At 47.0% G+C, this 144179-nt stretch overlaps 3 long non-coding RNA genes across 4 annotated transcripts; 2 read left to right on the forward strand and 1 right to left on the reverse strand.

Annotated features, from left to right (window-relative positions):
- The first annotated feature begins 3062 nt into the window (after nt 1-3062).
- Nucleotides 3063-17433, forward strand: LOC139036261 (uncharacterized). Its single transcript, XR_011488961.1, has 3 exons — nt 3063-3147; nt 8965-9077; nt 16912-17433. It is a non-coding gene; the product is annotated as an uncharacterized lncRNA (long non-coding RNA).
- Nucleotides 17434-49434: 32001 nt separating this feature from the next.
- On the reverse strand, nt 49435-51957 carry LOC139036262 (uncharacterized). Its single transcript, XR_011488962.1, has 3 exons — nt 51211-51957; nt 50861-50951; nt 49435-50072 (listed from the first exon to the last, which is right to left on the reverse strand). It is a non-coding gene; the product is annotated as an uncharacterized lncRNA (long non-coding RNA).
- A 65774-nt stretch (nt 51958-117731) lies between these two features.
- LOC139036263 (uncharacterized) lies at nt 117732-119445 on the forward strand. 2 transcript variants are annotated; one of them, XR_011488964.1, is made up of 2 exons: nt 117732-117940; nt 118218-119445. It is a non-coding gene; the product is annotated as an uncharacterized lncRNA (long non-coding RNA). The 2 variants fall into 2 exon arrangements; XR_011488963.1 differs by having other exon boundaries at nt 117732-117926.
- The last annotated feature ends 24734 nt before the right edge of the window (nt 119446-144179 follow it).

Here is a 144179-nt window from a genome sequence, read left to right on the forward strand (position 1 = left end):
AGAAAAGTAACTTCAGCCCTGGAGACACACTCTCAGCTGGTAGCTGTGATGTCACTTTTTGTTTTCAACACATGTTCCGAATTACCCTAGGACTGACCAAGCAGGATTGGGTCGAGAGCAAAAATCTCTAATCTGACGGTCACCATGATATCAGGAACATTTAGAAAAGCCACAGCTCAGGACTGGTTCCTGACTTGATGGAATAATTGCGCTTGCTTCCGATGATAAGTAATCGGTAGGTGGCAGCTGTGGGTGATGGGAATAATTCAGGAGCTAACCAGGAATCCTCAGATCTGGAAGAAGGAAGAAGCAAAGTCAAGGTCTTCTTCAATGTTTTCACAGTTTCTTTAGATTTTAGTACAGCTTAAATCCCCAAAGTGTAACCAAGGATACTGCCATAGGAAATTAATTTGATATTGGCCAATTTAAACAGAAAGACAGAATGGATTCACAAGCTGAAGAACCACAGATGGAATCAGATTTTATTATTTCTGACTTAAGAAAACAAATTTTGAGAGAAGAATATAGTTTGATTGTGAAATTAGAACTGTATCAATCAGATAGGTATCGAAAGACTTAGAGAAAGGTTGTACTTTTTAGAAACAGACTTCTAGAATCCCCAGGCCATATTTTAAAGCCTCCAGGCTTGGTTCAGTGTTGTCAATGGGTTTAAAGAACTTCCTTTTTAAAATTCTTGAAACAACATTAAATTTTTTGACCTTTTTTTGGTAAGAAGCCATGGTGACTTTGTAGGAAAAAGAGAAGGGGTGATCACAACATCAGACCAAATCATCACTGTTGAGTTGAATTTTGAACTTCCAGCTCAGAACAGGTCTGAATTTGCTTTGCCATTTCCCCAGGCTCCAAACAGGGGGGACTCCTTCTTGGGGGTGGGGTCACAGAGATTAGAGATATTTGTTACCTCAAGTCCCTTCAGGTTGGGCTACTCTGTAGAAAATATCTCATTTAGTGTAATCCCTAGAGAATAACCACCATTTGGTTATTAAACTCAGTTTCTTTTGGCCAGATCCCCCCACCCCCCCAAATGCTTCAACATCACAAGTAGATTGAAAAACGAGAATGTGGAGAAGGAATCCGGGCATAATATTTCTACACTTTTATGGATTTTTCTTCTTCAACAATCGGACTACCCTGGGAGTCTGGTGGTTAAGACCCCACACTTCCATTGGAGGAGACACAAGTTCAGTTCCTGGGCAGGGAGCTAAGATCCCCAATGGTAGTCAAAAGAAACCCAAAAAGGTTCTGGTTCATACCAATAGATCATTCTCTGGCATTACATTACATCTAAAATAATAAACAACATTTATTTTTTAAAAAGAATTAAGAATATTGTCTACTTTCCTGGGAAATGGGGTTGTGTTGAGAATCAGCTCATAGTGAAAAGTGGTGAACATTGTCATCAACCCTATATCATGGGTGCAGAAGCCCAGACCTGAGCATAGGAACTCAAATAAGGAGCCTAGCAAACGATGGACCCTGAATGCATGAGGTGGGCAAGGAAATAAGAATCAGATATTTAGGAAAACTGTTTAGATTTTATCCTTATATTTTCTTAGGTATTCAATCCAGTCTATCAAAAAGGAGCCATGCAAATAAATTCTTTTTCCATAAAGAACTTGATTAGAGATGTGTGTTAGTAGCCCAGTCGTGTCGACTCTTTGCAACACCATGGACTGTAGCCCGCCAGGCTTCTCTGTCCCTGGGATTCTCCAGGCAACAATATTGGAGTGGGTTGCCATTCCCTTCTTCAGGGAATCTTTCTGACCCAGGGGTTGAACCTAGGTCTCCTGATTGGCAGGCGGATTCTTTACCACTGAGCCACCTGGCAAACCCTGTTTCGAGATAACCACTTTTTAATTTCCAAAGCTATTTTTCTAACCTGATATAACAAGAAACCTTTTAAAATTGAGAATGTTGAGTTCGTTGGGGATGACAAGTTTGGAAAGCATTAGATAAAGCACCCCTTCACATCTGCCAAGGGACAAATTTCTGTTCTGTAATACTAGTTTTCACATTCCTAGGATGGAGGCACGCAGTCCAGCTGGCTGAGATGAAGTGGGGAAGAGAAGGGTAAAGTCCGGATGGAAAGGAGAGACCTGTAGGCACGCTAGCTCTGTCTTAGCCTGACTTCCCTAGAAAGCAGAGCCTGGTGTAAAAGCACATACTCAACTACTCCACTAGGAAGCACCATCCCAAGGAGAGAAGAGTCAGTTATCAGTTATGGGGGGTGGGGGGTGTTGTGTGTATATTGGCATCTCCAGAAACACAAAGCTTCCATCTTTAGCTATGGAACCAGGCAACAACCACACAGGACACTCCATACCCCAAACCCATTCTGGTTAGCATCGCTTTCTGCCATTTCTGCCTTCACTAAGCTGCAAGAACTCTTGCCACATCCTAGGCATCTTTTGCAAAGGAGGTTGATTATCAGTGATAGCAGAGTGCAAAGAAAACCATTGATCTTGAGCTTCCAATGTACGATGCGGTTTGTTCTTTCTGAGAAGATAGATCCTACTTGGGCCCGGAGGTCCCCTGCTCCACAGCCTTGTCTCCCTCACTCAGGACTGGTTCTGTCCAGCTGCCTCCCTGAATCTGAGCATCTGACTGGCCACTGTGTGTTTTAAAAGAGGCGCAGTCTGGACTCACCTGTATGCTAAGTTCTGTCACACTTTCGGCCTGAGTCAGCCATGGAACGGGTTTGGGTGGAAGTGTCTCTCCCAGCACCAAGGGACCATAGTGACTCAAAGGTGGCCACAGTGCAGATTGGACATCTGGGTTTCTTTGGAGCTGAATGTGAGTTTTAAAGCCAAGTTTCCAGTGTGTTCCAGCACAGGGACGACTGTGTGAGTCCAGTCTCTCCAGTCTGGAGCCTGAGATGGCAGGCTCCTTCCACCCCCAGGGTGCTGTGACGGGAATGTTTGCTGAGTACACAGGGGTTCCTCTGATGAAAGGTGCACCCCGAGTACAAAGTGTTATTGTTCTGTCTTACACAACGCAGCTGAAAATAGGAGCATGCCATTCTGCTGCAGGGAGGGATGTCTCTGCAGCTTTTGCCTGGGAGGAACGTGTGCCCAGTGGCTGGAGGAGACGCAGTGGCCGGCATGCAGCAGGGTGGCCTGAGAAAAGGTGAGGAGAGAGAGGCATGGGGGGCTCCTGGTGGGGCTCCCGCAGGTGACGGGGTGAAACGTGAGGCTTGAGCCACAGCCAGGGAGCCCTGCTGCGAAGCTCACGTGCCCCCAGGTGCCACCAGCCTGGCCAGGGATGGGGCAGGGATCAAATACTGCAGACTACAGGGCACCTGCCAAGCTAAGCTGCAAAGCATGGGGAGGCAGAGTCAGGGTCTGAAGGTGCCCCAGTTTGGAGGTGCCACTCAACGTCAGCAGGCAGGAGTCTCCTTTGGGGTTTATTTCCCAAAGCCCCAGGACGGGTGGTGGTGCTCTACCTGAACAGCTGTGCCCTGGCTATTCTTCACCAAGTGGGAGATCGAGCAATGAGATCAGAGCATCCCCACTGGGACCCCGTGGTCCCCAAACCACACGCCCTGAGCCTGAGCACCTGTGGCCCCGCCCTGCTGCTCTCCGGGCTCCCTCTTCGGACCCGCAGCTGATGGTCTAGGGGTTCCGCGGTGTCGGCTCTGATGTGTTAAAAATAAAACCAAGAAACACCAGGGTTTCTAATTATTGTGCTGACAAACGAGTCTCGCAGCAGTTTCCCAACGATCAGCTAATGAGCTCTCATTGGAGCCTTTGGGCCAGGCCTCGGTGCGGCAGAGACACAGAGCAGGTGCCTCCTCCGAGCGGCCTGTTTGGGGATCTGATCACATCTTCACTCTGGTGCAGCGTCCCCGCCTAGGGAAGCCCCGGCACAGTGGCTTGGGGGGCACCTCCAGGCTGAGAGCACCAGCTGCGTCAAGATCAAGGCTGGAGGTGAGGTCTCGGGACCTTCCGACATTGGCTTCTGGCCCCCTTGAGACGTTCTCATCAGGATGGCGGAAGCTCTGAAGGGTGCTCGGCTCAAGGTGCCTTGCACACGGTCTCTGCCTTCTCTTAACACCATGCTGGTGACGTCAGGGGTTGTTCAGGGCTGTGAAGCAAACTTGTCAGGATTTGGCCAGTTTTTTACGGCCAGGTTGAGTGCTGGCTTTCCTAAACCTTTGAAAAGGAAGGGAGGGTGTCTTGCTTGTCTCACCTTGCTTATAGTTTCCTTTGTTGTACAGAAGCTTTTAAGTTTCATTAGGTCCCATTTGTTTATTTTTGCTTTTATTTCCAATATTCTGGGAGGTGGGTCATAGAGGATCCTGCTGTGATTTATGTCAGAGAGTGTTTTTCCTATGTTCTCCTCTAGGAGTTTTATAGTTTCTGGTCTTACATTTAGATCTTTAATCCATTTTGAGTTTATTTTTATGTATGGTGTTAGAAAGTGTTCTAGTTTCATTCTTTTACAAGTGGTTGACCAATTTTCCCAGCACCACTTGTTAAAGAGGTTGTCTTTTTTCCATTGTATATCCTTGCCTCCTTTGCCGAAGATAAGGTGTCCATAGGTATGTGGATTTATCTCAAGGTGAAAAGACAGCCTTCAGAATGGGAGAAAATAATAGCAAATGAAGAAACAGACAAAGGATTAATCTCAAAAATATACAAGCAACTCCTGCAGCTCAATTCCAGAAAAATAAATGACCCAGTCAAAAAATGGGCCAAAGATCTAAACAGACATTTCTCTAAAGAAGACATACAGATGGCTAACAAACACATGAAAAGATGCTCAACATCACTCATTATTAGAGAAATGCAAATCAAAACCATAATGAGGTACCACTATACGCCAGTCAGAATGGCTGCTATCCAAAAGTCTACAAGCAATAAATGCTGGAGAGGGTGTGGAGAAAAGGGGACCCTCTTACACTGTTGGTGGGAATGCAAATTAGTACAGCCACTATGGAGAACAGTGTGGAGATTCCTTAAAAAACTGGAAATAGAACTGCCATATGACCCAGCAATACCACTTCTAGGCATACACACTGAGGAAACCAGATCTGAAAGAGACACGTGCACCCCAATGTTCATCGCAGCACTGTTTATAATAGCCAGGACATGGAAGCAACCTAGATGCCCATCAGCAGATGAATGGATAAGAAAGCTATAGTACATATACACAATGGAATATTACTCAGCCATTAAAAAGAATACATTTGAATCAGTTCTAATGAGATGGATAAAACTGGAGCCCATTATACAGAGTGAAGTAAGCCAGAAAGATAAACACCAATACAGTATACTAACACATATATATGGAATTTAGAAAGATGGTAATGATAACCCTATATGCAAGACAGAAAAAGAGACATAGATGTATAGAACAGACTTTTGGACTCTATGAGAGAAGGCGAGGGTGGGATGATCTGAGAGTACAACATTGAAACATGTATATTATCAAGTGTGAAACAGATCTCCGGTCCATGTTGTACGCACGGGGATGACCCAGAGGGATGGGATGGGGAGGGAGGTGGGTGGGGGGGTTCAGGATGGGGAACACATGTAAATCCCTGGCTGATTCACGTCAATGTATGGCAAAAGCCACTACAATATTGTAAAGTAATTAGCCTCCAACTAATAAAAATAAATGGGAAAAAAAAATAGAAAAGGAAGGGAGGGGAAGAGCTCAGTTTCCCAGTCGAGTAAGATGACATCGGTGGCTGATAACCACACTCCTTACCCCTAACTGCCTGGTCCACCCACTGCCTCCTGGATAAAAGAATCAAGGAGTGACCAGAAGCAGTATCAGTATCAGGAGCTGGGATCCCCCAAACCCAGCTGAGAAGCTCAAAGGGGCGTTCGTGAAGTCCTACTCCTCCCTCCTCATCAGCCCCCTCTCGGAAACCCCAGTGCCATGAGGGCAAAGATGCTGGGTCCAGGGCCCAGGATGAAGCCCAAGCCCAGAAGATCTCCGCCAATATGAGCTGGAAGAATGACTGAGTCAGGCGTTCTTCTCTTAGCTTCTTTCACTTTCATGGGCCCTCGAGGCCTCCCAGTCTACTCCAGCCCCTCCGCTGCTCACCATGGTTCTCTCTTCTTAGCATTCTTGCTCCCTTTCTGTCCAGATTTTAATTAATTATTGGTCTCCAGCCAACAGAGTTAGCCCTTCCCTACCGTGCTCAAGGCAAACCCACTAACAAGGTCAAACTTTGCTCACATGAAATAGAGAAGCGTAGCTTTTCTTCTCTTTTCTCTGCCCTCCCCACCATTTAAAACTATAATCTGGGAAATTTTCAAACAAACAGGAAACTAGAAAGGCTAGAGTCATGACACCCCCCTGCCCAACCCCCACCATCATAAACTCAACCTTCATCAACATTTTGCCAATCTTGTTTCACCTCTCCTCTGCCCTTTTGGTTTGGGGAAATATTTAGTCCTCTTGAAAAAAAAAAAATAGCTTCTTCCTGGAAACTTTTTTATCTTATTTTTATTTGCATTTCTATTTTTTTTTTTTTTTTTGGCCATGCCACGCAGCTTGTGGGATCTTAGTTGCCAGACCAGGGATCGAACCTGTTGCCCCCTGCAATGGAAGGGCAGAGTCTCAACCACTGGACCACCAGGAAAAGTCTCATTCCTTTAACTCTCTGAGCGCATTTGGAGAGGTTCCCTTACCTTCATGCCCACTGTAAACACGTCAGCTCCATCACGATGGGGCACATACTCGCTCCATTATGTTCGTGTCACATATCACTCAGTCTTATTTCTGTGTTGAGAGCTGTTTGAATTATGCAGCATTTACAGCATTAAGTGCTGTTATTTAGAATCCAATTTGTCTCACTTTAGATGAGCAATAGGGTCTATATTTTTTCTGCTTTCCCATTTTCCTTCTTAAGCTGAAAACTAGATTTGCCCAACACCATCCCCCACCCCACCCCCATCCCATAGGGCAGTTGCTTTTTCTTCCGTTCTTTTTGTCTAAGTGCATCCTGAAGCATTTCACCAACATGCTTTATTATTTAACCACACGTCACCTGCCCAGGAGACATTCTGAATATTGACAGCAGTAATGAAATAGCCCAGGTCCTGACCAACTCTTTTCTGTGGGGTGTTCATGTGCTGAGACAGACCTACTAGGCTTTGTCAGCACCGTTCTCTGTCTCCTTCATGGCTGGAGGGGCAGAGGCAGATGGAAAGACAGCTGGAGATAAAGGACACCCTGGCAACATCTAGGTCTGACTACACTTGGACTTGACAATTATTCCTGTTACACACACACACACATACATACATACATACACACACACATATATATACACACACACACACACACATATATATACACACGTATATACATACATACAGTATATACATAAACACGGATGCATTCTATCTATCTATGAATTTGTTGGTGTTGCTCCTAAGTCACTTCAGTCATGTCTGACTTTGTGACCCTGTGGACTGTAGCCCACCAGGCTTCTTTGTCTGTGGAATGTTCCAGGTAAGAATGATGGAGTGGGTTGCCATTTCCTCCTCCAGGGAATCTTCCTGACCCAGGAATCAAACCTGTGGCTCCTGCATTGCAGGCAGATTTTTTACCGCTGAGCCACCGGGGAAGCCCCTGATTCTAGCTACATTTTATTTCTAACATTTTATTTCTAACAAGCTGAGTCCTGGGATTTTTTTTTTTTCCAAATGTACTGTTGTTTATTTTATTACTATTATTATTTTTGGAGTATAGCTGATTGACAGTGTTGTGTCTGGGAAGCCTTTGTTTGCCTTTTTCTCGTAGGCAGAGAGCAAGGTTGATCCACGGCAAGTGCCTGCAGCATTATCTGTGGGTTCCACGTGCCCCTTCCCCTACAGCTCACCAGATCCAGGAGCAGATGGGGTGGGGGGGTGGTGCCCGGGTGGTGCCAAGGGGGTCCTCCTCCTTCTTAATCAGAACCACATCACCCTAACTGTCAGTCCTCAGCCCGGATACCCTGTGTTCCATGAATTCGGATCAGCACAAAAACCACATCAGCAAGTGGGTCCCAGCGTCCATTTTCCCTCTAATTAGCCAGCCCAGCGCAGCCAGGGAATATTTCCTGACTTCCTCCTGGCTATGCCCAGACCTTCACCACCATCCCGAATCCCCGTAAGTGTGGATAACGCTAGGCTCAGGAGCTAGTTGCCAGGGCCAGAGGACACAAAGGCACCAAGGGGCCGAGCCAGGCCTGTCCTCCTCTGGGTCCCCTCTTCAGTGGCCCTCCTTCCTTGAGTTTCCCTTCCCTCCAGCTGGTGGAGGTTTGTGAAGACACCCTAGTTGGGCCCAGACCTCAGCCCACCCACTCCCTCCTGTTGTCTCAGCTCCTCTCCGAGGCCTCCTCAACTGTGCTGGGTGTTTGGATCCCCAAGTCATAAACACAGGGCTGCTCTGATGCAGTGGTTTCTATGAAAACACAAGTTGTCATTCATCGGTCAACTCTGCCCAGGGATCCTGCCTTTCCTCATCATAATAGCTGACATTTTTTTTTTGCATGCTTGTGTGCATGTATGCTCAGTCACTCAGTTGTGTCCGATGCTTTGATTGAACTCGAGTCTCCTGCATCTCTTGCTTTGGCAGGCGGATTTTTTACCACTGCGCCACGTGGGAAGCCCTGTGTCAGGTACTTTATCTGTATTAACTCACAACAACCTTATGAGGTAGATACTACGGTTGTCCCCATTTTACAGATGAGGAAACTGAGGCACAAAGAGGTTCAGTCATTCGCCCAAAGTCATACAGCTAATAATTGACAGAGAGGGGATTCAAATCTGAGATTCAAGTCTAACTTAAGAACACAAATTTCCTTAAAAGTAAACCTGAGACTATCTAGAATTATACATGACATGGAAATAACTGAATAAGGTTCTTGGCTCAGAAGATCACATGTTGATGCTTTCCTTCTTCCCCTTTTCTTTTTCTGTTTTTTTTTTTTTTTTTTTACAGGATTGTTCACACAGTCACCATGTCGAGAGTAAATAGATGGTGACTCTTCAGATAACATGGAAATGGAGGTGACAGTTTGGTTAAGCTTGTTTGCTGTGACCTATTTATGTCAGGTATGCAGGCATAGGTCTGGTTGATAATCTTGCTTAAGTCCTGTAAATAAAGACTGCTGAAATCATCCAGCCTTTTTGTAACTGTTGTAGAAATACTACGTGCAAAGTTTCCAGAAAGAGAGGACCTATCTTTAGGGATTTGATGATCAACTAAAATCATCAGGGAAAGTAACTAAAAGGAAAATAGATCTGTGACTGTGAGTTGGGTGGACAAAAAAAAATATGAAAATATCTGCAAACTCCCCACAACGGAAGAGGCATTGTGAGTGGAAAGGGGCCTCCTTCCTACCTTTACAGTAGCTCAGAGGATGTTGCATCGCAGGAGAAATTCATTAAAGACGGAATTGCAGAGGAATGTCTGATACAGAGCCTGGTGATCTGGGAGTTTTCAGGGAGTGTCCAGTAAATCAGCGAAGGATAAGGCACAGATGAAGGCTGGGGCTTTGAGGGAGGATCAGGATGGGAGAGCTAGAAGGAAACTGGGTGAGACTTCACCTGGACACACATGGCCACCGCCTCCACTGTTCTTCCAAGATGCTCTGGGCATAAAATGAGGACAGAGACCATGTCCATCCCCTTTGGTACTGTCTAGCTACAGTACCTAGCGCATAGGTGGTGCTCAATATTCATTTGTTGGGGGGAAAAAATCAATGAATAAATAAATGAAGATGGTGACTGAATTCTCTGGTTAAGTCAGTCGGGTGTAGGAAACTTGAAGAGCCACCTACCCCTCCCATCTAATTCCCCTAAATGTCTGGCCAACATCTCCATCTTCCTTCATTGCATTACTCAGGTCTCCCAGCTTGGCCTTCTTCACCAAAAGAGACACCCTTCGGGCGTCACCCTCGGGGTTATTCAGTGTCGCCAGCTGCCTCGCCTAGAGGGAGGACATAACCTCCAGAGAGTGGTTGCCCTCACTTGTAAGCACCGCAGTGTCCCTGCTGCATCCTCTTGAGGCCTGTGGGCTCCGTCCGGACCCTCCTGAGAAAACCTTTGGAGGGGGTGGCGGAGGTGGGACAGTTTGGATCATGGCATTGAGCCACGGCAGTACTGGCAAGAAGATGGGCACGGGGCTTCCCTGGCAGTCCAGTGGCTAAGACTCCAAGCTTCCAGTGCAGGGGGCACAGGTTCAGTCCCTGGTCAGGGAACAAAGATCCCACCTGGGGTTTGCGGGGGGCATTGCATGGCCAAAAATTTTAAAATAAATAAATAAAATAAAAGGAATAGGAGTCAAGGGTGCCAGACAGTGAGCCCCCAAGAACAGTAGAAAGAAGAAGATGGGCACGGAATCCTGTCTACCACAGGCCCTTCACCATAGGACAGGGGTGACAGAAGGAGACACTGAAAAGTTTAGTGTTCTCCTGAAAAGTGCTCTCTAGCCAGTGAAATTTTCCTAGAGACAAGTCTTAGTTTTCCTATAACTCTCTCCTTCTTAAAGCGATTATTATTATTATTTTGTAATGTGTGTATGGGGAAACCTGTGTACTCTTTCCACTTCCACCATTTCCTAGTTAGGATTTTTTTTTTTTTTAAAGCAGCATCTCCTCTGAATTTCTCAGCAACCATACTTTACCCTGTAGGTGATTCTCAATTCAGAGGTGAAATTCATAAGCAAACCAATTTTTCTGAGCCTCATGGTGGCTCACACATTCAAAAAAGCTCCATGTGTCTGTCTTCGTGTCACTGTTAACTCTCCTCTTCCTTTTTTGCTCATCAATCTCTGAACAAATCTCTCAGCAGCTCCTCCCCACAATGAGCGCTTCCAAATCAGTGTGAAACCCTTAATTTAATTAACACCATCACAGTTTCCCGACAAGGGTAAATGAGATCAACTACACTTACACCAGAAAGGAAGGAAATTGATTTTCCTCCATTGGAAAAAAAAAAAAGAGAGATAAGGCTTTGCAAACTCAGCAAATTCACCGTTGTCTTAGTGGGGATCACAGAAGATCCTGAATCCAGGGGTCAGCAGGTCACACATCCTGGGTGGGTTTCAAAATAACTCCAGAAATACTGACAGCAACAATTGAAAAGAGACCCCAGGGGAAAGATATTCCTTAAGTAAAGGAAAAGGATGGGGTTGTGAAAAGAGGGAATTAACATCGTTATCAGAAATGAGGTTTGATGCTGTAATTTGCATGTAAATAAAGCATACTCAGAGCTTCTCTCTCACCAGTTTGAAGACTTCTGGTCAATGCGTTGTTTAAATCATGATCAGAAGGAGATACCCATCATTTTCTATTTTCTAGAACCAGATTTTTAGGGGGTAGAAGGGAAGGGATCCAGCACTTAGGAGAGATTTAATGTAAAATATAAAACAAGAAGATTAAGACAAAATGGATCATATCTAGTAACCCTCAGGGTGCTCTAGGACTAATAAGGACCAATTCATGTGAAGGCTGGCTGGAGACAAGCAGGTAAAAATCTGGGTGAAAGAGGCATGGGATCCATCCCTGAACAATGTTGGGAAATATTACAACTGCATCATGTTTCTGTGGGAGAAACACCCTGCCGTGATGCTAGAATGCAGTAGGAAACAGCTGTATTCGAGAGAAGGAGAAACAGTCATCTTGTTATGCTTCCCTGTTAGACTCTCAGGCAGACACATGCCATCTTGATTACTGTGCTTTTCAAAAGATATGGAAAAGCTTGAGACAATCCAGGAAGAGTGACCCAGGGGAAAAGATAGAACGTGTGATAGGAAAGAGGTCCTAGAAGGGAAGGTGAAAGGATCAGGACCATCAACCTAAAGAGGAAAGAGCAAGTGGTGAGGAAACACTGTTTTCAAACATGACAGATGTTTGGCAGAAGGATACTGATCCTGTGTTACCTGAGTATGTGGAGGCCAGGACCAAAAAATGCAGATGGAAATCAGAGCAGCAAATAAATCGTCTGATGGCTTTCTGGCTTCTGCCAGAAAGACCAAGGCCAAGGCCAAGCTCCCTCACAGTGACACAGGGTCCCATCTGGTGTTTCTCCAGCCAGTCACTACGAACCCACGCTGGACACGGCGTCTGCCCCTGCTTTGAATGTCTTTCACACTTTTCACTAGTAGCGACAACTGGGAATCTCTTCTGGATGGTACCCTCTCCTCTATCCGGCTCCCAGGAGTTCTCAACACAGCACTGGACCAGAGTTTGAACCCAATTAAAGGTTGTTAAATCAATGAAGAATTGAAGGAGGGAATTCTTAATGCCAAGAACAAAGACTAGGAAAGAGATGTCTAATATGGAAATTGTTTTTTTAAGATTTTTTTTTTTTTTTGATGTGGACCATTTCTTTAAGTCTCTATTGAAGTCGTTACTCTATTGTTTTATGTTTGGCTTTTTTTTTTTTTTTTTTTTTTGGCCACAAGGCATGTGGGATCTTAGTTCCCTAACCAGGAATTGAACCCATACTCCCCTGCATTAGAAGACAACGCCCTAACCACTGGGCAACCAGGGAAGGCCCTAAGAAGGAATTCTTTTTTTTTTTTTTTTAAGAAGGAATTCTAAAGTGAGATGCTGTCTGTTGTTTTCTAGAAATTCCCCTTCATCCCCCCAAACACAGTCTTCAGTAAAATCTACAGTACTCACTACTACTTTGTCAAGTGGGTTTTCATTTTGGGGACATACTTCAGGGCCTAATCCTGCTTCAAGGTGGATCAAGAGTGAGAACTTCTAGAAATTCAGCATCTGGGTAACACTGGAAAACCCATTACACCTTCTCTGAGGAAATCCTGCTGTTTTTGTCTAGATTCTAACCTCTCAACAGGAAATTTTGAATCTCATGCTCCTGCTGATACAAAAAAGGGTTGAGCAGAAAATTAGACTCTATCTAGTACGGATCTAGATTCTAACCCCTCAATAGGAATTTTCTTGATGTCATGTTCCTGCTGATACAAAAAAGGGTTCAGCAGAAAATTAAATTCTGCCTAGTATAGCTCTTTTCCTGTAGTAGGTTTATAATACATTCTTGAGATCTTATAGTAATTAAACAGCATGCCTATTCTAGGGCAGTAGGAAATTAATTAGCTTCCCATGTGGCTCAGTGGTGAAGAATCTGCCTGTCAATGAGGAGACTCAGAAGACTTGGGCTTCATCCCTGGGTGGGAAGATCCCCTGGAAGAGGATATGGCAACACACTCTAGCATTTTTTCCCAGGAAATTCTATTGACAGAGGAGCCTGGTGGGCTACATTGCAAAGAGTTAGACATGACTGACTGAGTATTCACTCAAAAACTCAATTACAGTGAGCCTTCTGTATCTTTGGGTTCCACATGCAAAAATTCAAGCACCAGCAGTTAGGAAATATTTTTTTAAAATTCCAGAAAGCTCCAAGAAACAAAGTTTGAATTTGCTGTGCGCTGACAACTATTTATACAGCATCTACAATGCATGAGGTATTGCAAGTCACCTAGGGATAACTTAAAGTCTGTGGGAGGACACAGATACTGTGTCATTTTACGTAAAGGTCTTGAGCATCCGTGGATTTGGGTATCCCCAGGGGTCCTGGAACCAATCCCCTGAGGAAGCAGAGGGACAACAGCATTCTCTCATACTGACCACCCACGTGTTGGCCCACCTCCAGTCACCTGTCTGGATTTTTTATTTAGAATATATTGTCCTGAGGGGCATACAGCTTCCTTGGAAGGGGAGGATGGAGCATTTCCTAGAGCTATTCAGCATCTCCACTTGAACTTCACAAAGACCTGCAGGAAAACAGTGCCCGCAACTGGCCCCTCTGCCACTGGCCAACTCTTTCGGGTCAACTCCAGTATTTTTCTGGAACTATGTTGTATTCTGTGAGGCTGGGAAGGATTGTGAGAAATCACCCAGTTCGTGCTTCTCTGTCTGGGCAGAATGGAGCTCAGCCTTTGCTGACAGCTGGGTGGTTCTCTATAAATCTTCACATGCTCCTTCTACGTCTTACCTTTTTGTTTCTAAACCATGTTCCTATCCAAAGCAAGGCTTCACTGTGTTTGCTTGAAGACACATTAGAGCACATGGTTTCCCACAGTACCTCTTACCGCTTTGCCAAAATTATGCAAATTAAGAATAACCCCAATCTGGTTGGGGTTGTTTGGGATTGAGAAGTAATTAGATTATAATGTGCTAATCTGTATGCTAATATTTGTCCCCAAAGATAAAGAGACCTGAAAATGTTAATGTGAGATCCTTTCAGGAAAAGAAGATTATGAGCTGGGAGGTCAGAGGTCAGGGGAGGAGGCGTGGGGAGGGGAGCCCAAAGGGCCAGGGAAACCATTTGAGGGTTTGGGTTTGTTTGCTTCTTTTTTAAAAAAAATTTTTTTTTGTTTAAATTGAAGTCTAATTAATTTATAATACTATGTTAGTTTCATGTGTACAGCAAAGTGATTCGGGAATATATATTATACACACACACACACACACACACACACACACACACATCTTCAAAGCATGATGACTGCGTGTTATAGTTATGAGCAGAAAAAATTAAGAGGATGACGGAAAGAAATGTGATGAGGGACTGAGAGCAGAGCAGATATGGGAAAGGTGGAGAGGGCCCCAGGTGGTGCTAGTGGTAAAGAACCTGCCTGCCAATTCAGGAGAAGCAAGAGATTTGGGTTCAAGCCCTGGGTCGGGAAGATGTACTGGAGGAGGAAATGGCAACCCACTCCAGTATTCTTGCCTGGAAAATTCCACAGACACAGGAGCCTGGCAGGCTACAGTCCATGGACTCACAAAGAGTCAGACATGACTGGGACTAACGTGTGTGTGTGTGTGTGTGTGTGTGTGTGAGCACTAAGTCACTTCAGTAGTGTCTGACTCTTTGTGATCCCATGGACTGTAGCCCACCAGGCTCCTCTGTCCATGGGATTCTCCAGGCAAGAATACTGGAGTGGGTTGCCATGCCCTTCTCCAGGAGATCTTCCCAACCCAGGGATCATACCCAGGTCTCCCACATTGCAGGCAGATTCTTTACCATTTGAGCTAATGGGGAAGCCCAGAAGTACTTTAAGTCTGGTGCATTTAATTGCACTGATGTATTGAAAACGTGGCAGAAATGTTGGGAAACCTCTGAAGTCCTGCTAATTGGATTGCAGCTAGCACCCTGCTTCCTCCTCTGAAATTGGGTCTAAAACTGGTAAAGTAAAATTGCCAGCAATCACAGATAATGTGCCACGTGGGTGTCCGTGATCAATGCTCAGCATCCTCCCCTGGGGTGAGGTTTCCAGATGCCTTTCAACAAAGGGAACCGGCTGTTCCCAGGTTGTTGGTCACACGTCTTTTTAATCAGTTGTGGACACAGATGTTTCCCCAATTTTGTTCTGACATGAACTTACTTCTCTAATCAATGGCGCTCAGCATATGAATTCAAGAGACAGATTTCCTTACCCAGTAGTGTTCTCTCCCTACTTTTTGTATCATCGACTCAGTGTGAATCACCCTGAAAAAGACCACCTCCAAAGCTCTGAAATTTCTCCTTAAATAATTTCACCCTGACAGTTTCTCTTGGTTGCAAACAAACACAATCCCCAGTGAGGTGTTATTGGTGGGCAAAAAGCTGCAGGTGTTAAACCAGCCTTGCATTAGTGCACGTCCATCCCGTTCATACCAGGGTTAGCACAGCTCCACGCCACTTTCCGTCAACAGTGAGCCATCTGTCCTCAAGAAACCCGTCGCCCTTCCCTGGCTTCAGCTGGCTTGTCCGTAAAAGGATGGCTGAGCTCAGTGTATCCTGAGGTCCCCTCTGGTTTGAGCTCCCAGGTTGAAGATGTGTACTTGGTGTCTGGGAAGTAACAGAAAGGCCACCCCTTTCCTGCCTGAAAACCCCGCGGGATGCTCTTGGCTTCAGAGTTTGTTGTTTCTCTCTCCTCTCCTCTCTCCTTTTCCTTTCTTTTGACTTCACCGGCTCTTCATTGCAGCTCATGGGCTGCACTAGTTGCAGTGCATGGGCTTAGTTGCCCTCTGGCATGTTGGATCTTAGTTCCCCAACCAGGGATCCAACCTGCGTCCCTTGCATTAGAAGGCAGGTTCTTAACCACTGGACCACAGGGAAGTCCCTCTCCTCTCTTTTCTGCCTGGTAAAACCCCACTCCTGCTTCAGTGTCCAGCAAGTCGCAGGAAGCTGCTGAGGGAAAGCGACCTTCCTGTTCTTACCTTCTAGCTCTCCATCAGGAGGACAGCTCAGAGGGGCGCTGCACACACAGGCAGGAAACAGAAACACAGAGGTGGTGATGCACAGAAATTCCCAAAGGCTCTAGGGACTGGCTTGAGAGCTAAGGAAAGTCTGAGGCTGGCAGAAAATGACGGCTGTTGTTTCCAGTTGCTGGGTTCAGTGTCTAGTGTTCTCCGCTTGGTTGTTACCTGGAGCTCTGTAGTTGTAGCCTTTCTCTCATGATGCCCTGTCTCTGCCCGCCTGACCATGTGCAGAAGCCCTTGACTTTGAACAGCCCAAATAGTCCTGTGGATTTCTCCACGTTTGACAACACACTTGGGACTGTCCATTGGTGTATGTCCACCCCACCTGACCCTCTAAGCCTCAGGATTGGTGGTTTATGACCACAGGATATAGGGGTGTTTACAACGCAAGATGAACCTATTTCAGTGATCCTAGATCTATAGATACAGGCTCTAACTAGTAAATAAAGGGAGATGCTGGATCCCACACCCCCCTCTCCACCTGTTTCTGTAATTCCTTTGCTCTTATGTCCTAAAGGGAGCAGATTTGGGTTCCTGGGAGGGGAAACTTTCTCTCTGTGTCTCTATCTTTCTTTCTTTCTTTCTTTCTCCCTCTCTTACACTCTGTATGGATGCACCTCACCACTCCTCCCTGCATAATCCAGTCTCATGCATAATGTTTTTTTTTCTAGTTCCTCTTAAAGATGTACTCAGCAACTGAAAATAAACACCTACAATTTGCTGCAAGTTTTCAGACTTCTTTAGCTCCCAAGCAGACACAGGAGCCTTCGGGAATCTGCATGTGGCCGCCCTGCTGGTTCTCAGAGCCTCACTCTCTCCAACCACCACCCCCAGAGGTGAACACTCCGCGGTGTGTGAAATATTTGGGTCTCTCCTCCCCTTGTTACACACTGCTGCCCTGCAGTGTATCATTTAGCTGGGCGGCTTAGTATCTATCTGCCCCAAAAGTGGACAAGATCAAGGAGAAAACAGAGCCCTCAAGGCCAGGGCCTCCCTATCCCAACTCATAAAAATGCATCCCTGTTGGAGGATTTTGAAAGTAATAACACAAATGTGATGCTGTGGGCTCATTTTTTAATTTCAATAACCTGTATAAGAGTGTTTCATGGTAGTCTGGAAAAAGAGCATCTGTTCATAAGTTCTATTTCCTAATGAAAGGAGCCTTGTGAATAAAGAAAACCAGGGGAAATCTGTCGATGTGAGAATGCCTCCTCTCTCTGTATTTGGCATGATGCTCAGTGCAGGGCTGAGCACACAGCCGTAGCTCACTAAACACCTCCTGCGTTTTGGGAAAGAGCGTCTCATCAAAAGTACATTTTTATCTCATCACTTACACGTGGAATCTAAAATATGACACAAATGAACTTATTTACAAAACAGAAACAGACTCACAGACATAGAAAACAAACGTACGGTTATCAAAGGGGAAAGCGGATGTCGTGCCGGACTCATTGCAATCCCATGGCTCCTCTGTCCATGGGATTCTCCAGGCAAGGATACTGGAGTGGGTTGCCATTTCCTTCTCCAGAGAGGGGATGGAGGAGGGATAAATTAGGAATCTGGGATTAGCAGATACAAAGTACTATATATATAATAGAAAAACGACACTGTCCTATTGTATTGCACAGGAAAATATATTCAACATCCTATAATAAACCATAATGGAAAAAGAAAAAAAAAGGATATGTCATATAAAAGGCATAGAATTTGGCCAAAACTATAATGAGAAGAATATTCTTAGCCCTGGTTTTCTTATTAAATGGAAAGATGAAAATAAAATAATCATTAACTTTTTGAAAACTGTATTTTATCTCAGCTCCTACTCTGAAAATGACAGCTCTTTTCTTCTATTTTTTAAAAGCACTTTAAATGTGCTTTTTAACACACCTGTGTGTTAAATTCTGTGGTAAGCACAGAACAGGCAAGAATTGGTTTATTCTTCACAGCAGACTTGGGAGACATCACCTTTTACAGGAAGAGAAAACAAGGCCCAGAGGGCATAAGTGGGTGATCACCTCGTCATAGCTAGTAAGTGGCTAGGATGGGATTTGAACTCAAGTCTAATTGACTGGAAGTGTGTACTTTTAACCACTATAAACACTGTCTTGTCAGAGCATGAGATATCTGGGGTTAACAGAGTGGGCGATGAGCTGTTTTGAAACACACAGTAGTCCAAACACTCTTCCTTGACTTGCCTTCCTGGCATCTTTGGTTGGCATGCCTTAATCATTCCCATGGCATCTCAGGGGCACTGCAGGGGCGGAGGCTGTGTTACATTTTTATTAAACTCATTGCTTTCTTATTAGTAAGAGATACAGAGCCACACCCAGAGTGAGCCTTGCTCCAAGTTTATGATTCACTATTTCCTGATCTCGCAACTGTCTTCTGGATCCTCAGGTTCAGTAAAATTTCCTAGAAGAGGAAATTAAGCTCACTTCGTCCATCCCAAGTGGTTAAGATGTAGAGAATTCCCATTCCAGGGTTTGGAAGAGCCTGGACAGCTACAGTAAAATGAAAACTCATTTCCTGTTTGCCATTTTGGTTTCTTCTGAGAGCTAAACATATCCATTTTCTTACTCTCTGGAAGTTTCCTCTCCTGTTTATTTAGGAGACTACCCCATTGCCTTTTCACTACCAAATGAGGCAGAGCCCTTGCAGATTTCTAAAGACAAGTGGCCTCACTGTCCCGACCACTGTGTTAGTTTTTGACATCTAAGGGAAATGATTTGGGCAGCCCAGTACGACCCCCGGCCAAGGGACCAAATTAGCACAAACATTACTCCACCCAGTAATTACCAGCCCTTCCCTGAATATTTTTTGTGTTCAGAGGCTGGAGTAGACTCCAGGACTCGCTAAAATATCAGTAATACTAGCTCACTCAATGGTGTGAACATTGGGGTGGGGGTTGGTGTTAGAAACTGCATGACCTTCAAAAAAGAAGTGCTTTAACAATTACGGATATAGTGATAGACAATAAAATCTGTCTACCTTCCTGCTCTCAGATTAAATATTTGCTGGTTTAGATAACTTGCAAGTATTTTTCCCAAAGCCTGGTTTGTCTTAGGCAGGATAGACACATCCCTGGAAATGACTCTCTCCATGACCCATTCCCAATGTTGGTGCCACAGGCTACCATTAAGTTCAGTGGGCTTCTCTCTACATCTGTTTTTTGTGCCAACATATTGGAATGATAATATTCTCACCCTGGGGCTTAGAGAGTAGTGTTATGAACCAGATTATAATAATAAGCATGGTCGCCCGTCCCTTTCTTTAAAGAGAAGGGGTTGGGGGGAAATGGATACATGTATATGTATTGCTGAGTCTCTTCACTGTTACCTGAAACTATCACAACATTGCTAATCAGCTATACCCCAATGCAAAATGGTTTTGGTATTAAAAAATAATAATAATAATTTTTTAAAAGTAGAAAATTCCTCAGAGTCCTCTGGGAAGTGTAGGAGTTTTCCATGGCTGGAACGAATTCATGGTCACCTAAAGAAACAGGAAATAAAACGTCTGAGGAGTTTAGTCGTCAAATGACAAGCTTGACCTGTCCTGGGAAGAAACTTATACAATGCATTTGTTCTGCCATTCAACAGGCATGAACTGGAAGTCGACTTCTCCCACAGTCTGTGTTTGGTATTTGGTAGAATTTTAAAAAGCAGAGATGTCTCAGCCCAGGTGGGACCACTGAGGCTTGAGACCTCACATTTTAGGTGACGGGTAGGTGGGGGAGAGTGGAGGGGCTGAGGTTAGAGGAAGAAACCAGAAGGAACTTGGGACATATTTGAAGAAAACAGCTCCCTTACGTGGATGTAGCTGGTGCTGTGGTCCAGAAATAAACGGCACATTAGCATAACGGGGAGACCTGGTTTAACTGCAATTCTTTTTCTTTTTTTTTTTTTTTTAATAACTGGGAGTTTTCTTTTGTTTAAAAGCTTAGTGGGATACAGTGGAGTGACGTGGTGGCTTTAAAAAGCTAAAATAATTGTAGGCTCCATTAAACAGAAGCACAGTGTCTAGATAATAAGCTATAGTAACAATATATGTGGGTCAAATGACAATTGAAAGGCATGTTCCACTCAAGGCTTTGCAAATTAGATAAATCATCGGGTATAATTGTGTATCTAGAGAAGAAAGATATAGATGCTGGGCTCTGGAAATGGCAGGCATAAAGTCAGGGGAGGCTCTGAGTGTTTAGTTAGGAAGGGAGAAAATCAAGAAATAACATTGTTCAGCCGCTAAGCTGTGTCCAGTTCTTTGTGATCCCATGGACTGCAGCACGCCACGCCCCTCTGTCCTCCACTATCTCCCGGAGTTTGCTCAAATTCATGTCCATTGAGTTGGTGATGCTATACAACCATCTCATCCTATAACTGTCTCCAAATACTGGAGGGGGTGCTGTGAGTGGGACGCAATGGGTTTTATTTTGGCAAAACACAGAATCGGAGCCAGTTGAGGCAATGTCGAGGGAGGGGCTGAGGAAGTCGTTAATGAAGGAAGTGGCCAGGAGGCGATCTTAGCTCAGCAGAAGAAGTCCACTTTCTAGAAAAGAAATGTTTCTCCCAAACCGGAGTGTTGTGTGGGAGAAACACCATTTTCCAGAGGTAGAGAGCTCTTCGTTGTCCACCAGAACATAAACTAGATGGGTGTCAGGATTTGATGAGAGAGTTCCAAGGTCAGGTGAGATGTTAGCTATCTAAGGTCTTATCCATCTCCAGGATGCTAGGTTTCCATGATGGGCCGGACCTGAAGTGGTTCTGCTAAGAGTCACTGGAAACCAGGGGCATGGGGAGTTCAAGTCCATGAGCTCATGGGCCAAAGTGCTTTTAAGCAGACGGATCATTCTAGATGCATTAAAGCTCCAGCCTGTTTCTCAGAGAAGGTTCCAGAGAAGGGACCTTTCTCTAAAGTAACAACAGGAGAGTAAGACTAGCAAATTCTTCATGAGATGCCTGCTCCTTCTGTGACAAATATGAATGAGAAGCGTTGCTAGGTTACCGGTGACAGCTCCCATCAACGAATCTAGGTGCAACTGAGGAGAAATGATGCTGATCTATGCAAAGGATGAAGAGAGAACAAAGAGAAGAAGGAAATATGGATTCCATCCAAATAGAGGGTTTCCTCGGGGTGCTGTCTATGAGAATAAGCTGTCGTTCTTGTGCTAACCCAGTGCAAAGATTGAGAAGACAGAAACACACAGAATGGTAATTCAAACGGACTAGTTCATCAGATTTTTTTTGGATAAATATAAAACGTTGATTCATTTCAGTACAAAATTTAATATGTGGGAATATAACATTTTAAAAAAGTGATTCATTGTCTTGTTATACCAAGAACGCTTTGAGGCTAGGAACCATGTCCTATTTATTTTGGTGCACTTGGAGTTTAGCACAGTGTCTGGCACAGAGTAGAAGATACTATAAATGTTTATGTACTACACAGAAATGTGTTGGTTTTTTTTCTGGATAGTAGGTAAGTTTGTGTCACTGGACAAGATCACCATGATTTCTGCTTTCTCTAGTCTTCTCCTGTTGCCCTAGCCAACCTTTCTTCTGCTCTAAGTGGAGAATTGGGCCCTAAAGCACTTGATTCCAGCCCCTTCCATGGCAACCTCAGTTGACTTGTTCACTAATTCACTCATCAAATGTTTATCACACTCCTACTCTGTGTGAGTCATCGTGCTGGGGCTGGGGTACAAAAACAAGGCCAGAAAGACCCTTGCTTCCTGAAATTTTCTTACTGCTTCTATGGCTGGGGGAGTCATGGCCCTGGGGGTGAGTTCCTGGTATCAGTAAAACAGAAAAGGAAAGTGTTGTTTTTTTTTTTTTTTTAATGACCAGTTGAGATATGCAGATGCAGTAAAAGGAAACAACTTTTAAAAGAGCTTTGTTCAAAAACTTCTGTGATTTGTTTTTCCTTTGATTCAAAATTATGTTAACAAGTTTGGGTTGACTCTTGAACAACATGGGGGTAATCCATGTATAATTTACAGTCATCCCTATCTACGGTTCCTTCTGCATCCGAAGATTCAACCAACCATGGACTGTGTAACCAGTCGTGGACCATGGATTGACGTAGCATTTACTATTGAAAACAATCCATGTATAAGTGGACCCTTGCAGTTCAAACCTGTGTTGTTCAAGGGTCATCGGTATAAACATAAAAAACATCCTGCCCAGGAAAATTACCCACCCTGAGTAAATCTGAGAAGATTCTATCTAAGCTTTAGCCACTTTTTCATGTCAAAAAAGTAAAAATGATTACAATCAAATACTATTCATACTTGACTTCACCAAATCCATTGTTATAAAGAGAAATGGTTCTGACTATCAGACATCCAGAGGCAGACACATACTCTCTGTACCTGCTACCTGCTTGCTCGTCAGCAGTTTTGAACAGATCAGCAAATAAGGAGAGATTTGAAAGGATTGCTGCTGCCACGTTGTCAAAAATCTGAATGTAAATTGGGTAGTCTTCTTAAAGAATTCTGTTCTTCACTCATATCCTTGGACAAGAATGGCAATGAGATGATTAGAGAGACAGAAAGGAATTGAGAAGAAAGCGAAGAGAAGAGAAAACCCAGCAGAACTTGAAGGTCAATTAAAACAAGAAAAGGCTGGAAGAAAGGGCACCATGGATAAGAAAGGAGGGGAGGAAGTGAGAAACTAAAAAAAAAAACTAAAAACCAGGAACTAGAATTTTTCAGAATCACTAGACTCTGGCTCAAATTTGATGGAAAATAAACATTTCCTTGTTGTTGACCTGGGGGACCCCTGATGGTGGCAGCCAGTGATGGAGTAAATGGCACTAGCTGGACGCTGCCTGACACATGGCAGGCATCAATGCTGGAGGAGTCTGAGGGCAAAGGAGACCTAAGTACAGGAGCCGACAGCTGAGATGCATTTGGTGTCTATGACATAGTCAATCCCTCTGAGATGCAATCCTGGGAAATCCTTTATTTCCTCTTTCTGGATTGGTAAAGCAAGGCATTTTAATATTACCTAATTATTCCCACCCCCACAATGTACTTTTTATGAAGGTGGCAACTGGTCAAGGTTAGCCCAAGGGCTGCAGTGGCAGGAGGGTTCTTCGGCAGCTCACCACCCCTCTGCACGGGGGCTGGAGGAGTTCATGGAGAGGAGAGGTGCCAGAGCCCCCTTCCTGCCATCCATAAACATTGTAAAGATGGATAGGATCATGTTGGCAAACCATCCTGTGCTCCTGAGAGAAGGAGTTACAAGGCTGTGATTTTATCAGGCACAACACGCCATGTGCTTGCTGCTGGAGAACTGAGATGCAAACTGTCTGCGGGTTAAAATTTCACTCTGCTCCTTCCTGTTCCTTCTGGGTTGGGGACCAGCATCTTAGGTTTCCATATGGGAAAAGTCAGTTTCTTCATTGCTAACCACTCCAGTATATCACAGGAGAATGATGGAGTGGAGAAAGTTCGATAACAGTGGATCTATTGTCCTGGTGAGATTTCCCCCAAAGTGATGTTTCAGCCAGTGAGGAGCAAACCGGACAGATGAAGAACCTAGTCTTCAATGAGTTTGGATTCTCTCTAACCCAGACACTGCTAAGCAAAAAAAGAAAAAAAAAATCAATAGCAGGAAAAGCAAGATCAAACCAGGCTCAGGTTTCAGCACCATGGGGAAATAACTGGGAGAAGGAAGTTTTATTAAGACTGTTCCTCCAACCGTGCCCATTCCTTTGAGGCAGCTCTGCTTTAGCCATTCCAGTCCATTGTGGTGAGTGGAGGCCATCATGGGGTAGACTGATCTTCCACTAAACAGACATGTAGTTAGATATTAGATGTGTAACAACAGATGCATCTTCTTGGAGAAGCGTGTGAGAGGGTCACACTCCACCCTCCAGACAGGTCCAAGAAATACTGGGCTGCTTCCAAGAGTTGAGTCTAGACTATTAGCCGTGTCAGAATAAGAGCCCTCCAGAAGAAAGAACCAGGTATGACTTAATCAAATCCCTTATGACTATACAGTGGAAGTGAGAAATAGACTTAAGGGACTAGATCTGATAGACAGAGTGCCTGATGAACTATGGACAGAGGTTCGTGACATTGTACAGGAGACAGGGAGCAAGACCATCCCCAAGAAAAAGAAATGCAAAAAAGCAAAATGGCTGTCTGAGGAGGCCTAACAAATAACTGTGAAAAGAAGAGAAGCGAAAAGCAAAGGAGAAAAGGAAAGATACCCATTTGAATGCAGAGTTCCAAAGAATAGCCAGGAGAGACAAGAAAGGCTTCCTTAGCAATCAATGCAAAGAAATAGAGGAAAACAACAGAATGGGAAAGACTAGAGATCTCTTCAAGAAAATTAGAGATACCAAGGGAACATTTCATGTTCCCATGCAAAGATGGGCTCAATAAAGGACAGAAATGGTAGGGACCTAACAGAAGCAGAAGATATTAAGAAGAGGTGGCAAGAATACACAGAACTGTACAAAAAAGATCTTCATGACCCAGATAATCATGAAGGTGTGATCACTCACACTCAGCAAGAGCCAGACATCCTGGAATGTGAAGTCAGTTGGGCCTTAGGAATCATCATTACGAACAAAGTTGGTGGAGGTGATGAAATTCCAGTTGAGCTATTTCAAATCCTAAAAGATGATGCTGTGAAAGTGCTGCACTCAATATGTCAGCAAATTTGGAAAACTCATCAGTAGCCACAGGACTGGGAAAGGTCAGTTTTCATTCCAATCCCAAAGAAAGGCAATGCCAAAGAATGCTCAAACCCACACGATTGCACTCATCTCACACGCTAATAAAGTAATGCTCAACATTCTCCAAGCCAGGCTTCAGCAATATGTGAACCGTAAACTTCCTGATGTTCAGGCTGGTTTTAGAAAAGGCAGAGAAACCAGAGATCAAATTGCAAATATCCACTGGATCATCAAAAAAGCAAGAGAGTTCCAAAAAAACACCTATTTCTGCTTTATTGACTGTGCCAAAGCCTTTGACTGTGTGGATCACAATGAACTGTGGGAAATACTGAAAGAGATAGGAATACCAGACCACCTGACCTGTCTCTTGAGAAACCTATATGCAAGTCAGGAAGCAACAGTTAACTGTACATGGAACAACAGACTGGTTCCAAATAGGAAAAGGAGTACATCAAGGCTATATATTGTCACTCTGCTTATTTAACTTATATGCAGAGTACATCATGAGAAATGCTGGGCTGGAGGAAGCACAAGCCGGAATCAAGATTGCTGGGAGAAATATCAATAACCTCAGGTATACAGATGACACCACCCTTATGGCAGAAAGTGAAGAATAACTAAAGAACTTCTTGATGAAGGTAAAAGAGGAGAGTGAAAAAGTTGGCTTAAAGCTCAACATTCAGAAAACTAAGATCATGGCATCCGGTCCCATCACTTCATGGCAAATAGATGGGGAAACAGTGGAAAAAGTGGCAGGCTTTTTTTGGGGGGCTCCAAAATCAGTGCAGATGGTGATTGCAGCCATGAAATTAAAAGGAAGGAAAAGTTGGAAAAGTTGGAAAGAAAGTTATGACCAACCTAGACAGCATATTAAAAAGCAGAGACATTACTTTGCCAACAAAGGTCTGTCTAGTCAAGGCTATGGTTTTTCCAGTGGTCATGTATAGATGTGAGAGTTGGACTATAAAGAAAGCTGAGCACCGAAGAATTGATGCTTTTGATCTGTGGTGTTGGAGAAGACTCTTGAGAGTCCCTTGGACTGCAAGGAGATCCAACCAGCCCATCCTAGAGGAGATCAGTCCTGGGTGTTCATTGGAAGGACTGATGCTGAAGCTGAAACTCCAATACTTTGGTCATCTGATGCAAAGAGCTGACTCATTTGAAAAGACCATGATGCTGGGAAGATTGAGAGCAGGAGGAGAAGGGGATGACAGAGGATGAGATGGTTGGATGGCATCACCGACTCAATGGACATGGGTTTGGGTGGACTCCAGGAGTGGGTGATGGACAGGGAGGCCTGGCATGCTGCGGTTCATGGGGTTGCAAAGAGTCGGACACAACTGAGAGACTGAACTGAACTGAACTGAGAAGAAAGGAAGCACAGTCACAAGAGACTTGGAGCAATGATGCAAGATGGGGATTTTTTTTTTCAACAGATGGTGCGTAAGTCAACCACAAACCAATGACTGCAGCTACTCAGGGCTAATCTCAGAGCAAGAAAAAAAAATGTTCTCTTGTCTTTTTCCTCTGTCCTACTCTTGGCAAGCCAAGGTGGTTATGAGTCCCTACCTCTTGCTCTGACACTTGACTGCAAAGCTCTACAAATGATCAGAGAGGCATTCAGGGTGATGCAATCCAGCAAATGATTATTTTCTACTTATTTTATTGAGTGGCTGTTATAGGCCCAATGCTTTTCTGAGCACTGTAAGGTTAGAAAAAAAGAAAAATGCTCTTTGCCCCTGTCCTGATAGAGCTTTAGACTCGCCGACTTGCACGGAGGTAGTAGACACCACATCACAAGGTAGGTGTGACCCAGTGCCAAAAGGCATTGGGACATAAAATAGTCCTCATAAAATAGCTTCTCAATCTTCAGAGATGACCCTGAGACTGACAAGGCTCCTCTGGTGCCTCCCCCACCCTTATCATGTCCCAGGAATCCCACTGGGTACATTGCTCACCCCGTTGAAGGAACGGTCCCCTCTCTGGTCCTTAACACCAGAACTTGAGGCAGGGAGTGTGTACACAGCCTGCTTTTGAGTGGAGCCTGACGGAGAGTGAAAGAAGGTCATTTGGTAAGCACAAAAGCCCCAAATCTGTTAAAAGTTTATTACCCTTGAAGGTCGTTTTTAATTTTTTTTATGTAAAGAGGCAAAAACCCTTAAATGCTTTGCCTGTCTACCAGCTGTCCATGTCACCTGTCAAGAAACTGGGAACAGGGTACTTCCCTGGCAGTCCAATGGATAAGACTTTGCCTTCCGATGCAGTGGGTGCAGGTTCGATCCCTCGTCAGGAGCTAAGATCCACATGCCTCCTGGCAGAAAAAACCAAACAGGAGCAATACTGTAACAGATTTAATAAAGACTTTTAAAATGGTCCACATTTTTAAAAAAATCTTACAAAAAAAAAAAAAGAAACTGCAAACAAGGCTTAGCACCCACCTCCAGCAACGTTGCACACGTGTGAGGAAGATTGAGAACTGACCATTAAACCCTGACACAAAACTGGGTTAAAGACGCATCTAGAACTGTGGAGCAGCTACTGAGGACAGGGTACCATACTCCGCCTCCTGCCACTCAGACCCTTTTATTCTTGCTCTGGTGAGTCCCCCCTGCACCCCTCCACCTCTAGGAACCTAACCGGCCACCTGCCAGGGCCTAGAACCTGCTCCAGGTTACAGAGCAGAATCATTCAGCCCAATAAAAATACGGCCTCTGAGCCCAAGGAGACACAAAAATCAAATCACAAAAATGCAGAACTGAGAAGGTGAGAAGGACACAGTGCCAGTGAAGATCTGGCGGGCCTGAGTGGACTACACACAGCACGGGCATCGGCTCAGCTGCACCATGATTTTAAGAGGAGTTAATGAGCTCCAGGTGAGCTGCCTCTAAGGGCTTCTGTGGCCCCAAGGAAGATTCTGGTTAGGCTTTCCCAGACCCTGTCCTTCTCACCTCACAGAGGCATGACCCTGCTCTCCAGGGATGGGTGATGGAAAGTGACAGACAGATGGGAGGAGGCTGCATTTCTGATAATTGAAAGTGGCAAGAGGGAGCCGTCCACTGTCAACTAAAGCATGCAGTTGGAGCTCGGATTCCCCCGGGTCTTCCTCTCAAGTTGCCACCTGAGCTCTGTCCCCAGGTCAAGATATGAGGTCCAGGAGAACAAAAGCCTGTCCCTTTAAGCCCTGTCCCCTCCCGTCCCCCAGCCTGCAGGCCCCACCCCATCAGCCTTCCAAGTGATAAGTAATCACCACGCACCACCCCCTCCCCCGTGACCTCTAGTGAGGGCTTTCTAGCAAACAGGCCACTTCTGATGAAAGCAGCCCAAACAGCTGAGTCGTTGAAAGTGGCAGCAGTCCCCAACGATTTGTCAGGCCTGCAGGAAATGGGAAGGAGATAAATATTCAGCAGCTGCACTGCCCACTGTCCATGTAGCCCCATCTCTAAAGAGCATGCTTGCTTCTAAACAAGTCCTCCTCTTGACCGGCTCCCAGCAGCCCTGAGCTGAGATGCTGGGCAGCTCCGATTAAGAAAGGTTCAAAGCAACAGGAGCCTGGAGAGCGAGGGGCAGGCGCCTGGGAGCCTGGCGTCCTGCAGTCACCTGGGACTATGAAAACTCCAGACAAATGAAACCAGAACCTCTTGGGCGGGGGCAGTGAAACCAGGGAATTAGGATCAAGATTCTTTTAAACTTTTATTTGGAAATAATTTATGAAAAGTTTCAAGACTAACACATACTAAAAAGAATACCCACGTGTCCTTTATACTTCTGAACATTTTAACCTTTTTGCTTTGTTATTTCTCTCCTCCCCCCCTCTCGCTCTCTCCCTCGACCCAGATACACATGTAATATTAAAAGGTTTTTTTTCTGAACCATTTGAAAGTGAGCTACAACCTGTCCCTTTCCCCCTAAACACCTCAGTGCGCACTTCCTACAAACAGGGCCATTCTTCCATGTAACCACAGTACAGTTTCAGTAGCAATAAATAGAACATTGACAGAATACTTCTGGAATCAGTCTGCCTTTCACTCTCAGGTGAGTTCCCTGTGCAGCCAAGTGAGACTCCCGGAGGCTGTTGCTCCTTACCCCAGGATCCTGGTTCCCGGAACAGGAAGCAGACGAGAGGTTGATGGCCCAGATTAGGGTTTTCCACTCGATTGAATTTATTAATATTTCACTATTTGAAAGGCATTTTAGTTAGCAGGGAAAGACTACAAGGTAAATATTCCTCATTAGTTCGATGGCTAAATAATTTCCTTTTTTTCTTTTCCTAGCCCCATATCTTTATTCTCCCTCCACACTCCCGGATTTATTAACAGAGCAAACTACTGTTGCTGTTGGTCAGTCTCTAAGTTGTATCTGACTCTGCGATCCCATGGGCTGCAGCATGCCAGGTTTCCCTGTCCTTTACCATCTCTGAGAGCTTGCTCAAACTCATATCCACTGAGTCAGTGATGCCATCCAACCATCTCGTCCTCTGTTGCCCACTTCTCCTGTCCTCAGTCTTTCCTAGCATCAGGATCTGCACAACTGGGATTCAGAGGACATCTGGGTCTGGGGATTGCTCTGGAAATCTCTAACAATCCCTTTTGGGAGGGAGTGTCACCCCTCCCTCCATTTCCTCCTAGGGGACTTCTCTAGTGACCTGACTTGTTTCCTAACTAGCAGGGGATTTATTAACAGTCTGATATGGCACAGTAACCTCTTGAGAATGTACCTTGAACTTTGTTCAGACCGCTTCAGACTTTTACAACTAAAGCGATCTCTCTCTTTTTTGGTAATTCACACACACAGACTTTGAAGAGGCCTGTGGTGGTTGATTTTCTGCGTCAACTTGACTGGGTCCTGGGGTACCTAGGTGTGTGGTTAAATATTATTTGGGGTGTGTCTGTGAGGGAGTGTCTGGATGAAGTAAGTAAGTAAGTGAAAGTTGCTCAGTCATGTCCAACTCTTTGTGAGCCTATGGAGTGTAGCTCTCCAGGCTTGTTTGTCCATAAGTTTCTCCAGGCAAGAATACTGGAGTGGGTTTCCATTCCCTTCTCCAGGGGATCCTCCCAGAGATTCAGCTCAGGTCTCCAGCACTGCAGGCGGATTCTTTACTATCTGAGCCACCAGGGAAGCCCAGGACATTTAAATCAATAGTCAGAGTAAGGCGGGGTCATCCACCCAGATCTGGCCCGAGCAAAACCAAAGGCTGGGTAAGGTAGAATTCGTTCTCTCTGCTGCACTGCCCTTCAGCTGGGACAATGGTCTTCTACCTTTGAACTTGGACTGCAACTGCACATGGGCCCTCCTGGGCCTCCAGCTGGCAGACCCTGGGGCTCAGCCTCTCCTGCCGCAGGAACCAGTTCCTTGTAATAAATCAGATACATCGGTTTCTCTGCAGAACCCAGACTCCTACTACAAGTCAGCTGGATTTTTCCGGAAGGGAAAGGAATGGGACAGAGAAAGTTGAAGTGGGAATTTCCAACCTGGAAGGAGACAGTTGGATATTCAGGGATGGGGGAAGGGGATGGTGGGCTTCAAGTTCTCCAGGGACCCGACCCCTCAAGGTATCCCCTCTGAGTGGGGCACATCCTTCGGTGGGTCAGCTGTAAAATATCCAGGCGAGGCTCCCCTAGGTCTGAGTCTGTTTCAGTGTGGGTGGAGCTGCCAGGCAGGCAGACAGCCTTTGAAGAATCTCTCTAACCAGACTGGATGCTGGGTGGGTGAGTATCCACCCCCCCTCACCTGAGGACCAGCTTCCGGGGCAGCCTAGCTGCCATTCAAGAGACATGGCAGGACTAAGAACACCATGAAAACCCCAGGAACCCTATATGCCCTTGGGAAGGCCGGAGAATGACTGATGATAGGTTTCCAGCCATGCTAGTCCTAGGAAACCCTCTTTCCTGTAAGTGTCTCAGGGCCATTAACACCTATCATGGGTACACGCATACGTGCACGCTCAGTCGTGTCCAACTCTTTGTGACCCCATGGACTGCAGCCCACCAGGCTCCTCTGTCAATGGGATTCTCACGCAAGAATACTGGCATGGGTTTCCATTTCCTTCTCCAGGGATCTTTCTGATCCAGGGATTGAACCTCTGTCTCCTGCATTGCAGGCAGATTCTTTGATACCTGGAACATGCATATAAGGCCCAAATCCATCTCCTTGTCCCAGTATTTCCCTTGGGGGAATCATATAGAAAGATCCGTCTTCCTTAAAACATGCCTTTAGCTATATGATGATTAAGAGGAGGGTTTCATGGATTGTTCCCTGGAGGAGGTGGAAGGCAGGCTCTAAATTCTCTAAAATTGTTTATATTCACAAAACCGCATTTTTCAGGGGAGGGGAACCCATACACCTGATCAGACCCTCAAAAGGGGTTGGACCTAAAAAAAAAAAAAAATTGCACAGCATGGTTGTAGACTGAAAAGATCCTTTTGGTCAAATTGCCTGCTTCCTGGTCCACCTACCCTAAACTGGTCTCTTGGTCATTCATAGTGAATGAGTATTTTTGGAAGCCCTCCCATTCCTCAGGTCCTATAACTCGAACTGGAATAGTCTGCACAGAGTGGCTGGCTCTCATCTCCTGTCTTGGTTCCTCTGGTTGTGGGTTGGGCTGTAGTTTTTAATCACAGTTCACTTCATTGCTCTCTTTCCACCTTAAAGCCTCAAATGGTTCCCATTGCCAACCCATCATCAAAGCAGTCAAGCAACACAGGCTCCGGGAAATTGAAATTTTCTGCTTTCTCTCATCCTGGCTCCACCTCCACCCTAAGAACGCCCTGAGGCCTCTTCTGGAAAAGTTGTGGTCAGTATTAGCAGAGTTCCCTCCTACAAGGACTGTTGGCAGTTTCATTGGATTCTCGGGAAGAATGGAAGATCTTTACCAGTGGAGACATGGAAACCAGGTGAAATGGGATTGATCTGGGTGGGATCAGGCCTCCCCAGGGAGCTTCCTAGGTGGCTCAGTGGTAAAGAATCCGTCTGCCAATGCAGGAGACATAGGTTTGATCCCTGGGCCGGGAAGATCCCCTGGAGGAGGAAATGGCAACCCACTCCAGGAATCTTGCCTGGAGAATCCCATGGACAGAGGAACCTAGCAGGCTGCAGTCCACAGGGTCAGACATGACTGAGTGACTAAACAACACCACCAACAGGCCTCCCCGGAGCCTGGCATCCTCATACCACCTGGGCAAGTTCCTTCTCAGTGGGTTGGCCCTGCCCATAGTGGCCCCTGCATCTGATTTCCCCACTCAAGCAGCTGTTTCACAGCCCCACACCATCCACCCACCACTCTTCTTCCTGGGCCTATGTCTGTGCTGTTAACCCTGCTGGGATGCCTGCCTTCCAATCTGAGCCTGCACCAAGCTTCTCATCCTTTGTTCAAATCCTCAATGAAGTTCTACCTCCTCTGGGGGTCCTTATGAAGCTGCAAGGCCTCTGGCCACTTCCACAGCATCCTGTACCCTCTCACTTTCATAGCATCTATTTTGCACTCAGTTACTCCTTTTTTTCCTTGAATTCTCTAATTGCTTTAAGCAGGAAGGTCTTCCCTCCCCTAAAGAAACGATTCATTCTGGGGGCTACCTTTTTTCTTTCTTAATTGCAATTCCACTGTTTTTTGGTTAGATGATCACTATAGAGATATTGTGAACAAAATACACATATTAATATGCGAACAGTTGACTCCCTAGAAAAGTTCCTGATGCTGGGAAAGACTGAAGGCAGAAGGCAAAGAGGGCATCAGAAGATGAGATGGCTGGATGGCATCACCGATGCAATGGACATGAACTTGGTCAAACATCAGGAGATGGTGAGGGACAGGGAGGGCTGCTGTCCTGCAGTCCATGGGGTCGCAAAGAGTTGGACACAACTGGGTGACTGAACAGCAAAAGTAGAGATATTGTGAACAAAACACATGTATTAATAATTCATACTGCAAGTAATAAACCAAGAAGCCACATAGTTGTAATTCTTTTCCAAATAATTGTCCCACTTTCTAGTTTAACTTTGAAGAAAATTTTTCCTTAAAAAGAGCTATTAACCACCAGCATTTTCAAATGTTGACAAGTTGTTTGCCCTAAAGCCCCACTAATTCATGACTTAATGTCATGCATATCACATACTGACAAGTCCCCAATTTGTCACAGAAACTAATACAGTTATTAGGGAGAAAATTATGCTACCTCTACAAAAAGAGATTGCAGATGGCACCCCATTCTGAATGGGGGCCGTTTTCTTCAAAAAGCAATTGTACTAAAAAATAGCTTGGAAGTAGAAAATAAATAATTTAAAATGCTTGAGATGTACAAAATGCAAGAGTGGGATTCCAAATTATCATTCAGTTATGCCTCATATTATAGGCTTTACAAACGGCCGTCACCCCGATGGTTTATGGAATGTTAGGTTGATATATGGGACTGTCAGAGCCTCCTGCAATTCAATCGCCTGCTACGTTTCAGTTAATCAAAAAAAACAACCACCCAGGATGTGACTTCACCTCTTAAAAAGCTTTCACACTTAGCTAAATAGGGGAAAAAAAACGAGACGAAGTATGTGATGGTTAACTTTTGGTGTCAGTTGGCTAGGCTGTGTAACAGGGACTCGAAAATACAGAGAAAAGGAATGTCAGAAAGACCCTTGGGGTATGGGATGGAAATTGAAGGTGTTGGTGTGAATGCATTTAAAATAGACATCCATGGATGTGTGTGTATGTGTGTACGCATGTGAGCGTGTTTTAATTCTGAACACTACCAGAGCCTGGGAAGAATGAGACTTTAGTCGTGGTGAGTGCGGTGATCACCCAGAGGTCAGTTTCTTAATACTTCTCTCTGCTGAAAAGAACCCAAGATCCCTGGAGAAATGATTGATCCCAAGGTTGGAATTATTTCATGGTGAATTTAAAAACACCAGTGCCCAGGCCCTGTCTCAGACCAGTTCATTCAAGATCTACCAGGGCTTGGCATTCTTTCTTTTTTTAAGAAAACAGTCATTTATTTTTTTGGCCGCACCGTGTTTTAGTTGTGGTATGTATGCGGCATCTCTGTTGTGGCACACGGTTTCTCTAGTTTGGCGGACTTAGTTGCTCTGTGGCATGTGGAACCTTAGTTCCCTGACCAGGGATCGAACTCATGTCCCCTGCGTTGCAAGAAGAATCCCTAACCACCAAACCACGGTGGGACTGGGGTGGGGGGAGCCCTTTCCCAGGCGGTTGTGAAGCAGAACCTCACCATCTCGGCCACCATCGGCACAGAGGTGATTTCTGCTCTCTATCTGCAGTCTCAGGCAGGCCTAGGCTCTATAGCCAATTCAGGCTGTGTCAGGAATGGTTTCAGGAGCTTCAGGCTCAACGTGAAAGCAGCCCCATTCCTATCGGCCACGCTTGGCCCTCGTCCTTTGATTCTAGGCTCTGGCTTGGCCTTACCATATCCTCCTATCATGTATCCCCGTAACCAGACCTTTACTTTGGCTACCTCAGCCCCATTTCCTGATTCTCCAAGGGTCCCCCCTCCTGCTCTCGCTGGAGCGAGTGGGCCTGTGCCACCAGCTGTCAAGACCCTTGGATGCCAGCTCTCTACCGGCCTGCCCACGCCTGTATGCAGCCGCTGGGCTCCCCGAGCCGTCCTCCACCCTGTTCGGGACACCGCATTACTCTCCCCTCTTGACCCTCTGCGTGCCGCCTTTCTGTCTGGAACCCCACCACCACCCGTCGCAGCTTTCCTGGACAGGCTCTCTGCCCGCCCTGGCGCTGAGATCCTCCTAGAACATCTGCCTTCCCTCCCACCCCCGCAGCATCTCGATGTTCATTGCCAGAACACACCTCACATGTTAGCCTTCAGCTGTCTGTTCTGTGCGCTAGATTAGATCCCACGAGGATAAGAGCCATGTCCTGTTCATTGCTAGACGCCCAGTACCTATTAGCACAGAGTCCCAAGGCTGTAGTTGGTACCTGGCGTGCACCTGTGGAATGAATGAATGAATGTCCATATGCATGCAGGTCCTGCTTGGCCGTCCTTAGCAAGGTCAATTCCATCACCGAGTAAATAGCATTATTTGCACAGGCCTGGACACAAAGCATGATGGGACCACAGCAAGGCCATCCCTTTGGGGAGCCCAGCATTCTGTCCCCAAAAGACAAACAGCATACTGACTTTTCAGGCAGTCATGGTGGGCCTGTCTTTGAGGAAGAGCAGGGCAGGAGGCTTTTAAAACTCTCTTCTTGACATTGAGAAGAATCAACATCCAGAATAAATGTCTCTTGGGACTTTCCTGGTGATCCAGTGCTTAGACTCAGTGCTCCCAATACAAAGGGCCCAGGTTTGATCCCTGGTCAGTGAACTAGGGCCCTCCTAGGTGGTGCTAGTTTAAAAGAATCCTCCTGCCAATGCTAGAGACACAGGAGACTTGGGTTTGATCCCTGGATTGGGAAGATTCCCTGGAGTAGAAAATGGCAACCCATTCCAGTACTCTTGCCTGGAAAATACCATAGACAGAGGAGCCTGGCGGGCTATAGTCCACAGGGTTGCAGAGAGTCAGACATGACTGGGCAACTCACACACACACACACACACACACACACACAGTCAATTGCTAGGCCCATTAGTAAACCCTAGGTATTTTCTTTACCTTCAAGTATGTGCTTATGTATTCAGAACAGTCTCACAAAATAAAAGTTTTATGAGGTCAGAAGTGAGGCTACCCCAGCCCAGGCTCAGAGCTGGCTTCGTGGGGACTACAACTCCGCATCCAGCAGGGGTCCAACATGGTCTAGCAGGGAGGTCCAGGGAGCCCTGCCTGAAGCTTCCAGCCTGGCATACCTCACCTCTCACCCCCCACTCTAAAACCCCTGAAGCTGAAGACTGCTGCTCCAAGGAGAACAACCCCGATCCTCTGCAAGGACAATAACCGAATATCCTTGCGTGGGAAGGAGAGGGATTCAATTCAAAGGGAGAAAAAGATGAAATACAAATGTAAAAATTTTTTAAATGTTCAGCATAAGAGCCAAGTTAACCTATCTTTGATTTACTTAACTTAAAAGCACGTGCTCTGAAAAACACTCAAACAGGCTTCTGGCCAAGATGGAATAATGTAGACCAGATTTATTTTACCACCTGAAATAATGAAAACCATATGACAAAGGCATGGCATTCAATTTGCCCAAGAGAAATGAAATCACGTCCATGCACATTCTGGAGCACGGATGTTTAGATTAGCTTTATGAGTAATAGCCAAAAGTGGAATATTCACTGGAAGGACTGATGCTGAAGCTGAAGCTCCAATAATTTGGCTACCTGATACAAAGAACTGATTCACTGGAAAAGACCCTGATGCTGGGAAAGATTGAAGGTGGGAGGAGAAGGGGACGACAGAGGATGAGATGGTTGGATGGCATCACCGACTCCACAGACTTGAGTTTGAGCGAACTCTGGGGGATAGTGAAGGACACTGAAGCCTGGCGTGTTGCAGTCTATGGGGTTGCACAGTTGGATACAACTTAACGACTGAACAACAATAAGAACAGCAAAGTGAAAACAGACCAAATGTCCATCAGAAGATGAGTGGATAAAGAAACTGTGATGCATCCATATGGTGGAAACCTCTGGAGAGAAAAAAATGTTACTAAAATTTAATTAATGGGAAAGATAGGACATAAATAAAAAGAGATTCTGGAGAGAATTCAGTGCATGGGAATGAGAGCCCCGTTCATTGTCACTTAATTTGATGGGCAAGATGGAGAAGCGAGAAGAGTTCCCTCCTCTGTCAGCTCCATGGAAAGAGCCTTTGCAAGCCGAGAGCAGGGTTTCCTCTCTGGGTTGGAAGTTGATGAATGGGCTTCCTGTGCTATCATCCTCCTGTCTGGATGCAGCCAGGGGACCAGGAGATGAACATGTTTCTGTGTATGTGTGTGTGTGGTGGGGGCTTGGAGGGGATTGTTATATAAGACCAGGATTCAGGACATCTCTCTGCTTTCTGTCTGGGGGGAGGCAGAGTGGGTCTCGGGGACCAGCCCGTAGACAGAGCATAGAACCCATCTGAGCATTATCAACAGTAGCATCAGCATCCTTGGTCAGCAAGCAGAGGCTAGAACAATTACAGAGGAGAACTGATAATTACGGAAGGAGATAAGGGTACCTAGCTCTTTCTGCCTGAACTTCTATTAGAACCTTGTTATCAGACAGTGAGTCAAATGCAGAGCTGTGGTTTGATTGCTAAAAAATAAAGTAATATAAAATTAGAACAAAATACACAAATAAAATATAATAAAATAAAAAATAGCATAAAATAACAACCTTTTCAAAAACTAGAATTTTTCCCCTTGGCAAAATAGTAGTAAATATGTGGGTCCACGGTATCTTCAATTTTGCTGGTGGGAGTGTAAATTGTTAAAACATCTGGGAAGCAATTTGGCCTTCTCCTGTATTGTTGAACATCTGCCTTCCTTACATTTCAAGCCATCTACCCCAAGAATATACTCCTGAGAAACTCTTGCATGTGTGCCTGGGAAATAATGTTTGATGTTCATAATAACACTGTTAGTAAGAGCAAAATAAAACTATAAACAAATAACCCAAATGCCACAAACTAATGAATAGATAAATAAAATGTGGAATATTTTTGGGGAATAAAATGAAACCCTGATACACACTACAAATGTGGATAAATCTTGAAAAGATTTTGCCAAGTGAAGGAAGCTAGTCACAAATTATGACTCCATTTATATGAAATGTTCAGACAGGCCAGTCTATAGAGACAAAGTAAGTCAGTGGTTGCCAGGGACTAGAAGGATTGGAGAAACTGGTGAGTGACTGCTAATGGATATACAAGGCGTCTCCTTAGGGTGATGCAAATGTTCTAAAATTGACTGTTGTGATGGTTATACAACTCTGTGAATAAACTAAAAAGCCATTAAATTGTACCTTCTAGATAGGTGACTTGTATGGTATGTGAATTATATTTCAATTAAGCCATTTAATTTTTTTTAAAAAAGCCCAGAATGCCCAAGAATAGGAAAATGAGTATACACGCTGCTGCTGTTAAGTGGCTTCAATTGTGTTCGACTTTTTGGATCCTGTGGACCATAGCCCACCAGGCTCCTCTGTCCATGGGCTTCTCCGGGCAACCCACTGGAGTGGGTTGCCATGCCTTCTTCATGAATATATATAGACTGCTGTATTTACATTTCAGAGTGTCATACAGCAACAGAAACTGAATGAACCACAGTTACATGTGTCAACCTAGGTGAATGTTGGTAACACTGGTAATAACATTGGTGGATAACACTGATGAGAAGAGCAAGCCCCAGAAACCACCTAGAGGATACTCTTCTCACAAAGTTCAAAAACAAAATCAAACTGAGCAATCTGCTGTTGGGGGTGAAAATATATGTGATACAATAGCAACAGTAGAAAAAAGGGAAAGGATAAATATGGTAGATAAACATGGGAGCTCTGAGTTGGGGAGGAAGGGGCAAGGAACAGAGAAGTACCAATGGCGCCAGGATCTCACGAATTACAAATTTTGGCTAATCCAGTTCTGTGCTCCTGAAAACCAAGCTGCTTCTTCCTCTCCTCCTCTCCCGCTTCTTCTTCCTCCTTTTCTTCTTCTTTCTCTTTTTCATCTTCTCCTTCTTCCTCTCCTCTTTATTCTTATTTTCATTAATAGTATTGTTCAGTTGCTAAATTGTGTCTGACTCTTGGTGACCCCATGGACTGCAGCATGTCAGGCTTCCCTGTCCATCACCATCTCCTGGAGTTTACTCAAACTCATGTCCATTGAGTCAGTGATGCCATCCAACCATCTCATCCTCTGTCGTCCCCTTCTCCTCCTGCCTTTAATCTTTCCCAGCATCAGGTGCTTTTCCAATGAATGGGCTCTTCTCATCAGGCGGCCAACTATTGGAGCTTCAGCATCAGTCCTTCCAGTGAATATTCAAGGTTGATTTCGTTTAGGATTGACTGGTTTGATCTCCTTGCAGTCCAAGGGACTCTCAAGAGTCTTCTCTAACACCACAGTTCAAAAGTCTCAATTCTTTGGTGCTCAGCTTTCTTTATGGCCCAACTCTCACATTTATATTAACATTACAGTAAAGCCAGAACCGTGTTAATCACTCCCTACATGGTTGGTAGTGTCTTTGATCTTTACCATGAAATAAGAATTATTGCATTTCCCACTTCATAGACAGGAAGCAGAGATTTAGACGGTCACACACTAGCAGGTAGTGGAGCCTAGATCTGACTTCATGCCCATCAGAGTGCTGAGCCCTTGTGGTTACTCTCCCCTACACTGACCACTCACCCCCCTCCCCAGTCCTCCCACAAGACAGCAGCTCAGACTGGTGGGCTCCATCAGGGCCATGACCAGGTACCACCAGTGGGATTGGAGTTGGCTGTGGGCACAGGGCAATAAGGAATTCCCTGGAAAAGTGCTGCTTAGCATCAAAAGATGGCTGCCATTAGGGGAAAGGAAATGACAATGAGTTATCAGCTAACTCAGGGACATTACATTACAAGCTGACGCTGGGACAGAGCAACCTTCTAGGAAATAGGAAATGAGGTGCGCTGATGGCAGCACCTCTCTACCCAGTGTGCAGGCGTGCGGCCAGGGCTGACCACTGTGGGCCACCTTTTAAAAGCATTTCCACTGGCCCCTGTTTTATTCAGTTAGCACTTGCCTTATTCTATTCTAAATTAAATGAAGAATAAGCGGCAGCTGTCTTCTGCATTGCATCCCCCTACCCCAGGGCATCCTCTCCTCGTTGGTCTTCATTGCCCGAGAAGGTCCGCGTTTCTCATCCACAACGGGGAAGCTTCTTTGAAGACACTTCAGTGAGCTTTCCAGTCCTCCTGAGCCACAGTTTGGGGCTTCATCAAAGAAAGCACTCTGACCAGATTAGAACATCAATTAGGGAAGGGTAGCGGGGTGCTGGGTTAAGTAGTCTTTCCAGGCACTTGTCTTCTGTCAATCCTCTTTGGAAAAGTTCAGTGTTCATACTAATTCTCAACCCACAAACCTCTTAATCTACTGTAATTTCTGTTTTTGGATGGAGAGCAAGAGGAATTCTTGCACAGCACTTCAAAAACATCAGGCATTAATAGACCGGGAGGGCATTAATAGACTTGGGCGGCCACTTAGCAGTTTCCCGCTATGTCCCAGAAGCAGCCCACACCCCCTGAGAGCAGAGGATGCTCTGTGGAAGGAGATGGTGAGCCATCAAGGACACTGGAACACCAGGATCACAGTCTCAGAAGGGAAGAAGCTGACCTGAGTCTGAACCATAGGTTACCAAGTGCACGGACCACTCTGTCTCCTGTATGAAACGGTCCTTATGAGCAAAATAAAGAACCCAGTTCTCATCCTCCAGAAACCTGTACTGCAGCTGGTGACCTGATACCCTGATTTGAGGCTTGCTCCACATTGCCACTCAGGCTCGCTCAAGGACCCCGCCACTTCTCTGAAAGCAGACACTCCAGCATCAGAGTTCAGGAAATATTTCTTCCTTGATACCATTCCACTCTGTTCCATTTTCACTATTGCTTCTGTCTTCGGCATCCGAGTTTCAGAAGACACAGTTCACTTGAAGACATCATACTAAGTGACACGAGGAGGACACAAAAGGACAAATATTGTATGATTGTACTTATATGAGGGACCTGGAATAGTCAAACTCATTGAGGCAGGAAGTAGAATAATTGTTTTCAGTGGCTGGGAAGGGGGCAAATGGGGAGTTAGTGTTTAATGTTATGTTGAGGATTCCCTGGTGGCTCAGATGGTAAAGAATCTGCCTGAAATGTAGGAGACCTGGGTTTGATCCCTGGGTTGGGAAGATCTCCTGGAGGAGGGCATGGCAACCCACTCCAGTATTCTTGCCTGGAGAATCCCATGGTCAGAGGAGCCTGGCAGGCTACAGTCCACGGGGTCACAAAGAGTCGGATACGACTGAGTGGCTGACACTTTCACGACAATGATGAACAAATTCTGGAGATGATAATGGTGATGGTTGCACAGCGATGTGAATGTATTTAGGGCCACTGAACTGTACACTTAAAAACAGTTAAAATGCTAAATTTTATACTATGTATATTTTACTACAATAAAAAGTCTCAGTTCTTAATGATAAAAAAAAGAAGAAGATGGAGTTCAGGTGGAGCTTGATATAGGTCTTCACGGTTTAAAGAAGATTCACTCATCTGGATGTGCAATCATGAGCACCATGGGCGCGCCCGGTGAAGTAGCAGTTGTGCCCACTGTCTTGTTAACTGGGCTGTGGTCAGAAGCGGCTCCGGGCACTGGACGAAGGCCTGGGAGCTCCTCCTGCCAGTCTGGAATCTGGAGCGGGAACAGAGAGGCAGTGCGCCCAAGGCCAAGTCCTGCCCGCCAAAGCCAGATCGGCGTTGGGTGGCTCACATATGTGAAGGCTTTGAAATAAAGAGGGTCTGATCTCAGGGAGACAGATGCTGCTTGCTTGCCTAATTAGCCATTTTGAAAGAGAAGGTTGCATCTTCCGCCCTGGTAACATTTCCAGGTTGAGGGATTCTCCCCACCTCCCATCCCACCCCCAGCTTGAGCAGGAGCTGCTTGGAACCTGGGCCCAGCAGTCTACCTGACTGAATGGAGGACACTGAGGTGCTCTTAAGCCATAAATCAGTGTCACAGTCACAGGTCTCCATGGCAACCTTTCACACTAAAAGAAGGACATTTGTAAATATGCATGTTGCAAGCCTTCCCTTTTGATTCAAAATATCAGCCTTTGAGAACAATTTGCTTTGCCAGCTGTGCCCTGCTGCGGGAAGAGAGGGCCTTCTGGCTTGCCCACTCGGCTTCCTGGTGGCCCTCTACTCCTGGGCTCACTGGAATCAAGTGGTAGATGTGCACTGCCCTTCCTTTCCGGGCCCAGCACCTTGAGAGGAGCTGGAGATGCAGAAGGAGGGCGGGTGCACTCCGCCCAGGGGTCCCTCGGCACACTGCCTCTCCTCCGCGTGGTCCCAGACCCTCAGGGAACCTGAACACTGGGTGTCTGAGTCCTGGAGCAAACTGTCTTGCCTGTTTCCCTACAGGAGTTTCACTAAGATGTGCACAAGACTCACCTGTGGAGCTTTAAAATGTATGGGCAACTGGTCTGGTGCCAAAGTCTCTTGGTATTTACACTGGTTTGATCCGTGGGTTGGGAAGATCCCCTGGAGGAGAGCACAGCAACCCACTCCAGTACTCTTGCCTGGAGAATCCCGTGGACAGAGGAGCCTGGTGGGCTACAGTCCAAATGGTTGCGAAAGAGTCGGCCACGACTAAGCGACCACGCACACAGGCACACACAATCTGGCACGCCGGTCTTTTGGTATTTACCCAGAGGAGTTAAAACCTTATGTGCACACAAGAAACTGCCCATGTACATTTATAGCCGCTTTATTAATAATTGCCAAAACTTGGAAGCAACCCAGACATCCTTCAGTAGGGGAATGGATAAATAAACTGTGGGATGTTCAGACAATGGGATATTATTCAGTAATAAAAAGAAATGAGCTATCAAACCACAGAAAGACATGGAGGAAACTTAAGCGCATGTTGTTAAGTGGAAGAAGCCAGTTTGGAAAGGCTGCGTACCGTATGGTTCCAACTGTTTGATATTCAGGAAAGGGCTAAACTGCAGAGACTGTAAAAAGGTCAGTGGTTGCTGGGGTCTGTCCGGGGCTGGGGATGGAGGTGGCAAGGGATGAAAAGTCAGAGCACAGAGAGTTGTTTGGGCAGTGGCAATACTCTGTATGATACCATAACGGTAGATGCATGTCATTATTATACATTTATCCAAACTCACAGAGTATTTAACACCAAGGGTGAACCCCAAGTATAAACTATGGTCTACGGTTGATTGTGATGTGTCAGTGCAGGTTCATCACTTGTAACAAATGCACCCCGCTGGTGGGGTTGCAAAGAATCGGACACGACTGAGTGATTAACACACTTTTATATAATCAACAAGGACCTACTGTGTAGAGCACATGGAATTCTGCTCAGTGTTATGTGGCAGCCTGGATGGGAGGGGTGTTTGGGGAAGAATGAATACATGTATATGTATGGCTGAGTCCCTTTGCCGTCCACGTAAAACCATCACAACATTGTTAATCAGGTATACTCCAATATGTGTGTTAATTACTCAGTCGTGTCAGATTCTTTGCTACCCTATGGACTGTAGCCTGCCAGGCTCCTCTGTCCATGGGATTCTCCAGGCAAGAATACTGGAAAGGGTTGCCATGCCCTCCTCCAGGAGATCTTCCCGACCCAGGGATCAAACTTGCATCTCTTACGTCTCCTGCATTGGCAGGCGGGTTCCTTACCACTAGCGCCACCTGGGAAGCCCAGACCTCCATCATAGGGGGTATTATTAATAATGTCAGAGTGGATCTTTCACGATCACAATGAGCATGCCCCTGTCCTAGGATCTAGCGGAGTGTCTAGGACCTGGTGGACACTCGGCAAAAATGAAGACAATGTAGAGCTATTTTCGGAAACCCTCTCTCCCGCTGTCTCTGGCCCTTTCTGTCTTTCTCTGCCTCTCTCTCCTCTGGCCTCCTTCGCGTCTGGAGTCAAAGATGTGTCCTTTGTGCTTCTGACCTGGGAGGCAGCATCAGGGGACAGAGGACACTCTGACGACCACAGCCGGGCTCCAGGGCAAAGCTCCGGTCCACGTGGCCGCGCCAACCCTTTCTGGGCACCGCCTCTGGATACAGTCACTTCTTTGTTGCTACTGTCTGAAACTTCACAAAATTACTCCCTTGGATTCACCCAAAATACTATTTCTTGTCCCAAAATAGCTTCTTAACAGCCACACCAGCATTTTTGAACCCCTGGGCTGTAAATTTCTCCCAGAGTCACAGCATCATGAGAATGAGAGCATTCTTAGATCTTGTGGAGGCTAGGTCTCGTGTGCCAAGATACCTCGGAAGCCAGAGACGAGAGCCACATCCTCAGGTCACATTGAGGTGACTCACAATCAAAGCCAAGCTCAGGGCGTGGGGGGAGAGGCCCAGCCCAAGGGGGGCCCCATCCTCACGGCGGTGGAGTCTTCTTCCTCCCTGTTGCCACCTCTGTCCCATCCGAGACATCAGTCCTGATGCTTTCCCAGCCTCAGAGTAAAGCATGGCTCTTCCTGGGAAGAGGAAGTCAGGGAAGGGAAAGGAGGTGAGGTCAGGTTTCAATTGAGAGGCTCAGGGAGGGAGGGTGAATCACATGGGGGCTTTTAACAGGGTTTCCTATGTCTTATCCACGTGCCTGCAGTGAGCGGTGTGGAGTGAGGCTGGCACCCACACCCAAGCACCAAGAGTCTGGCCACCACCGCCTGCAGCTATTTTTACTGTGGGAGCTTTCCTGAGAACACAGACAGAGCCCTGCAAACACAGCTGTGTGTCCCGTGCTGCCTCAGTGCTGGGGGTCGAGGGGTGGGGTCAGGGGGTGGGGGTGGAGGGCAGGAGGTGGGGTGGGGGTGGAGAAAAGCCAGGGAAGCCAGGGTGGGCCCGGGACCCAGGGACAGCTGGGATTTGCTCAGGGAGAAGCCCCCTTGGTGGGTGTGAAACGCTGCCTCCTAAGCTTTATTTCAGCATCTCCCCTCCCAAGGTCCTTGCTCTGGGGGTTCAGACGAGCAAGACCAGATAGAACGCAGGTGAGAAAACTGGGGACCAGAGGGGTTCTCTGTACTTAGTGAAAGTGTTAATTGCTCAGTCATATTCTACGCTTTTGCAACTCCATGGACTGTAGCCCACACCAGGCTCCTCTGTCCATGGGATTTTCCCAGCAAGAATACTGGAGTGGGTTGCCATTTACTCCTCCAGGGGATCTTCCCGACCCAGGGGTCGCACCTACATCCCTCTGCGGCTCCTGCGTTGGCAGGGGGATTCTTTACCACCGAGCAACCTGGGAAGCCCAGAGGGGTTATGTCCAAACCAAAGTCAAATTCGAGCCTTCCGAGCAGTGCGGTCCCACGTGGACGGATCCAGCACCATCTCATCACCCCCCTACCCCCAACCTTGGGATGCAGTCCAGGCTGACTCTGGGCCCAAGAAAGGCTCTGGGAGAGTTTAATGTATCAGGAGCCAGGTTTAATTGAAAGTCACAGGCTTAAATTTCTCCACGGGCCCTTTTGTTATGTCTCCAACATGGACTGTGTGTCTCAACAGACACACCATACATACTCGGCTTTGACAGGAAAAGGACTGCTTAACCTAGAACATAAAAACATAAGAAATGACATTCTGTTCTGGGGGGAGAGAGAGGCTCCTGTGTGGTGGGGATGGGGTCTCATCTCTACATGGTGGTTCAATAAGCTCTTCTTTCCAAGGCGGGGAGAAGCTCGTGCTGGTCCAGAAAGTGTCACTCCCTTGTGCAGGCTCCAAACAAATCCGAGTTACACTAAGACAGTTACTAGCTCAGCGCCCACTGCCCCTCTTTCCTCCTGTTTTGCTCAGAGGGTTTCAGATCCATCCCTGTTTGTGGGAGAGTATTTTTAGTTCTTTCTCTGTCTCAACTGTGCCTCCAAGTGATCCCATCAGTTTAATGAAGGAGAAAAAAAATTAAAAAACCAGTAATGATGCACAGCAAAACCCTCACTACAACCTTGTCCCCCCCAGGAAAAAGAGAGGATTTGGATTTTTATTTTAAACAATTTATCCAGGGGTTGCTTTAGAATCACCTGGGGAATTTAAAATAATCTCTGTACTCTGGACATTGGGCTCAGGGCTTTGTTTTGTTTTTAACTCTTCAGATGATCCCAAAGCTCCACTGGGTAGAGGACCAGTGATGTGAACCAGTGTTTTTGCAGGTTTCTGGGCATATGAGTCACCCTGGGGTGTTTCCCTGGTGGCCCAGACTGTAGGGCAGGAGACCTGGGTTCGGTCTCTGGGTTGGAAAGATCTCCTGGAGAAGGGAATGGCAACCCGCTCCAGTATTCTTGCCTGGAGAATTCCTTGGCCAGAGGAGCCTGGTGGGCTACAGTCCTTGAGGCCCCAAAGAGCTGTAGACGACTGAGCAGCTAACACACTTTCACTTTTTTCTGGACTTCCAAAACCTAGGATGTTCTAGAACAAGGGCGCCTGGTAGAGCATACGGTCTAGTGATTCCCAATCCTGGCTGATCATCAGAATCACCCAGGAACTTTCTAAAAATTCATGTATTCCAGGGCTTCACATAAATAGCATGTCATTCAGCATATTTTAAAACAGCTGATTTGAGTTCTGACGGATTCGGGAACCTAGTCCACCCTTAGCCTCACCTCCTGCCCCCTCACACAGACGTTTTATGGAAGAAGAACCTTAGGCATGGGGTACTCTGTGATGAATTGACATTTTCCTGCTGTGAGAACTGACTGAGCCAGAAAAATGAAAGACTGAGTGAGTGATAGACTGACCTCCTTCCAGGTCACAGAGTTTGGGGAGCCGGGCTCTAGCTGATAAATTCAGGTGAGGCGTCTGCCTTGGCTTTGTTGGCTGACAGGCTAATTTTATGAGACAGTAGGACAATGGTCAGGTACACAGATAGCTAATAAATAAGGAGGCTTGGCCCAGCTGGAATAGAAGATTTTGTGCTGTCCAGGGCACCATGCCCACACACGGGAAAGGGCAGTGATGCCCCTCCCGGCTACCCACCCCTCCTGGGGAGCTGGATGCTGCCCTGGCATGGTTTTCTCTCCTCTTCCAGTTTTCCAGGAATCCTCACATCCTTTCAAAGACAGACGGTGACAGTTTTTAAACAAATCCCAGCCGAGATCCTCACCAAGGAGGAGAACCACTTCTGCTTATTCCCCAGCAGCTTGCGGCAGCCCACTCCCCCAGCCCCTCCTCTGGTCAGGAGGCTCCTGTTCTGTCTGCCTGTGGACATCCAGCCCTGCTCACCATGTGCGAGGGAGGCCGGCTGCTCCCAGGCCCTCCCTATGCGTCACACCCAGACCTGGGGCCTGGGGCCTGTGCGCCCCCAGTCCTACCCGAGATCCACTGAAAACACCCCTGAGTAGATCTTGGAGATATGGTCATAGTTTGTTGTTGTTGTATTTTTTTTTCTCTCTGTAAAATTTATTTATTTACTTAGTTTTGGTTGCTCTGGGTCTTCATTGAGCAGGCTTTCTCCAGTTGCAGTGAGCTGGGGCTATTCTCTATTTGCAGTGCACAGACTTCTCATTCCAGTGGCCTCTCCTGTTGTGGAGCACCGGCTCCAGGTGCATAGACTCAGCAATTGCAGCTCCTGGGTTCTAGATCACAGGCTTAACAGTTGTAACGCATGGGCCTACTTGCCTGTGGCATGTGGAATCTACCCGGATCAGGAATGGAACCCGTGTCCCCTGCATTGGCAGGAGGATTCTTATCCACTGTACCACCAGGGGAATCTAGTCATAATTATTAAAGTGATTTTTTTTAAACCACTAGACTTTTCCCTGTAAGAATGCTTGATTTTTTTTTTGTTTGTTAAATTAAGCACACATTCCATTTTAAGTCTTAACCCATATTTAATCGTCCATCAATATATTTCCCGAGCACATACGATGCATCAGTAAACACCATATTTGTATAGTTTAATGCCACAGTCTTGCTGGGTAGATATGATGGCTGCATTTTACACAGAAAGAATCTGACGTTCAGAGATCAGGATCTATTCGTTGAGATCACATAGCCAGAAAGCCATTTAACTATGGCTTGCAGTCAAATCTCTCTGGTTCCAAACCACCTTCTCCTTCCCCCCAAATCTGCCTTCACAATGACAGCCCCTTCTCCTTTCAGAGTTGGAGGAAGGCTGCTAATTGTAATTTTTTAAATGAAAGATATTTTCATTTAAAGAAAAACGAGAAAAGACAGGAGAAAGTTGAGAGACAAGCATCAACAGAAAGTGGTTTCAACACATAACAACTTAATATTCTTAATTGACCAGCAGGCTAAATCAGTAAGCTAAAAATTCATCCATCTTTATTCCTCTGAGATGTCTTCCGTGACTCCCCAGTCTAACGGGGGTGCATGTCCTAACCTTTCACAGACACCAAGCGTCTCCTCTTCTGCACACACCAGCACCCCTGGCTGAGTGCCAAGGGCTCCTCCTGTTTTCGCCACCGATCTCTGAGTGGACAGTCGAGCAGGAAAATGGAATGATCTGTGTCACCGCCCTTTTAGAAGGACTTGTACTTCCAGGAGGGCTTCCCAGGTGGCGCTAGTGGTAAAGAGCCCACCTGCCAATGCAGGAAACATAACAGAAGTAGGTTCGATTCCTGGGTTGGGAAGATCCCCTGGGGAAGGACATGGCAACCCACTCCAGTCTTCTTGCCTGGAGAATCCGATGGACAGAGGAGCCTGGAGGGCTATGGTCCATGGGGGGGGGGGGGTCACAACGAGTAGGACACGACTGAGGGACTTGGCACGCATGCACACATACTTCCAGGTGGTGGCTTATTTCTTTAAAATAAGCCTCGTATTTTGCAACTATTTTAGATTTACAGAGAAGCTGCAAAGACAGTGCAGCGTTCTCACCCGGTTTCCCTTCATGTTCACATCTGCGTTACCATGGCTAATTATAATGTGCAGTCATTTTTATTGATTGATTTGGGGCTGTGCTGGGTCTCCATTGCTGCATGGGATTTTCTCTAGTTGCAGCAAGTGACGGTTGGTCTTCGATGTACGCACGCTTCTTATTCCTGTGGCTTTTCTTGTTGCAGAGCACAGGTTTCAGTAGTTGTGACTCTGAGCTCTAGAGCACAGGTCCAGTAGTTGTAGTTCACTGTTCTGCCACACGTGAGATCTTCCCAGATCAGGGATTGAACCCATGTCCCTTGCATTGGCAGGAAGCCCTCTCTGGTAATTTTTAAAGTGATTCTTTTCTCTTTCCCTGTGGAGTGTGGTCATGCAGTCACAAGGCATCTTGGGAGCCCCGGCCTCGGTTGCCTTGATTCCTCTGGGTCTGAATTTTCAGGGCACCAGGTAGCATAATAGGGTGGATCGGTGGGGGTTTCCTGGGAAGGTTAAATGGGGCCATCCCAGTGAAAGCCGCCAAGATGGAGCCTGGCATGCTTGTTGAGTATGAGCCTTGCACTCTGCCTTGAAGCAGAAGTTTGCATCATCCCCCTGCATGGCTGAGGCACACCCTAACATGTGTTTATTTAATATACTCTGAGTGTTTGTCTTCTTCCTGCTGCCTTCCCTCGTCCTTTCCCCATAAATCCTGTTTGACAAATTCAGGCCAAGGGCAGTTGTTCTCAACAGAGAGATGGCATCTTCTTTTGGATTTCATCTTTCAGAGTCATTGGCCAAGCCAGGTGGGCCCAGCCAAGCTGAGGAGCGGCCCGCATGCACAGCTCATGCCTCCTGAATTCACAAGTAGCAGTGGTGAAGCTTGGAACTTGAAGAGATTGTCAAGGTGGTACAGAATTGAAAACATTTCCGCATGGTCGTGTTACTTGCGGCAGCGGAAGGTGGGGGGTGGGGGCTGGGGGGGGGCTGCAGTGGAGGGGGGCGGGGGAGGGACTATAAGGAGAGAAAACAGACATAATTAGAAAGTGTGGGCTCCAGACATTTCCCTCCCCTTCCTGATTTATTTTATGTCCCCTGAGCTGGATGCCAAGCTGGCACACAGGTTTTCAGAAATGAATGGGGTGCTTGAGGCCTCCAGAATGAAAATGACAGTCTTCAAGTGCACACTCGGCGCTGGGAGCAGGGGGTGTCTCCTCGCACACAGATGCCCTGTGAACAAGAAGCCTCCTCTGAGCTCTCCTCACCTCACCCACCACGTCCTGGAAGCCAGCAGCTGCCTGAGGGGAACCCGCCTGGGGCTGTGTCTGAGAAATGAGCCTTCTTTTTAAGACCTTCTCTCTTGTTTATCCCACTCCATTCAGAGGATCCCACTCAATGTGAGTAGCTGCTCAAGCCTTGTTAAAAACAACTGTCCTTATTCCTTAATTAGCACAAGAGAACTTGAAATAAAAAATATTTACACGTGTTTTTTTCTTTTCTCTTACTTTTTTTTTTAGTAAATAGCGAACAGGGTTGTCCTTTGATGCTCGTCTTTCCCTGCATGCCCAGTGTTTTAATTGGACCACTCCCTGCATTTCAGGTCTTTGGCAGCAGGACTGTGTGGGTGGAAGAGGTCTGGGCTGTCTCCTCCTCAGCCAGGCAGAGCAGACAGCCGGGGAAGCCGGAGAGAGGTCTTTCTGAAATGGGAGAAACAAGACACAGAAGAACTGTCACACTCACACTGGCGACTGACATTGGAGTCAGACATGGGAGGGATCAGGGCTTCCCCAGTGCTTCAGTGGAAAGAATCCACCTGCAACGCAGGGGCTACAGGAAACGGGAATTCAATCCATGGGTCGGGAAGATCCTCTGGAGGAAGCGTGGCAACCCACTCCAGTATTCTTGCCTGGAGAATCCCATGGACAGGGGAGTCTGGTGGGCTACAGTCTGTGGGGTCACAAAGAGTCGAACATGACGGAAGCAACTTAGTGTGCACAGGGAACCAAAGGCCTGTTGTTGCTCAGTCGCTAAGTTGTGTCTGACTCTTTCCGACCCCATGGATTGCAGTATGGCAGGCTCCCCTGTCCTTCACTGTCTCCTGAAATCTGCTCAGAGTCACGTCCACTGAGTTGGTGATACCCAGCCATCTCATCCTCTGCCGGCCCCTTCTCCTCCTGTCTTCAATCTTTCCCAGCATCCAGGTCTTTTCCAATGAATCAGAGGTTACACATCAAGATTTTGAAGGGAATCATGGCTATCTTGAAAATGATCATGGATAAAAGGTTCTAGAAATCTAGGTCTCCTCCTCTCCCAACATACTTTGAATATAGCTTGAAAAAAGTCACTGTTTATTGTGACCAAAATGTTTCTATCTGCAACCTGTTGAAATGAGAGTTGACCAAAATTCCATAGTGAGATATAGAAGACAGAAATGTTTCTTGGCACATACAACCATGGGTATGTGGGAAAGGGTCCTGAGTATCACCTGTAAGTTACAAAACAGTGATTTGGGTGCCTGCTTCTTCATTCCTTCCCAGCAAATGTGAACTCTGGCAGACCCTTTTGTCCTTTCTTCTCTGAGAGGTACAGGGTTCCAAAGAGGAGGGTGGAAAAGGAGAATGCTCAAGGATCAAGGTTCAAAGGAAGGACACAGGCGAGAAAAAGAGAGTTGGTAAGAACAGCTTCAGCCCAGGAGTTAAGATATCTGAGTCTGAGTCTGTCATCTGACACTAACAGCAACAATAGTAATTTAAAATAATACTCGCACTTACTGATGCCAAGCAGGGCCCTGGGGGCTCCCAGGCACGGAGGCCTTTCAGTCCCCCCACTACTTACAGGCAAGACTCCAGCCTCTGAGACCTCTGAGTCCCAATAGTCCAGTCAGTTGCTGCTCATTCCTGCTTCTCACGCTTTCAGCAGCATTGAAGTGAAGTGAAGTGAAGTCGCTCAGTCGTGTCCAACTCTTTGTGACCCCATGGACTGTAGCCTACCAGGCTCCTCGGTCCATGGGATTTTCCAGGCAAAAGTACTGGAGTGGGTTGCCATTTCCTTCTCCAGGGGATCTTCCAGACCTAGGGATCAAACCCGGGTCTCCTGCATTATAGGTAGACGCTTTTACCATCTGAGCTACCAGGGAAGCCCCCATCAGCAACATTACTGCGTATAAATTACTGCATACCTAATACTCTCAGCATTACTGGGGCTTGGAATGAGAGAGGGGGGGCGCACCCTTGGGCCCACCCTGCAGACAGGGAGGCAGTTCTAGATCTCTGAGGAACCGCCCACAGTCACGCCGATCCCAGAGGCCAATCTGGCATTTGTGATCTCGAATCTTCCTCGCCTCCCTGGTGCATGGGGACCATTAATGCCCATTCCCCTCAGCCTCTGCAAAATGAGGCGGCCTCAGCAGATGTTTTCAAAGCTCCTCCCAGGCCTTTCTTCAATCAGAGTCCATCCTATCTTCTTCTCCTACTCGCCCTTTCCTTAAGACGTAAAACAAGAAGGTAGCATCCTTGGCTCCTTGAGGCTGCTGGAGAGAAAGGGGAGGTGAGCATCTAACACCCAACATTGTCTCTTCACACCACTTCCTGGGTCCTTTGAGAGAAGCCGTCACATTTCAAGTGAAATATTTGGGTTTATCAGGCCTCAAGCTGAAGACCTCATTGGACATCCCTGTAGGTGAGCACTGAGGTGTAACAATGTGGGAGCAACACCGAAATGCCCGGAGAATAAAGCAGCCACGAATGATCCTTGAAGACATTACGATAAGTGAAATAAACCAGACACAACAGGGCAAATACTGCATGATTCCATTCATAAGAGGTGCCTAGAGAAGCCGAATTCACAGGGACACAGGGGAGGATGGTGGTTGCCAAGCCCTGGGGGAGGAGGAAGCAGGGGCTCGTGTTTAATGAGCACAGAGTTCCGGTTTGGGAGGATGAGAAAGTTCTGGAGTGGTAATGGTCAAACCCTGTGAATGTACTTAATACCACTGAACTCCCAGCTTAAAAATGGTTAAGATGGTTAATGTCATGCTATGTGCATTTTCCCACAATAAAAAAGAAAATAAATGAACATATCGAAAAGTATCATATTGTTTGTTTGTGATTATATAATGTACATTTGTTAAAATTAAATACAGAGAAGTATAAAAATCAAGACAAAGCAATTTGCACTAACTAGATTTAACTCTCATTGTGACTTCTATCCAGTCTTTTCCCTTTGCATCTCTCTATCCATCTAATTGGAGAAGGATATGGTAACCCACTCCAGTACTCTTGCCTGGAGAATCCCAGGGATGGGGGAGCCTGGTGGGCTGACATCTATGGGGTCACACAGAGTCAGACACGACTGAGGCGACTTAGCAGCAGCAGCATCCATCTAATACATATACAGAAACTCACATATTTGAGTTCATAATGTACAAGCAGTTACTTTCCCTTAATGCTATATTCTGAGCATTTGTCAAACAATTAAGATTTACTTGTAAACGTACTGGTAATGGCTGCATCCTGGTTCAGGCATGATGTAATTTCTGGAGCCCTCTCTCTGTTTTGGACCTTAGGTTTTCTGATTCTTTTACTTTGTAAATAACATTAATGCAGTCATACTAGTACACTCATCTTTGCCTGCCTCAGCTTATTTCCTTCTAGAAATAGAGTACTGGGTCAAAGGACAGGTTACACACTTGAAAAACTCTTTCACTGTTTCTGTGCATGTGTTTGCGAACTAGTTTCCGAAGCCCTTTCCCTGTCCTTTGTTTGTCTGGGGACTGTTTGAAGACCCTGGGGTCTCATCCTCTTTTGGTCCAAGCTGGCTGAGTGGTCCTCACATTTCTGCCTCCAGAAAGGCGCCTTTTAGGAGACCTAGACCAAACTCAGAGAGCTGAGCAAAAGGAGGCCATCTGGGCAAAATCGAAAGAGACAGGGTCTGAGGTTGTGTCTGTGCAAACGTGGCTCATTTCTCAATGGAAGGTGTGAAGTTAGGGTGAAGCGCAGCCGCCCCAGCTCCGTCCTGTCCTGGCCGTTCACTAATGCATTTGGTGCACTTCGTGCTTTGAAGGGGCAAGGAAAGTGACATCTTGCTGAAACTCTTCTGGCTGCTGGTCCACAGAGGGTTAAAAATACCCTGAACCACATCCTCCTTTGGGCTCCCCCTGCGCTCTGTCACTTTCTCAGTCTCAAGCGACACACACAGACGCACCTCAGTAGAGGACACCGCGCATCTCTGACCTCCAGGCGAATTCGGGGCTTCAAAAGCCCTTCTTGCATCCTTTCCTCACGGTCGGCTGACTCTCTTTCTCTCACTGTTTCCTGGCTTCTCTGTACTTCCCTCCCACTCTTTGCAGCTCAGCTCAAATGTGATTTTCACATGGAAGCTTTTGCGACCCTTTCAGACTAGATCAACACTCTTAACGCTTTTTTTCATAGAGCTTTTCACAATTTGTAATTATCCTAATTTGGGTAATCGTCTGGCTGATGTATCACTTAATGTTTTCATTCAACAAATATTTTTTAAGTGCCTCTGTGGTGTGCCAGGAACTGTACCATTTGCTGGGGTTACAGGGATGAGCAAAATAGTTTGGTTTCTTTTCTTGTGGCGCTGACAGTCCAGTGGGAAATGTACAAATAAAAATCTGACTGCAATTTTCAACAAGGGCTATAAAGAGAATTGAAGCTGGTACAATGACAGAGATCGATGGAGGGACCCCAGCCGTGGAGTGTGCTGAAGGCCATCCTGAAGACGGAAGAGTGGAAGGAGACAGCTGGCAAGCGTCAGAAAGAAGATGCAAGCAGAGAAGTGTCCACTGGAATTGGTAAACTGTAGGATGCTGGTGACCCTGACCGTGTTTCTCAGAGGGCAGTTGGTTGAGGAGTGAATGGATGGTGAGGGCTTAGGAAGTTCGTACATAAGAAGAGCAGTTTGGACTATACAGTGAAGATAGAAAAATCGGGTAGATGGAGAGAGATGAGAAGGGCCAAGGGAGGAATTAAAGTTGATTTTCCATATTTTCTTTCTTTCTTTTTTTAAAAATGGTACATAGTAGAAGGTGTTTATAAGCTGTGGGGTGAATCAGGGGGAGGGAGGGAGAGACTTAACAATGCTCAGAGAGGCAATAAATGGAGAGCTAAGTCCTTGAGAAGACAAGATGGGATAGTATCCAGAACAGAGATGAATAGATAGGACTTTTATAGGAGGAGAGCCACCTCATCAATTTTTAATACTTTATTATAGAAAATTTCGAACGTATAAAAGCAGAGAGAAGAGTATAATGAAACCCATATACCCATCACACCAGCTTCAACACCAAGCCAATCGCAAGTCATCTGAATTCAACCAATTTAGCACCTCTTTCCCAAATTATTTTGAAACAAGTCCAAGACACTAACTTTTCATCGGTGGGGACCTTAGTGGTATCCCTGAAAATAAGGACTTAAAAATTACAGCTACACTATTATCGCACTTAGAAAAAGTAATGATTTGGGGTTTTCCCAGTGGTCTAGTGGTTGGGAGTCCACCGGCCAACGTGGGGGACATGGGTTCGATCCCTGGTCTGGGAGGATCCCACGTGTCATGAAGCAATTAGGCCCCCGAGCCACAGCTACCAAGCCTACGTCCCTGGAGCCTGTGCACCTAAGTGAGAGGGGCCGCCACAGTGAGAGGCGCTCACACCACAACCAGAGAGGGCCTGTGAGCAGCAAGGAAGACCCAGTGCAGCCAAGAATGAATACATATATCTTTCCAAAAAATAAGTGATTTTTTTTAACATCGCCGAATACCCAGTGTTCAAATTTCTGACTGTCTCTTATACGTTTTTTTTGTATTGTATGGATGACTTGTTCAAATCCAAACCACACAAGATGCACACACCAAGTTCAGTTGATACACATTTTTTAAAGTCTGTTTGGACCTCTAGGTCCCCACTTCCTCTTTTTTTCCCCATGGTTAAGAAACCAGGGATTTTGTCCTACAGAATTTCTCACCTTCTGGATTTTGCTGATGGCGCTGATCACATACCTAAGGCGTGATTCGACACTTTTTTTTTCTCACTTGTAAATTCTCTGAATGGTTCGTTTACATTTCCACCAAAGGCTTGGTCAGATTAAAGTCCTCCTACCTTTTTGCTTTTGGAGGGGAGAGAGGCAAGAACATGGGGAAAGCGCTGCTGTGTGCTTCCTCTTCCATCACATGGAGAGGCAGTGTGAGGCCTGTGTGTCCTATATCTGGTGATGTTAAGATAGGTCGGCGGGTTTGCTGTTATCGGCTTGCTCCACTCACTCTAAAGTTTCTCATCAGCTTTCCGCTGAGTGCTTTTAGCAGTTACTGATGGCCATTACCTGGATTCACTATTTCGTGAGGCATTACAACATGATGCTATTCCATCACTCTGTTAGGGGGTGAACTATGCCTCCCCAAATTCTTATGTTGAAATCCTAACCCCCCTCCATATCTCAGAATGGGATTTTATTTGGAAATAGAGTCCACGGGGTGGCACAGAGTCGGACACGACTGAGCGACTAATGCTTTCACTACACTTGCCCCTCATTCTGGTCAACAGAATCAGGCTGACTGTGGCTTGGAAGAGAAGATGAGGACAAGGGGCAATACTGCAGACAGGTCTGAGCATTGCTGTTTTGGAGAGGGCCTTGCACCCAGCTATGAGCGGACAAGACCGCTGATCATCCTCTCAGCCATGGCCTTCTAGCATCAGGGGCGCGTGGTGAGCGGATATGGACTTGACTGCTCCAGGTGCACAAAAAGTGGGGCTGTCGTCCAAGAAAAGGATAAAATATATATATCTGATTGTACAACAAAAAAGGAAAGCTTCTATGACTTTCAAATTCTGTTCTCAGGAGCCAGCAAAGCGGACAGCAATGCTCCACTCTGGCCCCACCAGACACTCGGTCTCCTTAGTAACTTGAAGGGGCTGGTCGCCAAGCAAATCCAGCCCCAACATGCTGTGACCCCGATTCTAAAACTGTTAGAAAATACATGCACACGTGTGTACATAAGTATGTACAGATATAGTTTTTCTTTGTAAAGTAGGCCAATTAGCGCCTTTCAAACTCGTAGAAAAAGTACAAAAACAAAAGTGTTTTAAGTGGCCAGATGGCTCTTGCCTTAGCACACTGCGGGGATGCCCCCCATGGCCTGGTGGAAAGAGCCGTAAGCAAGAACGCACATATCTGGGTTCTAGCACCATCTCTTAGACCAAGCAATTCCAGGTTATTAAGCATGTGAATTGACATGTCTGACTCTCATATTCCTCACTTATAAAATTTTTAAACGTTGAATTACGAGAGCTCTGAGGTGAGTCACTAGTGGTTTTATCCATAAGCAGGACCTGCTGCAACCTTCTCCATCACCCTTTCTCCAAGGTTAGAGAGTGATGGGTGACCCACCGGCCAAGCACCTGAGTTCTGCAGGTGCGAAGTGATGTGGGTGGGGATGAGCCAGGACCCAAGGGTGGTTCAGAAGGGGAGGTCCCTACCCACTTTCAGGAGCTTTTATGTTGATGTTATTTATTGTATTTTATTTAATTCATGTAGGAGCCAGCTCCTGCCTTGAAGTCAAGTGTCACAGAAGAAGGAAACCATGCCATGAGGATGAAGAACCGGAGAGACCCAGCGTCTCTTAACTCCCAGTGCCTCCTGCCCCAGCCGGACAAATCCCTGAGAGTCTGCTTTCTCAGATGGAGCTGAAATTCTTTTAAAAAATGCCCCACTCCAAGGAGGGAGACGATGATGCTGACAGTGAAACATACACAAGTCTAGAAACGGAAATTTAGAGAAAAGGTTTGGAATTCTCAAGTAAAACATATAAAAGAATAAACAGGACAAAGAAGAGGGGAGAAGGAGGGAGCCGAAACCCCAGAAAGCAACAGGAGAAGGCAGGGAGAGACGTTCTGAGAACGGGGAGCAGCTCCAGGTGGGCTGAGCCCAGAGCAGCCAGCCCAGTCTCTCTGCCTGCGCCCAGTGGAAGGCCCTGAGCAAGTGGACTGGCTTGAAATTGTACAAGCAGGTGACAGAGGAGAGGGTGGAACTCAGGCTCACTCCCCAGACCCCACTGCTGACGGAAACCAGGCTGGAGGAGATGCTTGGAGCAGGGGCTGCGGGAAACCTCAGCCTCTCCCAACTCAGTCACTCTTTTATCCCACCCAGGGAAACAGCTCCCTTGCCATCAGCTCTGAGGTGCATTATTTAAAAAAAAAAAAAAAGACTTTGAAATACTATTTTTACCCGCAGCACATTTTTTTTCCTCCAAAGGAACAAAAGGATCACAACCCACATGCTCCTCAAACTGGCAGCCCTGAGCAAAGGCGGGGCTGGGGTTTGCATAGGGGAGGGAGCTCCAGCCTCATTCCCGCCCCTCCTCATTCCCACGGAAAGGAAACCTAAAGGAACGCCATGGGCTTGTTCTTGACGCCCTCCTGAAGCACACGGGCAGGAATAGGAGGAAATGACAAATGAGAGGACTTCACAGCCAGTGTGATCGTCAGTAGCACTTTTGGCCATTAATAGTGTTATACTTCTGAGAAAGGAAGGGTCCCTCTCTGTCTCTCTTATACACAATCGCACACATGGAGGCAGCCTGGTAGCAAGGTTTTTTCCACCACAAAGAAATTTTGTTCTTTCACATTTCGTATTTCCAATATCCCTTAACCTTTCCGCTAATTAAGTATTTCTGGGTCATTTGGTAGTTCAGGAAAGGCTGAAACGTACACTCACTGTTTGTATTTTTCTCTTCCTCCAAACAGCTAACACTTAAGGGTCCTGTTCAGTAACATCCATTTGGGGTTCTCCTTGTGTGCCCATGTGACTAGGTCAGAGCTGGGCCATGAAGGACTTACCTCTGATGTGTACATGTATTAGAGAGTTGTTTACATATATAGAGATGGGGGCGGGCTGTTTAAGGGAAAAAAATCTGGCAATAAGAACCCCCAGTCTATCTAAACTTTCTGAATTTCTCTTAAAATGGAAAACATGAAGAGTATTACTCATACCACTCTTTATAGAAGTGGAAGACAAAGGGGAAGTAGATGATTCATTGCAACACCAGAGACAAAGCGTAAACCAGAGCTAGAACAACTTCTCCACTCAGGCCTTTGAACTTTGGGTGAAGGACTTGGTGACCCCATGTGGGACCTGCACGGGCCACTCAGTGACCCCCTCACTACCCTCCCCTTCCCACCCCAACCCGAGCCCTACTGACCTGGGATACCTTGGAAGGTGCCTGCCTGGGACCTTGCACACAACCAATGGGGCGTCTTGGCTCTGTGCGGGGTGGGTGTTCCTTGGGTACCTGCTTCCTGACACACGCAGCGTGTGTATCCAGTGGCTCAGTCTCAGCACTCAGACTCTTTGTGACCCCATGGACCCTAGCCCGCCAGGCCCCTCTGTCTGTGGGCTTTCCCAGGCAAGAATACTAGAGCAGGTTGCCATTTCCTCCTCCAGGGGAATCTACCCACCCAGGGATCTAACCTGCATCTCTTATATCTCCTGCATTGGCAGGTGGGTTCTTTACCACTGCACCACCTGGGGAGTTCACTGGGAGGTCCTCTCAAAGGTCACGGGAACCGGGGGCTGTCACCTGCTCAAGGTCATGCTCTCCATTACCTCTTTCCTCCAGGCATCACCATGCTCTTGCCCATCAGAGGCCTTGAGGCCATGTGGACAGGGCCTGGGTGAGGCCCTCAAATCCACACAGTACTTATGCAGAGAGAAACAAGAGAGGCACTGAAAATTCATGACCAAAAGGAGTACAGATACAGCTTAAGGAAAACCCATTATTGGTTATTTGCTGTGGAGGAAACAATAAATCAAAGTAATGATCCTTAGAGCAGGCACCTGATAACATTTTTTTGTAAAGATAAGCCAGTCTATCTTAAAAAGAGGATATTAAACAGATCCGTCAACCCTGGGCAAACTAGATTTGCTAAATAAACTGACAATTAATAGATAGCCTGGAAGATAAACACCATTCAGGGAAGAGTCGCTAAAAGGCTGGTGTTTTTAAAGGCGGTGTTTACTTTAGGAAAGAGAAAATGAAGTTGAAAGATCAAGTACCAGATAGAAAACACATCTCCCATACTCCGGCCCCAAGAGTCAGGTTCTGAACTGATGCGCTGCCTCTTAGAGCTGAAACCTGCTTTGTCAATCACTTTGCCAGAAAAATCACCTCCCTTGTGAAAGTCTGGGTTTCGGACCTCCTTGACAGTCTAGTAGTCAAGACTGTGCTTCCAACACAAGGGGTGTGAGTTCGATCCCTGGTTGGAAGACTAATATCCCATGGCCCAGCCAAAAAAATAAAAAATAAATAAATAAAAATAAAAAGTATGTCTCTCTTAAAAATATATATTGCCCAGAGCACTGGCTATGTATTTATATGTCTGGTGTCTAGAGGGTTAGCCCATTTTTCAGTGTTTTTATTTAAAATGCAGCAAGGTCCTTTTTTTAAGTTGAGATAACTTTCCAAACACATAATAGACACCTGGAAAGATGGTATATTACTACAAAATAATGTGATTTAAAGCAATCTCCTAGGAACACAACTTATACATCTGAAGACTTGTTTATTGTTATTTGTTCACAGCTCAAGACAGGGCATAAGCTTGAGGTCAAACTCAGATTCATCAGCACACTTACTAGCTGTGGTTTTGGTTGGTAAATCTGTTCCCGACGCTAACTGTTGAAATAGGAGCTTATTGTTTTGACGATTTCTGATCAGGAACTGCTAAGTTTCACAGCAATGTTCTGATTTGTGTGTCTCTTTTCCTCGTGTTCTGGGGCGAAGCCGTGGGTGGGGGCGCCCCTCTCCCCCACAAGCAGGTGGAGGGCACCCTGACATAACAGGGTGATCACCCCATCGCTCCACTGGCCGAACCTCCCCCTCGCCCCAGCTCAGCCTCACGTTCCTAGAAGTGCTCTTGACGTGAAATTACTTCTCGTCACCGCAGTCTCCATGCCAACTCGGGCCCCACAAGCCCCCAGAGGGCCATGAGGACATTGCAGAGGGCAGGCAGACCGCGTCTTCATCTGCCTGGGTCTTCATCTGCCTGGGTCTCCATCCATCTTCCCAAGCATTCAAGTGATGGCTGCTCTGCTCTGCCCCTGTAGCGTCTTCCTTTCTGGCAGAATTAGACGGCAGGAGTGGGTAGAGGAGGGGAGTCTCTCCCCTTCTCAGCTTCAGTCTCTTTCCAAGTCTCTGCATCCTTTGCCATCTCCGAGACCTACCTATGAACACCTGAGGCCGGAAAGGGGTCCCTGTTTCTTCCACTTTTGCACCATTGCCCAGGAGCAGCTCCCTGTGACGTTCCAGACAAGCCATGTTCCCTTGCTACTCCCTGCTTCGGTCTTCGCTCTGCTTTTGGGGTCTGGGTGGCTGTCCCTGCCTGTCGCTTCGATCCTGGGTGGCCTGACTCTCTGCCTGACTCCCACCCAGAGATGGTCCCCTTTGGGGTGGTTGCTTTTTTAATCCCTTCGCTATGGGCACCTTGGCAAATTGTCCCTGTGCTGACACGTGCGGATCTTGAACTCACCTTGGGGTCTTTGCCACCGTGCTCGTTCCTTGGAGGGGACTCTGTGTCCTTTTCCTGGAATTTATCCCGAGGTTAAATATGTCAGGGATGTGACCTTCTCTGCCGGCTCTCTGGTAGCAGCTGTTTCTTTGAAGCTGGGTGGGTTCCCTTGACTCAACCTGACGGGTGGGTGGCCTCGCTTGCCCCCTGTCTGCCCCGTGGAATGGGGAGTCATGGGCCTGCAGCCGTGGCAACACTTGGCCTTCAGGGAGGACATCCCATCTAAGGACACATCAGTGCAGCCTGGGACAGGGCAGTAAAGGCCCAGTCATCTGGCCACTTGAGAGGTCGAGCTCCTGGCTGTACGCGTGCATGCATGCTAAGTCACTTCAGTTGTGTCCTACTCTTTGCAACTCAATGGACTGTAGCCTGCCAGGCTCCTCTGTGGGATTCCCCATGGTGGGTTGCCACGCCCTCCTCCGGAGGATCTTCCCGACCCAGGGATCGAACTTAGGTCTCCTGCATTGCAGGCAGATTCTTTACCGTCTGAGCCACCAGGAAGCTCCCCTGGCTGTATGAACTCCTCCCAATGTCTGAATAGCCATACACGGGGATGCTCTGAGACCCACCAACAAGGGGCTGCAGCGGTGGGCACCTGGCCAGCGCAGTCCATTTGCCAAGCTCCTCCAAAAGCACTTCCTCTTGTGCGTTAGCATTCAGCCTTGGTCCTTGGGGTGTCCTGATGCTGCCGAGCCTTTTCATACCCTCTCCTCATTAGAACATGCTCTTTCTCTCTATTGTGTGAGAGAGAATATAGCAGTGTTCTGAATAATAGCGGGACAGTCACCGTTGTCCTTGGCAACAGAGCTGTGCTAGGATGCGCCGTTTGGTAAACAAAGTGGGTCTGACTCCTGTGGGTGTGGGCGCCTGGCGCCTGGGGCAGGGGTGGCTGGGGTGGGGGTACGGCCTCTCATGGAATCTTCACTAGATTCCCCTCTCCCAGTGGACCTGAATCTCTGCATGAGAACTTGACCTGCATTCATAGAGGAAGAACCCCTCGTAGATGCTGGGAAAGCACTCACCACAGTGGCAGAGAAGGGAAGGAACTGGCTAAAGGCCCACTTCAGGCCTTAGGTGCATCCTCTGTGTCACCATGCAGACCTCCCAACAGCCCTGGTGGGGGATGAGCTTAGCCCACCTCACAGGGGAGGAGCCCAAGGCTCAGGGAGAATCCAGCTGAGGGTCCAAGGGTTCAGGGGCCGGCTCTGCACCTCACAGCTGTTTGACCTGGGACAGCCCCATGGGGGGAAAGCCCACAGGAGATTAGAGTTGGGCCTGTTGACTCCAATGACATCCCGCCACGTCCTAAACTGAGATGCTTCCAGGGCCTCTTCTGGGCTTCCTCCTCCTGCAGGGACCAAGGCTCCAAACAGAGGAGGGGTCTCCAAGGGCACCTAGCTTCAGGTCCAGTTCTTCTCAGGGGTGGGAAGATACTTGGCTGAGCATGTTGCTTACTGACACTGAAACTTACAACTGGAGGTGGGGAGTATCTATGTGTGAGGGTTTTGTAGAAACAGAATTTGATTTTTAACAGGGACTTCTAAGCCCAGGTGCTGCCAAGGGGAGGTTTAAAGCTAGGGAGGTGGACACGGCCGTGGACATTGTGAACCTGGCAGAACGTGCAGGCCACTGGAGTCACGTCACAGCCCTGAGTGTGTCTGTGAAATGTGCAGACATCCCAGGTCACGTGGAGAGTGTCCCCACAGGGCCTGGGCACCCGGGCTCAGGACAAAAGCAGTCCAGCCAGAAATGGCAGGACCCAGAGCAGGAAAAGGCAGAGCTTTCATTCTACCCTCAGGATTCTCCTTGGTCTGTTTTCTGGCAGAGTGACTATGTGCAGATTTTACCCCAGGAAGGAGAGGAAGGGGCCCATCGGGCAGACCCAGCTGCAGAGCCTCTGCCGGAGTTTCTCAGCACCAAGAGCCCAGTGCAGACTCTCAAAGGAGTCCGAGTGGTGGGGGGCCCACAGTGGGCTTCTCTGCATGTTTGGAATCATCTGTCAGTTCCTTCCATACTGAGGGTCACGGGCAGGGGTCCTCCTGGAGCAACCGCAAGCTCATGGGCTTTGATAGTCACACCCATGGTTAAGCCAAGCTCACAACCACCAGTGAGAGCTGAGCCTCGGTTTGGAGGAGGTTTAGTCGCTAAGTCGTGTCTGACTCTTTGACCTCACGGACTGTCGCCTGCCAGACTCTTCTGTCAATGGGATTCTCTAGGCCTTGGTTTTCGCGAGTGTAAAAAGGGGAGCAATGGAACCAAGTGGCCCCACGCGAGTGGCATGGAAGAGAGTTTAATCAGGTTCTTTTGCCAAGATGTGGGTAGGGTGGTGGGACATTCAGCTCAGGGCCTGGCAATCCAAGGAGGCCAAGGTTAGCAGTGTGGGCACCTGGAGAGTTGGGAGAGGACACACCCCCTGCCCCTCCCAGCCCCGGAGGGAGGGGACCAGGCATCCTGGCCCTGCCTCCCACCCACCTGGCCCTTATCCACTCCTCCCAGGGGCCAAAGGAGTGGCTTGGGCTAGCATATCTGTGCCAGAAAGGACTTCCCTCGTAGCGCAGTGTTAAAGAATCCTCCCGCAATGAAGGAGATGTGGGTTCAATCCCTGGATTGGGAAGATCCCCTGGAGTAGAAAATGGCAACCCTCTGCAGTATTCTTACCTGAAAAATCCCAAGGACAGAGGAGCCTGGTGGGCTACAGTCTATGAGGTTGCAAAAGGGTTGGATACAACTGAGCAGTTAAACAACAAAGTGCCAGGAACTGTACTCCACAGGGAGGCCACCACCAAATGACCCACAGGTGTGGGAGTCGGAGGGGCAGGTGTAGAGGGAGGGCGGGGAAGAAAAGGGAGGGAGGGTTTTACCCATTGTCTTTGCTGGTCTATTGATTCAAACCTCAAAAAGGAAAGAGGAAAAACACCTGAGGCAATAATAGCCCAGAGCAATATCAGTATTGATGTCAGTTTTATTTTTAAATAGGCGTAAATAGAATCAAGGATGCTTGTTTCTGGAATTTTCTATGTAAGCCTGTCAGAGATGATAGCAACTAGGGTGCCGGTTGATACCCAGCAAGCCTTAGATGAGATTCAGTGCTGAAAACATTTTCTGCCTTTAGCACAAGCTGATAATTGGGATACATTTGCTGTAGCTAGAATTCTTCTTCCCGCCCCATTTCTTTTATACTGATTTTTAAAATTTGACTTCTGAATTGGACAGAAAATGCATCTCAACCAATGTTGTGCATTTGAAAACGATGGCAAACCTCTCAACAGGGAGATGTATAATTCAGGCCACTACTGGATTATATGCCTAGAAGCCAACAAAGTAAGTACTTTGTTGCTAAGGGGATTAATTAGTTAATTTTTATAAAGGGCTTTAAAGGTGAGAAATGCTCTATAAATTTAAAGTATTATTAATATCACCAGTAGTTCTACTGCTTTTACATTATGTAGGAAGACTTCTTCCCTTGCCGGGTTATGGATTCTTATGGTGAAAATGAAAAGGAGGAAAAAGAACAGCAAGAACTTGCACAAGAAGGCAACCCACTGGTTTTTGTTTATTTTACAGTATTTTTCATAACTGAAGGAGGCTTTCCTGACATCTCTTCCAAACCACGATTATGTGTTTCACAATTCTTTTTAGTTTATACATTGGCATCACATCGCCCTGCCCACTCCATCAGTCCTGCTTTCTTGGGCAAGTGGGTGGAGTTTGGGAAAACTGGGTCTTGCAGAAGGAGAGGCAGCTGTGGTCTCCCTCTGAGTGTCAGGCTGAGAGGACAGGATGTACAAAGTGTCTAGCTTGGGGGGTAGGGGTAGGGGGGTGGGTTTGCCCTCCTCACCCAAAAGTCTGGTTGGTATGCCACTGAGGTCTTGGGGGCTGGCTAGTGGGGGTGGTTTGCTCACTGTGATATATAATGCATCGAGGGGTCTGGTGACGGCATCACCAGGTGTGACCCAGATAATTCTAATATGCTTTGGAACATGAATCATTTTTTATTGACATAGAAGATAAGGTGGGTGCATTAGAGGTGGGTGGCCTTCCCTGGGAACCTATGGTTACATCATGTGCCAGTTTAAACACTTAAGTGTTGAGTCAAGGGGCCTGGGGACCTAGGGTGGCACCAATGGGCAGAAGGCAGAGCCCTGGAAGGTTTTCAGGAAGATGTATATTCAGTAGTAAATGCTGACCACCTGTAATTCTGGGTGATGCCCCTGGAGTGGAGGACAAAACAGGATCAGCCAGGCCAGAAGTGACCGCTACCACTGGATCCCTTTGCCATGGGTCCAGGCACTTCATCGAGCTCGTATGATGGGCCTCCCCAGGTGTGGATCTCCAAGCTACATACTTTGTGAGACTCAGAGGGAGTTGGGAGAAAGGCTTGCGTGAAAAGAATAAGGTCAGGAATATGCAAGGTGAGCGGCTGATGGGAAGCAGAGACAAGACAGAGGATGGGATGGGTCCAGGGTGGAGCTAACTTCTCCAGTCTTCAAGAGAGGTCTCAGCTGATATAGACTTGTGCACAAGACTCACACACCAGGGACTGGACATCCATTCTGGCAGCTGGAAAATAGACCGCACAAGAAATCATGTGACCAAGTGTCAGCAATTTATTCCACATTTTGTGAATTCAGCTGCACTTCTCTGCAGTCCTGCTCTTCTGGGTTTTACATGGACCCAGTGAAAGGTGCTTCCTGGTGGCTCAGATGATAAATAATCTGCCTGCAATGTAGGAGACCCAGGTTCAATCCCTAGGCTGGGAAGATCCCCTGGATAAGAGAAAGTTTACCTCCTCCAGTATTCTTGCCTGGAGGATCCCATGGACAGAGGAGCCTTGTGGTCTTTGGACATGACTAAATGACTAACACTTGCACTTTTCACACAATGAAAGGTGCTGGAAATGTGGAGAATTCAGCATCTTCACAAATAAAGCCATTTTCAAATACTGGGATTGTTCCCCTAGTCTAACTGCTATAAGACAGCCACACCAAGCAGGGTCTCCCCACAGAAGGTAGAGCCCTCCCGCTGTCTTTGGTTCTGGGCTGAGCATTGAAGCTGCTCCTATGAATGTTTCCTGTCCTTTCATTCTCCAAGGCTCTGCATTTCTGGAACAGACGGAAAAACCCACACAATGACACCTGCAATCCCCTTGTCTTAGGATATTTAGCCATCACATGTGACGTGCAGTATCTGTGTCATTGTAACACCAGCTTCATGGCAGAAATACTGCAATCCGGGAGAAGCCCAGGTACCAAGATGCTGATCTGAATGTCAGGAAGAGATGGGAAGGGATTGCCAGAGGCGAATACCTCCCAGAAAAAAACAAAGTGGTGACAAACCCACCGTTCCCTCCCGTGTTGTTGAAACTCTGCACTTTTCGATCGTGGGAAGATGGTCCCGAGGGTGCCACGAAGGCAGAAACCGGGAGGAGATCATTAAACGGGAAGTGTATCAACCACCTACAGGTTTTCCATTTTGGAGCTAGGCTGGAATCATCTATGCTCTAGTCCCCTGATTCCTATGGTGTCAGCTGGACATCATACCATCAGGAAAAACTATCATGAATCCAGCAAGGCAGACAGACCTTTATTTTCTTCTGAGATAACCCAGAACCCAAAAGGGACACAGCTGCTGAAAAAGGAGCCCCAGCAACAATGTGGATCTGTCAGTCTTCCTCACCTCTGCCTCTCTCCCTCCTGTCTCCATGTGTGCGTTTCAGCAAAGCAAATAAAGAAGACTGCAAGGAGTGACCATGTAGCAGTGGAGAGAGAATTTGCATTGTGCATGCCTGTGCGCTTGTGTGTCTGCATGCATGCCTGTGCAGCGCATGTGCCTCTGAGTGTGCACGTGTATGCGTGCGTGCACACACGTGGTCACCCCCGCACCAAGGGCTGAAGGTGCCCGGGTGCCCACCCCACCTGCCGACCAGGCTGCATTTGCCACTAGCAACCTGCTTGCCGCTGGGTCTCTGCCTTGACGGCTTTTTATTTCCGCTGCCTTCGTTGTCATTGTTTCATACTTTTCTGCCTAGGTTTGCTGCCCATAGTGAGCTTATACATGGCTCAAGAACAAAGGCCATGTCGTATTTCGTATGTGATTTTGAAGCAGCGCCTTGGGATCTTTGTTCAGACTCCCCCTCACCACCCGTTGACTGCAGCTCTGCCGCCTCTTCATAGCTCCTGGAGTGATAACTGGGCCTGTCCGTGGACCATCTCGGAGGATCCAGACCCCAGCAGCCAGCTGTCTGTAGAGGGGCGATATTTGGCAGTGATGCCCCCCAGATGGAAAGCTCAGGGCACAGGGGCTGGGACTTCAATCTGAGCGCGTTGGATGCTCCCACCCCTCCCTCCAGGCGACACGCAGGGGCCACTGTGCCACCCCTTCTCCCTGCCCCCAGCCCCATTTTTCACCTCTCCCCACTGCTCCGTGCCTGGATGCCATCCCTAAAGTCTGCACCCTGGGCGCTCTGGTCATCTGGCTGTCAAGGGAGTCCAGGCCTGGGAGACAGAGTGGGAGGAGAGAGGAGGTCAAGGCATTTGCCAAAAGCAGCCCTCTCATTCCCCATTGACATTCTGCCCCACCTGAGGAGAGTCTGGCAGAGGCTAGACTCTTTTCAGGGTCCACCTCCTGTAGGGTGACCCTCCGAGCAGAATGGTCTTGTGGACTGCAGTCCTCCCTTGCCCCTTGGGCTGGGGTGGTCATGGCTTCTCCTGGTACTACTGCCCTGGGGGTATAAACAACCTTGTCTGGTCCCCTTTACCCCGCCCACACTTAGTGTAGAGTCCTCCCCTAAAACTTTGCTCCGATGAATCTTTTTAAAGCACCCTTTCTTCTCCCCTGGACTGCAAGGAGATCAAACCAGTCCATCCTAAAGGCAATCTACCCTGAATATTCATGGGGAGGACTGATGCTGAAGCTTAAACTCCAATCCTTAGGCCACCTGATACAAAGAGCTGACTCATTGGAAGAGATCCTGATGCTGGGAAAGATGGAAGGCTGGAGGAGAAGGGAACAATAAAAGAAGGCTGGATGTCATCACCGACTCAATGGACATGAGTCTGAGCAAGATCCAGGTGACTGTGAAGGACAGGGAAGCCTGGCGTGCTGCAGTCCATGGGGTCGCAAAGAGTCAGACCCCGACTGAGCGACTAAAGACAACAGCTCTTCTCTGCACCCACCCTCCAAGTTAACAATCAAGCCACACAAACTGTGAGCCCCCTGGGGGCAGGGCTTTACCTGATTCCTTGCTGATCCCCAGGTTTATCAGGTAGGTCACCAAGGGTAACCTGGTGTTAAACAAACACTGAATGGATGCCGAGTGGGTAAATCGCATTTATGAAGGTTTGGTAACCATGGAGCAGGCAGTGATGTCTGGTAGCAAAATATTAATAATAGAAGCCCAGAGGTGATGAGAAGGGCTGTCGAGAGGAAGGGCAGTGGACACTTGTCCATGATGGAGTGCCACTTGGCCAAACCACGTGATGGTACACTGCAGTCAGCCTGAAGCCGGAGTTCCCCACCCCAGCCTCAGGAACGGCTGCACGGCTGTCAGAAGCATCCTCAGGCTTCCTGTCTAGTAGGGGCCACATGCTTTTTCTCTGGAATGCTGACCGTGGCCTTAAAATGCACCTGGCAAGGGGATCATTTCCCTCCTAAAGCTGGATCTGGATCAGTTCAGTTCAGTCGCTCAATCATGTCCGACTCTTTGTGATCCCATGGACTGCAGCACGCCAGGCTTCCCTGTCCATCACCAACTCCCGGAGCTTGCTCAAACTCCTGTCCATTGAGTCAGTGATGCCATCCAACCATCTCATCCTCTGTTGTTCAATCTTTCCCAGCATCAGGGTCTTTTCCAATGAGTCAGCTCTTCATATCATGGATTTGGATAGGAAGAGGGAAATGGACAGCAGCCAGTGGACCATGAGGGCAGAGCAGGGAAGAGGCTGTCTGAGTTGGATGCACATTTCTCTGGCCTCCCCGGGAGTTATGTAGCCCACTGAAAAAAGGGCAGATTTCGAGAAGGAATGAACTCCATTCGTGATAGGAAACTTTTCATGAGCCTGCTCCAAGCTTCCTGTCGAAGAGTAGAAACGTTTTTCCAGCATGGATCCCTTTGGATAATTCCTTTTGCATTGCCTGCTAGGAAAGAATTGCACACAGAGAGGCAGTGATTAAACACGTTCTGTCATTGGAGGTTTCAGGGCAGGTGGAGGTAGGGATGCTATCTGACAGTCATCTTGAGGTAAGGTACCAGACTCTCACTTGCTACCAAGGGAAGTGAACGCATGGGATATATTGGGTTGGAGCCCTCCAATGCTCCCACAGGTGCTCATAAAGCCACTCTGCTGCAACCAGACAGTGTCCCCGTCACAGAGAGGGTGTGTGTGTCAAATCTTAAGAGAACCCCATGAATAGCAAAGACAATGAATGTCCATCACAATGGATGAGGCTCTGTCAAGGATCTCTTTTGTCTGGATGATTTAAAAGCTTTATCCTGGTCAGAGGGCATCATCAGCTCCATCCAAGTCTCAGGGGCTCATGGACTCACAGTAGTGGAGCATGTGGCTATATTTATGACCCATGCATTTACCCTTTAGGGAACCCTTTTGCAGCCTCGGTGGGTGTTACGATGTTGTCTTCTCTCAGTTCAGTTCAGTCGCTCAGTCGTGTCCAACTCTGTGACCCCATGAACTGCAGCACGCCAGGCCTCTCTATCCATCACCAACTCCTGGAGCTTGCTCAAACTCATGTCTATCAAGTCAGTGATGCAATCCAACCATCTCATCCTCTGTTGTCCCCTTCTCCCCCCACCTTCAATCTTTCCCAGCATCTGGGTCTTTTCAAATGAGTCAGTTCTTTGTATCAGGTGGCCAGAGGATTGGAGCTTCAGCTTCAGCATCAGTCCTTCCAATGAATATTCAGGACTGATTTCCTTTAGGATGGACTGGTTGGATCTATTGCAGTCCAAGGGACTCTTAAGAGTCTTCTCCAACATCACAGTTCAGAAGCATCAATTCTTCGACACTCAGCTTTCTTTATAGTCCAACTCTCACATCCATACATGACCACTGGAAAAACCATAGCTTTGACTAGATGGACCTTTGTTGGCAAAGTAACATCTCTGCTTTTTAATATGCTGTCTAGGTTGGTCATAACATAACATCTTTTAATTTCATGGCTACACTCACCATCTGCAGTGATTTTGGAGCCCCCCCAAAATAAAGTCTCTCACTCTTTCCATTGTTTCTCCATCTATTTGCCATGAAGTAATGGGACCAGATGTCATGATCTTCACTTTCTGAATGTTGAGTTTTAAGCCAACTTTTTCACTCTCCTCTTTCATCAAGAGGCTTTTTAGTTCTTCACTTTCTGCCATAACGGTGGTGTCGTCTGCATATCTGAGGTTGTTGATATTTCTCCTGGCAGTCTTGATTCCAGCTTGGGCTTCATCCAGCCTGGCATCTTGCATGATGTACTCTGCATATAAGTTAAATAAGCAGGTGACAATGTACAGCCTTGGTGTACTTCCTTCCTGACTTGAACCAGTCTGTTGTTCCATGTCCGGTTCTAGCTGTTCCTTCTTGACCTGCATGCAGATTTCTCAGGAGGCAGTTAAGGTGGTCTGATATCCCCATCATATTTAAGAATTTTCCAGTTTGTTGTGATCCACACAAAGCCTTTGGCATAGTCAGTAAAGCCTTTAAATAAAGATAATAAAGTTGTCTCCTCTAGAAGAATCTCATCTCAGATGAGATGTTCAGCTGGACATCTATAATAGGAGCCAATCCTATTATAGATATACTTAAGGAAGATAATCTCATTATTTCTCTGAATAGCACACATCATGTGAAAGATCTTTCTCTGTTATAGCATCTATCTTATTCTTATCCTACTGATCAATCTAGATCAGTTTGCCAGGCACTGTTTTAACTCGTTAAGTCCTCCACAGGCATGATTTGGGTACAGTGGTCATCTACATTTTCAGACTGAAACTACCTGAGGCTCAGACTAGCTGAGTAACTGGCCCCAGGTCACACAGCCAGTATCAGAGACGGTGTTCATTCTCAGGTTTCACAGATGATAACCATCTACAATACTCCGTGAGTTTTTGAAAACAGAACTTTTCTGTGTGTGTGCTCAGTCCTATCTGACTCTTGGCAGCCGCACAGACTGCAGCCTGCCAGGCTCCTCTGTCCATGGGTTTCTCCAGGCAAGAATACTGGAGTGGGTTGCCATTTCCTTCTCCAGGAGACCTTCCCAAACCTGGGGATCAAACCTACCTCTCCTTTGGCTCCTGCATTCCAGGCAGGTTGTTTACCCTCTGGGCCATCGGGGAAGATGTAAAACCTCCCCAGTTTCCAGTCCTTATGAGTGTATACATAGTTTCCATGCCATTTAAACAAACGAAAAGAAACACAAACCGTTACTGATTTACTTATGCATTGCTCACAAGGGCTCCCTTTGGGTCAGTGTAATGATAAGCCATCTCCTCTATTTGTGAAGATCCTATGCTGAAGCTTTGGGGTATTTTTTTCTTATATTATCCGTGGGACTAGAAATCATATATGGGCAATAAGAGTTCTAAACAGTTTCCTTGCCATGTAGTGAGCTGTATATATCAAATTGAGTTTAAAATGTACCCAAGTGAAATAAATTGGGTTAGGATGAATCTGTTTAGAAGCTTTATTTTATTTGAATTCAGACTCACTATGAAGTCAGAACATTGCTGGTTTTATCTATAATGGCATCTAAGACGTCGGTCCCTCAAGAGATCAACGCCATGGCTCGGGGCTCTATAAGGACCTTCTCCCCTCCCCCACCCTCATTGTCCCCTACAGTGTGTGGCAAATAACATCAACAGTTCTTTCAACTCAGTTCGCCCAACATGTTATGGAGCATCGGACTGTGTGCTTGGTGGGTTTGGGGAGGTTTTCAAAGGTATAACTTGGAGTTAATAAACTCCGTATGCTTTGTTGATTGCCTAATGTTATGAATAATTGACTGTTTACAAAGCAGTTCACTTGTCATTGTCCGATCAAACCTGCCTTTCCAGGTATATTGCCCTAACCTCATTATACAGAGTGGAAACGGAAGCTGGAGAGAGCGAGGGACTCACACACGCAGCACACCAGAGTCCGCGGTGACACGGACCCGTCTTCCTCTGCAGTGTCCCCCCCACGTCACCCTCTGCAGTTCCTGCCCGTCCCCCACCTGGCTTTCTTTCAGGGTCTCAGGCTCTCACCCACTTTCCATCACCCACAGACACTTGTCTTTGCTCTTCATTCTGCCTGGAACTGCCCTCCTTCCCTGCCCTCACTTCATAGCAGGCCCCTGCCTCTTCCCTGGGCTGTGTCTCTCCCACTTCCCACCCCCCACCCCCCTCATCCCCCCACCCCTCACCCTCCTCATCTCCCCACTCCTCCACCCCATACCCCCACCCCTCCACCCCTCACCCCTGCCCCTCCATCAAAGCTCCTGTCCCTGCCCCACTCAGGCATGCACCCTGCCACCACCAATGATTTGTTGACATGAAACTTCCTCCAGGGCCAGGAGCATGCCTGGTTCTCCTGCACTCTCTCTATCTGACACTGCAGCTGGCACAATACATGCTTGGTAAGTATTTGTTGACTAAATCCATGAAGAGGTGGATGAGTGGGAGGTGGGCTGAGAGGAGGATTTTTATGTTGTTTCCTTGTCCATTGAAGGGAGGAGATATTTCACAGCCTGCCACAGATGGGAGAAGGAATCTCCTCTCTTCAACGCCAGCCACCCCCACGTAGTACCCATGGATTCAATGACATGCAGGATGCTGTCTGTGTGTCATGAGCAAGGAAGTAGAGTACAAGGTGTGTTATAAAAAAGAAATCAAAAGGGATGAAATGGGTTCCAATGGCCTTGCAAATAGGACTCAATCTGTGTTACAGAACCAATGAGACAAAAAAAAAACCATGGCTCATGAAAATGGAGGAATCATCTCTCCTGCACAGGATAGCATACACCACCCTCCCCCGGTCACCCTTGAAGCTTAGTCTTCTTTCTGCCTGGTTGCTAGCTTCAGCTGACCCTGTTTTTCTCAGGATACCTATGGCCGTGTGAAGTCACTAGATAAAAAGCTGGAAACCAGAGGCAACGCCAAACGCTGAGAGGCATCTCACAAGTGATAGGTCTTGCAGACCTCTGTTTTCAATGCTGTCATGTGATCACTTATGAATGGAACCTTCTTGGAAAATGCCAGTGAATGCCTTGTTCCCAGACTTATCAAAGGACTGAAAGGACAATACAGCATTAGGGATCATGATGAGAAATTTTCCATGTTGAAACTCTCTTTCTGGTCTGGGTGACAAGCCATGGTACCTTTGACCTTATGGACAAAATGTTATATGCCCTTAAAAGTATTTTTTCTTTTTGGTTTTACGTCATCATCAGAGTTACTTTCCTAAAGGTTAGCTCACGGTTAGCCCATTCCCTCCTTTCAAAACCTCACCGTCATTCGTGGGATAAAGAGCAAACCTGGGTGTGGCCTCCGTCTGTGAGTTCCAACTCTTTACTCTCCCAGGGCTGTACTTTGCTTCCGGAGAGAGCCCAGACAAACCCACACAGCCACATGATTGTGTCTCTGCTAATGCTCTTTCTTCCACCTTGGATCCTTTCCCCCTTTTCCAGTTACCAAAATCCCACTCCTCTTTAAAAAGTGATCCCAGTTACTGCCTTCTCTAGAAGCATTTATCCATTGCTGAGCCATTCTAAATTATTTCTTCTTCCAAATTCCCTCCACCCTTTGCTGCAACTTCTAACTTCCTTCCTATTTCACTCGGCCTTAGGTTCCCATGAACACCGTCTGTCTCCCATTAGATGTCAGTTCTTTGAAGCTGGAGTCCGTACCCCCATTTTCAGCCTCTCCTGCTCGAAATCTTCCTAGCGCTTGCACATAGAGGCTGCCCAGTGCATATTCTTTGGATGAAGTCTGTTGAATTTTCACACACTCAGCCTGGAATGGGAAAGACAGTTCCCACTGGGCTAGATCACTAGGGATGTCTTCATCCAGCATTCTTAGGGCTTCCCTGGTGGTTCAGACGGTAAAGAATCTACCTGCAGTGCGGGAGACCCAGGTTTGATCCCTGGGTCAGGAAGATCCTCTGTAGAAGGGAATGGCTACCCACTCCAGTATTTTTGCCTGGGAAATCCCATGAACAGAGAAGCCTGGTTGGCTACAGTCCATGGAGTCGCAAAGAGTCAGAGACAACTAAGTGACTGATACTTTGCTTTCCTCAGTGCATATTCATTGGATGGACTCTGCTGAGGTTTCGCACACTCAGCCCAGAATGGAAAAGACAGTTCTCACTGGGCTAGGTCACCAGGGATGTCTTCAGACTCACAGGATGGGAAAGACTGCTGAGAGGTTACCTCATCTGCCTCTAGGCAAGCTCAGCAAAGCCCGACAAGAAAGATGAGCCCCGTTCTGCTTGCTAAGGAAGGAGAGAGAGTCCAAGGTGAATCTGTAATGCTCCTTGTCAAGAAATCCTCCTCACCATCCATCTTAAAGCCTGTCCGTTGGTCATTATTGTTACAGCAGCATTTTAGCTGCTGGGTTTTATTATTATGGGATTAACTGAGATTGCTGTGCATACCCCAGAGGCTTTTTAAAGCCACTGTTTTAAAAATTGAAAGCACCATCAGAGAGTAGAGCTAATAAAATGTGCTTGGTAGGGGCATTCTATTTAGCAAAATTTCATACCTCTAGCCCCCAGGACTGGTAAAGATTAAAGATTTCCCTATACTTCAGCATTAGGAAAAAAAAAAAAAAAACTAGCTGTGACTTTATCTTCCACGCTGGTTTGGAGTCACCCTGTCATTGTGAAAGGGGGGTGGGGAAGGGAGGCTATACGGCCCCCTCTTCTTTCCCATTTTCTCTTACCTCGTTAATGGAGCCATTTCTTGTAAAATGGCTTTTTTTTTTTTTTTCAGCACCAACTCCCAAGCACTGGATCTTTACTGAGATATCTGAGTGTTCGTGGCTGGATTCATTTAGTGAAAATTTACCCCATTAATTTAAATCATTGTCAAGCTAAATCCAATGAGTTTGTGATACAGGGAGTGTGGACCACCCAGAGGGGGATTAAGAAGGGTGGGCTGGCCCTGGGCTCCCAACTGGTAGGAAACATTCCCACCTCCATGTCCAGCTGACATCCCACTACTCACCCTCTTTTCCTGAACCCCAAAGACGCTTCCTACCAAACAAGCTCCTTCTCTGACCCCAGGGGATTTGACATGGACCTGCCAGGCAGAAAACACCTGACCACTAACCCTAGCCCTAGCCCTGACCTTGTCTAACCCCATAAAACAGCCATGATATTCATGGTAAACGCTGGCGAAAGAACAGTCTAGACAGAACAGCGTGAAGAACATTGGCTCTGATATCAGAAAGTCCAGGATTTGAATCCCACTCAGAAAACTTATTAACTTTGTGATCCTGGGTAGGTTACTTACCCTTGAGCCTCTGCTTCCTCATCTATAAAATGGGGATAAAAATAATGACTTCAGTGGTCACCTCTAAGGGTGGAATATGGGGAGAGAGGTCTAAGAGGGAGGGGATAGATGTCTAAGCATAGCTGATTCACTTCGATGTACAGCAGAAACTAATGCATTGTAAAGCAACTATACCCTCAAAAAATAATAATGACCATGTGAGATTGCTGAGCTTATGGAAGGAGCCCTTTGTGTAAACAAAGCATGGAATGTGGTACCTGGGGCTCTGAGCTGCCCTGTGAACTACACCCACCGTCACTTCACGTCCAAGTGCAGGTTTGCACATGGATGCCACAGGCATTGCTGGGATTCTGAAGGGTGCGAGGTGATTGTTTCAGTTTCCTGGGAGGTTGCCAGTGATACCTTCCATCTCAGGCCTTCGAACCAGGGGTCCCTCTGCCCACGTGCTCTGCCCCTGAAACATATAGCTTGTCCCTCCTCCTCTTGGACTCCAATACCCCACTCTTTGCTGACCCACTACTTCAGACAGCAATTTACTCCTCCTTTGCTTTATTTTCAGGTTTCCCTTGTGGCTCAGGCAGTAAAGAATCCACCTGCAATGAGGGAGACCTGGGTTCAATCTCTGGGTTGGGTAAGTCCCCTGGAGGAGGGCGTGGCAACCCACTCCAGTATTCTTGCCTGGACAATCCTCCTGGACAGAGGAGCCTGGCAGGCTACAGTCCATGGGGCCTCAAAGAGTTGGACATGACCGAACGACGAAGCACACACTGCTTTATTTTTCTCCATCACCTATCTCGCCATCTCCCACTCAGGACATTCTCTCTAAGTTCACATTCCAACCATAGGATCCCTCTGGTTTTTAATTCCCTAAAAAGAGTATGCACGTTTCTTCAAACAATATTTTCTTCAGCTAACGCCTGCATAGGAAAAATGTATACTTCAGTCCCACTGGTTCAGCGTGACATCTTTAATAAGATGATACACGGTAGAATCTCGAGTTGCAGTTTCCAGACACAGTTGGTAGAGTGTTGGAAGCATCCGTAGGTGTCTTGAAAGGCCTTCCAGGCAACAGCAAAGTGCTGTGCCTTGTGACGTTTCTCCACCCCTCCAGCCTCAAAATTCTTCACTTGATGGGAAACAGTTCATTTCAGGAAACTGTTTTGTGTTTTTTACTGGAAAAGTAAAAACGAACTGTAAATGTTATGTGTGTTTTTACCTACAAATGATTAATTGACTGATAGTTGCCTTCTTAAATTGCCATGACTCACCTTAAAGGTCATGCTTGTGACATGGCGTGCAAACCACATGTATCACGGCACGCAAGTGACTGTCAGCAATCTTATTAGTTGGTTAGGGACCAAGAGGTGATGATTTAAAGCATTCATAAGTATGCAATCTGTGGGCGTTGGCTGAGTTGAATTAGATGTTAGAAAATTGACTGGAGTTTTAGTTGTGTGTGTGTGTTTTTTTTTTTTTGCCAAACCACAAGGCATGTGGAACTTTCCAGCTCATAGTTTATACCTGTGTCCCCTGTATTGGAAGCATGGAATCTTAACCACTGGACCACCAGGGAAATCCTGGAGTTTTAAAAATATAGTCTATTATATTATCTCTTACTTTTTCAGAGTGTGGCAGATCTAGTATCTAGATTTTAAGAAATAGAATACAGCAGAAGTGATGGCATGTCCCTCCAAGATTAAGCTGTAAGAAACTGACTTCCTTCATTCTCTGATTCTGTTCCCTGACTTGCTCTGATGAAGCAAGCTCCTGAGTTGTGAGCTGCTCTATGGACAGACCCACACGGCAAGGAACTGAGAGAGGCCCCCACCCAGCAGGGTGTGAGGACTTGGGGCCTCCAGCCCACAGCCCACAGGGAACCAAAGCCCGCCAACAGCTTGCTCACTTCTGACTCCTTCTTCTACAAAGCCTTAAGATGACCACAGCCCGGCTGACCTGGATCTTCCCCTTATGAGACCCTGAGTTAGAGGACCCAGCTGAGCAGATCCACAGAACTGTGACATAACACATGTTATTGCTGTAGGTTAGTAAATTTTGGGGTAATTTGTTACACAGCGGCAATTGATCACTAATACACTTTATTTCATTTAGTCTTTACTACAGCTCACTGTGGACTTCCATGGTGGAAGAATGAATGGTAAAAAAAAATCCCCTGCTAATGCAGGAGACACAGGTTCAATCCCTGGGTTGGGAAGATCCTCTGGAGAAGGAAATGGCAACTCGCTCCGGTATTCTTGCCTGGAAAATTCCAAGGACAGAGGTGGTGGACTATCCATGGTAGACTACAGCCCATGGGGTTACAAAGATCTGGACAAGACTTAGTGATGAAACAGCAACGACAGCTCATTTTACAGCTCAGGATACAGAGGCTCAGAGAAGTAAGGCAAATTGACCAAGGCCATCACTACCATTGCCACACTGGAAAGCAGACCACAGATTGTCTGGGTCCTGCCCTCTTGGGCTTTCTCACAATCAGGTTCTTCCTCTGGAGGTCCATTATGGACCTATCCGGAGTCCAGTCTCTGGGGCATCTGGGCTTTCCTGGCAGTCATTGTCACAGATTTCTGATCATCAGTCTCACCGCAGTATGCAACATAAAGCCACATGTGCGTCTCTAGAGAGGCTCCTTCAAGCCCTGGATTCAGCTACTTCCCCTCAAACAGGCTGCGAAACTTCAGGGGATAAAATCTATTTTTACTTTCAGGAAGCCATCTGCCTCCCATGTAGTTTAGAAATGTGACCAGAGCTGGAAAATAGTAAACAGATATTTGAGGATGGTGTGCAGTCAGGCTAAGTTCTCTCATGTCTCTGTAATCTCTTATTTTGTCAAAGGCCGGGACCAAGGATAAAGGAAGATTAAGGGATCAGTGTATTACTTATTATCAATACCTGCAGTGTGGGCTAAATGAACAGACCTGAATGTGGGCTGCAAGCCTTTCAGAAAACAGTTAGACAAGCTGAAGTAGGAGAGAGCTGAGCGAGCCTTCCTAGGCTCTCTGCCTTTTTTCCCTCTCCTGTACTTTTCAGGGTGCCTATTCCTTAGGACATCGCTAAGGAGCAATGTTCCAGGGAATTCCCTTCCAAGGAATGTACCCTACTCATCATCCCCTAATCAGAGAGCAGCAGTCATGTACAGATGTGAGAGTTGGACCATAAAGAAGGTTGAATACTGAAGAACTGATGCTTTCAAACTGTGGTGCTGAAGAGGACTCTTGAGAGTTCCTTGGACTGCAAGGAGATCTAACCAGTCAATCCTAAAGGAAATCTTCCCTGAATATGCACCGGAAGGACTGATGCTAAAGCTGAAGCTTCAGTACTTTGGCCACCTGATGGGAAGAGCTGACTCATTGGAAAAGACCCTGATGCTGTGAAAGACTGAAGGCGGGAGGAGAAGGGGACGACAGAGGATGGGATGGTTGGATGGCATCACTGACTCAATGGACACGAGTTTGAGCAAACTCTGGGAGGTGATGAAGGACAGGGAGGCCTGACGTGCTGTAGTCCCTGGGGTCACAAAGAATTGGACACAACTGAGTGACTGAACAAGTAATCAGAAGGCAAGCTCTTCAGGGATGACTTTGTGATAAAGTGGCTTCCATTTGTGCTCATCGGAGACTGTGTCCGCAGGCTGGTTCCTCATCCAAGAATAAAATATTGAGCCATGTGGCTTTTATTGTTTCTTCAGGGAAAATCTTCACTAACCGATGAAATTAAGTAATTCAATTCAACTGACTAGTATCAGTCATAATATAGACTCAAAAAGGATTTCTTCCCATAATAGCTGAAGTGAGGACCAGAATCACCCAGAAAATACACCCCCTCTGTGTTTTGCTTGTGGGGTGGGGGAGGGGCAGGGGTGGGGAAGTGGGGGAGGGGCATGGTTGGGGGGAATGGGTGGAGGGGAGGGGAATGGGTGGAGGAGAGGGGGAGGGGTGGAGGAGGGGGAGGGGTGGGGGAGGGGTGGAGGAGGGGGAGGGTGGGGGAGGGGTGGGGGAGGGATGGGGAGGGGTGGGGGAGGGGGGCAGCCCTTCCTGTTCTCCTTTCACTTCTGCACATCCATTCTGGTTGTTAAGAAGGAGAAATCCTCTTCCCTCTAACTAACTCTCAGGGTCATGAACTCTCTCTGGCAAGTTCCCCAGCAGAACAGAGATGTGTTAGTTCAGAACAACATTACCTGGTAGGTTTTAGTTCTGCATGAATAAATCTGGTTAATCAATGTCTATCCAGAAAACAAGCAGTTGCATAAGGTAGAGATTAGGGTTGTACACAGAGAAAAATTAAAATTAATCTAAAAAGACTCATATGCAGTTTTACTCAAGCACAAATTTTTATTGCACTATTTTATTACATGTGATAATTAGGCAGAAATTCATTTATAAAAGTGATGGGTGTGCTAACAAATATGGGATTGATCTGCTTCGAGATAGTTTTCTTATGTATTTGTAATCAAGCACTGTGGTCCCCATTCTCTACTGTAAGATGTACTCTCTGAATTCAACAAAAGACAAAGGTAGGGATGAACACTGGACCTGGGTACCATGTCCCCATTTTGTCTCCATGGTCCGGTCTGCTGGGAGCAGAGCCCTTACTTCATCCAAAGAGTATATCTTCAGGTTCTGTGCTGGGAAAGAGATTCTGGTCTGAGGGGAGTGGTGATGTCATGATCGGGGATCTTGGGGATGATACAGAGTGTAGGGAGTAGTTTGGGCTGATTGGGAGCATAGAGAGGAAGGCCAGGACGAGAGCAAATGGACAAATGTTGAGCACAGGTGCAACAGTCTTGGAGGCGGGTCTCAGGCAGCTAAGAAGGAAAGGTCCATCTGGGGGAATAAACACCGGAATAAGGGCAGGTCAGGACCTGACCTGGGTGATCAGCAGCGGCCAGAGCAGAGGGTATCCCCAAAGTACATCACACAGGGAAGGAGCGCGAAGGAACAGCCAGAGTGAGTGTCTCAGAGAGGCATCTCAGGTCCAAAAATGTTTCCAAAATTTCAGCAACCCAAGCAGTGGAACAATTGAAAAGCAGTATGGCAGTGATCCCAAGCCTGGGCTTGCCATGAGCCAAACACTGGTTAGCCAACTAGCTCAGTGACCTTAATTAACCTTGAACTAGTCCGGCTCCCTTGCCCTCCATTTCCTCGGCTGTAATGAAGGTAATAACAGTAGCTAACTTACTGGTTCATTGTGAGGATGAAAGAAGATAAAGCATTCATGAATGTGCTTACACAGCTCCTAGTGCCAAGTTGGTGCTGGGTAAATGGAAACAATGTTTGCTGTTACTGTTAACAATAAGCCAGAGTGTGGCTTCTAGTGCTGGTCCAACTTAAGGGATGAGAGGAAGCCCAGTCAGACAGCTGTTGCCAGGTGCCAGGGGATGCCTTTAAGATGCTGTAAGAGGGAATCTTTTACAAATAACTCTGAGACTTTCCACACAGCAGAATTAATGAGGTTATCCTGGCCACGTGTCCACCAACCTGCAGTTTTAGACTCTGAATGTCCAGTTCCTTCTCTGAAGTGAATCGTCCAGAAGTTCCAGATGGCTATGAAAATGAATACTCTCTGCACTCTACAGAGAAGGTAACCAAGTCAAGAGCAGTTAAGCAAATTACCCAGGGTTCACAGTGAATGACCTGGTAAAGCTGAGACGAAGATCGATCCAGATTCGTCCCCAGAGCTCTCATCTGATACCCAGCACGGCCCTGCCTCCCTGCTGAACAGGACTGCATCCAATGGGGACAAGGCCGGAGCTAGCCTGGATACTGAGTGTCTGAAGGGAGATGGAACAGAGCAGGAAGGCCTTAATGTCCAAGATAAAGTCTGCAACTTTCCCCATTGCTCACACCTCTGGTGTGTCTCCAGCTGGGCATGTCCTGGCAGAGAAAGCACCCAGACGTGGTTTGTGCTGGGGGCCACCAGACACCTGTACACTGGGCCAGGGTCCACACTCGGGCCAACACCGACATCCAGGGCCAACAATTGAACTCACTTATACCTGCAAAGTCTCCCTTTCCAAATCAGGTCCCGTTCACAAGTACCAGGGACTGCATGGAGGAACTGTGCACATGTTATACTTAAATAAGGACTTGAGCATACTTTATGAGGGAGACAAGTCAATCTACTGCAGCGTTCTTTCAGCGCCAACCTTGGTGCTTGACCCCCAAGGGATGCTCAAATTATATGTGTTTGATCACATCTGTGGCTACCCTATAATGTCAGAAGAGGAGAGACGAGGGCCTTTTCTGAAATAGACTGTGATTTACATCTGATATGAGTCCTAAGGTCAATTCGAGGAAAAGATCTTCAGCCCAGAATCATCAGCATTTCTTTGATGAATCTCTCTCAATTAGTAAGCGAATCGTACAGTACCTTATGGCCAGTTATAGGGTCCATTGAAGCCTTTCTCCTTCCAGAGGAGAAAAGCCAACTATTTCACCAAGAAAAATTCTAAAATGGAGTTCAGCTTTTGATCTTGCATACCCTAAAGACATAATAATGGATGACTTCTCCCCAGCACATTGAGAATTCTCCAAGAATTGGTACAATTTTATGGAGATATATCAAGATATATCAGCAATATTGATCAAAGTTAAGAAGGTATGTACCCTTTGACCCAGTGATTCTAGTTAGGAATTTATTCTATAAATATACTCTCATGCATGGAAAACGACAGGGTTTTTTTTTTTTTTTTAATTTTTATTTGTTTATTTCTTTTTGGCTACCCTGGATCTTCGATGCTGCTTTGGCTTTTCTCTAGTTGTGGTGAGTAGGAGCCACTCTTTCCTTGCGGTGTGTGGGCTTCTCATTGAAGTGGCTTCTCTTGTTTCAGGGCACAGGCTCTAGGGATCACGGGGGACCTCAGCTCATGGGCCTGGTTGCTCCGTGGCATGTGGAATCTTCCTGGATCAGGGATTGAATTCATGTCCCCCAGTGAAGTCCTTATTTTATTTATTTGTTTGAACCTGCCAAGCAGCTTGTGGGATCTTAGTCCCCCATCCAGGAACTGAACACAGGCCATTGGCAATGAGAGCTCGGAGTCCTAACCACTGGACTGCCAAGGAACTCCCCCAATTTTTCTTTTTTTTAAATCACAGTGTTTTTCATCTAAAGAAAACTAGTTAAATAAATAATAATATAGCCAGACAAGAAAATAGTGTCACATCATTTAGGATTGGATTCTACTCACGTAACAGAAATGGGACAACTCTGGATTTAACAGTTTAGACGTTTCATCTCCCAGATAAGAAGTCCAGAGGTTGGTGGCCCAGAGCAGATCCGACAGCACCATCCTATCCCATAGGTCAGGATGGCACATAAGTCTCTGCTGCCTGACTTGCCCTGGGGTCTCATCTCCTTATATGGCTCCTGTGGGTGTTTGGTCGCTAAGTCATGTCTGACTCTTTGCGACCCCATGGGTTGTAGCCGGGCAGACTTCTCTGTCCCTGGGATTTCCCAGGCAAGAATGCTGGAATGGGTTGTCATTCCCTTCTCCAGGGTTTCTTCCTGACCCAGAGACTGAACTTGTGTTTCTTGCATTGGCAGATGGATTCTTTTACCGCTGAGCCACCGTGGAGGCCATAGGGCTCCTGTGTGTATATAATTAACTTTGTTTCTGTCTTGTTAATCTGTCTGATATTAATTTGATTATTAGTCCAGTCAAAAAACCAAGAAGGAAGAGGAAAAGCTGATCCTCCTCTGCAGCATATATACTTGGTATTTCTAATATTATTTATGTCACATATATGAAAAGTTGTTATATTGGAGCAGCTAACAGGTTAGCCTGTGATTCCAGTTTGATATGTAATTGAGTGATTGCTTTAAATTTTAAGATTTCTAAGCTGAAAAATGGAAGAGAATAAAGCTAGTGAACAATATTGAAATGCCTAAGAGAATTTGAGTCATCAGACTTGTAAGTTTAACTTATACTTATAAAAATCACCTAACTTTAAGGAAAGTTCTGGTAGTCTACTAAGTAGACTGGTACTAAGAAAAAAACCCAGAATTATTAATATTTATGCATGTTTAAATATTAATATTTATACATGCCTGGAGAATTCCAAGAACAGAGGAGCCTGGCAGGCTATATAGTCCATGGGGTCGCAAAGAATCAGACATGACTGAGCAACTATCATACATATTTAAGGAAATTTAATTAACTAAATGGTAAAAGGTTTTTGAAAGCAACTGTTAAATTTTACTAATTTTTATTTTATTTTTTTTACATGACAGCACCAGTCTTAGTTGTGGCATGTAGGATCTAGTTCTCTGACCAGGAGTCGAACCTCGGCCCCCTGCATTGACAGAACAATCCTAGCCACTGGACCACCAGGGAAGTCCCTGAATTTTACTAATTTTTAAAACAGAATTATAAGACATGATTTCAAAGCCCAAGTAAAGAGTTTTTTTTTTTAATTTATGACTTTACAAAATAAATATTAGACGAACTAACAAAATAACCATAAACTACTTTTTTTTTTTCCATTTCCCAAAGCTGTTTTCAAGAGTTTAGGAAGTTCTCATTGGCATCTTTGAGGCCTAAATAGCAGGAAAGCCTCTGAAATTCCTTCTGTCACTGGTCTTGCTGGGTTTCCAGCAGGGAGGCTTTCCCTGCCACCTTCAGGTGTCCCACCTGCAGACCCCGTGCCCTGCTGTGCCGGTTCCTTCAGCAGCACTAATGAGTTTCAAGGGCTTCCCTGGTGGCTCAGATGGTAAAGAATATGCCTACAGTGCAGGAGACCCAGGTTCGATCCCTGGGCCGTGAAGATCCACTGGAGGAGGGCATGGCAACCCACTCCAGTAGTCTTGCCTGGAGAATCCCATGGATAGAGGAGCCTGGCAAACTACAGTCCACGGGGTCACGAAGAATCGGACATGACTGAAGCAACTTAGCATGCACGCGTGCAATCAGCTTCAAACATACTTTATAGATTACTTTTTAAAGATAGCTATTTGAGGGGTTTGGAGTGATATACTATAGAACTTTTCAACTAGGTGTAAGGGCACAATTCGACATCATTCAGCACTCCTGATGGGATCATCAGGATGTCTTTGTACTGTACTTACTCTGTGACCTTCCCCTCAAAAACGCGGAGGGCAGGAACCTGGGTCTGTTCTGTGATGTCTTCCAGCACCTGGCCACGCACGCTTACCACCCGTGTGGGATTTGACCACCTCCCCTGCACTCCACTGCTGTTGTGTTGCGGGAGGGAGGAAGGTGGGTGAGAAATGCAGATTGCTGGTGTTTTCTGTAAACCACAGCTGATAGCAGCTCCCCCGCCTATGAACCAGCACTCTTCTTATAAAGGACCCCATACCCTCCTTTTTCTATCCTTCATACCCACTCATCTCCTGTTAAAAGTGGAAGGACTGTTAAGCATGCTCCTGTTAACTACCCGCCTTGGCTTGCAGCATCAGTATTGAGTATTCACCTCTTGTTAATTCTGAAGCTTAGTTGCCCCAAGGGAACTGATTAAGGCAGAGCAACTCAAAGTGTGGTCTGCGGGTCTGCAGCTATCTGCGAGCTGTTACCAGCCCCGTGACAAGAGATTGAGAGCAATCAGTAGAAACTTTCCTAGCAATTAGACAGAATCTTTTAATGTTGTTGAATTAATAAGAAAAATCCGCACTTATATTTTGTATGTTTGGGGGGCATTTGCTGTTTCATTTTTATACTGATTTTTCTAGTAATTCACACGTATTATATTTTCCAAAAGTACCAGTCTGTGATGGATTGGAAATTTTCAAACGAGCTGAATGACACGGGGAAGCTCAGAGACGCTCCCGAAGGCCAGTGAATCAAACTACCAGCCAGGAGGATGGCTGGAAACACAGTAGGAACCTCAGGAACCCAGGCCCCAACTCTCGGTCATGGACACCCCATCGTATTAATCACCAACTAGCATCACCTCCTGACTCGCCTCCACCGTCCTCTTCTCAAGGGAGGCTGGTGGAGTGAGCTCACTGCTGAGAAACCAAGAGACAATTTCTTAAAAATTATTTGAATCAGTAGGAGAGTTTGGTAAGTTTTAGACGCAAAAGGAAAGTGGAACAAAGACCCCCCCAACCACTAACATATTAATAAGAGAGTTTTGGTATTAGTAAGAGAGTTTATATATATAATAACTTTTCTCTTTACAGTAATAAGCACTTAAAACAGAAATATGAGGCTCCATTCATAATAATAGCAAAACCTGTATAATGTCTTCCTGAATAGCCAAGATCTGAATAAAGAAAAAATGCACTATGTATTCAGATAGACAGGCCAAACACAAACTTAAAAAGTCTCCAAAAAGAATTAGTACATGTATCTATTGAAATTCAAATTAGAAGTAACAAATGTCTGAGTGTTTTGTTTGAAGTAAGTAAAGTTTTGACTTTATCTGGAAGAATAAATGCCAGAGAATAGCCTGGGAAAGTTTTTATGTTTTCAACCCAATATTAGAACATGCTAGAGAATCAGTGTAGTCAAATATTGTTAATATTGTACAGCATATAGAAAAATAACAGTTTAGTAGACCAGACTAAAGTTTCCAGAAATAGATCCTAATAGATAAGGAATTTAATCAAATTTAATCAAAAAGCAAAGGTGATATTTAATCCTGTAGGAAATTTTAACACATGATGCTGTCACAACTGACTAGTCATCGAAAAGAAAACTGTTGCTGCTGCTGCTAAGTCACTTCAGTCGTGTCCGACTCTGTGCGACCCCATATACGGCAGCCCACCAGGCTCCTCTGTCCCTGGGATTCTCCAGGCAAGAATACTGGAGTGGGTTGCCATTTCCTTTTTCAACGCATGCATACTAAGTCGCTTCAGTCGTGTCCGACTCTGTGCGACCCTATGGACAGCAGCCCACCAGCCTCCTCTGTCCACAGGATTCTCTAGACAAGAATACTCCAATTTCAGACCATAAACAAAAATAAACTCGCTTGAACTGATGTCTTAAATATGAAAAATAAATGAAAGTATCTTTAAAGGAAATCTAGGAGACTTAGTAAAAATCCAGGAGAATTGCCCCTTTCAGCTAAGTTGCAAAACCCAGGAAAAAACAGAGAAAAGATAGACATGTTTGACTACATTAAAAAAAAGAAATTTTCTTAAATGGCAAAAGTAATTTATAAAGGAGGTCAGTAGAGGAACAATTGATTTAGAAAAATATTTTCAAAGCAAATAACAAAGGACCAGTATCTATTGACACATAAAAGACATACAAATCCACAAGGCAAACAAGCTGATGTAAAATTATCCAAGGATATATCATTACAGTTGATAGAATGCAATAACTAACATTCGTCTAGGATTTCTGCCTACAAGGCACTTCCCTGAAGGCTTTACATACATTAATTCATTTGATTTTCATAATAGTCCTGTTATGAAATAAGAGAAGTCTTATTTCTGTCTTTATTTTACATATGGGAGACTGAGGCAAGTTACTGAGATTAAGTAACTTGCTAGAGGTCACACAGCTACTGAGTGGCAGAGCTATGATTTTAACACATCTTGGATCAGAACATGTGCTAAATTGCCAATGCAGATGACCAAAAAACTTGAAATAATGTTCAAATCTGATTGACTGTTAAATCCAAATTAAAGTAACAACAAACAATGAGTTACTGCTTTAAATCTACCAAACTGAAATATATATATATATATATATATATATATATATCTGACTGTGGCTCAGATCATGAACTCCTTATTGCAAAATTCAGACTTAAATAGAAGAAAGTAAGGAAAACCACTAGACCATTCAGGGGTGACCTAAATAAAATCCATTACAGTGGAAGTGACAAATAGATTCAAGGGATTAGATCTGATAGACAAAGTGCCTGAAAAACTATGGATGGAGGTTTGTGACATTGTACAAGAGGCAGTGATCAAGACCGTCCCCAAGAAAAAGAAATGCAAAAAGGCAAAAAGGTTGTCTGAGGAGGCCTTACAAATAGTTGAGAAAAGAGGAGAAGCTAAAGGCAAAGGAGAAAAGAAAAGATATACCCATTTGAATGCAGAGTTCCAAAGAATAGCAAGGAGAGAGAAGAAAGTCTTCCTCAGTTATCAATGCAAAGAAATAGAGGAAAACAAAAGAATGGGAAAGACTAGAGATCTCTTAAGAAAATTAGAGATACCAAGGTAACTTTTCATGCAAAGATTGGCTTGAAAAAGGACAGAAATGGTATGGACCTAACAGAAGCAGAAGATAAGACGAAGAGGTGGCAAGAATACACAGAAGAACTGTACAAAAAAGATCTTCATGACACAGATAACCACGACGATGTGAGTACTCACCTAGAGCCAGACATCCTGGAATGCGAAGGCAAGTGGGCCTTAGAAAGCATCACTATGTGCAAAGCTAGTGGAGGTGATGGAATTCCAGTTGAGCTATTTCAAATCCTGAAAGATGATGCTGTGAAAATGCTGCACACAATATGCCAGCAAATTTGGAAAACTCAGAAGTGGCCACAGGACTGAAACAGGTCAGTTTTCATCCCAATCCCAAAGAAAGGTAATGCCAAAGAATGTTCAAATCACTGCACAATTGCACTCATCTCACAGGCTGGCAAAGTAATGCTCAAAATTCTTCAGGCCAGGCTTCAACAGTACATGAACCGTGAAATTCCAGATGTTCAAGCTGGATTTAGAAAAGGCAGAGGAACCAGAGATCAAATTGCCAATATCCATTGGCTCATTGAAAAAGCAAAAGAGTTCCAGAAAAACATCTACTTTTGCTTTATTGACTATGCCAAAGCCTTTGACTGTGCGGATCACAACAAATTGTGGAAAATTCTTCAAGAAATGGGAACTCCAGACCATCTTACCTGCCTCTTGAGAAATCTGTATGCAGGTTAAGAAGCAACAGTTAGAACTGGATATGCAACAATCAACTGGATCCAAAATGGGAAAGGAGTATATGTCAAGGTTGTATATTGTCACCCTGCTTATTTAACTTATATGCAGAATATATCATGTGAAATGCCAGGCTGAAGCACAAGCTGGAATCAAGATTGCAGGGAGAAATATCAATAATCTCAGGTATGCAGATGACACCACCCTTATGGCAGAAAGTGAAGAGGAACTAAAGAGCCTCTTGATGAAAGTGAAAAGAGGAGAGTGAAAAAGTTGGTTTAAATCTCAACATTCAAAAGCCTAAGATCATGGCATCCAATCCCATCACTTCATGGCAAATAGATGGGGAAACAATGGAAACAGTGAGAGACTTTATTTGGGCGGTAGGGGGGTGGGGGGGCTCCAAAACCACTGCAGATGGTGAGTGCAGCTATGAAATTAAAAGACACTCGCTCTTTGGAAGAAAAGCTATGACCAACCTAGATAGTATATTAAAAAGCAGAAACATTACTTTACTTTGCCAACAAAGGTCCATCTAGTCAAAGCTATGGTTTTTCCAGTGGTCATGTATGGATGTGAGAGTTAGACTATAAAGAAAGCTGAGTGCCAAAGAATTGATGCTTCTGAACTGTGGTGTTGGAGAAGACTCTTGAGAGTCCCTTGGACTGCAAGGAGATCCAACCAGTCCATCCTAAAGGAAATCAGTGCTGAATATTCATTGGAAGGACTGATGCTGAAGCTGAAACTGCAATCCTTTGGCCACGTGATGCGAAGAACTGACTCATTTGAAAAGACCCAGATGCTGGGAAAGATTGAAGGTGAGAGGAGAAGGAGACAACAGAGGATGAGATGGTTGGATGGCATCACCGACTCGATGGACATGGGTTTGAGTAAACTCTGGGATTTGGTGATGGACAGGAAGGCCTAGCATGCTGCAGTTCATGGGGTTGCAAAGAGTCGGACACAACTGAGCAACTGAACTGAACTGACAGATACATACATATGTGTATATATGTGTGTGTGTGTGTGTATATATATATATATATATATAAAACATTAATACCCATTGCTGAGATGCTGGGGGAAAGAGTACTCTCTTATAATACTGGTAGAAATATGAATTGTAAATGCCTTTTAAAAAAATTGGAAAAACAGTCTGGCAGTATATAGTAAAATTTTAAGAAATCCATACTCATTTTTTAGAGCAATCTCACTTGGAGATCTAGCACAGAGAAGCCCATAAAAGAATCAGTTTGAAGAATGTAGTTATAAGTTTGGGTTAATGAGTCACTGTTGGTAGTGGAGAGTGGGGGAACCAGGAAACAAATTGTGCTCATCATCAGTGGAGAGGAATTGGATTCACTGAGGAACCTTCTCCAGCAGTTTGCTGGAATCAGCCCCTGACACTGCACGCACACATCTTCCCAGCCCCATTTTGTCCCACCAGCACGTAACCCAGGTTTGAGATGAACAAGGGTGGGGATATTTAGTGCACAGATATCCAAAACACTGCCAACCAGGGTTTTCCCTGAGAGAGTTAGTTGTTGAACATTTACCAGCATAAAATTATTTACCAGCATAAAATGATACATAGTCATTAAAAATGGTGTGTGAAGTCAGTTGACACTATAGGTACTTTTACGAGGGTTTTTTTTGGGGGGGGGTGGAATAAAAGAAGTGTGCATACAATCTAGTTTTGATACAAATAATGAAAAAACCCTTACAAAAATACATGTGTGTGTTGAGTTTATGTGATCATATCAACATGGAGGAAAATATGAAAGTTATACAGGAAAGAGGCAATGTCATTAGGGGTAGTGGGAGAGGGGGAAAGTTAAAAAAAAATGATTCCATACACAACTCACATATGCATGTATTTGTAGGTGTGTGTTCATAAAGAAATTAAGGAACAAATACCAAGTAAGTTCATATCTACAGACTTGTAGGGGTTATCTATGATACCAAGAAATGAAAAAGCAAGATGCAGAGCCATTGTTTGGTGATTCCATACACTAAAAAGAAATTAGCCAAAACCCCAATATATGTGTGTGTAGTTGCCTAGATGAGCAACATAAAAGCTTGTAAGTACATGGACTCTGGATATCTCAGGAAAGCAGAATTGGAAGTTAGTAACGGTGAGCTTTCCTTCATCTATCTTAAAACTGTTTCACCAGTTACAACCAACAGGCTGTATTCTCATAATTTGAAAATATTTTCAAATCCAAAAAAATTCCAGAAAAAATCGTTCTTTCAAATGGCCTGTGCTCTTTCACACACTGTCACCTTTGCACCTCCTAATTTCGTGAGGAGAACAAACACTGTTATCGTCATTTTACTGATAAGGAAGCAGAGCTCAGAGCAGAGCTCAGCCTTGCCCACGACCACACAACTGTCCGTGGTGGGACCCGTCTCCCATCCAGGTCTCTGAGCCACAGTCCAAGGGTCTAAGCAGATCCCCCGTGGATACCGGCAGGCAGAAAGGCAGTACCAACAGCATCTAGGGACCAAAAGTGTCTTTCCAGGCCAGGACAACCATGCAGGCAGGAATGAAGTCTGCTATGACATAAAGCACCCCTGAGTACATACCTATCAATGTTTACCTTTAGGACTAAGAAGGCTTTTTGTCTAACCTTGCTTGAAATGGTCAGCATTTTCTAACAGTCCGATGGCCTCATCTGGAGCCTCTAGCGCTAATTTCACAGGGCTGCACGAGGTCACGTGGCCCAAAGGATGTTCACAAACATCCCGTACTGGGGGAGGGGGAGGTGGCAATGTGCCCCTCCCCAGGATCAGGGAGCTGCCTTCCGATAAGGCAGCCCTGGCTGCTGGCTCCACATCAGGGGGGTCTAGTTGGAAACTGGGCCGGTCCTCACAGCTGACAGCCTCCTTGGGGCATGGATCCGTGTACTGTTGCTCCTTTGCATATCAGCGTCTTCAACAACACACCTGTGCTTGCCTAGGAGTTCTCCAAGTCCCTGAAAACTGATACATTTGTGCTGTAACGTGGCCAGATGAATCACTGTGGGAGCCCTAGGCAGAACCCAGCTAACCAAGACCATCTCATCATCCTCGACAGCAGTGAGCATGTTCTTGTCTCTATGGGCAATGCTTGTCTTTTGAAAGTGTTATGTTTAGAAGTTCAGAAATGCTCTTTCCGCATCTCCATGGCTTGGGGTTTGTTTGACCAAGACCAGTGAGTTTTGGTGGATCTGATTGTAATGTGTTGATGCCAGAAAACCAAGGGACCTACAGACAAGCAAGTCAGAACCTCTTTGTGTATCAGTGTTCTCATCTCTCATATAAGGATTGTAAAATCTGCTTCTCATCTCTCATGGACCATTGTGAAAATCAAATCAGGAAATGTGTGAGAAGATGCTTTGCAGGTCATAAAGCACTTTATTGCTTTGCTGTGTCATAAGAAATGAGAAACTTCTCCATGAGGTCCTTATTCTTCAGTTCAGTTCAGTTGCTCAGTCGTGTCCGATTCTTTGCAACTCCATGAATCGCAGCACGCCAGGCCTCCCTGTCCATCACCAACTCCCGGAGTTTACTCAAACTCATGCCCATCGAGTCAGTGATGCCATCCAGCCATCTCATCCTCTGTCATCCCCTTCTCCTCCTGCCCCCAATCCCTCCCAGCATCAGGATCTTTTCCAATGAGTCAACTCTTCGCATGAGGTGGCCAAAGGATTGGAGTTTCAGCTTCAGCATCAGTCCTTCCAATGAACACCCAGGACAGATCTCCTTTAGGATGGACTGGTTATCAGGCACATATTTTTTAAAATACGTTTCTGTATATCTATACAAGGGCTTCCCAGGTGGCACAGTGGTAAAGAATCCATCTGCCAATGCAGGAGACACAAGAGACTTGGGTTTGACCCCTGGGTCGAGAAGATCCCCTGGAGAAGGAAACGGCAACCCACTCCAGTATTCTCGCCTGGAAAATCCCACTGACAGAGGAGCCTGGCAGGCTATAGTCCATGGGGCCACAAAGAGTCAGACATGACTGAGCAACTGAACACACACACACATATATCTATACCTATCTCTCTCTCTCTCTCTCTCTCTCTCTCTATATATATATATATATATATATATATATATATATATATATATATATTCAATTTGAAGTCACTCTTGGCTAACCCAAGTTCCCTGGTAAATCATTTTGTAATATTGAATGAAATTTCCTCAAGAGATTCTCTTGATATAAGTGCAAGGGCAAAAATTAAAAAAAAAAAGTAATGTTTACCATCGACGAATAGGAATTTTTAAAAGATGCTTTTTCCTTGGCTGTACTGATTTCTGCTTGGCCCTTTGCGAATGCCTTTATTTCAACAATATTTCTCCTTGTTTCTGAGATGGAGGGTTGGGAACAGGCTTCGTGCAATGTGTTACTTGAGATTTTAAAATGCAAATAAGCCTTTCAATTCAAAGTTCTGAATATTCTTCTAAATTTAAATGATATCCACTTTAAATCTTTGGAAAGCAATTTGGCAGAGATCATTAAAATTAAAAATAATAATCTCTCTGAATATAAATGACTGAGCACATTGTGAAGCCCACATCCATTGACTGTTTCCTGCGTGCCAGGCGCAAGGCTAAGTGTTGGGTTCATGTGGTCTCATTTAATCCTTGCAACTCAGTGAGGAGGTATGTTTTTATTCCCCATTTTACCCACTAGGAAAGATTCCACCCCCCCTCCCCAAACGTATGCATGGACACATCACCGCTAAAGTGGGTATCAGTTACATTTAGAACATCTCCAAGCCCTGACAGGTGGACCAAGAGCACAGGGAAATCACCCCTTCCACGCCAGCCACTGTGCCAGACCCTTGTCACCAAGCGTCTTCTGCAACCTCCACCTCCCACCATCCCCAGGGAGGTAAATAAGGCTCAGAAAGGAGGAAACTCATATGTGCTGAGGTTGTTCTTGCCTGCCTGCTTTATCCTAGACATCCAGCAGTTTTCTCAATTAAACACAGGAGGAAACGAAGAATGTGCTTTTAATAGGCAAGATGGGGGGAAATGGTCAACATCTCTGATGGCACATAGTTGTAACCTCAAACTTCAGTGAGCTACCAACAACATTCATCACGTTAGCCAAAGTTAACCGCCAATGGCAGTGCCTTTTAATTTGTGTATATGTTGCTGGTGGCGCTTTTATGACCAAATACGGAATGAAGAAACAGATGACAAGTGTAGGTGTGTTTTCTCTAGGGGAACCCACATCCGTGAAGGGGACTCGGCAAAAGGAAAACAGCTGTTGTGTTAGAGGGGAATGAAATGTTTCATCTCTTAAATTGTCTTTACTACTTTCTAATAGTGGTTTTACAATAAAGAAAACCGGGAGGGAAATAGTTTATCCCCCTCATGGCACCATTTTACAGCTGAGGGTTGCATTTTTGACTTAAATAAATCAGGGGGCTCACCCATAAATGACGTGAAAGCCAAGATTCAGTAGTTCTGAACGTTTTGCCATCTTCACCTGATATTGAAAGTAGACTCTAAACTATAGAATTTTATGATCACTATTCAATCCCTTCACTTTCTCGAGGAGGAAATGGAATTCCCGGTCAAGGTTGTGCAGTTGACCATAAAGCTGAGGTGAGCGCCTGTTGTTTCATTTTATAAAAGTTCTATAAAATGAAAATGCATATACTATTTATATGAAAGCACCTTGAGGTATTTTATGACCAGCGTTTCTGACACCACTTGTGTGGTGCCTTCCCCAACACCTACAAAATTCTCCAATTCTCTGGACGCCAACTGAGGGTCCAACAATTCAGTTCTGACATCAACTCCATGGAATTGGTACAGACCCCACCAGTGAAGGGCTCAGCCCCCCAAGACTGTCCCCACTTCAGACGGCCAGTCACAAGCCACAGGTTGTCACCTATACCTCTCACCAACTGACTATATACCTCAAGTTCCTATATGGCCCTCCTCAACTTCAAAAACTTGTTAGGATTTGTTTGTGAGGTCCGGAAGGGTCCCGTGTGTGGAGCTTCCGTCCTCGTGGAGTTTGAAGTGAGCACCCTCCCAGCACACGGAAGCCTTTACCAACCTGAAGCTCTGGGAACCACACCATTTACAGGAGGTGTCCCCAGCCTCCAAGATTCAAAGCCTGATGACCTTAGGTGGAGCGACTATCACAGTGGTAGAAATAAAGTGCACAATAAATGTAACATGCTTGAATCATCCTGAAGCCATCTCCCCTTCCAGTCCGTGGAAACACTGTCATCCGGTCCCTGGTGCCAAAAAGCTTAAGGACACTGGTTTCAGGGTTTCTGCAGATTTCATCAGTGAAATCCTTGGCCGCTGGTGGTTGAATTCACCTTCCAGCCGCTCTTCACCCCTGGAGGTTGGGGTGGGGCCAAACGTCCCGGCTCTCTAATCCTGCCTTACTCTCTCTGGCTGTCAGTCCCATTGTGAAGCCATGCAGGAGGCCCCAGGCCCCTGGTCTTGTGCAAAACACACTCATATGAAACCAAATATGAATGTATTTCTTACCATATCACACACACCAAAAATTCATCATTGAAGAAAATAGGTAGACCTCAGAATCCAAACACATATCCCCGGGGCTCATTCTAGAACTTATGGGCGGGTATGTTGGCCACCAGGCTTACCAGGTGGACCCTAATGGTAAAGATCCCACCTGCCAATGTAAGAGACTCATGATCCATCCCTGGGTAGAGAAGATCCTCTGCAGGAGGGCATGGCAACCCACTCCAGTATTCTCGCCTGGAGAATCCCGTGGACAGAGGAGCCTAAGGTCCATAGGGTCACAAAGAGTCGGACATGACTGAAACAACTTAGCACGCATGGATGCTGGCCACCAGTCCGGAGGTCTGGGCTCACCCTAGGGTAGTGGGTCGCACTATGTGGTTCATGGACCAGCTGCATCACATCACCTGGGGACTGGGGTTAGAAATGCACGTGCTCAGGCCCCATCCACAGCGCAGTGAACCAGGAACTCTGAGAGTAGAACCCAGCATCTGTCTTGTCCTGAGACCTTCAGGTGCTTCTGAGGCTCAGACAGGCTGAGAACCAACCTGGCTCTCAGGCAGTGCTTCTCCAAGCTCCGTGTGCATCGGGTCCCCTGAGGGTCTAGTTAAAATGCAGGTTCTGATTCAGTAGGCCTGGCAGGATGGGGGTTCAGAGAGAAAGCCTTCCTAACAAGCTCGGGATCTGTCAGTGTTGCTTCTGTGGTAACCACACTCGGAGGAGCAAGATTCTACTGCAGCTGTATGCCCGCCGGCGAGCTGTGCGCGGGGTCCCAGGTTCTCAGACCCCAAAGGTCTGCTGTCGTGTCCTCAGGACTCAGAAGCAGTGACTCAGGCATCCCCTGAGGATGGTTAAAAAGGCTGGGTCTCAGCACCTCGCCGGACTCACAGCATCCAATCTGCATTTAAATAAGATCCTCAGACTTGTTTGTAACATGAAGGTTTGGGAAGTCCTTCTGGAGGCGGCAGGAAGCCAAAGATGCTGAGCCAGCTTCCTCCACCCCAGGCAATCTCAGACTCTACCCCACGTGATCTATGAATCTCCCACTTTTGAAAAAGGCTGGTGGCTCAGGTATAAGAGGTAAAAAGCTAGGGTTTCACTGGACACGAGAGCCAAAGTGGGGGTGTGGGTGGGAGAATGGGGGACAGTCACCATGCAGAACTATTTTTAAATGTGAAAGCTTTGACAAAGAATGAAAAAGAGGATCTGCCCCATTCCCACCAAAAAAAATTAATGTTGATAGTTTTTCCAAGCAGTCCGGCTTCATCCCAGATGGGTGGGTGGTTGGCAAACACTGAGGTTACTTTGTGCATGCTAAGTTGCTTCAGTTGTGTCCAACTCTTTGCAGCTTCACAGACTGTAGCCCACCAGGCTCATCTGTCCATGGATTCTCCAGGCAAGAATACTGGAGGGGGTGGCCATGCCCTCCTCCAGGGGATCTTCCTGACCCAGGGATCGAACCTGAGTCTCAAGTCTCCTGCATTGGCAGGCAGGTTCTTTATCACTAGCGCCACCTTGGAAGCCTGAGATTACCCTTTACCTCCTCTTAAACCTTCCCTCCCATCCCCTGACACTGTTTCTGACCCTTCCCAGAAACAAGTGAAGCAGGAAAGAAATGCATGGTGGAATAAAGGGATCCTTTCAGGAGCACTTTAGAGCAATTGCCTATAGTATTAGTTTCCTGTTTTTGCTCTAACAAATTACTTTTCTGACCACCCCACCTACTTTTTAAAGTTCCTCTGGGGCTTTTCTAGTGGTTCAGTGGCAAAGAATCTGCCTGCCAATGCAGGGGACACGTATTCAATCCCTGGTCTGGGAAGATTCCACGTGCCTTGGGGTGACTGAGCCCACACGCCACAACAACTGAACTGATGCTCTGGAACCTGGGAGCAGCAACTATTGAAGCCCAAGTGCCCTAGAGCCTGTGCTCCACAAGAGAAGACCGCAATGAGACCCCCCCACAGCCAGAGAGCAGTCCCAACTCTCTGCAACCAGACAAAAGCCTACACAGCTTCAAAGACCCAGAGCAGCCAAATGTATGTAAGATAAAAACAACACAGTTCCTCTGATGGGTCCAGTGGTAGAGCATGCCCCCCTGGCCGGGGTCCTGCTAGGCTCCTGTGGGCCTGTCTTGGAATCGGTGATGGTTCTGGGCGTGTCGCTGCCTCATTCAGACAGGGAACAGGGCAGTGGTTTGGTGTCAGGCTTCCCACCGTCAGCAGGACTCAGTTTAAGTTATTTACAGTGTCAGTGACTTGCCTTTTGCATTAATGTGACCGTTCACACTAAATGAATTTTTGAGGCAGGAGCTGCTCTGCGCCACGCTGGAGAGTCTTTTCCATTCTGTGGGGCTCACAGTGAGCCCAGAATGAGGCCAAATGAGTATTCTTATTTATCAGGCCCAGCTGTCCACACGCCAACCCCAATTACTTCTGAAATACACTTCTCTCCTGGTAAGAGCCATGGAGGGCCGGCTCTCCTTTCTTGCTCCAAATGACCAGGTCCAGGGACGGGCATCCTGCAGAGGCTGATCATCAAGGTCTTGTGCCGCTCAGAGGGCCATGACCTGGAACAGGAAGTTAGCGAATTTGGGGGCCCCCTCAGCCCCTGGCTGTTCTGAATTTATGCTCACAGAGTCCCTTCTCTGCAACCGGAAGTAAGGATGGAGGTGCCACCTGCAGCTGGGACTAGGAAAGCCTGTATTCCTCCAGCCACCCTGAGCATCTGGACGGCAGGATACTGGGGACATGACGAGAAAAGGCCCAGTATCCACCCCAAGAGAGATTGTTTGGAGTGAGGAGGAGAGAGTAACCATGCAGGGTGACAGGTGTCACACTGACATTAATTGAGAGGCATCAGGGGGCAGAGGAGGAGACCCACCCAGCCTGGGGACAAGGATGCGGGCTTGGAGAGTGACCTGTGTGCTAAGTCATGTCCGATTCTTCGCAAACTCATGCACTGTAGCCCTCCAGACTCCTCTGTCCAAGGGATTCTCCAAGCAAGAATACTGGAGTGGGTTGCCATTTCCTTCTCCAGGAGATCTTCCCAATTCAGGGATCAAACCCAGGTCTCCTGCATCGGAGGGAGATTCTTTAATTGTCTGAGACACCCGGGGACTTGGTGAGTGAAGAGTTAATAAGTGAAGGGGGAAGGGCACAAGAAGCAGGATGCGTGTGAGCTGTTGGTGTTCACGCTGTTGTTTATTATTAACTCACTCTCGCACTCAGGCTACATGCACAGGGCGCTGTGATCATAATAATGCCTAACGCTTAACCCAGCACCTATCAAACACGATGTATCAAGGGTTTGCATCCATTAACTTGTGTAATGCTCGCAACCACCTTTGGAAGGAGGGGCCGCCGTTACAGTGGAAGGAAACTGAGGCGAGAGGCAAGGAGCTGAGAACAGGGGTGACGCGCCCAAGGCTGGCCCTTCCTCAGAGTCTGACTCCAGAGCCCAGGCTCTGGCACACGTGATGTTGCGAGTTCCAGGTACCAGGTACCATGGTGGCAGACACAGGCCAGGTGGGGTGAGCTGCAGCACGGTACTGGATAAAGGGTTCTAGAACCTTCCCATCGAGAGCTGTGCCTTGGAGAAGTTGAACAGGGCCCAGTCTCCATTTGCTGAGTGTGGAAGCTGTAAGAAGGAAAGGAGGAGATGGGGACCAGAGAGATAAACAGGTCTTCCTGGGGACAGAGCAGGGGGATCTCCTCATTTGCTGCCCCCCACTTCAGTTAGTGAATGACTTCTGGGCCCCCAGCAGAGACCACAGCCCTTCACATTGGCTCTCAAACCTTAGGACCCAGGAAGACATGGCCCTTTGCAAGGCCGCCCCCATGTCACACAGCAGGTGCCTCGGCTACTGGGGAAAATCAGGGGATGTCCCTGGGCTCCACGGCCGACGAGCCCACGCCAGGTGGCCCTGGGGTGGCCTGGGTGGTGAAACAGACCAGCCCTGGGGCATGGGTCCTGGGAAACATCCCTGGATGCACACAGAAGGAGTCCCCCTCTGTTCCCCACCCCACCCCCTCAACCCCCGTCCCCCCACCACCCCACCACCTCTGTTACAGCCCCTCCTTCACTCCCGGCAGGAATGGGCTCTTCAGGGTCTAACACAACTTGGCAACAGCTCTCTTCTTCCAACGACCCACCGAGGCCCCCAGAATTCTGCCTCACCCCTGGGAGGTGATGGGCCAGGCCCCGGCTCTTTGGGCAGGCTTCCCAGGCACACATACTTGGTTCAGTCAACCATGTCAGCAGGTGATTTGGGGAGATGCTGGCTCTGACACCCTGGGAGGAATGAGGAGCAGAGCTGCTGGGGGCAGGGGCATCCTGGAGAGGGAACCGGGAGAGCCTCAGGCCATTTTGAGAAGTCTCCCGTCATCATATTCTTCTCTTTAAATGCCCCATAAAAGAGAGAGTCTAGATTATTTGAGGGAAAATTGGGTGCCTCAGGCAAATTATTCCAAGTGCCCTGCCAAGTATTAACTGGCTTTTATTTTGTTCCCGCAGCCCTTTCTCAATTGTCCCGATTATACTTTAAGGACAGAGAGTTTTGAGTTAATCAGATTCCTCTGTTCTTAACTGCCTCCAGCAGTCGTGGTGAAGAGCTGGCAGGTTCAAATCCTGAAGCCAGCGCGTAGTGGCCAGGTGGCTGGGGCAGTGGGCTGGATCTCTTTTAACTAGGGATGAGAAAGGACACCCGTCGGCAGAGCCTGTCGTGAGGCTAAAATGACTAACTGCACTGAACTGAGAACTGAAGCTGTGCATAGTGGGTGCTATGTACGTGTGTCCCATGTTATCATTATTGTTTATCTAACTTTTCTCCTTCCCAGATCTCTGCTTACCTTCCTCTCTTCTTCCCAGATCTCTGCTTACCTTTCTCTCTCCAGTAAACCAGTCTAAAGTGTCTGATATATGACCTGTTTATCCTCACAGACAGGCTTTCCAAAGTTGGAATTAATTCCAGGCCACAAGTCACAGCTAACAGCCCATGATGCTGTGTTAAGAATTCCCACAAGTGCTATGTGAATTATGACCAGCTACAGTGATCACCATACTCTGGCCTAACAATGCAATTTACCCATAAAATAAATTCTTTATAGGCAGATAACTTTTCCTGACAGTGTATACATCTGGGTTCTTAGTTGCAAGCAACAGAAATAGATCCTGGTTGAGAACCTCTCAGAATGACCAGCAGGTGATGGGAGTGTGAGCAGTGTTCCTTTAATCTTGCCATTTTTATAGGGACCTGGCCTTAAAAAATAGGCTCTGACATTTTCAACATCAGGCTTTTAAGTGTGCCCTGGGGATCAACATCCAAAAACTGGGAAAGTGATAAATGAGGGTGTCTTGCAGGGTCGGTCTCCTTGGCCAGGCCTGGAAGTTGTTGCTATTGTTCAGTGGCTCAGTGGTATCCAACTCTTTGCAGCACCATGGACTGCAGCATGCCAGGCTTCCCTGTCCTCCACTATCCCCTGGAGTTTGCTCAGATTCATGTCCATTGAGTCGTTGATGCTATCTAACCATCTCATCCCCTGCAGCCTTCTTCTCCTTTTGCCTTCAGTCTTTCCCAGCATCAGGGTCTTTTCCAGTGAGTGGAAAAGTAGCTCCATGCCATTGGCTGGAATTCAGTCACATGGTCTAACCACAAGGGAAGCTGGGAATATCTTCTTGCCATGTGCTTCAGGGAGAAAAGGAAGCAATCTCTCCAACAGTAAGCAAGCACCAGTTACCACACCTCCCTGAAGCATCCACTACATAGGTTGTTCCAGGGAGTCAGACTCCCCGGGAAAGGAGATTGTGATAAGTTGCCCTGATATTTCACTTTTTAAAATGCCTTTCTTTTCTTAGACAAGGACAAGTCCCATTTGATAGATAAACCACCTAACTCTTCCTTTCATTTTACAATCTGGTCCAAAGAGCTGAGGCACGGCCAGATTCTAACATGGGTAGAAGCTTGCGGGTGGCAGGGCTGGGGTAGTTGGGCAGGCTGCGTGTCCTGCACAGGACAGCCAAGCCCTGAGGCTGCAGCCCACGTTGGGGTTTCCAGAGAGACCCTGGAAACCAGGGTCCTGGTGTTCCACAGCTACTGGACAAAGATCCACTTGCCCCAGAGCACCTGACCTTGCACAGTTGACATGTATCTACTCTTGGAAAGACAAAGGATGATGGACAAGTGTGGGTTAGGCTACAGAGCAGAGGACAGACCTGGCCTGAGAGTCATGAGCTCCAGGTTTTGATTCGGATTTTGTCACTGACAAACTGGATCCCTTTGGGAGGGTCCCACAACATTGCTGAAGCCCCTCCCTTGCCTGTACAATAGGAACTTGAGTGAGCCAGCCACCTGTAGCCTGTGAAATTGAAAATGGACTCCACCACTTGTTAATTATATAGCTTTGAGCTAGTTATATGTTTGACCTCCCAAAGTTCCAATTTTTATCTGTAACATTGTGTGTGTGTGTGTGCTGTCGCTCAGTTGTGTCCTACTCTTTGTGACCCCATGGACTGTAGCCTGCCAGGCTCCTCTGTCCATGGAATTCTCCAGGCAAGAATACTGGACTGGGTTGCTATTTCCTTCTCCAGGGGATCTTCCCAGCCCAGGGATCAAACCTTCATCTCCTGCCTTGCAGGCAGGAGATGCTTTACCACTGAGCTATGGGGGAAGCATATCAAGAGCTGCCATTTATTTCAAAGAGAGGAAAAGAGAATTACAAAAGGCATCTGAGATTGTAAGTGTGTCCAGGGTCCTCAGCCTGAGTGGGTGTTGAATAGCAGCCGAATCTCAGAACTGGGAAAAATCCTTCCTTCCCCAGCTCACCACCTCACCAGTAAAACCCCTCCATGCCCAGTGACCCCCCTCTTCGGGAATGCCCATGCTCTGCCCAGCCAGCCATGCTGGGGCCAGCTTTGTCAAGATTTCCAGCATCTCAATAGCAGAATATCTTCTGCTTTTCTGTTCTGAAAACCAAGGCTCTCTGACACGACATAGAACTTTTTAATCTTCTCACTCCTTCCTCCTACACAGCTACTTTGAAAACAAACAAATGTTCACAGACTGTTCTCATAGCCTAAATTAAGCCCCTGTGGGATTAAAAACAAAGTTGTCAGAAGCCCAAAAATCAGAGCCTTTGGAATCCCTGACACTAAACTCACACACAGGCCAACCCAGCAACTCATGGACATGTGACCTCTCAACGTGGCCTATGTACTATCCAAGCGCCTCCAAATATGCATGAGTCTTTTTTATTTGTTTTTTGTATCCTGGTTCAATTCTGGTTTTCAGTTGGCCAGGGGTTTCAGTTCACTTATCTCCATATCTGTGCTGCAAAGGAGGAACAAGAGCATTGTTTCAAAGGGAGATTTCATATCCAAACTATGAAGCTCTGAATTTTTTCAAGGCTACTTTTAATATCCATTTTTATTTATTAATTGGCTGTGCCAGGTCTTAGTTAACAGGCATATGGGACCTAGTTCCCTGACCAGGGACCAAACTCAGGCTTCCTGCATTGGAAGCATGGAGTCTTAGACACTGGTCCATCAGGGAAGTCCCCAGGCTACTTCTAAACAGATTTTCTTTATGAACATCTTTGCACGCACAGGGATGCCTTGTTGTCCAGTTGCATTTCACCAAAACTATGGCAGAGATGATGCCCATTTGCATTCCTCTGCATCTTATAGCTCCGCCCCCCCGCCCCCGGTTAGGTTGGTGTCATGTGACCAGTGCTGGCCAATGAAATGTGAGCAGAAGCCACCCCTTTCATTCCAGGCTGAGATGGTTAAGAACTGGTGTGATCCTCCGCTTCCTCTTTTTCAGCCCCTGAGGTCTCCATCTCCCTCATCTTCTGCAGATAGTGTAACTGCAAGATGGAGAAGAGCCACCTGACCCACATCAGACACTGTGAGTGAGATTCAGGCCTGAAGCAGAGGGATGCAGCTACTGTGGCCGTATCAGTAACCTGAACTGATGTAGGATCAGTTTTCAGATGGGTTTCACCTGGTTCAAAGCAGATGATCCACTTTCAGCCCATCTCATGTTCTTGGAAGTGGGCCATTGGTGCAATTCATTATCCCAAGCTCATTTCTCAAGCTTGTATGGCACCTCTACCATGGGCCAGGTACCTCTGGACCTGAGGCTAGGGAGCTGAATAAATTAGTCCCCATATCTTCCCTAAGGGAGACTGTTCAGACAAGACAGACACACAGCTATTGAGCACTCCTGAACATATCAGTCTAGATGGCGTGAGCAAAATAATTCTCTCTAGGGAAATGTCTCAGCTCTGTCATAGGTGCTGACAGTAGATACAGGAATCAAAGCATATACTTCCTTTGATCAGACTTAACTGGACAGATGTTCCACAGAATGACATTCAACTATGCTATTGATTCTTTAATTCCTCATCTATTAAGTACATAGTGACCCAGACCCATCTCACGTGTGAGAAAAACTCCTACCCCAGGAAACAGCTGGAAATATGATAAATGAACTCACAGCAAACTCACAATTCATTATCTCAAGTTATAAAAAAAATTAAAGCATACTTGAAGACTCATTTTGTATCCAGTGTGTGTGTGTTTGTGTCTCTGTGTGTTAGTCGCTCAGTAGTGTCTGACTCTTTGTGACCCCATGGACTGTAGACCGCCAGGCTCCTCTGTCCATGAAATGCTCCAGGCAAGAATACTGGAGTGGGTTGCTATTTCCTTCTCCAGTGGATCTTCCCAACCCAGGGACTGAACCTGAGTCTCCTGCATTGCAGTCAGATTCTTTACCATCTGAGCCACCAGGGAAGCCCTTTGTACCCACTAGGGTATAAAAAGGGAAAAGGAATCTTTTATATAAAACATCTGTATTAGTTTGCTGGAAGTGCCATAACAAAGTGCCACAAACTGAGTGACATAATAGAAATTGATGATGCCACAGTTTTGGAGGCCAGAGGCAAAGGTCAAGGTATCAGCAGGGTTGGAACCCTCCAAGGATTGAGAGGTAGAATCTGTTCACGCCACTCTCCCAACTTCTGGTGACTTGCTGAGGCCTTGGCTGGTCCCTGGACTCTCCACCTCAATCTCTGCCTCCAGCTTCACGTGACATTGCCCCTATGTGTGGACCTTTCTACACGTCTCTCCTTTTTATATGGACACCAGTCAGACTGGATTAGGGGCCGCCATAATGACCTCATATTAACTTGATCATCTGCAACAACCCTGTTTTCGAATAAGGTCACATTCACAGGCCCTGGGGTGTTAGGACTTCAGCATCCTTCAGAGGACACAGTTCAACCCAGAACAATATCCAGCAAGGTTGGGCTAAACTGGTCCGCTTATACAGTGATGTTTCTAGCAGTAACGGTGGCTATAAAGTGTGAAGGAAGTAACAGCATGTGCTAAGTCCCTTCAATCGTCTCTGACTCTGCAACCCTATGGACTGTATAGCCCACCAGGCTCCACTGTCCATGGGATTCTCCAGGCAAGAATACTGGAGTGGATTGCCATGCCCTCCTCCAGGGGACCTCTCTCCTCCAGAAGATCCAAGCGATCTTCCTGACCCAGGGATAGAAGCCATGTCTTTTGCATCTCCTGGATTGGCAGGCGGGTTCTTTACCACTAGCAGCACCTGGGAAGACCTGCTGTGTGGGTCAAACCTGAGTGTTACCTCTTCCAGGGCCAAACAGAGGTGAGCAGAAAGTATTCTAAGTAATAGTTTGCAAAACTTTTTCTATATCCAAGTAATTTTAATTAGATTTAAATATATGTATCTATCACACTCACAAAGGTTCATTTTCTACTGCTGCTAGAAATTTGATGGGAAAGCCTGAAAAGATCTGTCTTCAGGAAATAATCTAACAGAAGCTGAAGCCACTTGATACAAAGATGATTGCAGAGGCATAATTGCTATTCCCAAACTGGAAACAAAGAGACATTATTTATTCAGCTAATATTTACTGAGCACCTTCTATCTGTAGGGCATTCCGCTAGGGGCTGGAGATGCAGTGGTAAAAAATTATTCTAGTTCTTATTTGCAAAGAGCCTACGGTCCCAATTGGTGAATGTCTTCAGGAATTGTATTCTTAACATGTTGCTACAACATGCAGGCGTTAAATGATAATTAAGAAGATGCAAATACTATTTGAAATCCATAAAGACTAATTTAGAATGGCATCTACACAGTACTAGAACTGTTTGAAGTAGGCATGCTTGTTGACTTTTGTCTGTTGTGTTCACTTCTGTATGCCTGGCACATAATATATGCTCCATAAGAGCTCAAAATGAATGATGAGTGTATTGAGGAGTGAAGCCATTATATGCACAGTCAAAAAATAAAAAAACAAACAAACAAAATAAAAAACAAGAAAGACAATTGTTGTACATGGGCAATGAGATCATGAATATGATTTCTTCCTGTTTTCCAAACATCTCTTTGATACAGTGTTACTAGAGTTTGTTGAAAATAAGTTGATAATTACAAAAGAGAGTCCTAGCTGCCTCTAAAACTCATGTGTCAAGGGAATGAAAACCTTAAAGAAATTAAAAATAAAAGAACTTTGGGACGTCCCCAGGGCTTGTGGCACTAGACAAGTATGAAGTTATTGTAAAGCTCAAAGGGGAGACATGATGAGGAAACTAAGAAAGTGACAGGGCGGCGAGGAGGACCCGCTTGGAGAGGATTTCTCATCTTCTCCACTCCAATGCTTTAATGCTGCCCTGGCTCTGTTCCCCTTTCTCTCTGTGCTTTTCTAGAAAGAGTGAGACTGGTTGTCCACATTTGTGTGACTTCAAGCTACATTTAGAAAAGCTTAATTGGGCAAAATTCTGGTGTGGTCAACTAGTTGAGACATGAATACAAAATTTCTGCCTGTTTTGACAAAAAAGCTGTTGCTGTGGTTTGTCGTCCAGTCGTGTCTGACTCTTTATGACCCCGTGGACTGCAGCCCACCAGGCTCCTCTGTCCATGGGGATTCTCTAGGCAAGAATACTGGAGTGGGTTGCCATGCTCTCGTCTAGGGGGTCTTCCCAACCCAGGATCAAACCCAGGGCTCCTGCACTGCAGGCGGATTCTTCACCGTCTGAGTCACCGGGGAAACCCAAGAATACGTGCGTGCAAATCAAACCCCAAATAACCTCTCAGCATCCGACGGGCGCTTGCAAGTCCCTTGACTGATGTGACTTGACAGCCCCCTCCCTTCCACTCCTCCCAACATATGCAGAAGCAATCCACCCCCGAACCTTATATATTGTCCCTAAAAACATCTCAAGGCCTTCCAACTCTCTCCACCGCATGGCCACCATGCCATCTAAATCTAAGAGCCCAGGAACTTTTTGTTGGATTCCTGCAATGCCCCCTGCTGGTCTCATAGCTTCTACCCTTGGCTTCCCTGGTCCATTCTCTGCACAGGAGCCAGAGAGATGATTTTTTAATAATAATAATAATAATAATAAAAACCTCACAGGACTTCCCTGGACTTCCTTCCCTCACGGAGTCCAGTGGTTAAGACTGTGCTTCCAAAGCAAGGAGGCGCTGGTTCAAATCCTGGTCCAAGAACCAAGATCTCACAGGCCCCATGCTGTGGTAAAAATACATGAATGAAAATAAAATTAAAATTAAAAAAGAAAACCACAACCCAGAGCATGTCACTTCCTCTTCAAGTCACCTCAGTGGGGCCCATTTCACTCAGGCTCTGATCCTTAACGCAGACGGTGAGGCTCACCTTGTGCCCGTCTGGCCGCTCTCCTGCCCTTCCCCTCACCGAGTTCTCACTCACTTCACTGACCACACTGGTCTCTCTCAGGCTCCCCAATGAGTCAAGCTCTTTCCTGCCCCGGGGCCTCTGCACGTGCTTTCTTCCCGCCCAGAATGCCCTCTCCACTCTCTGCCTAGTGAACAGATATTCGGTTTTCAGCTCTCAGCTTAAAGTCTTCTTCAAAGGGTCTTTGCTAACCTCTCCATATAGGTAGGTTAGAAACTCCTGCTATTTATTTTTTTTACAATATTGTAAACTAATTAGCCTCCAACTAATAAAAATAAATGAAAAAAAAAAAAAGAAACTCCTGCTATTACTTCGTACTTAACTTTCATGTTGTTGTTTTGTTGTTTAGTCACAGCAATAGTTGTGTCTGGCTCTTTGCGAACCCTGAGACTGTAGCCTGCCAGGCTCTTCTGTCCATGGGATTTCCCACAACAACTGGGGTGGGTTGCCATTTCCTTCTCCAGGGGATCTTCCTGACCCAGGGATCAAACCTGCGTCTCTTTTGTCTCCTGCATTGGCAGGTAGATTCTTTACTACTGAGCCACAAGGGAAGCCCACTTAACTTTCATACACTTATCTAAATACATAAATGTATTTAAATACCCTGTTTGTCTTTGTGATTATGGCTTAGTGTCTGCCTCTCCCAGTAGCCTATAACATCTATGAGGGCAAAGAACATGTCTGCTTTGCTCCTTATTTTATACCCACCCAGGGCCTAGCGAGCTACCTGGTTCACGGTGAGACCTCAGCATAGATTTACTGAATGAATGACCCAATGAACCAACCCAGACATCAGTTCAATCACAAGAAAAATTTCCTGGTTGTGCCCTTCATCAGTTGAATCCCAACTTATTTAAGAGTTACACAATGAAGAATAACTGAAACACCTGCTAACACGGAGGATGTATTCCAAGGACGTACTTCTCGGTTTGACGGTTTATTTCTAGAGAGAGAAGTGTAGCAGGCAATGAGATGTAGTTCAGGGTGCCAGATAAAGGATTGCCTTGAAAACATCATTAGATACTTTATAAATTAGGCAATTTCAGGCTGTGAGGGATAAAGATATACTCAGTTTGTCTCAGTAAATGGAAGTCCATCAGTTAGACTCTTAATATTGTATGTGACAGAGGACCCATCTCAAACTGCCTTAAATAACAGACAGGATTTATTGGCTTCACAGTGGAAAAGTCTAGAGACAAGGTTGTCTTTCTTTGGGAAAGGCTTGATGCTGAGGCTTGATGATGTCACTAGGGCCAGTTCCTTTCTGCCTCTGACCTGCTCTCCACTCATGGTTTTGTCCCAAGGCAGCACAAGGTCATCAGGGTCTCATCTCATGAAAACAAAAGGGCTGCCGTGGTCCAGACCTCGCATCCTCACACCCCCCAAGCTAGAGATGGAGCACCTGCTCAGTGACCCTGGTCTGAATGGCCAGGTGTGTGGGGGTGGTGGTGAGGGCATGAACAGAGGCACAGAAGTGAGAACACAGAAATCACATTCACAAGCCAGGGAGCGCAGCCTATTTGGCAAAGCCTTCCGTGAGGAAACACAGATGGAAAAGCAAGTGGAGGGTCTTGAATGCCAGGCTGGGCGTCTCAACCTGTCCACAATATGGAGTCACTGATGACTTAGTTAGGTGAAGACGTGGCTCGAATCAGTGTTTCAGGAAGACATGCCTGATGATGTAAGTAGAACAGATTCCGAGTCAGGAAGAAACTCAGAAACATTCAGATTAAGAGGGGCTCAGTATCTTGACTATGGCTGGGACGGTGAGGATGAAAAAAAGGGGTGGATTCAAGAAACTTGGCCAAGGGAGAACTGCAGGGAACTGGTGGCTCATCTGAACCAGAAGGAAGCAGATGGGGAGAGGGGGTGGACAGGCTGGAGGATCCAGCTGCCTTGACTAGACGGACCTTTCCTGGCAAAGTAATGTCTCTTGCTTTTTAATCTGCAGTAAATTAGGGGGAGCCTGGAGTATTCCAGGCAGGGGAAGGAAATTGGCCGCCAGCGCCAGGCGTCACGGACTGATGCACGAAAGCCAGAGGCAGAGGCGCCGTTGCAACCAGGGCAGAAACTGATGAGAACCGACACGACGGCAGAGGTGGTGGCAGGAAGAGGAGGCCCAGTAAGGGAAGGGCAGACAGGACCGAGGCTGGACCACGGGGAGGAAGAGGGGATGCTTGGAGCCGGCCAGGAGGCACCCACGCTCCTCCATCCGGTCCTCAGTGACCCCCGAGGGGCAGCGGTCCTCCCAGCCAGGCTCTGCAGAGAGTCGGGGAAGCCGTGCTGTCGGCTGGTCCCTCTCCATCCCCCATCCAATCACAGCTCACGTGAGAGCCTGGGGGTCTCTGCTGCAGGAGCCTGGTCTTAGAAGGCGCCAAAGCCAAGTCCTGAGTGTTAGGAAGACCCGAGCAGGAGACTGCTGAGGGCTTGAATCCCAGCGCCTGCTGCCAGGGGGAGACCCTCACAAAGTTGGTGTCGCTTCATGGGCAGCGGGTCCCTGAAGACCAGGAGGACTCTACCGGGCTTCATCACTTCACTTACACAGTCACCTGAACCAATGGTTTCTCCAGGAGCCTCATTAAAAAAAAAAAAAGTACAAATTCTGACTGTTAGCTTTTCATACACCTGAAAAGTGACTTTTGGAATTCCATATGCTCAGACAACGAGCTCCTTATAACGAAGAAAGATCAGCAGCCCTCCCAAGTTGACACTCACAGAGAAGAAAAAAGGGTTTCACAGCGCCAGCCTGCACCCAAGGGCTCTGCCCCTGACTAAGATGTCCATCTGCACTCACATTTGCTCCAAGCTATTTCCTTTTTTGGGCTTCCCAGGGGGCGCTAGTTGTAAAGAATCCGCCTGTCAATGCAGCAGACAAAAGAGACTCAGGTTTGATCCCTGGGTTGGGAAGATGCCCTGGAGGAGGGCATGGCAACCCACTCCAGTATTCTTGCCTGGAGAATCCCATGGACAGAGGAGCCTGGCAGGCTACAGTCCCAGGATTGTAAAGAGTTGGACACAGCTGAAGTGACTTAGCACGCACGCATTTCCTTCTTTAATAAAAAATGGAGTAATATTCAGTACATCTCCCCAAATCAAGATATTTATATATGTATAAACCCAAAAATATCATATGATTATGAAGCCCATTAATAAAACACACCACTGAGGAAGACTCTAGTCTTCCTGAGCTCAGAGAATGCCTTTAAATTCCACCCACAGCACCTGATGGCAGTGTTCCCACTGCAGAACTAAGGATACAATGAACGCATAAGAGTATGCTGTACTTGAAACCAGTGAGGAAAATTACTGTACACTGTTTTAATCATGGCGACTCACAATTTTGGTGTAGTTTTCTTCTTACTCATATTTTAATGTTGAAACAAATATGCAAATATATGCTAATGGTATAGCTAAGTAAATTACCCATTGCATTTGAAGAAGCACTCCAGCAAATGATAAAATGGGATCATCATTCTGACAAAGAGACTTAGAAACAGACTTGGGAACAGCGGACGACATGCAAGGGGAGCTTGGTCCTGGAGACACAGCTCTTTGGGGAGCTTGTGTGAACATGTGTTGAGAGGTTCAGAGAGAAGAGGTTGTCCTCCACCCCTCAGTTCCTCCTGAGACCTTCTGGATGCAGAGCCTGGATCTGCCCAGGATCCAAGAGGGGCTGCTAAAGCTTGCAAGGGTGTGGGTTTATCACATGCTTCCTCACACGGTTATCTCCATGATCCCATTGAAGCCATAAGCCACATGGTCAGCTTCAGACCAGCGTTCAGTTCAGTTCAGTTCAGTTCAGTTGCTCAGTTGTGTCCGATTCTTTGCGACCCCATGAATCTCAGCATGCCAGGCCTCCCTGTCCATCACCAACTCCCAGAGTTTACTCAAACTCATGCCCATTGAGTCAGTGATGCCATCCAGCCATCTCATCCTCTGTTGTCCCCTTCTCCTCCTGCCCCCAATCCCTCCCAGCATCAGGGTCTTTTCCAATGAGTCAACTCTTCGCATGAGTATTGGAGTTTCAGCTTCAGCATCAGTCCTTCCAATGAACACCCAGCGTTAAAATCAAGAAACATCGTCCATGAACCCCAGAGCTGCTTCAAAATAGTCGAAGTTCTTTTCGTGTATTTCCTAAACAGAGTCACAGACAAATATCTCTCCTTTATCCATCTGTTCCCTCACATCTCTTTCCTCAAATCTACCTGAAAAATCCTTCCCCAGCCATCCACTGAGCAGGCAAAGCTGTCCTCTGACAAGAGGAGACCCTTTCCAGTGGACAGGGAGGGGAAGGTGAGGGTCCTCAGATGCAAAGCCCTCTCAATGGGCAAGGAACCTGGGACCCTCATGTCTGACTCATTTCAACCCACCCTTCCTATTTCCTGTTGAATATGTCAGAACGCGAGCCTCTGCAGCAGGGGGACCATCGACTGCAGAGGAAAATCCAACCACAGATGAATAGCCTGGAGAGAACTGTTTCCTCGGATGCACTACACAGGATGCTGGTGGGGGTTCCCTGGGCGCAGCTCCATGGAGGAAGCCTTGCTGTCGCCACAGGCATAAAGAATCATCAGATCTAAGTGAACAACAAGGTTGTAAACACGAGCATCACCAGCAGACAGCGTTCTAACAGACCTGGATTCCCCTCCTCCCCTTGCCTAGCTCGGGGTCCTAACTCAGCTTCCTTTAGCCAGTGGCTCCTTCACCAGCCACCACCCCTCCACAGCCATCTCCTACCTGGTGGCCCCCTCCCCCCCCATCATGCCTGGTGAAAAGGGTTTTCTATTGAGCCACCAAGGGAGGGCCCAGATTAAACCTTCAAATCCATCTTTTAAATGCATGGGTTGCTGTAAACCCAGGCCTTGTCTCCTACTACCACTGCATCCCCTCTTCCCCCAACTGAGCAGTTCTTACCCTCCGCCAGTATTTCCTGAGCCCATTTTAAGAGCTGGGTGCCCAGGAGGAAAGCTGCAAGGAGGTAGGAAGATAAAAGGGGACTGTGAAGAGAGTCTCCCTCCTTCACACGAGGGATCTGATCTTCCTGGCTAGTTTCTCCCTCCAAGACAAACTGCTCTGGCCCGGCTTCCCATATTGATCTAATCAAAAGTCCAAACACAATTTCGGGACTGTCAAAACAGGACCCAAAGACCTGACGCTGACAATTAACGTAAGTCAAGGCCACCCACCCACCCCGTGCTGTCTCGTTGAGATGCCCTGCTCCAGGCATGCGATTGCCGCCAGCGGGTGGTTGTGCTGGGGAGTCCTGATGTTGGGCTGGAAGCTATAATTACCCGGTATATAATTTGGCTGCTAAATGGATTGTTTACAAAGGTGCGTGTGATGAAGTCACGGGCATGGCTGTGCATAGCAACAAGGCTGGTTGGGAGGGGCTGCTCCACCTGCCGCTGCGGCTGCGGCTGCTGCAGACTCTGACCGCCCGAGTCACCTGGGCCCGGGGCCACGTGATGTGTGGAAACACCTGGCCTTCCATCCTCAGGTGTCATCAGTAATGAACCCTGGGTGGAAGGAGACTCCCCTTGGCACAAGACAGGAGATGGAGCTCTGCTGAGCCCCAGGCCTCCAGGGTCAGCTTGAAAGGAAAACAGGTCTGGCAGAAGCCCCAGGGGTCCAATGGAAAGGTCAAGGTCACAGGGTTTTATTCTGGGCAGGTCCTGGAGTTGGAGACTGTCCCATTAAAGCTGCATGTGACTGCCGGCATCAACCTCTTGGCACTATGGCTGAGATGTCAGAAAGCCTTTCTGAGACCAGAGAGAAGACTTGTCAAAAGCAAGATGATATCTCCTAGGGACAAGGACAAAGCCAAGGCCCCAGTTGGGAACCTGGAAAAAGCTAGAGACCCAAAATATGAGTACTGGGTTGAACACAAAAGGCCTGTGGTATCTGGTCATCTCACAGGTCAAACATACTCTGGTAATGAAATGCTCTTTTAAAACAAAGCAAAAGAAATAGATATAGAAAATAAACTTATGGCTATCAAAGGGGAAAGGGGGTAGGGGAGAGATAAATTAGGAGTTTGGGATTCAGTTCAGTTCAGTTCAGTTCTGTCGCTCAGTCATGTACGACTCTTTGCAACCCCATGGACTGCAGCACGCCAGGCCTCCCTGTCTATCACCAACTCTCGGAGTTTACTCAAACCCATGTCCATCAAGTCAGTGATGCCATCCCACCATCTCATCCTCTGTTGTCCCCTTCTCCTCCCACCTTCAATCTTTCCCAGCATCAAGGTCTTTTCAAATGAGTCAGTTCTTCACATCAGGTAGCCAAAGGATTGCAGTTTCAGCTTCAGCATCAGTCCTTCCAATGAATATTCAGCACTGATTTCCTTTAGGTTGGACTGGTTGGATCTCCTTGCCGTCCAAGGGATTCTTAAGAGTCTTCTCCAATACCATAGTTCGGAAGCATCAATTCTTCAGCGCTCAGTTTTCTTTATAGTCTAACTCTCACATCCATACATGACCACTGGAAAAACCATAGCTTTGACTAGACGGACCTTTATTGACAAAGTAATGTCTCTGCTTTTTAAGATGCTGTCTAGGTTGGCCATAGCTTTTCTTCCAAAGAGCAAGCGTCTTTTAATTTCATGGCTGCACTCACCATCTGCAGTGATTTTGGAGCCCCCAAAAATGAAGTCTGTCACTGTTTCCATTGTTTCCCCATCTATTTGCCATGAAGTGATGGGACTGGATGCCATGATCTTAGTTTTTTGAATGTTGAGATTTAAGCCAACTTTTTCACTCTCCTCTTTTCACTTTCATCAAGAGACTCTTTAGTTCGTCTTCACTTTCTGCCATTAGGGTGGTGTCATTTGCATTTCTCAGGTTATTGATATTTCTCCCGGCAATCTTGATTCCTGCTTGTGCTTCATGCATTTCTCATGATGTACTCTGCATATAAGTTAAAAAGCGGGGTGACAATATACAGCCTTGACATACTCCTTTCCTGATTTGGAACCAGTCTATTGTTCCATGTCCAGTTCTAACTGTTGCTTCTTGACCTGCACACAGATTTCTCAGGAGGCAGGTAAGGTAGTCTGGTATTCCCATCTCTTTAAGAATTTTCCACAGTTTGTTTTGATTCACACAGCTAAAGACTTTGGCATAGTCAATAAAGCAAATAGATGTTTTTCTGGAACTCTCTTGCTGTTTTGATGATCCAGTTTGTAGCAGATACAAACTACTATATATAAAATACATAAACAACAAGGTCCTTCTGTATACCACATAGAACTCTATTCAATATCCTTAATAAACCACAATGGAAAAGAATATGAAAATATATATATATACATATATATATAAACTGAGTCACTTTATTGTAAAGTGAAACTAACCAGAAACTAAGACAGTATTGTAAATTAACTATATTCCAATAAAAGTAAATAATAAATAAATAAAGAAAAGCCCCAACACAATCAATGAGCATTTACTTCAAAAGAATTTAAGAATTTAAAAGAAATTATCTTTCTAATCTTAAGAACTGAAATTTTGGAAAAGCATGGGAAAATTTGAGGTGTTTGGTGAAGAGGAAATAAATCACAAGAGGGATGGAACACTGGACCCAAGAAGAAAGGGTAAAGATTTCAATGGTACTCACTCCACACAGAAGCAGGTAAGGGGTGGGGTGGGGCGGCTAGACCCTCACAGCACTCAGTATCCTCAGAAATTCTAGGCACAATGGTAGTGAATTCCACCTACCTCGGGTCTTCCTGGACCATGTCCCGGGAGCCTCAGTTAATAAGGCAGTTAAGTTACTTCAGGCAGGTCTGACTCTGTGACCCTAGGCACTACAGTCCTCTGTCCATGGGATTCTCCAGGCAAGAGAGGATTGCCATGTCCTCCTCCAGGGGATCCTCCCTGAGTTAATAAGGTCCTGAGATAATACCAACATGAGTTTCACCTGCAAAGTGATCCCGTGCTCCCTGTCAGCTGGAGGCTGGGTGACCAGGAATCATGTCTTCTCTCTCCCCAGTGCTGACAGGGCACATACTCAGTACCCACTAGGAGCCAGGCATGCTTGGAAGCCTGGGCATCCTTGCTCAGCAACACGACAGACTCCATTTTCCAGAGAAGGAAGCACTTCCTAAGAGTCTGGATGATCAAGTGTTAGTCGCTCAGTCACGTTCAACGCTTTGAGACCCCATGGACTGTAGCCTGTCTGTAGCTCCTCTGTCCATGGGATTCTCCAGGCAAGAATACTGGAGTGGGTAGCCATTCCTTTCTCCAGGGGATCTTCCCGATTCAGGGACTCAACTCCAGTCTCCTTCATTGCAGGCGGATTCTTTACCATTGGCGCCACCAGGGGAGCCCCATGGATGATCAAACCCATGGAAAATTCCAGTCGAAGTTACGGACCTAAAGAATGAAGAGGACAATTTTATGTCTTGGCGGGAGGACAAAATCTGAGCCCAGGACCTTTCCAGCTCAAGCAGCCAGTAGAAGGGCCTGGGATTGCCCAGAAGCTCTCTCTGCTCCGCCACCTGCCCCTCCTTTTCTCAGGCTGAGCAGTGTTTCCAGGCAGCAGAGAGAAGCGGTGGCCGTCTAGTCCTGAGATCGGTCTGTCCTGTCTGACTTGGGTCCTGGCTCTGGGCCTGGGGTCCAGAACATTTCACCAGCCTGCTTTCTGGTGAGGTGGACAGTTTGGGTCTTGTCTAGCCCCTGAAAGAAGCCAGGGTCTCTGAGGGACCCCAGCAGGGAAGGAGCAGAGCAACAGGCACACCCTGACTCGTGACTCTTCTCTCCTCCAGCCAACAGCTAAGCTCAGCTGGGAGCGAGAGGGCAGGAGAGCCAGGGGACATAGGCCACAAAGGACAGCCTCTGGGATGCTGAGCAGAGTGGAGATGGGCGGAGAATGAAGGACGACTTGGGGGACCACTGGAGGCCAGTGCACATGGTAAGGCGTGCAGCCGGGATCGGGAATGACCACCGGCGGAGGAGAAGGCAGAGCAATTGATGTGGAACATTTAGCCCCAGCTGGACTTCAGTCCCAGCACCCTCCGGGCAGTCCTGGAGAGCACTTTCAACGCATAAACCATCTATCGTCCTGCCCTTGCCACTGTCCACCAGGACCCAGGAAGACAGGGCTGCAGTCTTGAGTCCCATTAGCGGAGAAGGGCCAGTGGGTGAGCATGTGGGGGAAATCACTTCTGCACAACACGTCCAGCCCGGCAGCACAGGACCTGGAGGGAGAAGGGGACAAAATCAGAACTCCGTGTCACAAACACCTCGTCTTCTCTAAGGATGCTCCCTCTTCTACAGGCATTATGCTGTGACACTCAGTGGGTTCAGTCCTCTGCATTCAGACGAGCCAGCATCTTCAACAGACACGAGAGCCGATGCTCAGCTACAGGGGAAGGAGAGAGGGTGGCGCGGTGAGGGGCGGGGTGTGGGGAGGAGCCACATGGGAACGAGGGGAGGAAGGAAAGCTGGGAGATTTTGTACAATCCCAGTGAGAATAGCCACCGAAGATGCCTGTGTACGTGTGTATGTGTTAGCCACTCAGTCCTATCTGATTCTTTGCGACCCCCTGGAATGTAGCCGGCCAGGCTCCTCTGTTCACCGGATTCTCTAGGCAAGAATACTGGCGTGAGTAGCCACTCCCTTCTCCAGGGGATCTTCCTGACCCAAGAATCAAACCGGGGTCTCCCACTTTGCAGGCAGATACTTTATCTGAGCCACCAGGGAAGCCCAAATATGCCTAACATTTTAAAAATAATTTAAAAAGATTTTTTAAAAATGTCATTATTGGGCAATGCAGCATGTGGGATCTTGGTGCCCTGACCAGGGATCAGAGTTGCACCCCTTGTATTGGAAGGGTGGAGTCTTAACCACTGAGCAACCAGGGAAGTCCTCCTAAACTTCTGATAGAGATAAAACAGCTACTGATAATGATAACCAGTTCAGTTTTGCTCGATTATGATCCCTAGATCACAACGTCTCATTACCACGGCCCTCCCCTCCCCCCTCCGCCTTAAAAAAAAAAATCTGACTTTTTGGTTTCTTTTTGTTTGAAGAAAGTCAACTTCAAGAATGACTGACTGCATTCTCATTCAAAACCAGTCTGAAGTCTGGGCAGGGCCTGCAGACATTTTGTCTCCTCTCTGCCTCTGTCCCGGGCTCCATCTAGCGTCCACCATCCAGTACTACACTCTTCATCCCACTTTGGAAGATGTCTTTTTTTTTTTTCCCATGATGAGCTGGTTTCATAGAAAGTCCTGAGACTTGATAGGGGGAAAATTTGGCTTCTGTGACAGAAATTTTTTAAAAGTGGTTGAGCAATAAAGACTTCCCATTTATTGGATTTCACACATGATTTTGCCTGAGCCAAACCAGAGACTCATGACTCTTAAAAACAATGAATAGGCAGAGTACAGAGGGGTTGGGCAGTTTTCCCAGGACTGTCTTGTTTTTAGGACAGATGTCTGTGTGGACATAGGAAAAGATGACTGATTTGCACATGGAATACACACACTTTTCAGGGTCAGGTCTCATACAGCTAAGACTTACTGGAGTTCTTGTTTGGGGCTGAACTGTGCCCCCAACCCAAATTCAAATAAATCCTAACCCCAAGTTCCCCGGGACAGAACCACACTGGAGATGAGGCATTTAAGTTAAAAGGACGACTGGTGTCCTTATAAGGAGAGGAAATTTAAACACAGACTGTGTAGACACAGGGGGTAACCAGGTGAGGACACAGCAAGAAGATGGCCACCCACCAGCCAAGGGGAGAGACCTCAAGAGATGCCAACTCCACTGGCACCTGGATCTTGGACTTCCAGCCTCCAGATCTATGAGACAATAAATTTTTCTTGTTTAAGCCCTTCAGGCTGCAGGGTTTTGTTATGGTAGCCCTAGCAAAACTAATGCAGCCCCTAAACTTTTTTTTGTTTAATGTTTATTTATATTTAATTGGCTGCACCAAGTCTGAGTTGCAGCACTCAGGGTCTTTAGTTGTGGAATGCGGGATCTAGTGCCCTGACCAGGGATGGAACCCCAGGACCCCCTGCATTGGTAGTGCGGAGTCTTAGCCAAGGGACCACCAGGGAAGTCCCTCCCCCTAAATCCCCCCCGCCCCCACAAGCTGGGCAAATGTTGGGACACCAGAGGAAATACTGGTCACATTAAGTTACGAGTCACCAGTGCAAGTTTTGTGTCCCTATGTCTCATACACAATGAGTTCCGAACTCTGCAACGTTGGGCAATAGCTTTGGAAATCGCCTCTGCCCACTCCTCCCTCGCGTCCGTAGGGGCGCTAATAAGAGTTAAACCTATCCTGGGACTGAGTTCATGGGCGGAGGTTTAGGAGAATCAAGACCCTCCCCCGGGGGGTAGTTGGATGACAGATCTGCCTTGGACCACAACCAGGTGTGTAAGCTTGGGTAAGTCACCGCACCTCTCCCAGCCCTGGTTTTGTCCTCGGTAAAATGAGGGCGGCCGGGTTGCTAGGAAAATTAAAGGTGCTCATTTCACAGGGCCTCTGGCTCCTATCTGCTCAGGACACCCACCAGCCACATCTAAGCCGGGGGGTGAACACCAGGATCTTAAGGTGGGGAAGAGGGTGCGGAACCCGGACCGCCCTCCTCTCCAAAGAAGAGAGGGAGAAGCTGATTGTGCGCGTGAAGACCTTTAAACACCCTTGTTTTCCGCCCCTTGTAGTGCCCAGGGGGAAGCCCGGATAAAAGCCAACTTCAATTGCTTCCAGTGACCTTGGATTTCATGACCTCTCCAATCAGGATACAGGGACCTTTGGCGAGAAATTCAGACTCGGATTTTCAAAGCACAGAAGACCGATGGCTGCAGCACCTGCACCAGGAAAGGGCAAATCCGGCGCGAGGAGCCAGACCCCCGGGGAACCGCAGCGCCGACTCAGCAGTCTCCGAGCGGGATCGATCTCCATCCGGCAGGGCCGTTTCCTTCGCCCGGCCCCGTGGCTCCGGGGCTGCGGCCGCGCGCGGCCAATTAGGGACTCGGGGACCCGACGGCGCAGCGCTCCAGCCGACGCCGCGCCCTCCCCGCCCGGCCGACCGCTCGCCCACTTCGCTGGGGGCGAGGACAGCCCGCGTCCCCTCGCCATGCGGGCGGTGCTCACAGTGAGCCCCTGCGCGCGCGGCAGCCCCCTGAAGGCGCCGAGGCCCCGCGGCCCCCGCGTGGTCCCAGCGATGGGGGTGGGGCGCGGCGCCCCCTGGCGGACATCGGCTCCCTCGAGCCGCTTCAGATGTTCAAGTTCGCTCATCTGGGGTGGTTTTCCAGCTAAAACATACGCACACACGCAGGCACACACACGCAGTCACACACACACACACACACACACACGCAGGCACACGCACGCACACACGCACTCACAAATAAAAGCCAGATGAGAGATTTCAGTTGGGTGCATCCGAGATCTCAGTGGCAAGATTCACACAGGCTGAGTCAAAGAACAGAAAAGCAATAAAAACGAAAAATGGGTTCGGCCAGAAAACTGCCGAGAAGGCTCTGGAACTGAACGCTATGTACCCAACAGCCACAGAACACTCGGTGTTCCGTCTGGACTTATCTGCCCCGGGAAATAGAGGCGTGTGGCATTTCTCTCCTGGAACCACTGTGTATTTGGCAAGGAAGGAATGCTTTGCAAATGCCACTTGCTTTTTTTTTTTTCCTGAATGTATAATACTGACTCAGGAAGGCTGCTGTCAGAAAAGGGAATGTCTCCTGTAGGCTCAATGAAGAAGAGAGTTAAAGCACCATAAACGTAAGGAGTTTCATTTGTTGGTTTGATGGAAGTAGAAATGATAAGTAAACTGTGTTCGTATGAACGTCTGAAAAAGCTTGTAACGCTCTGTGACAACTCTAATCCAGCCTTGTGTTTTATTCCCTTAATAAAACATTTAAATGTGGAAAATGTCTAGGAGTTTCAGCCATCTGCGGCAGGCAGTCAGCCCCGTGATGGGGGGCCCTTCTTCTGTCACTCATTCTGTGCATGGATGGCAGTGTAGTCAGTCATGCAATGGGATCTCATATAACCCCCAGCAGAGGTAACAGGCTGACACTTCTGCACAGAGCTGCAGGCGATGGAGAGAGAAAAAAAGAGGAGGAGACAAGGCAAGAGAGAGAGAGAGAGAGAACTGCTCTTGTTGGCTTTGCAAACTAAATTAAAAGACATGTCCTTTTTGGACCAAATCAAAAAGATGGCACTGTGTTCCTCAGGGCCTGGGGTTCTCAATCCTGGGGAAACCAGTGGGGCAGAGGAGCTAAGAGGGGTGAAGGGTCTCCTGGACGGCCCAAGACCCAGCCTGACTCAGAGGACATCTTGGTCCATGCTTAACCACATGGAGGCCATCTTCGGTCATTCTTGAGAAAAGTCAAAATGATGGTCCAGGCTTCGTACCCACCACTCGGCCTGTGCAAGTCAGGGCTGCACTTCCTGCCTGGAGCAGCAGGAAGAGAAGTTGGTTACTCCGTGTGGATATTTAAACACCCCTGTTTGTTGAATTCTGCTCAATGTTATGTGACAGCCTGGATGGGAGGGGAGTTTGGGGGAGAATGCATACACATATATACATACATACATACTCAGCCGTACACAGCTGAGTCCCTTTGCTGTCCACCTGAAACTGTCACAACATTGTTAATCCACCATACTCCAATATAATATAAAAAGCGAAACAATAAATAAACAATAAACACCCCTGTTCTCCCCGACTCAGCCCTGCCATTAATTACCATTCAGGAGAAATGGAAACGCCTGGGGCACTGGAGGTTGAAATGGATCTAGGGAGTAGAGACTTGCAGAAGTGGGGGAAGGGAGGGATCTTAAATTTACATAATTTGGAAAAATGTTATAGGTTCTGCTTTAGCTTTTGTGTTAAGTGATCAACTCAAGTCATTATATGTTTACAAATACTTTTTCATTGCAGAGGAGAGGAAAAGTTGGAAAACAAAGCAGTAAGGAATGAAGGCAACTTGATGTCTGTTTATTGGTGAAATAATAACTTTTCTTATCTAATCAAGACTAGTTAAGACCAAAGAGAGCCAGCACCACTCCATTATTATGGTAGCAAACATGTGACACCTGTAGTGGCCAAACATGCTTGTGATGAAAGTCCTAACATCTTTGCTTATCTGCAGATGTAATGGAACTCTGCGTAGTTTTTTTTTTTCCTCTCTATCTTTTTTTTTTTTCCTCTCTTTTTTTTTTTTTCCTGCATACTTTACATTGTTGATTCTCAAAAAGTGTCACCTTGGAACATATTCAAGATGCAGATTTTCAGGTCTCTTCCTAGACCTCCTGAATAAGAAACTCTGAAGGTAGACTCAGCAGTCTGGTTTAACATGCCCTCCAGCCTGCAATGCAGGAGACCCAGGTTTGATCCCTGGGTAGGGAAGATCCCCTGGAGAAGGGAATGGTTACCCACTCTAGTATTCTTGCCTGGAGAATGCCATGGACAGAGGAGCCTGGCAGGCTCCAGTGCTTGGGGTTGCAAAGACTCAGACAAGACTGAGAGACTAACGCACACCAGGCGATTCTGACACTCTAAAGTTGAAGAATCTCTGCTCTGCATCATATCTTCCTTGTGGTGTCAAGTGTGTAACTTTGATCTGAAAGTCAGAGTAAATTCATGAGTGATGGGCTTAAAGTCCAGTTTGGAATATGGAAAATAAAAGGTTGATAAATATGAAATCATCATTCGCAACTCTTACTAAGTATAAGACACTGCATAAATCAGCAGACAGCCTATGAGAAGAGACAGATAAGATGGAAGGGGAGGGGAACAGGCTTCATGGAAGCTGGAGGGAGGTATATGGTGATGAGCCACGGGCACTGTGCCAGCCGTGCTCATTGAACATCTCCATCACCGATAATAAGCCAGTGCTTACCAACTTTGACATTTGCAGATCTAACTAAGGGATTCGTGGAAATCCCAAATTGATAGATCTGGGAAGACAGCAACAGAACTGGGATGATGGTTTAAAGCTAATAGTTTGTCATTTATTGGGGATAAAGTATTGCAGTCAGGGGCTTCCCAGGTGGCTTAGCAGTAAAGAATCCACCTACCAATGCAGGAGACACAGGTTCGATCCCTGGGCTGTGAAGAACCCTTGGAGGAGGGCATGGCACCCCGCTCCCATATTCTTGCCTGCAAAATTCCATGGACAGAGGATCCTGGTGGGCTACAGTCCATAGAATAGGGTCACAAAGAGTCGGACATGACTAAAGCAATTTAGCCACACACAAAGAAAATATACTCAGTGTAAGAGTCAATAGTATGATATGACCACCAGAAGACGTTATGAGACGTTAAGCTCTCTTAAAGAAAGCCTTGTCTTTTTTTTTTTTTTTTTTTTATTGATGCTTTTGTTTTTTTTTTTTATTTGTTGGAGGCTAATTATTTACAACATTGCAGTGGTTTCTGTCATACATTGAAATGAATTAGCCATGTATTTGCATGTATTCCCCATCCCGGTCCCCCCTCCCACCTCCCTCTCCATCCCATCCCTCTGGGTCTTCCCAGTGTACCAGGCCTGAGCACTTGTCTCATGCATCCAACCTGGGCTGGTGATCAGTTTCACCCTAGATATACATGTTTCGATGCTGTTCTCTTGAAACATCCCGCCCTCGCCTTCTCCCACAGAGTCCACAAGTCTGTTCTATACATCTGAGTCTCTTTTTTCTTTTTTTGCATATAAGGTTATCGTTACCATCTTTCTAGATTCCATATATATGTGTTAGTATACTGTAATGGTCTTTATCTTTCTGGCTTACTTCGCTCTGTATAATGGGTTCCAGTTTCACCCATCTCATTAGAACTGATTCAAATGAATTCTTTTTGATGGCTGAGTAATATTCCATGGTGTATATGTACCACAGCTTCCTCATCCATTCGTCTGCTGATGGGCATCTAGGTTGCTTCCATGACCTGGCTATTATAAACAGTGCTGCGATGAACATTGGGGTGCACGTGTCTCTTTCAGATCTGGTTTCCTCAGTGTGTATGCCTAGAAGTGGTATTGCTGGGTCATATGGCAGATCTATTTCCAGCTTTTTAAGGAATCTCCACACTGTTTTCCATAGTGGCTGTACTAATTTGCATTCCCACCAACAGTGTAAGAGGGTTCCCTTTTCTCCACACCCTCTCCAGCATTTATTGCTTGTAGACTTTTGGATAGCAGCCATCCTGACTGGTGTATAATGGTACCTCATTGTGGTTTTGATTTGCATTTCTCTGATAATGAGTGATGTTGAGCATCTTTTCATGTGTTTTTTTGCCATCTGTATGTCTTCCTTGGAGAAATGTCTGTTTAGTTCTTTGGCCCATTTTTTGATTGGGTCATTTATTTTTCTGGAGTTGAGCTGGAGGAGTTGCTTGTATATATTTGAGATTAATCCTTTGTCTGTTGCTTCATTTGCTATTATTTTCTCCCAATCTGAGGGCTGTCTTTTCACCTTGCTTATAGTATCCTTTGTTGTGCAAAAGCTTTTAAGTTTCATTAGGTCCCATTTGTTTATTTTTGCTTTTGTTTCTAAAATTCTGGGGTGTGGGTCATAGAGGATCCTGCTGTGATTTATGTCAGAGAGTGTTTTGCCTATGTTCTCCTCTAGGAGTTTTATAGTTTCTGGTCTTACATTTAGATCTTTAATCCATTTTGAGTTTATTTTTGTGTATGGTGTTAGAAAGTGTTCTAGTTTCATTCTTTTACAGGTGGTTGACCAGTTTTCCCAGCACCACTTGTTAAAGAGGTTGTCTTTTTTCCATTGTATATCCTTGCCTCCTTTGTCGAAGATAAGGTGACCATAGGTTCGTGGATTTATCTCTGGGCTTTCTATTCTGTTCCATTGATCTATATTTCTGTCTTTGTGCCAGTACCATACTGTCTTGATGACTGTGGCTTTGTAGTATAGTCCGAAGTCAGGCAGGTTGATTCCTCCAGTTCCATTCTTCTTTCTCAGGGTTACTTTGGCTATTCGAGGTTTTTTGTATTTCCATACAAACTGTGAAATTATTTGTTCTAGTTCTGTGAAAAATACCTTTGGTAGTTTGATAGGGATTGCATTGAATCTATAGATTGCTTTGGGTAGAATAGCCATTTTGACAATATTGATTCTTCCAATCCATGAACACGGTATATTTCTCCATCTGTTTGTGTCCTCTTTGATTTCTTTCATCAGTGTTTTATAGTTTTCTATGTATAGGTCTTTTGTTTCTTTAGGTAGATATACTCCCAAGTATTTTATTCTTTTTGTTGCAATGGTGAATGGTATCGATTCCTTAATTTCTCTTTCTGTTTTCTCATTGTTAGTGTATAGGAATGCAAGAGATTTCTGTGTGTTAATTTTATATCCTGCAACTTTACTGTATTCATTAATTAGCTCTAGTAATTTTCTGGTGGAGTCTTTAGGGTTTTCTATGTAGAGGATCATGTCATCTGCAAACAGCGAGAGTTTCACTTCTTCTTTTCCTATCTGGATTCCTTTTACTTCTTCTTCTGCCCTGATTGCTGTGGCCAGCACTTCCAAAACTATGTTGAATAGTAGTGGTGAGAGTGGGCACCCTTGTCTTGTTCCTGATTTCAGGGGAAATGTAAAGAAAGCCTTGTCTTTTAAGGGGAGTATGTAGACTGGAAAAATTCCCTCCAAAGCTACCCTCATCCTTATCTCTGGAGCCTGTGGATGCTACCTTATAAGGGCTTTGCCTTGCACGTGTGATGAAGTTAGGGGTCTTGAGATGGGGAGATGGTCCAAAATTATCCAGGTGAGCCCTAAATGCAATCAGATGCATTCCTCTTAAGAGGGAAGCAAAGGGAGATGTTACTAAATACAAAAGAGACAGTGCTGTGAAGGCAGATGGAGGGATTTAAAAGTGCTGGCCTTGAAGAGTGGAGCAAAGCTGCCACAAAACCAAGGAAAGCTGGCTGCCACCAGGAGCCAGAAGAGACAACAGTCTCAGGGTGGGTAGGGGGTGGGGGACAGTCCTGCTGACACCTTGATTTTGGCCCAGGAATACTGATTTTGGAATTCTGGCTTCCAGAAGTGTGAGACAATAAATTCCTGTTGTTTCAAGCCATCATGTTTGTGGTCACCTGTTACAGAGGCCACAGGAAATTAACCCAGGGAGAGAGAAGAGAGTTCCTTTCCATCTTTCCCTTGGCAGGACTGTGTTTGGTCTGGACACCACACTTGGGAGATTCATTTACTGAAAGAAGCTTTAAGAGTTGTTCCGAACCGTCCCAACAGGAAAAATGAAGACCAACAGTTGTAAGCTACCAGGTGACAAATTTTAGCTTAAAATAAGGAAGCACCCTCTGGTCAAAGAGGGAATGTGAAAAGTGTTAGTTGATCAGTCGTGTCTGACTCTAACCCCAAGGACTGTAGCCCGCCAGGCTCCTCTGTCCGTGGGATTCTCCAGGCAAGAACACCAGAATGCATAGCCATTTCCTTCTCCAGGGGACCTTCCCGACCCAAGGATTGAACCTGGGTCTTCTGCGTTGCAGACTCTTTACCATCTGAACCACCAGGGAAACCCAAAGAGGAAATCAGCAACTTCAAATGGTAGTGACGCCACCATGACGAAAAGTATTCAAGCAGAGATTGAGCAGCATTTATTAGGAATGTGAATGCTGTAAAGGCGGTTCTCGCCCCAGAGGCAGGATGGGTTGGAGACTGGATAAAAAAAATCCCTTTGAACCCAGGGATTCTAAGCCAGAGTGATTTTACAGCGCTTCTCTGCTCTCACTGGAGCCCAGGCAGACAGGAAGAGGGTACAAACAGTTGTAAAAGTCTGAGCATGCAATGATTAAACCCAGGCACGGATGTGGCTTTGGAGATGGAAAGGAAGGAATGCATTTTTAAAAAGGTTTTGGAGGCTGAAGTAATCAGCCTTTGGCAGCAGCTCGAATCTGGAGAGAGGGGAGTATTTACTAGGTGCCTACTAAGAGCATTGACCCGGTAGCCATGGGCAAAATAAATAAAGGATGGACGCCTATCTCCGAGAGAGAGGGGAGCCCACGGAGATAATTAGGGCCCACGGGAGATAATTAGGGACCCGGGTGCAGTAATGACGCCGCTGTGATGTGAGTGAGACAGGAGCACAGAAGGGCATGGAGAAGGCTAGATCCATCAGAGTTTGGGGTTTGATGTTTGAGGAAGTGGGGACATGGGAGGAGGGAACTGAGGCTGGGCTTGGAGCTGCAGTGCCGGCAGCGACAAAGGCTGTAACGGTGTGAGATACCCACGACGACGTCCAGTTGTTGTCACGCTCAATTTGAATGTGGTTGCGGTGCCTCCAAGGAGAGGATCTTGGTGACCCCAAAGTGGGAAAGCAGTTCTTAAACGAAACCTCAGAAGGGCAGAGCATGCGGCAAGTGCTTGATGGATCTGAATACATCACAGCGAAAGGATCTTAGGGGAAGGACAAGGTTATCAGACAGACTGGGAGAAGATACCAGCAATATCAAAACCGACAAGGGACCAGGTCAAAATATGCACGAACCCTGCGACTCACCTGTGGGTGTCAAGGTCCCCTCTCTTCAATGAACAAAGGATCAGAAGGAGGCAGACGCACACAAGAGGCAACTGTTCTGGATAACAGGCATGTGAAGAGATGCTCAAGCTCATGAGTAATTAGAGAAATGCGAATGAAAATAACAACGGGGTATCATTTACAGCCATTTGATTGGCCAGAATTGGGAAGCTGGATATTGGCAGGTAGTGGCCCAGGTGTGGGAACACTGGGATTCCTCGGTCCTGTGGGAGGTCTGAAGAACAGTGCGGTCTTTCTAGAGAGCAGCACTTAAGCGAAGGTCAATGTCGGGATCTGTAACCCAACACCACCCACACACACACATCCTGGGGAAATCCGCCTCCGTGTCCTAAGGGCCAGGGAGATGCTCACTGAAGTTCTATTTGTGGCCATGGGAGGTCCATCTATGGGGGGCGAGTGGGAACAGTGGAAGAGGGGCTCTCTGAAATACCCTGCCAGAGCCAGAAGGAATGGAGTCAGCGAACAGAGCTTTATAAACATATTGTATGTCAGGGAAGTGAGAAACCAAGCGAGGGCTGCCGGACATCGGTGTGGATTTTGTAGCACGTGCATGTGAGACAGCACAGGTGTGACGACCACGTTGGGATGGATGCCCAGCTGTTGTTGTTCAGTTACTAAATCGTGTCCAACTCTCAGTGACCCCATGGACTGCAGCCCGCCAGGCTCCTGTGTCCTCCACTGTTATCCCAGAGTTTGCTTAAACTCGTGTCCATTGAGTCAGTGATACCATCCAACCACCGCATCCTATGCCGCCCCCTTCTCCTCCTACCCTCAATCTTTCCCAGCGTCAAGGTCTTTTCCAATGAGTGGGCTTTTCGCATCAGGTGCCTAGAGGGGAAAGAAAAGGCAGTAGGGAATGGAAGCCAAAAATAAATGCACACTCACATGCCTGGATACATGAAGGAAGGAGGTGGGGCTGTGTAGGAACCAGGGATAAAGTAGAGTATCACAGGAGGACAGTCCTCAGCCCTGCCCTCAGCTTCTGAGAGCACAATGACAGAGGCTCTGAGGCATTCTATCAATTATTAGTGCAATTCCAGACCCGAATTGTACCCAGATGGCCTGTGAGATTGAGTAAAGAAAGTGGTACCATGAGGGACCCATGACGGGCTATAAAGTTGAAATCACGACAATTTTTTTTTTTTTAATGTATAGAACTACTGTGGCTCAGATGGTAAAGAATCTGCCGGCAATGTGGGGGACTTGGGTTCAATCCCTGGGTTGGGAAGATCCCCTGGAGGAGGGCATGGCAACCCACTCCAGTATTCTTGGCTGGAGAATCCCCATGGACAGAGGAGCCTGGCAAACTACAGTCCATGGGGTCTCAAAGAGTCGGACACAACTGAGCGACTAAGCACACCAAACTAGTAGATCAAAGAATGCCACTAGATATGACACTGCATTTTCTACAAAACAATGGAAGCTCTCTGTCAAAGTAGCAAAGAAAGGTGGCCAGGATGAGAAGTACCGAGTATGTTGTTTGTAGTTAGGCAACTAAATCCTGTCGAGCTTGGTTCAGTTTAATTGAACAATCAATATTATTCCATCTAGAGCTATGATTCTTAAGAATTTTCAGGTTTGTACTCTTTGAGACTCTTACAAAGTGTTGGCTCCTCTTCCCAGAAAAATATACACAGGCATATACAAAAGTGGGCTTCCCAGATGGCGCCAGTGGTAAAGAACTCACCTGCCAATGCAGGAGACATAAGAGACCTGGGTTCAATCACTGGGTCTGGAAGATCCCCTGGAGGAGGGCAATACAACCCACTCCAGCATTCTTACTTGGAGAATCCCATGGACAGAGGAGTCTGGCAGGCTACAGTCCATGGGGTTGCAAAGAGTCAGACATGACTGAGCAACTAAACAGTGACAAGGTATTTGTCATCAAAGGAAGCTGTTGGGTGTGACAGGGAGACCACTGGCAGATTCGTAGCCTCAGAGCCACGAAGGCTGACCTTGACCTACATCTGCTTCCTGAGCATCTTCACCTCGTTTACAAAGACTCCTGCCAACCAGCCTCTGCTCTCAGTTGACACAACTGAAGTGACTTAGCATGCACGCACACAAAAGTATGTGTTCAATATTGGGGGTGGGGGCAGTGTGCACCCTTGGAGCCACAGGTCTCAGGATCTTCAGAAGCAGTGTGATGCTGTTTTTTTCACTGTATCCTATCAGGTGGCCCAAAACTGTGATTTGTTCCATTACTGACAGTGTTCACTTTGGTCACCCGACTAGGGGAATGCCAGCCAGTCTCCCCCTCTGTAAAAGCACTCATCTCTGCTTTGTTATTAATAACTATTTCATGGGGAGGTATGTCTAAACTATTTGAATACTGTGTCCCTTATCAATTTAGCCTGTCATTTATGTACATATATTCTTTCATCTATTTTTTTTCTATTTATTCTTTCATTTATTTATATCTTATATACTTGTGGTCTCCTGTTTTATTCATCAGGTTATCTCTTACTATAATTTTATATTTTGATGCTCATATTGTCCCCAGTTTGGCCATCAAAAACCCCATCAAGACGTTTTCTGCTATTTAGAAACCCAGATCTGGGTGTTTAGTGTGCTCATTGCAATTTGAGTGTCACTGCTCCTGGGGAAGGGATGTAAAATACAGACATAGATGGATATGGAGATGACAATACAGCCAGAGACACACACAGACACAGCTATATTCATCTCTATATCTTTCTGTTGAAAAAGTTTGAACACCTCCAATTCCAATCTAAGTAGGAATTCTCATTTTCTCTCCTTCCATATTTGTACCTTCTTTCTCTGACAGTGGCGAACTTGCTCCCTATCATCCTTGAGACATTCATTTCTCTGACCAATCTCCCTGCAAGTGGCCCATCCCCTGTCCCCTCCCCTCCCTAGGGCTCCGACCTCCTACTTTGCACACTGCCCCCCACCCCACCCCACCCCACCCCTTCCAAGGAGTTACCTAATTGTGGCTCAGAGGGTTAAGCGTCTCTCTGCAATGCAGGAGACCTGGGTTCGATTCCTGGGTTGGGAAGATCCCCTAGAGAAGGAAATGGCACCCCACGCCAATATTCTTGCCTGGAAAATCCCAAGGACAGCGGAGCCTGGTAGGCTACCGTCCATGGGGTCGCGAAGAGTCGGACACAACTGAGCGACTTCACTTTCACTTTCAAGCTAACAAAGGGACTTCCCTGGTGGCTCAGATGGTAAAGCGTCTGCCTACAATGCGGGAGACCCGGGTTCGATCCCTGAGTCGGGAAGATCCCCTGGAGAAGGAAATGGCAACCCACTCCAGTACTCTTGCCTGGAGAATCCCATGGATGGAGGAGCCTGGTAGGCTACCGTCCACGGGGTCTCAAAGAGTCGGACACGACTGAACAACTTCACTGGTGCTGAGTCCACTGTATAGCACGGGGATCTGCTAAATGCTCTGTGGTGACCTAAATGGGGCGGAAATCCGAGGAAAGGGGACATTTGTATACATAGAGCTGATTCACTTTGCTATACAGCGTAAACTAACACATTCGGTAAAGTCAGGTCTGACCTGGTGTCCGCCCGCCAGACTCCTCTGTCCGTGGGACGTTCCAGGCAAGAAGACTGGAGTGGGTTGCCATTCCCTTCTCCAAGGGGTCTTCTCGACCCAGGGATTGAACCCTGGTCCCCTGCACTGCAGGCAGATTCTTTATCGTCTGAACTACCAGGGAAGCCCGAAAGCAACTGTATGCCAACACAAATTTTAAAATTAAAAAATATTAATAAATGAATCATTCCCAGTGACTTCACCCAGTCCCAGCGCCACCTAGGGTCCTGCTGTGCGGGGAAGGGGGGAGCCCCAGAACCCTGAGGCTGCTCTGTAACAGCACTGAGCTCCAGGCCTCATTCCCCCGACCCTGTGTGGGTAAGTGACCTGCCCAGGGTCACAGTCCATCAGCCAGAATGGCAGGACCCCTGTCACTCAGCTTTCTGAGCCAGAAACTCGCCTGCTTCTCTAATCACTGACATGACGGCAGCAGCCGTGCCTGGTGGCGAGGAACACACACTCCATAAATATTCATTCTTTACTGCCTGTGCACTTTTCTGCAGTGCAGTGACTCAGTCTTGCAGAGAAACACTTCGCTGCCTTCTGTAAATTCATGCTGGTAGCCAAGGGCTTTATTTTGCTCCAAGGCTTGGGTTGGGTATGTTGACCTCCTAAAAGTTCCTGTCACCAGTAGCTTTTCCCACATCTGGTTCCAACATAAAGCTGTAGCGTGCCCCCTACACACAGCTTGGAAAAGGGCTATGAGGGGAGGCAAGGTGTCAGCTGGACCTGAGACATGGTCATGGGTGTGCCAAGAAGCCTGAGTCAAGGGAGGCTATAGACAGAATGACCAAAACAACTTTTGAAAACAAGCAGAAGTGCATCTAGCTCTTGAGTCTGTGGACTGTGTTGTATGGAGTGTTCCTTGAATTGTAAAGATCTGATACATTTTTTTTTTTTTTTTATCACACAGCATGGCTTCTGGGATCTTAGTTCCTGCACCAGGGATGGGAACCCACCCACTCTGCAGTGAGAGCAGGAAGTCCTAACCATTGGACCACCTCGGGATTTCCAAGATCTGACACTTTTTTTTTTTTTTAAATCATGAGACTTGTGAGCTGGGAGGAATTGTTGAAATCATTCACTTCGATCCTTTCCTGTTAAGAATGAGCAAACAACTGGGACCTGGAGATGTTATGATTTGGCCAAAGGCACAGAGAGACTTAAGCGGAGTCTAACTTCTAGATGGTGGTTGCAGCCATTAAATTAAAAGACTCTTACTCCTTGGAAGGAAAGTTATGACCAACCCAGATAGAATATTAAAAAGCAGAGGCATTACTTTGCCAACAAAGGTCCTTCTGGTCAAGGCTATGGTTTTTCCAGTGGTCATGTATGGATGTGAGAGTTGGACTGTGAAGAAAGCTGAGCACTGAAAAACTAATGCTTTTGAACTGTGGTGTTGGAGAAGACTCTTGAGAGTCCCTTGGACTGCAAGGAGATCCAACCAGTCCATCCTAAAGGACATCAGTCCTGGGTGTTCATTGGAAGGACTGATGCTGAAGCTGAAACTCCAGTACTTTGGCCATCTCATGCAAAGAGTTGACTCATTTGAAAAGACCCTGATGCTAGGGGGGATTGGGGGCAGGAGGAAAAGGGGATGACAGAGGATGAGATGGTTGGATGGCATCACCAACTCGATGGACATGGGTTTGAGTAAACTCCGGGAGTTGGTGATGGACAGGGAGACCTGGCATGCTGCGATTCATGGGGTCTCAAAGAGTCGGACACGACTGAGCGACTGAACAGAACTGAACTGAACTGAACTTCTAGATGTCTTTAATCCCAGCCTTTCCTGTTAGGATTTAAAAGACCAAATGAATCCAGCTCTCTCCCTTCCCACCCCCACACCCCCTGCAAAAATCGTGCCTCTTTTACAGCCTGACCACCCTCTGTGCTTGAGTCTAACTTATCCAGGAGCCCTCGAGGAGGTCTGCCTATTGTTAAGGCATTCTGAGAGTTAAAAAAATGCTTGTTATTGATCAGCATCTGATTTCATGTAGCTCCTACCTGTATTAACCTGCTGCTGGAGCTCAAGAATTCAGAATCTAGTATTTCTGATACCGTTCCCAGCTACACAAGAGGCAATGAAAACATCCCCACTGAACTCCAAGCCCTATGAATGCCTGTACACTTCCCTGACCTCCAAAAACAATATCACAACCTGAACTTATTCCTGGTTTCTGCTCTGGATGAAGGAGGAGCCCCCTCGGCCCTTAGTTCTGATGCCACTTTCATGGGTATCGTTGTCAGGCTCTTGATGCTCCTGAAATAGAGCTCCCTGGGGATTCCTTAGCCACCAGCTAAGGATCCACCCAGCCCACAAAGCCAGCAGAAGGCCGCAAATCCTCCCAAGGGCGTCTGTGCCGCACTCGAGGCAAGAATGCCTTGTCAGGATCTCAACCATCTATGTCATATCGGAACGTACCCACAAGGTGCTGACGGCTTGCTGGCCTTCTCCAGGCAGCAGAGCGGAGGAGCCGGGGTTTGCACAGGGGCGCAAGCCAGCTGTCAGGTGGTGGAGAAGCAAAGCCAGGCGCAAGGGCACGGAATTATGGAATTACAGGGAGGAAGAAGGTCATCAAGTAGATCACATCTTAAAGAAGTCAGTGAGAGGTACCATTTGCTAATTACCGGGTGTCAGCCTCTTTGCGAAACATGGAGGTATGTTCTCTCATTAAACTGCAATTAACTTCACTAAACATAATAAGGAAACGATTGCCATTCTATTTTGTAGAGGAGGAAACAGAGCCAGAGGGAGGTGGGATCGTTAGTAAAGGTCCTGCTTTAATAAATAGAATTCAAACCTAGATTCTCCAGATTGAGACTCTGAACCCTTCCTCCTCTGGCTCCTTTCTGGGCAGAATCTCCCTGAAGCGGGAGGAAGGTGCCTTGCCCTCCCTGCCCCCCCACCATAGCCAGGAAGTGCCCAAGTCTTCAAGTCCAGATGTCTTCCGCCCCCGGCCTGAGTGTCAGATGCTGCGTGTGTGCTAAGTCGCTTCAGTCATGTCCAGCTCTTTGTGATCCCATGGACTGTACCCCACCAGGCTCCTCTGTCCATGGGATTCTCCAGGCAAGAATACTGGAGTGGGTTGCCATTTCCTTCTCCAGGGGATCTTCCCAACCCAAGGATCGAACTCATGTCTTCTATGTCTGCTACACTGGCAGGTGGGTTCTTCACCACTAGCGCCACCTGGGAAGAGGCTGCAGGACCCAGTTTATGGGACAAAACGCCAAGTAAAAAGGCAGACGTGACTCACTCCCTCTGTCAACCCTTCCCAGAGACCAAGTGGCCAGTCACTGGTCAGAAGACCACTTTCTCCAGTGGAGTGAGAGGCTCCAATCACATCTGGAGCCTTTAGGCCCTTCAAGTGCCTCCAGTACAAAAACTCCTGGAGGCTTCCTCCAGACAAACCCGTGGATGGAGCACTAGCAATTATGGCGGGGCTGCCCCGGCTGAAATCCGACCAGACTTCCTGAACAGGGATAACCAGCAACTGGGGCCCAAAGCCACACCCGTCCATGCAGGGCCACGGCGGTGGCCACACCTGCCTGGGGGCAAGACTCTGCAGTCAGGAGCTGGCGGTGCAGGGGGGAGCCTGTTGTGACCCTGCTCACCATCTCCAGCATCACTCCTCCCGGCCAGCAGGCCTAGCACACGCAGCACACGTGTCTACAGTCTCCTTTAGTAGCATCACTTCCATCTGACTCACACCTTCCCCCTTCTCCCCTTTCACAGTGGGCTCTTCACTCCCTGTGCCTGTCAAGGTCTTCTCGATCCGAGCCTGAGCACAAGCTGCACCATCTACCCGCAACGAACGCCTGCTGTTCTTTAAGACGTAGCTCAAAGGTCCCGTCTTCTCCAGAACCTTCCCTGATCCCCAGGTGAGATTCCTCTTAGGTACCACATGGTAAGCTATTCGAACATCTATCATTCTAACGAATGTACTAGACCCTTATTACTTGTTTGTGTACATCTTCTCTTTCAGACCCCAAACTTCTCACAGTAGCCACTGTTACAGTGACAACCATTGTTATTGTTCAGTCACTCAGCTGTGCCCAGTCTTTTCTACCCCAGGGACCGCAGCACACCAGGCTTCCCTGTCCTTCACTATCTCCCAGAGTTTGCTGAAACTCCATGTCCATCGAGTTGGTAATGCCATCCAACCATCTCATCCTCTGTCACTCCCTTCTCCTCCTGCCCTCAATCCTTCCCAGCCTCAGGGTCTTTTCCAATGAGTCAGTTCTTTGCACCAAGTGGCCAAAGTATTGGAGCTTCAGCTTCAGCATCAGTCCTTCCAATGAACATTCAGGGTTGGTTTCCTTTACAATTGACTGGTTTGATCTCCTTGCAGTCCAAAAGACTCTTAAGAGTCTTCTCCAACACCACAATTCAAAAGCATCAGTTCTTTGGTGCTCAGCCTACTTTATGACCCACATAAAGCTCTTGCATCTACACATAACTCCTGGAAATACCATAGCTTTGACTATACGGATCTTTGTTGGCATTAGGAAACTATTCTAGATTTTTCAGCCAACAACAGCCCAGGCCTCTTGTGTGCTGGCATCTCCAACATAGCGTGGATCATGATCAGCTCTTATTCAGAATACTGCACACCACTGACCAAGGTGAGCACTGCCTTTTGCAAAAGTTACACTGGATTCTCATCACCTCGATTTTACAGAAGAGCAAATGAGTTTGGATGGGCTAAAGAGGCAGCGCAGTTCCAGCTAGTGAGTAGCCAAGCCAAGATCCCCACCCAGGCCTGTCCAGCTCCAGGCCCCAGGCTCCCTCTGTCCAGCCTAAGGCCCTGATGATGCCTGCGCTGCTGTGTGGGAGGCTCTCCCTCCCTGCAGGGCCAAGTTGCTCTGGTCACAGAAATGACTGTGTAGTTCCTCACCTCAGCTCAGCACAGGTCTTGGCTTCCTCTGTGGTGCAAGTCACTTAACATGATCAGGATAAAAGCCAAGCTTTAGACATCTGAATCTGAGCTCCAGAACTGGGCAGGAGGAATGACTCCAAGAAGCCCTCCGGTTACACCAGTCGCCTGCGCCCCAGTCCAGTCCCTTCCCAGAAGACTAAAGTTTAAGTTTAAACAAACACACCTACACCTAGGCAGGCCGCCTTCCTGTCACATAATAAACACCTTCACTCGTATGCTAGAGAAGAAATATGCCCACCCCTCCCAGGGGTAATCGTTTCTCTGTTACACTGAAGTAAATGCTTGATTCCACGAATTCACAACCCTGGTTGCTGACTTTGAGAGTTTCAGTTCAATCAGTTCAGTTGCTCAGTCATGTCCGACTCTGCGACCCCATGGACTGTAGCACACTAGGCTTCCCTGTCCATCACCAACTCCCGGAGTCTGCTCAAACTCATGTCCATTGAGTCGGTGATGCCATCCCATCATCTCATCCTCTGTCGTCCTCTTCTCCTCCCACTTTCAATCTTTCCCAACATCAGGGTCTTTTTCAAGGAGTCAGTTCTTTGCATCCGATGGCCAAAATATTGCAGTTTCAGCTTCAGCATCAGTCCTTCCAATGAATATTCAGGACTGATTTCCTTTAGGATGGACTGGCTTATTTCACTATTTGTTTAATGATTATTTTCTATTTCCTCTCCTGTAGCTATCAACCTTTTTCTTGTCTTCTGGGATGAAATTATATCCAACACACACTGTCCACTTTCAACAGGCCTTCGGTGTCAACAGCTGAAATTGGCAGGAGCGGAGGAGAAACGATACAAGGAAAGAAAATGAGTCAAAGAGAAAAGAGGAGAGGGAAAACCGCAGCTTGTTAAACCTTAAGAATTGTCTGTAGCTTCCCAGGCCTGCCTCTCCCTCTGGTGGGAGGAGTTGGGGGCGGGGGGACGCGGAGGGGGCGGTCCTGGTTCGCGCAGCCCGTGTGTGGCATCACCGACTGTGACCGGCAGAGGGCGGCTTCCCCTTGTTTAAAGCAAATAACGGCACCTGAAGCTGCTATTCTCCCTGGGAATGCAGGTTTAAAGGCGCTTGCGTAAGCAGAGATCTTCTCAGCACGAGCTGTAAATACATCTCGTCTTAGCCTTTACCTCTGTCGAAAGGGCAAGAAGAGGCTGGTGGAGAAAGAAGCCGCTCGGCAAGGTCGTCAGGACACACGCACGCATGTTCGTATATCATCCAGGTCTGGATGAATAAAGATTTGGAGGAGGGGCTGGGCGTGAAGACTGGCCAGGAGAAAGGACACCCACCCTGCTCCGGGAGCGCAGATTCTGGGAGGGGGTCAGAGGTCCATGGACTAGCCAGGGGAGCTCAGAGCCCCGGAAGGCGTTGGAACGCGTACCCATTCGCTCCTTGGGCGAGTCATGCTCAAGACCCGGGTGATCCTGCCTCCCAGGCCCGGAGAGAGCATCCCCTCCCCGTCCCATCCCCTATATTTCTGCTTTTCCCTGAAGCCCCCACCCCCAAGCCTTAAAGCAGGTCCTGAAGGAAGATAGCAGACCTTAAGACCTTGTGTAGTTCCCTGAAAGAACCCGGGCTTGGACCCACATTCTCTCTGGGCACCTGCTCTGTGCCACACAAGACCAAGTTTTGACTCCGATGAACTTAGGTTTCAAAGGGCGGACAGCAGGTAATCAATTGGTGAATGAATGAGCAAGGTAAATCCAGGAAGTGAGAAAGGCTGTAACAACAGGGTAACGTGACAGAGAACCCAGGGCAGGTGGGGCAGCGGGGGGTCAGGGGTCGAGGAGGGGCAGGGGAACGGGTAGCACAGCCTTTCCAGGGAAGTGATTTGGAGCTAAATCTGAATTCCTTGTTCAGAGCACTGCTCAGAGGTCTTCCCTGGTGATCCAGTGGCTGAGACTCCGAGCTCCCAACACAGGGGGCCCAGGTACCATCCCTGGTCAGGGAACTAGATCCCACATTGCAGATCCCATGTACCACAACTAAGACTCCAGGCAGCCAAATAAATACATAAATAGATTTTTTAAAAAGAAGAAGAAGAACATCCCTCAGGTAGGATCAATTATTTACCTTCTGGGGTAGGTTCTTTCCAGCCAAGGGGCCAGCAAAGACCCCTCGCCCTCACACAGGCTTGAAATTAGGGGGCAAAGTGATCTGATTTGTGCTTTTAAGATGCCACTCTGGCTCCTGTCCAGAGCAGATGCAGGAAAGGACAGGAGACATCAATGGGCATCAGTGGGCCAGGCCGGAGAGGACCACTTCCGGCCCTGCTGCCCACTTGGAGATCCACAAGCCCACCAGAAAGAAGGAATGGTGGCCCTCACACAGCTCCGCCCTCCCCACTGCCCAGTGACCTGCTGGGAGCCCTTTGACCTCTGAGACATTGTTCAGCTCCCTAGGAGAAGCTGGGCTTGAACTGCATTTTTTAGATGGCGTTACTGTTATGGAGACTTAGAGATTTTGCTGAGTAACTAACTCAACATCTCACAGATGATAATAATAATAAAGGACAGAGGTGATATTCAAACCTAAGTCTGTTGACCCCAGCACATTGTGCTCCGAATCCTGTAACCACAGCCTGCCCGTCTCAGATCTGGGCCCCAGGGCCTCTGGAGCAGCTGGAGACGACAGCCTAGGAGACAACCAGGTCTTTGCTGCAGCATCTGTTCCCGGTCTGTCCTTCTCAGCAGAGGCAAACCCACCACTACCACGAGCACACAGAGAAATCAGTTTTCCATGGGCAGGTTCTAATCCAGACAGTCAGTGGGCCACACTGGCTACCCCACTCCCAGCCCGGGCAGTCCTGGCTGTTTCATTCATTCAGCCCCATCCATGGCTCTAGGAGGTGGAGACGCTGGGAAAGCAGTGAGTGGAAGCTCTGGAGAGTATGAGCAAGGCCCAGCCACACCTTGCCTGATATGTTCCTCCCAGAGCCAAGCAGGAGAAGACCACGCGTGGGGAGGGGAAGCAGGGCCTCCAGCTCACTTAACAGAGATGTGTCGAAAGTACACAGGAGCCAGCTTAAAGGAGCTCCCGCTGATCAAATTTGGGACAATCAGTCCACCAAAACCAATAATGATGGCAATAACTCTAACACATTGCATTACAAATCTATACTCCAAAGTAATACCAAAACCTGGCTCTGTCTCATACTAGCTGATGCCCTGGTTCAGGCCACATACCACCTCTGAGCCTCAGTTTTCCCCCTCTGTACAATGGGACACCTATCTTTATAGTGTTACTGTCAGATCAATGATGATAAAGGTTACAGCAGTGCCAAGTTGGTCTCAGGCCCTCAGAGAATGAATTCTGCAACCAAGCATTTGGATTCTGCTTCCAGTAAGTTATTTAATACGTTTAAACCTGGTTTACTCAAATGTAGAGAGTTAAAAGCAGTCGTTTCTACCTCACAGGGTTGCTGTAAGGATGAAATAAAGTGATGCATACAAACAGCTTAGCCCCACAACAAGCTTTTAGTTTATAACTGTAGTCATTTTTAATTATGGAAAGGTCTAGAAGCTATGACATCTCAATAGTAATAAACACACTAGCACCCACATTTTGTTTTCTAAATACCATTCCTACTAACAGGTGCCAGAGTTCCTTAGAGAAATAGCCAGGTCCAGCTATTACTTGCTATTGGGAGCATAAAAAAGCAAGGTGAGCCTGGACCATGAATCAGGGCTGACTTAACAGAGATGTGTCGAAAGTACATAGGAGCCAGCTTGATGGAACTCCCACTGATCAAATTTGGGACAATGAGTCCACCAAAAGCCATAATGATGCCAATTAACTCATGTAACACATTGAATTAAAAATCTATAATCCAAAGTGATACCAAAAGCAAAACAAAGGGCTTGAGTTTTGCAAGCCACCAATGTACCAAGTGACTCAGGCAAGGATCTTCAATGGATCAGTGGATGCTAAGATGAAGGTTGTTGAGGAACAGAATAGTGCCAGTTAAAGCAGCACCCCACAAGCTTCTCATTAACTACAGAATGTAAGCAGTGCCTTTTCATAGAAAGACCTGGTTATCATTATTTGTCATCAAAGTTAGCATTACCAATAATGGACTTAGGGTCGTAATGTACCTCTTGCCGCAGGGGGCGGCGGGGGGAGGGGGGGGTTGTTCTCTAGGAAAATGTAGCAGAATGTGAGCTGGTGAATCCAAGTGTAAGATATATTTATTGTACTATTATTTCAACTTTTCTGTAGGTTTCTGAGTGAGTGAAAGACTTAGTCACTCAGTCATGTCCCACTCTTTGCGACCCCACGGACTGCAGCACGCCAGGCCTCCTTGTCCTTCACTGTCTCCCAGAGCTTGCTCAAACTCACGTCCGTTGAGTCTGTGATGCCATCCAACCATCTCCTCCTCTGCTGCCCTCTTCTTTTGCCCTCAATCTTTCCCGGCATCAGAGTCTTTCCAATGAGTCAGCTCTTGGCCTCCTGTGTTGTGTCTGTCCCTAAATCTGTGACTTTCTTCCCAGTTGGTGTCCCAACATCCAGGCATGAGCTCCCTACTCTCTGCTTGATGCCTCCACACCCTCCAGACCTCAAATCAGAAAGGCGTGCTCCCCACACTCGTACCCCTAACCTGCTCTTCTCCTCTCTGTCTTTTCTGGGTTCATGGTGACTCTATTCTTCTGCAGTCTAGGCAACCTCCTGATTCCTCCAGCTCATCTGTCCCCTGAATCCCATCAGTCACCCAAATCCTGCAGATTCCACCCTCTCCAAATTGATATGTCTCACATCCAGCCCTCCCTAACATGCTCACTGCTTTCGAGCAGGTCTCACCAGTTTCCCTCTGGATTAACTGAACGAATCCATGGTTCCCCAGCTTTTCAGTCTTGCTTCCTCCAAAACGGCTTCTATGCCTCCCGCTCAACAATCAGGTACAAATCTGACCCTGTCACTTTGCTGCAGAGTGCAAAGCCCTGCTATACTTACCCAGGGGGTCTGGTATTTCCCGAGATGTGGTCTTAGTGGGCTATTCTCAGAACCCCAAGGTGATGTTATCATCTGTAGCAAGAAATATATATTTGGTCCCTATCTGTCCTGTCTGGTTACCCTGTCCCCACTTTCCTGGCAGAGTTCTCAAACGAATGGAATTTCCTAAGTATTGAGAGAAGTAAAGGTGGTTTTTGTGATGTTACTGAGGTGACTTCTGGAAAGCCCCCAGGTCTCCGAGGCGGGTGGGGGCTGCTCACCAGAAGAACCAACCTCAGGATGAGAGAGCTGGGATTTACAGTCCCACCCCCAGACCCTCCTGGAGGGGAGAGAGGCTGGAGGTGGAATCCACTCCCCACGGCCAGGGAAAGTGGAACTGGATCCCACATGTTGCAACTGAGAGCTCACTGCTCTCAAGTAGAATTTACAAACTGAAACTAAAGATCATCCTGCTGGCACTGAGGTTCCTGCGTGCCTCGACTGAGACCAGGGCAGCCAAATAATAAAAATAAACATTTTTTAAAAAGGATGGCGATTGTTTGGAGAGCTTCCACACTGGGGAATGGATCCACAAGCTGCTGTGCTGGGCCCCAAGCTCCACGGGGCCAAAGTTCCTTGGTTGGAAACCTCACCAGGTATCGCTTCTTCTGTCTATTGACGCTTATCCTTTGTACTAGACGCGTAACCTCGTGAGTCACATGGTTTCCTGAGTTCCGTGAGCCCCTCTAGAAAATTAATTGAAGCCCAGGTGGGGGTTGGGAGAACCACTGATTTATAGTCAGTTGGTCAGAAGCACAGGGCTAGTGATTGGTGTCTGAAGTTGGGGGTCTTGTGAGGCTGAGCCCTGGACTCAGAATCTGATGCTCCCCCAGGAAGAGAGTTTCAGAATTGCATTGAATGGGCAGAGGTGGGGGTACACCGGGCTGGTGTCAGAGAACTGCCTGGTGCAGGGAAACCCCCCATGCCGAACCTGGTGTCAGCAGCTCACCCTGACACGCCTGCCTGGTTCCCATCTCCAGGCTCTACCCAGGTTTCCCTGTCGACAGCGCTCATCACTTAAGGATGCCTGACATTCTGCCAGACCCAGCACGGGCCTCAGCATCCCTTTCAGGGCTCCCCCAGCAACTCAGATGTGAGTCTGCCGTCTTCTGTTGCTCAGTCACTCAGTCATGTCTGACTCTTTGCGATCCCGTGGACTGCAGCACGCCAGGCTTCCCTGTCCATCACCATCTCCCGGAGTCTGCTCAAACTCTTGTCCATTGAGTTGGTGATGCCATCCAACCATCTCAGCTTCTGTTGTCATCCCCTTCTCCCCCCGCACTGCCCCGTATTCTGAGAATTCATGCCTGCATCTGTAGGCAAGGACACAATCTTAACTAGCTGTCTCTCTCCAGTGCTCATCACTGTCCTTGACTTTGTCAATATCTGATTGCTTGAAAAAATCAATCTGAGAAAAACCCTGGAGCCATGAAACATTTAGAACTGGAAGGGGAGCCACAGAACACTTAGTCAAACACCCTCATTTTCACCTGAAGACATTGAGAGTCAGAGGTAGGTGGCTGGCTTGTCATTGCTAGAACTGAGATTCTTTCTCACTTCCCTTCCATCCGTGTGAAGTCAGGTGTGTAGATGAATAAGAGAACGTGTGTAGGGGAGTGGGGAGACCCCAGGCTCACGCATACCATATACCCAGGGACACCTGCCAGTTTTGAGGATCCTTGGAATTATAAAAGATACGGAAGTCCATCACTGCCCTCACCAGTGTCCTGACTGCACTCAGGGCACTGAAACTCCCAGCCTGGCCTGGTCTCAGTCACACCCTCCCACCCAGCACGAGGCTGAGCAGCGTGAGGGTTGAATCTCCTGCCCAGCTCAGAGGGCATCTCCAGGGTCCATTTTCCTTTTATCACCGTGTTATACTCATCGGGGTTGTTAAGCCATTGGTATCCCAGGCAACCTGCAAGCAGCTCCTGGATGTTTTACCTCAAAGAAAAGGCATTTCCAAAGGGGCAGAAAGCACTCCTCACTAGGGTTAACCTCCACAGGCTCAGAAAGGCTAGTGTATAACCTTCCAAGGGACTACTCCCCGAGAGACTGGGTGCTCTCTTGGGCTCTGGGAGGGTGGAAAGGAAGGACTGGGAGAGGAATATCAACTCTGTAAGAACAGGTTTTTTTTTTTTTTCTAGCTATGAAAATAGATTTCTGTGGTCTGAAACCCCAGCTGACTGTTTCTGCAGGGGAATCCACAGGTTTCTGCATCAGCCCAGATGCAGGTTAATCTTGAAATCACCCAGCCAGAGTCCTGAGGTGGAGCCAGTGGTTTCCTGAAAAGTCCCCCAACCTGCTCCAAGACAGCCCCGTGCAGCCCCGCCGCCCTTGACACGGAGCCACCAAGGTGCTACCCAAGCCAGCCTGCTTGCAAAGCTCACTCCCCTCTGCCCCTGCCCGTTTCCTTCTTTTGAAATCTTGCCCTTGAATTCAGTTTCAGGGTTCCTGTAAGTCCCCCAGGCTGAGAACATCAGATGTTCTGATGATCTTCTAGAGCCTCCATTCATAAAACACTGGCCGTTTCCACGTGGGGTGTCTTGTTCTTCACAGGGAAACAAAGGAAGTTGCCAAGTCTGTGTCTCCATGAGTCATTAAACCCTCCTGCCCCCACCCCCAGGACGGCGGGGTCCCACTGCCCCCGAGGTCTGTGCACCCAGGAAGGGAAAACGATGCTTCAGGCAAGCAGAGCCTTTGATTCAGTTCAGTTCAGTCGCTCAGTCGTGTCCGACCCTTTGCGACCCCATGAACCGCAGCACACCAGGCCTCCCTGTCCATCACCAACTCCCGGAGTTTACCCAAACTCATGTCCATTGAGTCGGTGATGCCATCCAACCATCTCATCCTCTGTCGTTCCCTTCTCCTCCTGCCTTCAATCTTGCCAAACATCAGGGTCGTTTCAAATGAGTCAGGCCACCTCTTTGCATCAGGTGGCCAAAATATTGGAGTTTCAGCTTCAACATCAGTCCTTCCCATGAACACCCAGGACTGATCTCCTTTAGGATGGACTGGTTGAATCTCCTTGCAGTCCAAGGGACTCTTAAGAGTCTTCTCCAACACCACAGTTCAAAAGCATCAATTCTTCGATGCTCAGCTTTCTTTATAGTCCAACTCTCACATCCATAGCCTTGACTAGACAGGCCTTTGTTGACGAAGTAATGTCTCTGCTTTTTAATATGCTGTCTAGGTTGGTCATAACTTTCCTTCCAAGGAGTTAGTGTCTTTTAATTTCATGGCTGCAGTCACCATCTGCAGTGATTTTGGAGCCCCCAAAATAAAGTCAGGCACTGTTTCCACTGTTTCCCCATCTATTTGCCATGAAGTGATGGGATCAGATGCCATGATCTCAGTTTTCTGAATGTTGAGCTTTAAGCCAACTTTTTCACTCTCCTCTTTCATCAAGAGGCTCTTTAGTTCTTCTTCACTTTCTGCCATAAGGGTGGTGTCATCTGCATATCTGAGGTTATTGATATTTCTCTTGGCAATCTTGATTCCAGCTAAACAGACACAATCTTCAGGCCGAGAGCAGCCTGGGGACGCCGTGCTGTTTTTAGGTCTATGGTCTGAAGGGAGGCTGAGCCTGGTCGTGCACCCTCTGAGGTGTCGCCTTGCAGAAGTCCCCCCATCCCCACCCCCGTGCCAGCATTCTCCTGTAGCCCACCTTCCGCAGGCCATGTCGATGGGCTGCGGGTGTTTCCCTTGCCTAGTGTTTTGCAGGACCTGGCTCCAATCCACTGATTCACTGACACTTCCAGGGTCTCCGAAGCCCTGTGATTGCGCTCACCATGAGCCTGCAGGTCCACCCTGTCCCTTCTCCACCCCGCTCTGACTCTGTGATTGCCGAAGCTCTGGTGGTACAAAGGCAGTCGTCCTGAGGCTACCACCAATAGTCAAGGGCACAGGCCCTTGCTGGGTCTGCAAAGGGCACTGACCCCCATTAGCACAGGAAGCTCCTATTGCCCTATTGGGACTTCTCTGGCAGTCCAGCGGTTAGGAATCCGCCTTCCAATACAGGGAACATGGTTGGCTCCCTGGTCAGGGAACTAATCCCACATGTCGTAGGGCAACTAAGCCTGAGCGTCACAACTACTGAAGCCTAGAGCCCGTGCTTCGCAACCAGAGAACCCACCGCAATGAGAAGCCCATGCACCACGACTAAGCCCTTGCACAGCAACAAAGAGCCCGTGTGCCACAAAGGAGGCCCAGCACAGCCAAAAATAACTAACAGAAAAGAACTTATTGCCAGGAAGGAAACTCAGACCCTCCTGCAGGGTCATTCTCCTGGTAGGATTAGACCCTAGGTTGAATGCTGTTTAAACTGAGACCCTGTATTAGTAAACATTAGTCTCAACCCCTGGAAAAGACCCTGATGCTGGGAAAGATTGAAGGCAGGAGGAGAAGGGGATGACAGAGGATGAGATGGTTGGATGGCATCACCAACTCGATGAACATGAGTTTGAGCAAGCTCCGGGGGTTTGTGATGGACAGGGGAGGCTGGTGTGCTGCAGTCCATAGGGTCACAAAGAGTTGGACACGACTGAGTGACTGAACTGAACTGAACTGGTCTCAACCCCTGGTGGCTCACTTGGTAAAGAATCCA

Source organism: Odocoileus virginianus, chromosome 8 (genome assembly GCF_023699985.2).
Source record: "Odocoileus virginianus isolate 20LAN1187 ecotype Illinois chromosome 8, Ovbor_1.2, whole genome shotgun sequence".
NCBI lineage: Eukaryota > Metazoa > Chordata > Mammalia > Artiodactyla > Cervidae > Odocoileus > Odocoileus virginianus.